Raw genomic sequence first — 117,108 nt, 5'->3', positions numbered from 1 at the left:
TATATATGACCAGATCATATTCACTATAGTGTTTTAAATGGTAATCAAGATTTAACACGCTATGCAATTTTTTAAACAACAATGATATAAAGCGTGGAAAACTTACAGATTTAAATACCTACTCTTTGTCAACAAGTTTTAAATGTTCATTTGGGACGTAAATAACACAAAAATATCTTTATGTGTTAATTGGCCTACTTTCTTGAAAAAGATTTTTGATGTGAAATGGAGAATTTTATTAACGAAAATACTTTTGAACTGTCATCCATTATAGGGATCCGTTAGTGGCCCGTTGTAAATCAAGTTAACTGCCCCTATCGAGATGAAACCCCTACCCGTTTACCCAATATGTATTTCGTTTTTCTTATAAATTATCAAAATTGAAAGAACAAATATTACACGCGTTACAACTAAAAGAATACGGGGTCAAAAATGACGGTAATGTGTAAAAAAACAAAATCGTATTACAGCAGACCAGTTCAGCTTTAACATTTAAATGAAGTCTGCGTTAAAATGTAAATTTGTAGTATTGTAATTTTAACATTGAATTGAAGGAACTTAATGTGGTATTTTTTTTTTTGTCAATTCAATGTTCACATGTTAATCAAGTCTTTCAGTTTAATACAGTTTGAATACAGACATGAGAATAAACATCGTATATTGTCCAACATTATAAATGTAATTTAATAGCCCAAATCGGACACGTAAAAATGCTCCCTATTTGTTGCAAAACGAAATGTCTTTTATTAAAATTTCATTTTTTAAAAGCTTTATATAAAAGTGTTCAGTGAAGAATAAAGTTTTTAAATTTCATCAAAGATGCCAGGCTTATAAAATATGACTTTTCGAATGGTATGCCTTTCAACTCAATACAGTTATGCATTAAATTAATGAGGTGTTGAATACGCTGTGCATTGAATCTAAACACTTTAAATTTCATGAAGGAAATACTACGTTTTGTACTTTAAACCACTCATCTGTGATCATTTAGAAATCTACATTAAAAACTTGCAGAATTGCCTTGTACATATTTAAGATGGTAATGTTAAATCTTATTCAGGGTCAGATTGAGTTTTGGAAGTGTTACAAATATATGCAACATATTTCAATATACATGTAGTAATAATAAGACTGGTTATTCAACATATTTTTTTGAAAATCATAAAGCCGCATTCCGTTGTTTTAAGGAGATAACACTAATGTTTAAATAAAGGCAACAGTAGTATATCGCTGTTCGAAAGTAATAAATCGATTGAGAGAAAACAAATCAGGGTTTCAAACTAAACAAAGGAAACTATTGTTTACCGCTGTTCGAAAGTCATAAATCGATTAAGAGAAAACAAATCCGGGTTTCAAACTAAAGAAAGACAATAGTAGTATACCGCTGTTCGAAAGTCATAAATCGATTGATAGAAAACACATCTGGGTTTCAAACTAATTAAAGACAGCAGTAGCATACCGCTGTTCGAAAGTCATCAATGGATTGAGAGAAAATAAATCCGGGTTTCAAACTAGACAAAGGAAACTATTGTTTACCGCTGTTCGAAAGTCATAAATCGATTGAGAGAAAACAAATCCGGGTTTCAAACTAAACAAAGACAACAGTAGTATACCGCTGTTCGAAAGTCATAAATCGATTGAAAAAAAACAAATTCGGAATACAAACTAAATAGAGGCAACATTAGTATACCGCTGTTCGAAAGTCATAAATCAATTGAAAGAAAACAAATATGGGTTTCAAACTAAAACCGATGGAAACACATCAACTGTTCGAATGTTGAATGTCGATGAATCACTCCTAGCTATCTGGCGTTAATCACCAATAAAACTTTTGAAGTTGGTTATTGAGGGACGGAACATCATCAATATATGTGAACGTCAAATAAAAAAAATAATCCCGTGCCAATATGATTTTTATTAATATATAAAAAAGAAGATGTGGTATGATTGCAAATGAGACAACTACCTACAAAAGACCAAAATGAAACAAACATTAACAACTATAGGTCACCGTACGGCCTTCAACAATGAGCAAAGCCCATACCGCATAGTCAGCTATAAAAGGCCCCGATAAGAATGTAAAACAATTCAAACGAGAAAACTAACGGTCTTATTTATGTAAAAAAATGAACGAAAAACAAAAATGTAACACATAAACAAACGACAATTACTAAATTACAGGCTCCTGACTTAGGACAGGCACATAGATAAGTATTATGGCGGGGTTAAATATGTTAGCGGGATCCCAACCCTCCCCCTAAGTGGGACGGTGGTAAAACAGTACAACACAAGAAGGAACTACAAAAATCAGTTGGAAAAGGCTCAACTCATCAGATAGACAAAAACAAGTGGACGTGGTAATGCATGTATTTAGAAGGTTTTGTAGGAATTCTACTTCAAGGACAACAGTCGACTCTCGTTATCTCGAAGTCAGACGGACCAGATGAATATTTCGAGACACCCGTAGTTCGACTCAAACGAATACCGGAAGGATAACAGACCAAGGGAAACAACTCTTGCTTAGCTGATTATGGCAAAAATAAATCCTGGTGGATATGTGTCGGGGATCGATATTCTGTTCTGAGATCGACCTATCTTTATGTAATTGTTTTTTATGATTATAATAAAATTGTGTTTTTTAGTTTGTCACTCTTTTTTATTTGTACAATAACTCATTTGTTCGTGGTTTCTTGTCGATATTCTGTTCTGAGATCGATGTATTTTTATGTAATTGTGTTTTATGATTATAAAAAAAATAGTTTTTTTTAAGTTTGTCTCTCTTTTTCTTTGTAGAATAACTCATTTTCTTGTGGTTTCTAGTCGACAGTATAATATTTTACATTGGTACATTATTAAAAAAATACGATTTGTATTCAATAATTTAATAATAATCATCATCACATGCACTAACAATATAACATTTCTACAATAATAAACAAATATCTTTAATTAAACACAGATAGTTTTGAAAAGTTTTAATGTCTTTCAATCCTGTTTTGACGACTCAGCTCTCTGGTTGAAGATATATATGTCACTTTGCTTTACACACAAACTGTGGAAGTGGTGTTTCATCACAAAAGAGTGAACAAAGTTCAAGTGAGACATTGTGCTGTTCGAATTCTGAACTGTCTCGAGATGAGCATTTAAGGTGTTAAGAGCATCAAACACGGAATTCATTGACGGTATTGGAGCAGGTACTGGTTCATCTTTCTGGTCACTCTGATCGTCGGTTGCGGATCTGGAGGAGATGATATCGTCTATGATATCTGTGTCTGTCATCTCGGCGGACGTTGTCAAAATGTCGTCAACACTTGTGTAGTCTTCTATACTGGTACCGGTTGGTAACCCGATTCTGCAGAGTAGCGCCAAGGGAATGTCGTCGTCTGCATCGTCGTCGATATCGTCACTAGGTGTGATAACGTGTGATTCGAAACCTGCATGGTGATAACAGTTTGCTATTGTTGTTTGACTTAACTTTACTCCAGGCATGATTTAACATACGAATTCCGTCAATTTTCAACGCATGTTAAAATGTGAAGATGTAGTCGATCTTTCAGTTGAAGAATAGGATTCATTGTGATGTATATCTAAAATACATTTTAATTTTTTATATTACATTTAATAATGGATATTATTGAAATGTTTTAAAAAATCCAAGTCCCATTGACGTCAATGGACGTGTATACCTCATTGCATCTGCATTCATCAGTAACCTTTAGTTTCCTTTTTAGTTGACCGACAAGGTTATGCTTGTGAGGGTTGCTGCTCACAAGGAAGCTATTAAACCAAGAGTTTCAAATGGTGAAGTTTAAATCATCCCTTCGTAAATTTGACGGACGCCATCACGAGTTGGTTGACCGTTATGGAATAACCGTTTCACATATGATATCGTATATTACTTACGTCGTAACTATAATCCCCTTCCCTTTCATGAATGTGACCTACCGAATTAGACTACTTACCAGATTTGTAATCACATAAGCGACACGACGGGTGCAACATGTGGAGCAGGATCTGCTTATCCTTTCGGATCACCTTAGATCACCCCTAGTTTTTGGTGGGGTTCGTGTAGTTTATTCTTTAGTTTTCTATGTTGTGTCATGTGAATTATTGTTTTTCTGTTTGTCCTTTTCATTTTTAGCCATGGCGTTGTCAGTTTGTTTTAGATTTATGAGATTGACTGTCCCTTTGGTATCTTTCGTCCCTCTTTTATGCGTTTGAGATTTGAGACAATTGGCTTAAAGATCTGGTAATCATTAAATGTTAACGAGAGTATGGGGAAATATCGAACTTGAATGTCGGACGATGGCATTGATTGAACAAACGGCATTATACCTTTGTAGGACACAGAAAGTAATCGTTCATCTGTATCGTAAAAAAGAAACCAAATCATATTTATATATAATAAAAACATAATTTTAATATAAATATTTCAAATATGACATGAAAATAATATTATAGCAAATGATACACAGATATACTTAAAACATATATAAATTGTTTGGTAAAGTAAACATTCATAACAAACTTGTCTTTTCTTTTAAATCCAAAATAAATTATCATTTTGTTCTTTTGTGAATGCACTTTGATAAAAAAAAATCAATGATTTTAAATATCAAAAAAAATCCTAATGAATAGTAAAAGAGGTTGGTTCACTATAAAAGACACATGAATATGTTTTTATTTCTCTTCTGTTCTCCCATATTTTTAACTGATGGTAGTCATTATAATACTATGTTTACATATACATCAGTCATTTGAAAATAATACATCTAATTCCCTTGATAATAGATGAAAGTAGCTGAAATTATATAAAAGCAAATTTTAATTCAAAAAATATACCAGAATATAACAAAATAAACTTAACGTTTGTTTTGATAAATGATCATCTTGTTGATCTTTGAGAAAATAAAGTAATATCTGAAAAAAATAAAACTATCAAAACTAGAAAACTACTCTTGATGACACGTGACAAATTTCCTAACAATTGTCTCAGAAAATTAACATTATTGGCTAAACCCATTATTACCCTTTATGTAAATGAGTTGAATCTACTTATGAAATACACTATATAAATGTGTAAGTTTGAAGCTATGCGAATGGTACTTAAATAGTACATTTTGAATAAAGAGGAATAGCGTGTGTGTAAAATGTGTCATTTCAAATTCTTTCCTACAAATGAAACTAACTTAAATTTCTAACAGTTTTAGTAAATATGTTTTATATTGAGCATTTGGTAAGTGATTCGAGTATATGATGTTAATACACATGGATAACTAATACAGATTTACTCATTCGTCACAGTGTATCGTAGTGCCTTCCCTGCTTAAATACGGTCACACATTGTAATGCGATCTGAAAATTTGTAGCATCCCCACGTTGCAGTGAATATACATAATATTACAAAAATACACATGTTTTACTCTAATATTAATGTAAATACTATTTATTATATATTTTGATTAGTCTCAAATAAATAACATATTTTGATATGACCTGCGTAGAATGACTGAACGATCATAGTGCAGGTGATAAAACAATAGTTTAAAATCTCTCCCATCAAAGCAAACTATACTTCAAACTATAAGTTTACTTCGTGAGTATTCTTGTAACAATACATTTATTCCCATGTTTCGTCAGGTATACATTCCTGAAATATTTTCTGTCGATTGTTTCCTTTGACATCAAATACGAACATCAAAAATTAAACAAATCTGTTCATAAATGAGTTGTTTCGAATTTTTCTGATAATGTTTTCCAATCACAATCTCCCACAAGTTTATTTATCTCCTGGATCATTGATGTCTCCACAGGGGCAAAAACTTCACACGTATATCGTAATTTCTTTGATCGTGTCCAACTAAAACTGTTATCAAAACACAAGAAATCTGAAAATGTGAAAATACTTATAAATTAACATTCATTTTATGTTTTTTTGTTTATCATAGAATAGTTACTTGAAGGAATCCCTAGGTGACTACATGATCGCTAAAAAGATAAGTATGCATTTAAGCACTTTATAGAAAGACTTTGGTGATCCTTGGATACCGGTGATATAATTTCCATTTCATTGACAAATCTTACAACACAGCATTTAATTTGACGGGGAAAGAAGTGTTATTTTCTTCTCCTAGCGCTATAATTGGACTAATGTCAGCGACGGTACCATAACCTCAATAGCACCAGCTTCGGTTTTGACTTAATTTTATCAAACCTTTCGAAAATTTTATGTTGATGTATTCATACATTTCTAGGGAACAAAGGTTCATATTCGTTCGAGCAAAGCAGACCTAGGACATATTTGGTGATTTTTTATGTACCATTAGGCCATAAAACTCTACATATAATCAGGTACTACACATCTTATTTAAGCGTACCTGATGGCGGTAAATAAAATCGTGGTTCTGACACACCATATTTACAAAGTGTTAATTTAATTTTGAATCTACTTTATTATATCAAAATGATATCCAATGTTCTGAATATTCTTATTTATAACCGCATTTATAAACAAAAGAAAAATATTTTGAAATTTGTCCTTGATAGACTTTATTATTCAATATAGAACAAAGACAACATGGACACGTTTCATTTATCAATATAACAAGTAAAAGTGTGAGCTACTACTCACTAGTATTTATTACCCCAGCCTAAATATTTCAGTAAACAGGAAAATATTTAAGTGATTAATCTGAAAACGCATATCACGATGTAGCTGGCTTATATTAACCCTGAAAACCAATTTAAAAAAAATATCATTGTATTGTAGTTCCTGAAAAAGATTCGACGAAAATGTTGAACTTGGCTTTCATGTGTAAAATAATACAAGTGTTCAGTAAACAGGAAGTGGTTGAGTGATGAATCCGAAAATGCTTCACACAGTATAAATGACTTATAATTACACTGACACTAAATTTCAGAAATCATTGTATTGAGTTCCTTAGAAAAATGTGACGAAAATTTTCAACTTGGCTATGATTTGTAAAATAATACAAGTGATCGGTACATACACATTGTCGTGGGCTAGTATTTGTGCATCCAGCTTTTGTTTTTTTTAGCGTGCGTTCATCTTAATATGAACATATAATTTCAACTTTTAGCTTAATGAAAGATGTAACAATCATTGTAAGATACTTACACTTTCCACTTTTCTCACAAGTGTAGGTGCCATCTTGAATTACTACATTACTATCGGTTCTTTCAATAGGTAATAGCTCTTTGTATTTTTCATTTTCCCATAAGAACAGTCCAAATGATATGTCATGCTCCTCAGTTTTGAATTCCCAACTAAAAAAAAAGTTTTAAAAATGTAAACAGTATAAACGTATTAAAACTTTTGCAATTTGGCTGATTTTTGCCTCTCAGTGACCTTAGATCTGCTCCGAATAACTTTCTCAGTCCAAGCAGTCAGTTTTTAATTATTATGTCACTTTTTAAAATTGCGGGAACTTGTGTGATGTTTAGTGTAAATACGTTATTGATTAAAAGATATATCATTTCTTCACATAGAGTACATTTATACAGAAAGAGCAAAATGATGGCATATTTTTTTCGAAACAAATTTATACAATCGACTGTATACAAAAGTGCCAACAAGATAATATTGAATCAATTTTGGCTTATTGGTACCAATTATTGCTATGTTTACCAATGATTTCTGTTAAGAAGGATCACACAGTTTTGTCAATATGATGAAACTATATGCTTCTGTTATGCAAAATGGATAACTAGCTAGCTTTAAAACTAGATTTAACCCACCATTTTCTTCACAAAATGCATGTACAAAGTCCGGAATATGAGATGTTATTCACTAGTTCCATCAACTGACTTAGTCGAGCGTTCTGTTTCGTCACGTTTTATGGACTTCCTCTATTTAGAATTTACCTTACACTTCTGTGATTTTGCTGATCGATTTTAGAACGCAGTTCTAATTTTTGTTTCTCAACAATGTCACTTGTTCATTCTGTAGCTATACAACTCCTTACCCTAAATTAAAAAACCAAAGCAACCAAATCGTCATGTTTAGACTAATTATATAAAAACAATAATCAAATTACCTTAATACACTCCCTGTTTTTTCAACTATATATTCCAAGTACAGTTTATCACCATTTGGGACAGTTGCTGATTGCAGTTGTAAATTAAAGTCAGTATTTTCTAGATAAAATTCTTTTGGCACTGGTCCTCCTTGACCAATCTAAAATAGAATTAGAGGTTTTATATCCTACTGATCCCGTAGTATTTTCAAAACTTTTCTAAACTCTTCTTTGTAAAAAACATCACATGTACGTCAAATAAGATGATGCAACAATTTCAAATTTTCAAGTTTAATGCTGGATAAAAAAAATATTAGATGATTTTAAAAATATAGAAATCTACACTATTAAACAGATTTTCAAAACACATAAAGTTGAATGGGATATACAACTAAGAGAACTAAACAGGTGAGTGAAAAAACAGAGGGCAAATGGACGCGAAAACTGGATATATGTGTATCCTACTATTCATTCTTAACTAGCCATGCGAATCCATACTAACCCACAAATCATGACAGGAAATAAGACACTTTCATAATAAGGTGCAACATGTAGAGCAGGATATGCTTACCCTCCTGGAGCACCAGCGACCACCCCCAGTTTTATTGTTTTTCGTGTTTTCTATGTTATGTTTATGAACTGTTGTTAGTCTGTTTGATTTTTATAAGCCACGGCGTTGTCAGTTTTTTTTAACTTATGAGTTTGAAAGTCCCGTATCAGTTTTGCTCAGACTTATATAATCTACCTACGCAACACATGAGTCTGTCTTAATTTCATTCCGACTTACAAGATCTATTAACTCACCATAGAGGCACAATTAGGATTTCCATCTGGATCTGTTAACTTTCCACCATAGCAGGCTGGTAGATTGTCTGCATCAATGTAACGTAACAATAAGTCTTTGTAATCACCTGAAATATTAAACATTAAAGGAGTTTTATTTCATGATTTTTTTCAATTCCTCTTATTTTTTACTGTTCCCTTTTAATCGTTATCTAAGCAGTTTAATGAGGGTCTGAATTACAATATTCGTAAAGTGTATGAAACTAAATGCCAACTTCGACCTTTTTTTTACACTAAAGACTAGAATAATTCATAACTAAGATATGCCGGTTTGATAAACTTGTATAAATTATCATGTTTTTGTTTTAACTTTTTTTTTATACATTACAGCTATTGCATAATATGCAAAGTAGATAATAATACAGATGCAGGATTCGCGTAGTTAGGACCGTAGTTAAGACGGTTTGTGATTATAAGCACTATGTATAACATTTGGTTGTGGCAAATTAAAGTTAGAGAACGGTCACGACAGATTTAGCCAGGTTTACATTTATAAAGGGGCATGACTCAAGATAGGTAAGAGTAACGACACTCATTTTCGAACTTGATCTGTGTTTTGTGGTAACATTTATTGTGTATATGTAAAGGCAACAGAAGTAATAAATCAATATTGAGAGAATACAAATCCCGGTTACAAACTAAATCCGAGGGAAACACATACGAAATTGAATTGACAAACAATTCTTGACGTTGAGCAATGTGCAGTAAAATCTTATGTCCTATATAACAAAAACATTTAAAGTAGACAAAATATGTTAAAGCAACAAAATGAATAAAATAAAATAAATCAAACTGTACGACTTACCTCCCTTAACGTGTATTTTCTGTTTTGTGTCTTCGCTGATAAGCGGCTTTGATATTCTATATAGTATCGGAAATATTCGAGGTGCTAGAATATAATGAAATAAAAAAAATATAGCTTACAAAATAGGAACTACTGAGTTGCCTGGACTGCAAATAAAAGAATCTTGCATTTCATTAAATCAAAAGTTGATACAGTTAAGTTTTATCTTTTGTTTTATTGTTATCTTCAGACCCTACATTGATTTTATATTCTTAAACAGAACACTTTTCAGTCGTATTCGTTTGAGTGAAATATATATGGTGTAAGCATTTCAATTGAATCTAAAAAATATCGATATGTAGATGTCCATTGTTATAATACGGCTGCCTTATTTCAATATGACTTTTGTTTTAAGTTACCCTTTTTTAATTGACATTCTATAGTGTGTATTTCTATGTTGTGATGTTACACTCTTGTTTCAGATAAGGGTGAAGGTTGGTACCTTTGAAGATGTTTCTTGGTTTTTTTTTTAGATTAGTCCGTTGGTTTTCACGTTTAATGGTTTAACACGAGTAATATTTTGGAACCCTTTATAGCTTGCTGTTCAGTGTGAACCTATGCTAAGTGTTGACGACCGTACTTTGACCTATAATGGTTTACTTTTACAAATTGTGACTTGGATGGAGAGTTGTCTTATTGGTACTTATACCACATCTTCTTAAATATGTGGTCTCATTTATTCTAAATCATAAAGTTTCTTGTATTTATATTCATTCTTATAATTTAGGAGTTGACTCATTTTCCTATATATTTTAGCATGTTAAATAATAAGTATACAAGCGTGGCCCTCTTATAACAAGATTAGATAAAAGCAACAGTAGTATACCGCTGTTCAAAAGACATATTTCGATTGAAAGAAAAACAAATCCGGGTTTATAAACTAAAACAGAGGGAAACACATCAACTGTAAGAGGAAAACAACGAAACAACAGAAACACTGAAGAGCAACAAAAACAAACGGCAATGCTACATACATGGAAACGAACAATAATATAACAGCTGCTATTTTCCAGACTTGGTACAGACTATTTGGAGAAAATAATGGTGATTTAAACCTAGTTTTGTGGCTAGCTAAACCTCTCGCTTTAATGGCAAATTAAATATAACTTAATAATAATATCAGTTAAAATTAACATTATTACGTGTACTCACCATTGATTACTAAAAGTCTCTTCAACATTTCTGGATAATTGTCTTCCAACATCTTTACTAAACTTAAGTGCATCTTTATGCCTGAAAAAATATTTTAAGTTGTTGCAATTACCGTCGCTGCGTTACTTTAAAAACAAATTTTGAAAACACCCTTTTTCCCTCTTCCATAAGTAACGCTATTATGGTTCATTCATTTGTGTGTATTGGTTGTAAATATATTTTTTGACATATTTTGTCGAAATATTTTAATCATTTTAAAGTTTATACAATCTCTAATGTTAGCTACGCATAAAATTTAATATGATAGTCTTTAACGTTTGACGAAATATTTTAATCTCTTCAAAGTTTGTACAATCTCTAATTTTAGCCAAGCATAAACAATAAATTGTATGATAATTCTATTCCCAATGTAACTTACCAGGGAGCCAAAGCGCCGACGTTCCGGTGTTTCCCATATCACATATAACTGTCATTCCGTCGACTGGATAACCCAACTTTGTAATGGAAAAAAACGAATTATTCTATTATTTGAAGAAAATATAACGATACCAATACTTTGTTTTGTCTCGTCTCAATCGATTTTCAAGATTTTAACATCGGTGAACTACAGTCGCCTTAACTTATACATGTTAAAGTGTAAAATAAAGTAAAAGTAAAATGACAAAAATACTGAACTCCGAGGAAAATTCAAAAGAGAAAATCTCTTATCAATTGGCAAAATCAAACACATCAAACGAATAAATAACAACTGACATATTCCTGACTTGGTACACTAGTGTTGTTTTTGTTTCGATGAACAGTTTGTTGCAATGATTACATACTATATCTTATAAAAATAATGACCCACATATTATTTTGTTTTGCAAATTTGTATATACTCCTTTATTATAACAAAACATTATATAAGACATAATCCATATTAGAAATTAACATCTTTTTATATGTACCTACAATTGAATACAGTAAGTTTGCTGTGAGTTTTTCTTTTTCGATTATTAAAAAACTTTCATCAGATAAATAACAGTTTACTTTTTTTCTATTTTCAGGTCAACATAGAATGTATTCAGTGTTAAGTCAAAAAGATGAGTGGATAGCCTTTTACAGGTCGAAATGACATTACAAATTATGATAAGCATGAAGTAAAATTACAAAAATACTTTACTCTGAAGAAAATTCAAAACGGATAATCCCTAATCGAATGGCAAAATCAAAAGCTCAAACACATCACAAGAATGGACAACTGTTTTTCCTGATTGGTACAGACATTTTCTTATGAAACTAAAGGTTGATAAAACCTGGTATTATAGCTAGCTAAACCTCTGATTTGTATGACAGTCACATGGAATTATAAGCAATAAAACCTTCACTTACCTTTTTGCTTTGTTCCTCCCAGTCTCTGACGGTCCATTCACACTGATGTAGTTTATTCCTCTCGAAATCGGATTTCTTTGTTGAACGCATTAAGCCTTTCAGATCTATATTCCCATATAATTCTACACGTATAGGAGAACCATCTTTTGCATGACCGCAAAATCCACCAGTTAAATATTTGTCCATCACCTAAATTTTCGATATGTAATTATGATATCATTCCTTATAAAAAAAACGAAGTTGTATGCTTACCTATAGGAATATTTTAAGGATAAACACACCTCTGAGCTTTACTGTACTGGTGATGACGTCTTTACATTAAATTTGTTGAAGGTGTATTTTTTTGCCATACAAATGTTCGAGAATTCATGAATTACTTATCCATTAAATATGTGATTTGAACTAGTTTGGGTCGATACCACTGCTGGTGGACGTTTCGTCCCCGAGGGTATCACCAGTAAAGTAGTCAGCACTGGGTGACATGAATATCAATTATGTAGTCATTTTTATAAAATTTCCTGTGACAAAACTTTGATTTTTTTGGAAAAAACTAAGGATTTTCTTATCCCAGGAATAGATTACCTTAGCCGTATTTGGCAAAACGTTTTGGAATTTTAGGTCCGCAATGCTCTTCAACTTCGTACGTGTTTGGCTTTACAACTATTTTGATCTGAGCGTCACTGATGAGTCTTTTGGTAACTGTTCCAGTAGTTTCGAGTACTAGTAGAGATGTAATGTGTGACTTGTATTTCTTTTGCTATTTGTTTTAGTACTTTGTATTGAGCTTATGAGTCAATAATTTTGTGACTGACTTCTATGGTTTTTTATTTAAATAATATGGTGTTTCGTTACACCACTGTACCAGATAAGAGGAGGATGCAGTGCTAAAAAATGTAAAAATCCTCCAGCATTCTTTATTGTGCCTGTAATTCAATGGTTTTCGTGTGTTGCTGTGCATGTATATCATTTTTTGTCGTTTATTTTTTGTACATAAACAACGGTGTTAAGTTTTCTTTTAATAATTGGTCTACAATTGTAATTTCAGTGCCTTTTATAGCTTGCTATGATGTATAGTTTTCTCATTTTTGGAGAGCCACGGTGACCTATAGTTATTTTAGACTTCTACGTCAGCTGGTCTCTGGTGGAAAGTTGAACTATTGGCAATCATACCAAAATTTCCTTCTCATTTGAATGCACTGCAACTTCTTGCTATTAGCACAAACATCGTCTGACTCTCACAGTTTAAAACAGAGTAACCAGTTTTGTGGTCTTGAAAAATTCAATGAATTTGAAAACGTATGAAGGAAAAATAGATATGTTTACCCTGTAAAAACAATGAAAAATCAGTATATAATATGTATAGTTACCTCTGGTATTTTGTATTCTTTAAGAATTGTATCAACTTTTGCCTTTTGTCTGAATTCGACACTCTAATAAAAATAAACCAGAAAAGTATGTTTTATAAGTTATCAGTATTTGAATGATTTTCAAATCACTTAAAATGGTGTTTTCACATTCTGTTATGGTTGAATCCTGTCCTGTTATCTATATGCAGCATGAAGAGACAGTTTATGTTTCATACAGCACTGGGTGTGATATAATCAGATTATTACATGGCATTTTTTCATATCGCATGTATTATCAGCACTAAGTTAAATATCAGACCAAGAGCCGCATAGCTCGAGGGCCGATAATAAATGCGATATGATCTTTTTATCATATCCTTCAACAGTAGAAAACAATAACAGATATAAATATATACAACTCGTCTAAACATCAACCCAACAATGTTAGATCTGTAAATTTGCTTTCGCAAATTTTTGGTTCTTCCCTCGCCGGGATTCGAACCCATACTACTGTGATATCGTGACACCATATCGCCTGCACTGCAGCCGTCCCGCTAGACCACACGACCACCTGGGCTCTACAAAAATAGAGCTTTCGCTGGCCGTAAATATATATATATATATTGATCCTTTTACGTGTTTCCCGAAGTTAAAAGAATAAAAAAGTTCACGGACGTCGGACCCAAAATTGTATAACATTCAGTATGAAATCTTTCTACCATATACCTTCATAGAGAGAAAAAAAAATCCATTTTAATATTGACGAATCGACACAAAAATAATTCAACAATATACACCATGAACATTGTTTGGAAGAGTCAACTTTTTTAAAAGAAACTTTCTAAATTATGTTTCAGAAAAACTTTAAAAAGGCATTTATTTAATTTTTTTTTTTAATTTTTTTTAATTTTTATTTATTTCATTATTTTACACAATATTCTTTCCAGTATTCAAATAATTGTTTTGTATACTACTTTGTAATGTTTTTCACTGAAAACGTAGCATTGAGGTGTATCTTCCGGAATTTGCCGAGTATCACCGGAATGCCATGTGATAACTTTACGGTAACTTGCATGTGATAACAATCGAAGCATTTGATAAACTTTTCATATCAGCCCGCTAGGCACCAATTTGAAAAATATGGAATATACATGAATGTAATGCTATTATCATACGGTACAAATCCTAAGTTTTTTAGTCTAAGACAAGTATATGATAGAAATAAGTGAGCGTTAATTTAGGTGGCTTATTCGGATATGTTATTTAAAATAGCGACTTTTTCATTTGTCATCTTTATTTTAATGATTAATAATGGTGACCAGAAAACGTCTATTTTTTCCGAAGCAATAACAAATAAACTATACAAAATTAAATTGCTCTCATTTGTTAACATCAATTCCTTTCTGAATGGCACAAACTTCTTATATTTGATGACGTCACGGTCACATGGCAAAATTAGGTCTATAGGCTGAGTAAACAAAACACTGTCAGCAAATCAGAAGACGCGTTACATTCAACATTAAGTTACTCAAAAATAATAGTTAACTCCCCTGAGACTTATTTGTCACAAATCGTTAAATATGTCGAGGTGATATCGAATTCTCACTCTATATGAAAGCTATTATTTTACACATTGTGAATAAGGAAAGCAAGTAAGAGTAACAAAAGTTAATGTCTCATTACAAAACATGTAGAAAACATTCAAAAAGGCAATAGAATAAATTTTTTCTTCGATTTTAGAAAGGACAATCAGATATGTTAAAACAATTTAAACCGTTTGCAGATTTTCCCACGATTAATGTGTTTTATACAACTAACAGTAACACATATATTAGTTTTATTTCATCCAAAATTGCCGATGATGATGCATATAAATCTGACAGTAGAAATGTAGCGGGTATATTTAAAATAAAATTAATCAAATGTGTTTCTTCACGCTAAATTTCTATTAGTTTTGAATGATAAATTTCAAAATGAAATGGGTAAGATATCTGATCGATCATTTTTAGCATGTTCCTATTACATTAATTTCGTTAATTTATACAGTTTCCTTTTTTGGCCAAGTGAGAAACATTTACCAATGCATCGTTTATCTTATTGAATTTTAATCATATAAATATCTACTGACCAAAAATAAAACTGCTCGTCAAAGAAAAAAACAACCAATGATATCCAAATACTTAAGAATAACGTCCCATAAAAACGCCTGGCAAAATGTTTGAATTGTTGCATTTGTGTAATACATCGACTTTTAATAGGCTCATTATAAAATGTATGACAGATACTGTCATTTCCCCGAACAACACCCCTCTCCCCAAAAAAATAAAAATACAAAATACAAACAAAAACAAAAAAACATACAAACGAGAAATTTTGATGAGTTTGAATTTGCGCCAATCAGCGTTTTGTTCGCGCAAATGTTTACGTCAAGACGACAAGGAGAAATAGAAGTCGTGTAGAATTAATCTTATTTAATTGATGGTGTCTGAAATTAAATCTTATACCTGCCATCTGTCCCCTGTTCCTGTCCCTTATTCCCTGCCCTCTGTCCCCAGATTAACACAATACACATTAATTTATATGTAAAAGTTTCAAAAATAGCGCACTTGTCATACGCCCTTATAAACGATGGATTGCTTCAGTAAAGCACTGAACATGCATCTATTAACTTAATTATACTTAAAATGAGGGTTTGGTTTACAGAATAGAGAATAATTATCGCAATCTACAAAAAAATGAGTTAAAAAAATAAAGAAAAGACCAAAATAGGCAGAAAAATATGGGCTAAATAAATACAGTTTTTAAGTGTAAATTAATCATAAAAAAATTAGAATAGAGAAAATTTGTATAATAAATGGGGAATGTTTTCATGGGACACATATGTGCCCCCGCGTGTATATAATGTTTTAAAGGGACATAACTCAAGAACTGTAGATATAAGGCTACCTAACTATTTGTTCTTTCTCTTAATTGTGTGGTAATAAGCATTGTTTAAAAGTTTCGTACCATTTAATTGAGGCAAAATTAACTTGGAGAACAGAAACTCAGCATTGTTTTCATTTGAAAAGGGATATAACTCTAAAACGGTCAAAATGACGATCCATAGTTCAAATTAAAGATAGAGGACAGAAACCAATGTTGGGACATACGGACAAGGGTAAAACTTATTGACCACTCCGCCACAGCGGGGGCATAAATAATTCAGTAATAAAAAAAATAACAAAGGATCCCAAACAGACCCTCAAAAATGTCTATAAATAATTGTAAAACTTTATGTTAAATTTTATGGTTAAATTTCAATCAAAACTTGAATAATACCAGATTGAAACTTTTTACCCGCAGGCAGTCATGTAGATATTCTATTGATGGGATCGGTCAAGTTATAGAACTGTTGGCCCACAATGACCATCAACCTTGTAATTCATCAGACCTTTAAATTTTAACTTTTTATTCGAGTGTCATTGATTCGACTTTTGCATCTGTATCTTTTCATCTCTATAAACAATCATTTTGACAAGTATAGAGAAAAACATATGCACGATATTTACAATAATTAATAAAATTCAATTGGGACACAACATGTTATCGACAAAACAATGGGGATGGCTTCACACTAGATTAAGCCTTTTTAATAATTTAATAATGATTCTGAGGAAACGAGCGTCTGCCATATACAATTATAACCTTTGATACAAATGTGTTTGTTTTATAATACTCGTCTACTTTATACTAACAGAAAAGATGTTCATCAACCACCTTTGATATTTTTATTGGCTATCATTACACATCTCTTTATTTTTTATCTTGCTTAAGCTTGCTTAAGCTTGATTGAGTATTGCTTGTTTATCGTCCAGTGGCAATTATTTCATGCATATTCAGTCCTAGAAACCGTTCACAATTAATACAATAGGTATGGTTCGGCAAAATAGAACGTTTAGAATAAAGGACAGAATATTTGGGATTCCATTGAAAATGAAGGAATATTTGATACTTTTATAGGGATAGAACATAAACCTTTGTAATTTACGGAATCTCACAGAGTTTTTAAAAGTTAATTTATATGTAAAGAGCAAAGAACTCTCTCTTTATGAGGCATCGAAAGTATTTATATATCCCGTACAGTCAAAGGGACTCCATGTTTTGGCAAGGTTTAAGAGAAGACTGTATTGCTATACCCGAGTCGTCCATGTGATGGCCTATGAAAACAATTAGATATAATTTTTATTTATTATATTTTTCGGCAAATTTGTCAAACCTATTAACTAAAAGTTTATTGTTTTCTGCTCACATGTAAATAAATAGTATAATTCCACAATGTTCTCAATACGTTTAAATCTTACTTTACTGCATCATTGTATATGTGACTTGCTTCTTTGTCATTTCTTAGCATCCATTCAACACTTCTCATAATCATATTTTGTTATTTTCTTTTCTTTTTTATGTTTTGTACGCATATATCAAACATATTTACTATCATTTTATGTGAATACACTTGATTGAAATGATTAATGTTTCGATCTTTATTTGTGTGTATTGATGACAATCCAGATATTGAATACTATATCATATGATATATCAATAAAATGTTTGACTTTTGACTTACGAATTTTATATATCTTATCGGTTTTTTTTGTAAACTTTGATCGTTTTGGTTGCTATTCCCTACATATTTTTTTCTCGCATATGCATGTACATTCTTAAAATACATGATCAAATGAAATATGAACAGTTTATTAGTCTTGATTCTAAATTTTCTAACGCGTAAATTTTGATATTAAGTTAATCAACTCTTAAAATAAAAACCTTTTTCAATTTTTTTATCATAAATAAATTAAAAAAAAAATTATTCATAACTAATCTCTTACTCATTATATAACGTTTATACTTTATGATTTTGATGATTATTTATGATTAATTTCAGTGATATTTATTTTAAGAAAAACACATCATCCCCCAACTACTTTCAAATTTACCTGTAAAATTAAAACGGTGACTGACCTGAAATGTGTGACATTTATGTAATCAACAGTGGCTTCATATTACAGGATTCTATATTAAGTCGTTGTCCTTGATAATTGATGCAAAACACAGAAAACGCAAGGACAATATTACCACCATATTATATATCTTTAAAAGTATTGTCCTTGCGTTTTGTGTTTTTATTTGTTGTACAGTTTTTTCGAACCTTTTTTTTCAATAAATTTTTTTTTCAAGTGTTCATCTATATATATATTGATTTCTATGATAACGTATTGCCTCTCAATGTTCTTAATGTATCGACAAAAAATGAAACTTTGATTTAATTTGATTTATTTTTAGCTCTCATGTTATTTATTTCTTTCAGCTTTCTAAACTTATGATGTTTAAAGTTGAATTCATTATAATAATAATAATGTTTATTCAGGAAAATGCACAAAAAGACTCAAAAACATAGCTTAATAAAATCTCCATATAGGTTTATGTAATGCTTTAACCCGAGGAGGGGCCATGAGAGCAGAAAAGCTTATTTCAATAGGGTCATTATAGTGTGGGTAATAAAATAAATAAGTGACCATTCAATTAAATAGCATTAAACAGTATCTATGAATTATAACTTTAAACATTCGTATAAAAAGCAATATAACATAATATAAAATCTGTATCTGACATTGACCTGTGAACAGAAATTCGTCTCCTTCAGACAATATTCTCCGTATGTTAAGTTGAGGAATGGAGCAAAGGAAAAGACGAGAGGCCGGTGATCATATTCAAATAACTTATATGTTTTCTTATTCTTATACAAATATAATTCTTATTGGTAACATAAATAAAATAGTCTAAATAAGTAAACAAAAAAGAAGGTAACACTTACCGCTCGTAACATTTGCTCGGCTTTTTTAACATCAAAAGAGCGAGCTGAAAATACATAAAAACTTTAGATTTGTTGAAAATACATAAAAACTTTAGATTTGTTGAAAATACATAAAAACTTTAGATTTGTTGAAAATGTTACACATTCATTTTAGGAAGCGATTTAAGATTAAAGACACTATCTATCTAGAACTATCATGAACGTATCACATATATTAGTTTTATTTCCAAATGATCAAAGATCACCGTCATTATCAGAATCTTAGTGGCAGATATAGGGGTGGGTGAGGGGGTGGTGGTGGTGGTGGTGGGGGGGGGGGGGGGTCCGAAGGTCGGAACCCCCTTTTTATGACAATCAATGCATTTGAATGGGAATATAGTTAACCCCCCTTTTAATAAAAAGGCTTGATCGGCCCCTGAATATAGAGGAGATTGTTTAACTGTTCCAATAGTCAAAATTGAAAGTTGAAAGACACTATCTATAGAGAGAGGCTTCTCATAGAGCTAGTTTTATTACGCCGTATATTCAGTAGTAAGCTTCGTTTGTTAAAGTTGATGATGTAACGTTGGTTTTGTCTTACTGGATTTGTTTGGACGAATTTACTAACTATTTACACTTATTTAAAATTACTGTTTCTGTCGTAGACCTAGACTGCTTTAATTTTCTTGACCCACGAGCAATTTGGTGCACGACGATCATCTTTTTGTTGAAAAACGCGTGCTTGCCTCCGAATGTCTTGATTTTGTCCTGTCAGGTTATTATTGTCTTATTAAAGTTTACCCAACAGCTCCCAGACTAATATTTACAATATTATGCGAGATAAAAGGTCAAATAATACAAAGGAGAGTAACACTTTGTTGAAAATGTTACACATTCATTTTAGGAAGCGATTTAAGAATGGTAGCATACAAAATGATAGATGTTTTTAACTTATTTTAACATTTTGTATAATTCATGCTGTGATGTTTTCAAAAATACAATAAAAAGAATAGGTCGCAGTGCTTGTTACCAAGCTACCTACGAGCTGGGCAAAAGTGTCATTTATTGAAAGGATTATACATGTAGAAAAAAGATGTCTTCATGTCATCGTATGGCAAATATACTACCTTAGTATCCAAGTCAGAGACATATAATTTATACAAGTCAAAGGGTCTCACATCATCTTTTTGTACTTTATTTACTTGAACAGAAGTATGGGAGAAAATGTACTTCGGATTAAAAAGTAAACAGAGGTAGAATGTAGTGTTTTGGTGTGTAGGAAGTTGTCACTTTAATCTTGGATTACATAATATAAAACAATTAAAGCGATATTGCTGAAATTTTTGTATGGCTCCTTGAGCGTGGTCCTCGAAAACTGATACTATCCTGATTAACTAGCACTGACTAGCACTGAATGACATCATTCATATAGAATAAACAGTTGCTTTTTTTTTTAATAACTTCAGATTTTGGATTGAGTCATATAATATTCAGAAATATATGTCTGTAATGAGCAACAGATGCTTTCAAGTTTTAATTGTATTTCTTATTTTGTCATTTCGGAGCCCATTTTTGTAAGATATCTTATGGATGATGACCGTACGATGACAATAGGTGATTTTTCAATTTTATTTATAAAGAAAGTTGTCTCATTAAAAGGCATAACACATCTTTTTTTCACTATGTGGTGTAATTTGGGACAAAACAATTACAGCAACAAACATGGACAATCTTTTTACTTGGGGATATCTTTGATACGGCATTTTAGCACTGTAGCGATTGTTGTCAGTGATAGTATCTGTCGATATATTTCAATTAATTCTAACAATGAATTTCATTTTTATCAAATTTTAACCATATATAACTCTTACCTCGAAGAAACTTTTCCACATCGTAATTAATAAGATCTATAACATCCTTTACATTTTCTCTAAACTAGAAATAAAAAAAATAATATTATATTTCAATAGGTCAATATGTAAAATCTGAAAGATTTATGGCCCAATTTGAAAGCTCATATTGATAAGAATGATAAGTCTCTTCAAAAACGAATCTTGGATGGAGGAATAAAACCAGACACTCAAACACCTACATGTACGTATAACTGCTTTTTAATATGGAATGTGCTATTTTTCAAAGACTTATTTTTAACATCCTGAATGATCTAGTCATATTTGCCACTGGACATTAGACAAATTAAATAAATCAATGAACGCTTTTGATTTTGTCTTTCTACAACAGGAACGGATTTGACTGCAGCTTTATTAGTGCAAACAGTCAAAAAGTCGAGTTTGTCTAGAGGTTTAGTATAGTTTTAAAAGATTTTATACTTTATACTTTTGTTCAACAGCGTACCGAGTGGTCCAGAGCGCTGGACACAGTGCAGGCGGTGTTGTCTCGATTAACCAATGGATTTATCTGTCGTACAGCTGTGACTTGTCTAGACGTGTATATTTATTTAAATGCACTATTTTTTCCAGATATAGGAGTCATACAATCTGGATTGGTATTACCAGTGAAATAAAGAATCTCTTGGATTTGTTATAACATAAGCAACACGACGGGTGACACATGTGGAGAAGGATCTGCTTACACTTCTGGAGCACCTTAGATCACCCCTTGTTTTTTGTGGGGTTCGTGTTGCTTATTCCTTAGTTTTCTATGTTGTGTCATCTGTTCTATTGTTTGTCTGTTTTTATTTTTAGTAGGGCGTTGTCAGTTTATTTTCGATTTATGAGCTTGACTGTCGCTCTGGTATCTTTTGTCCCTCTTTTGTATAGTATATGTTTCTAGTATTATATGTTTTATAAAACATTGTTGGTGTGACAAATACTATACCTGTTGTAGAGCCTTTTCTTCTTTTGCTGTTAAAGGCTTTCTTGTGTAATTGTTGTTTAAGTTGATCTCGGAATCCGTCATTTTGATAATTGCTGGAAATTAAATAACTGTTCTGCAAATGAATATATACAGACTCATATTTTCATTTATTTATAAAATAAAACAGATCAGTTAACATAGTATATACTTTATCTGGCTTGAAATAAATACATTCTTTACAAGTCTCCTGCATTATCGTATAGAACTTACAATTTGGAACAACTCCCAAATTAATTTTTAGTTGTCTTCTCTCAAATGCATTTCCTAATAAATCTTGTAAAGTATTACCAACCACAGTTTAAAATGGTCAAACATATTATTAAGTTTAATGGCAATAAATCATAACAAACTATCACCCGTGACCGTTTCAAAGCCTAACTATATATATATATATTCCAAGCGAGACAAATGTTGTAGATCTATTAAAATAATAATTAAAATAACTTGCTTAAATTTCACACAGCCTTATTATTTACTAAAATATAGCTTTCTTCATGAAGAGGATTTTATATTGAATTAGGTCAGAAGTTATAAAACAACGAAACACTAATTCCAGTCACACATGCAATTCTTTCTAGTTTAACCCCCAGGTTTAAACAGTCATTGCACAGTGCATATGTTTTCCCATCTATTATTAAATGTACACAATACACTATTCTCAATGACAACTAATTATTTGTCCGGAAATAAACCTATACAGTAATAATTATACAATCATTTTAACCTTGTAATATTCATTCATGTTACATGTACCTGTAAGAAAACTTACCGATTGATAGCACGTGATCTTAGGTAATACTTTCAAACTCCTGCTTTAGGACATTTCATTCTAAAAATGTAAATCACAAAATACGTTTCGGATGTTTTAAAAAGTCTGTTTAAAGGCTCCCTTTCTATGCAAAAATAGTATATAGATTATAAAACATAATGGTGATTATCAGACCGTTACCTTATGTGTAAGCTAAGCGACTGTATAACCGCAACACTTTATTTTCATTTTGTCTCTCTATTCATAATTTTAATCTAAAGATTGCCTTGAATAAAAAAAATATTACGTAACGTACCGATTGAACTCAATGTATCATAGGTAGGTCAAGGTTGTAGCTAGTACAGATATCTCTTTTTCTTTCATAGATAAAATAGTTATAAAGATAACATTAAAAATATACGACAATGACACTTTTAGAGCAAAAATAAAAAAACCCACAAAACTCATTCAAGTTAATCATTTACTTCTCTTTTCAATTTAAGGTTGTTTATCTATTCATACGTAAACCAAAAACAGCAAAGGATGGTTTTAATCGATCTTAACAGGTATAATATATTTTTTTCCGAAATCTGAAAACGTATTGACAATTTGGCTTTTTTCTTATTACTGTGTTATAAAAATGCATACATACTTGCATAATATATATTAGAAAAAAAAATGCTGTTTGTGTTTAAGACTGTTCACGTGTTTTTGTTTTCAAACAAAGGCTTAAGAAAATACGCAAATAATTCTTTACTTCGTTGTTGAGTATAGTTTAAGTTTTTAAATGCCCCAATAATCCAGTCGGATAAACATGATACATAACAATTAACTTGGTATTTGTAAAGTTTGTAGATTGTATAAATTCTTATAGCTAAAAAAAAAAAGTATTAATGGCCGATAGCTACATGCTCTGTTAAGCACTGGGTATAAACAATGATCTGGCTTTTAAAATGTTGTGGTTTAGTAAATCATGAAAACGAAGGAGTGAGAAACAAACAAAGCATCTGAAGAGAGAAAGAAAGATAATACCCCGGGTGAGGTGTGACAACCAGATACATAATGATATGTTAAGTGCATACCCAGAGATCATTCTACTTAAAAAAAAATTAACAATTCTGTTTAAATGAATCAAGAAAACCAAGTCATCTTTAAATCCGTTATTAAATTCGTTTCACGATTTAAAAACGTGTCTTTTTCGTTACATGTACAGGCTATGAGAATACATGGCATATATCTTTTTGTTTCATTTACTAAGCATAAGTCTATATAAATAAGAACTAGTATACATATTTTTTTATGGCCCAGCTGAAGGACGCCTCCAGGTTGGGGAGTTTTTCGCTGCATTAAAGACCCTTGGTGGCCTTCGGTGTTCTATAGTCGGGTTGTTGTCGCTTGACACCTTCCCCATTTCCTTTCTCAATTTTGAAATATTGAAAATTATACCAAAGATACATGTAGCTATAGTTTACATTTCTGTAACTGAGGTTTATACTGTGGTAACATTTCATAGTCTCTAATGTACAACTATAGGTTAACCGTAACTTTGTATACTCACAAAATAAACACAGTATTTTATCTTTATGAAGCAAATGTGTTTTCCTTAGATTTTCTATGTAACAAGTTCACGGACTTAATCTATTTATATATGTAATGAAAGAGTTTTGACGCAATTCGTGTTTTCAATTAAAGAAAACTTGTCAATGGAATTTTTTTTAGACAAAATGAGACTTGTTCATGACGCAAAACATGGAATATGATTATATACATGTAAGTATATATATCATTTTGCTAATTAGTTCGAAAAAATAATCAATCCATTCTATCTATGAATTATATCAGAGAATATACAATTTTGAACCATACTTTATTCTGTAATATATAGTTTACTAAAAATGTAATTAAGGATAAAAGTTTCTTAGCTATTGATTTATATAAAGATGAATGCTATAATAAGTATGTTTCGAGTGAATATGCCAAATTACATACTTATAAATTGTTTATAACAGAGCTTAAGGTAGAATATCATATATGTCAAAATATTGCAGGGAAACATTATAGGAGCCTATTTGCATAATTTCGCAGTGGTGATGTGCTTTAAAAAATGAATCTGTCAGGTATCAGAACTTACAATATTATGATATAGGTGGTTTTCATTGTAACGATAGTGCAATTGAAGATGAAAAACATATTATTTTGAGTTGTCCATTATATGCAGATTTAGATCCTGATTTGTTTCGTCATTCTAATTTTCATGATTTTAATAGAGAACCCCAGATGACAATATTCTTATTAAGGGAGCTACCAGTTGATTTTGTCCTTAATTTTGTTTTAGTTGTGATCTCTGTCCTGTCTTTTTATTTTGCACTCTATTCGGATTTGTCTTTTTCTATCAGTCTATTCCAATTTGTTTTTACATCATTTGTACTCCTGCTTTTTTTCCAAGTTGTTGATCCTGTCTTTTGTAAAACTCTAAACTCCCGTTCAACATTATTTTCAAATTTCATTCTTGCCCTCCCACCCCCCCCCCCCCCCCCCCCCTTTCCATAAAAATATAAATCAAATGGTAGATCCCTTTGAAAAAAGTTTACGTTTACACTGCCAAGATCTGCTATCCTATTTATCAAAAAAAAAAAAGATGTTTATCATATTCTTAAAATATATATTTGTATTATTTGCTATATCTTTTGTATATATTGTCTCTCGTAACTTTTGTTATAATGGCTCTTGTTTTATGTTTAAATTCACATTGATAGGACACCCCAAAACAGGTAAGCCCAGATAGTATATTAAAATACTCAGCCAAAATCTGTCTTCAATATGATGTTTATAAAGAAAAATGCTGTATACAGGGTTCGAATGAGTACAAGTGACATTTGTTTTTTTCAGCCACAGTACACGAGTACAAATGACCTTTATACCTGTCCTTGTCTTATTGATTACTACACAAGCAATAACATATTTTGTGAAATATAAATCTGCACAAACAGGTGTCTTGGTATAGTATTTAGAAATGTTCGTTTTGCACCTTTTATTTTTATTGTTTTACGTAGAGCATCCTGCAACTATCCAAAGCTGGTCACGAGAAGCCATAAACGGGTAATATTTATATAAAGGTTTTCAAATTTTAGGTGGATGTAATTTATCATGAAATAGAAGTTCCTTTATTATAATTGTTCCAAACCTAGTACATACTTATAAATGATATTTTCTCACTAAGGGGTATATATATATAGATTTTGTAAGATATTTGTTCCAACAGAAACAGATACCATAGCATTGTTTATTACAAAATTTCCAGAGAATTTCTGTTAGGAGGAACAAATTTACGTTTATTTATCGATTTTGTCATATATTTCAAATGTATCTAAATAGCAATATTAAGTTTATTTTCACAGTCTGCAATAATATCTAGTGTGAAACACACGGAAACCTGTTAGTGTAATGGTGTATTTTTATACCAAGTTGTTATCATGGCAGAGTACGTTGAAGGTGGCACGGTAGTATTTCCTGGCCCATAAGGGATAATGATAGCCTTCTTTTTTTTTTTTAGAATTTTCACAAATTCTAACACTGCAAAAAATTCTACATTCACAGTTAACTGAAGTACTTCCATTCTACTATTCAGAAATGAATTTGAATATGTATCATGACCGTTTACTTTTTTTGCCATTTTTAGCTCACCTGGCCCGAAGGGCCAAGTGAGCTTTTCCCATCACTTTGCGTCCGGCGTCCGTCGTCGTCCGTCGTCCGTCGTCGTTGTTAACTTTTACAAAAATCTTCTCCTCTGAAACTACTGGGCCAAATCAAACCAAACTTGGCCACACTCATCATTGGGGTATCTAGTTTAAAAAAATGTGTAGCATGACCCGGTCAACCAACCAAGATGGCCGCCACAGCTAAAAATAGAACATAGGGGTAAAATGCAGTTTTTGGCTTATAACACAAAAACCAAAGCATTTAGAGCAAATCTGACATGGTGTAAATATGTTTATCAGGTCAAGATCTATCTGCCCTGAAATTTTCAGATGAATCAGTCAATCGGTTGTTGGGTTGCTGCCCCTGAATTGGTAATTTTGATGAAATTTTGCTGTTTTTGGTTATTATCTTGAATATTATTATAGATAGAGATAAACTGTAAACAGCAATAATGTTCAGCAAAGTAAGATCTACAAATAAGTCAACATGACCAAAATGGTCAGTTGACCCGTTTAGGAGTTATTGCCCTTTATAGTAAATTTTTAACCATTTTTCGTAAATTAAAGTAATCTTTTACAAAAATCTTCTCCTCTGAAACTACTGAGCCAAATTAATCCAAACTTGGCCACAATCATCTTTGGGGTATCTAGTTTAAAAAATGTGTGGCGTGACCTGGTCAACCAACCAAGATGGCCGCCACGGCTAAAAATAGAACATAGGGGTAAAATGCAGTTTTTGGCTTATAACTCAAAAACCAAAACATTTTGAGGAAATCTGACATGGGGAAAAAAATGTTTATCAGGTCAAGATCTATCTGCCCTAAAATTTTCAGATGAATCGGTCAATCGGTTGTTGGGTTGCTGCTCCTGAATTGGTAATTTTAAGGAAATTTTGCTGTTTTTGGTTTTTATCTTGAATATTATTATAGATAGAGATAAACTGTAAACAGCAATAATGTTCAACAAAGTAAGATCTACAAATAGGTCAACATGACCGAAATGGTCAGTTGACCCGTTTAGGAGTTATTGCCCTTTATAGTCAATTTTTAACCATTTTTTCGTAAATCTTAGTTATCTTTACAAAAATCTTCTCCTCTAAAACTACTGGGCCAAATTAATCCAAACTTGGCAACAATCATCTTTGGGGTATCTAGTTTAAAAAATGTGTGGCGTGACCAGGTCAACCAACCAAGATGGCCACAAAGGCTAAAAATAGAACATAGGGGTAAAATGCAGTTTTTGGCTTATAACTTAACTCAAAAACCAAAGCATTTAGAGCAATCTGACTTGGGGTGATATTGCTTATCAGATCAATATCTATCTGCCCTGTAACTGTCATATGAATCTGACAACCTGTTGTTGGGTTGCTGCCCGTGAATCGGAAATTTTAAGGAAATTTTGCTGTTTTTGGTTATTATCTTGAATATTATTATAGATAAAGATAAACTGTAAACAGCAATAATGTTCAGCAAAGTAGGATCTATAAATAAGTCAACATGACCGAAATGGTCGATTGACCCCCTAAGGAGTTATTGTCCTTTATAGTCAATTTTTAATTAACATTTCCACTGATATTTCTGGGCCAAGTTCATTATAGATAGAGATAATTGTAAGCAGCAAGACTGTTTAGTAAAGTAAGATTTAAAAACACATCACCATCAACAAAACACAATTTTGTCATGAATTCATCTGCTTCCTTTGTTTAATATTCACATATACAAAGGTGAGCGACACAGGCTTTAGAGCCTCTAGTTAAAAACCTAAGGCCACTAGTACTTTTAGGTCTTTTATGGTGTAGGGAATACAAAATTTAAAAAAAATCTAAAAAAATCATTTTCATCTGTTTGTAAAATTATTTCATATTTTTCTACACCTGATTCATTCCTCAATTTGGGAAAGTATGTTATGTTGATACTGTATTTTTTGTCCAATCACACTGTTTATATACATTTACCTAAGTATGGTACACAAAGAGCAACCTAAATTCTGGAACGCAAATACTACCGTGCCACCTGACATCCGAGATAGCTAAATTGTTATCATGTCTTAACCATTTCGTAATTACGACTAAACTTACTCGTTACCACGACTTAGATGATAACTCGTTATAATGACGACTTAGCAAATTATCAAAGTCGTTATATCAAATTCAGCCAATTCGCAATAACGAGTTAGCTAAGTCGTTTTTACGAGTTTCTGAGTCAAGATAAAGATATAGAATAAAACAGAACTGAAGGCTGATCTCTCAGTGGCTTTCTGCAAGAAGAGCTATTTTGTATCTAATGAAACAATATATATACAAAAGTCTATGAAGCTATATAACTCCATTTATATGGTGTTGATCTTTTTCTGTTCATTTTTGTTTTACTATGATATGGTATACATGTATATATACACATGGAAAAAAGTATTGCAACATTAAATTGAAATTGAAATTAAAAAAACGCTCTTTATTTTTTTGTGATATAATTTGGTAAAGACAGAATTAGTTTAACATTATTTAAGTATCACCTGAGTTTAATCAATAAATATCGACTCGACATGCAGCTACTGTACCCGTAAACAGCAAAACAGATGTTTTTATCCTCATTGTTTTCAACACTTTAAATAACCAAGTTTTTAAAGTTATGTGATTGAAACCTTGTAATGGGTCCTCGACAACTCTTAACTGCAGCAAGATGGCAGATTATCAGCATGAGAGAAGCAGGGATGTCGCTATAACAACTGCACGTATTGTTGGTCATCACCATTCCACTATAAATCGTTTTGAGAATAAAAATCAGGCAATAAACGATGTTAAAAACCTTCCGAAATAAAGAAGACCCTCTATACCATTTGCTAGGGAAAATTAAGCATAATGAAGGTTGGTCAGAAGGACACCCATTACATACAATACAATCCTAAAAAGAGAGTGATGGGTTTACAGGAGCCTTTTAACAAGTACTGTTTGAGATCGACTCATCGCTACTGGTTATCGCGCGATAAGACCATTTCGGGGACCTTTGCGTATAAACAGAAACACAGTTTTCCATTTCTAATGAAGTACAGAACTCGCCAAAGTTTGAAATTAGCATCGTGGAGGAAGATTCATTGGTTCAATAGAATTCGGTTCATCTTCCTTGGCCCGATCGTAGCACGGATTTGAACCATATCGAGCATATATGGGACACAATTGGGTGGAAAGTGCGCGAAATGACAATCCGCGTTCAAACACATCATGAAATTAACAATGCCCTTCATCAGAAATGGTTGCTGCTACCTTAGCAACAAATTAGTCGATTTATGGCAGGAATCAGAAGACGTTATGATGCGGTTATCCGTTTGAATGGAGGCTGCGCACAAAGTTCTAATTCTTTGTCGTATAACAGTCACCCATGATGTGAACAGTCATCTGAAGATTAATTTCGAAATGTCTGACATTGTAAAGTTCAAATACAGTAAAAGTTGTAAAATGCATTTTTTTGTACAAAAACACCTCATTTTGTTATCAAAATTGTGGTTATATAAATCTTTTTTTTCTAAAACATTTTTTGTTCGTTTAAATGCCAATATTATTATCAAGAATGTTTTAATAGTTTAATAATATTATACAAATATTTTATTATATTTTATCCCAAAAAAGAGGCTGATTTTTCAAGTTTTAAAAAATCAAGGTGTTGCAATACTTTTTTCCATGTGTATATATACCAATCTGTTCTTTGCGTGAAAGTTGTGTTTATTTTTCAAGTAGTTTTGTGCAGGTTTCTTTCTACAGGTAACATTTTTAGACTTGTGTTATCTATTTCTTTCTCATAAAAAAAGATGAGTAAAGAATTCACATTTTTCATATTTCAACAAAACTTTAAGCACTGTTATTTTTAGCCTAAAGTTAGAAATAAGGATACATACATTTTTGGTATATTTCTATTATTTTGCTGTCACTTGTTCAAGATTCGAACTCCCCATAACATTTTAAAGTGTGCTAAAGTAGCAACAACTTAACTTCAAAAAGGGGATGGGTTATTTTTTTTCCAAATTCAGATTATTTTTTTCAAAATTCTTACTCTATAAGGTATGAGGGAAATCTGCAATTTAATTTTCATATATTTTATTTTGTCATCTGTTGTACCAGATTTTTCCCCCATCAAATTGGGGATCAGAATTATTTTTCTTAAATCCATACCCCCTTTTTGAAATTCAATGTGTGTTGCCTTATCTAATTTGTTTCGGTGTGAGTGTTAAATTTATATATGCCGAGAACGAAATAGCTATAAGATGCTTAAAAGAATTAGGTTATAAACATATTTATATTTTAAGCGAAATACTGATAACTCGTACATACATTATGATTTGACAAATGACAACTTTTACACAACACGTGTGTATTTTTATGCATTATTTATATAATGCTTAGCGTGTGTTTTTACGTATGATGTTTGGAGGGAATTTCAAATCAATCAATTGTTTATTTTGACAAGTTAAAGATTACATTTCGTCATATTACGAAAGCTTTAAAAGCATTGAACAAAACAGAAATTTTACAAGTGGCATTGTTGATAAGTTTGTATTGATGTGCTTATATTAATTATTTACACTACGAATAGGTCAAATACAAATTAGCGAGAAACGGAAATCGATAGAAATTATTTATTTATTACTGTGATAATTATACTTTATTGAGAAATATGTGTATTTGGTCATTTATCAAAACAATTATTTAAATGTAAATCTTACCTGTTTTTGTATTTGTCCTCTGGTCTGTAAATCATATGGAGCATATCGATCAGAATAGTATGGCGTAATGGACACCTTTAACCTGTTGGTCAAGACAGGTGACATAGGTAAACTCAGGTAGACAAATTATTCATAATCTGAAAATGCAGATCAAATGGTTGACTAAACTCCATGTATGGCTAAACTATGTACATTCTGTTCAAATGTTGCATGCAATTTATTTTGTGGTAGTTTAAAATATTTCAAGACAAATAGTTCGTTGGATGATTTGTATAATCGGTTATATAATTGGGAAAATTAACTATTTGATTCAAGTGAATCACATTTTGAAATAAACGGCTTCACATGATGCGTACGTCACCAAGCAACCACATCACTTTGAAAAGTATGTTTTATTTTGAATATTTCTACTAATTCATTCGGAACCTAAGAAAACAAATATATTCCGAACTGTTATTCATTAGTCTTGAATTCGCACGAGCTTGAGTTCTCTGATTTTTTTTCTGCAACTTTCAATGTCATATCCAATAGTCTCTGAAAACTGTGTCGTACCTTCGTGTATGTTATTTGACGACGACGATATTTTTTTGTGGACGACCTTGACAATCTATGAGGGTCTTGTACGGTCGTCTAATATTATTTGATATTATGACCAAAAAGGAGAGGTTTGTGAGGTATTCTACCCCATTTAGGACAAAGTCCTCCCCTCCCACCCATTGGCAAATATTTTAGGACATCTGACTGTTAAAATAGTATTGCAGTTTTCAAAGCAAATGACAAGCAAATTTAAACATTGCCTTATGACAAATTGTCGCTTAATACAATTTTTCATAATGAGTTGTCCACATCTATAAAAAAAGTGTCAAGAAAGGGACAGATTAAAGGGAGGTTATTAAAGGGAGGTTATACATAGTTACATTTTGTGCATCATGATATCAAGACAATATTTAGTTAAAGGAGTTTCATGAAATTTTCTTATGAAATGGAGGTTATGAAAATTAAAATTTTTTCAAAATATAATTTTAGTGTTCAACTTATTGATAATACATTGTAACAAACATGTATCTCACACGTGATAGTCAGTAAAATTTCACATTTTTAAACCAAGGACGTAAAACTAACACTCTAATATATGTTCTTGATTTAAACACTATGATAGGGTACACTTAACATTTGATTTTTGGTGCCCTTTATATATAGCTTGCAGTTCGGTGTGGGCTGGGGCTCCGTATTGGAGACTGTAAGTTGACCTATGGTGGTTTACTTTTACAAATTGTGACTTGAATGGAGAGTTGTCTCATTGGCACTCATACCACGTCTTCTTATATCTATATCTACACTAAATGATCCGAAAATCTAATGCATCTCCTTTTTATTATTTAACATGACAACAATCAAAATGGACTATTATATAATGTTCATCAGTCAAGAGGATTCATGTAAGCTTCTCTTATTGGAAGTTGATGGCTAATGTTATTTTGAAAAGAATGGCGTATGATATCCGGACATAAAATTAGGACAAATTTTTAAAATTGCTTGGATTATATAATTTATAAAACGAAATAAACCTCCAAGTGTTCTTTTTAAATGGACGTAATCCTAGATCTAGGTTTCAATTTTTAATGTCACGGTGTAGAATGTATGCTAAAATTACGTATTTAAAGGGGGTCTGTCGGTTTAATATGCGTATATATCTTCATATCAATAATAATCGGACATGTTCAACAAGTAACTGTTTGTATGCGAAATAATAAGACGGAGTAACTAAGTGCCGTAAATTACAGATGTGCTCAGGTGTATGCGTGGCATATTCGGTTGTATATCATTTACATTTACATCCCCAAAATGGGCCCTCACATTTTTGGGAGCCATTAACGCAAGACGGAATCCATGATTTAGTTCAGTAGATCATAAGAGGTATCGGAATGACTATCCCATTTGTACAATAATCATCTTTACCGTGGAATGCTATGATATTTGTAATTTGATAGTCATAATGGTGACAGTACAAATGAATATAAATAAGATTTAAACAGGAGTTCTCCAACTGTAGAAGATTTTTCCTATTTTCATTTTCCGTGCAACGTTTTTTAGATTTTTATTTCACGCGTTCCCGTGTTCAGAACCCCCTTTACCACCCTCCTTGAATATAACCAGAATTAACCAGGAATAAATGTATCAATTCCGAGACGCGCAATCTCTGTGCTTCTACTTCTGAAACCTGTACATATGCTTGTTTGTTGGAAACTTGCAAAAAATACTAAATAAAGCCTGCGGCTTAACACAGTTCGTTATTTACCCCAAGATACCTTACGAGCAGAAACAGCAAAAAAAAACTTAGCCGACCGTGCAAGGGGCCGCCAATCGTCAAAATTTTCATCGTTCGTTATCCCAAAACTTCCGAGGAAGTTCTTCATATTTTGTATACATATTGCGTAAGAACTAAATGATTAAATATGCATGTCATAACCCTGAACTTAAAAACGTCAAGTTTGATGTAAACTTTTTTTAAAAGGTTTATAGTTTTATTGTCACTTTTGACCTTGAGATTAATACTTAGCCTTTTAAATATTGTTTATTCAGTATACAGGAAGTAAACATCTATTATATATGCAAGACTTGGTATATATACGGCAAGTGAATAAACATATACCATGTATTATACATGATATTAATAAATAATTAATGCAATAAATACACACATACCATATATACATGATATTGATAAATAATTAATGCAATAATCAATCAATGTTTTTTATAACACATAATTTCATCTGTAATAAGAAATGTGAATGTTTGACGTTAGTGCGCGCCGGAGATCCATATTGCTGATATATGTATGTGGTCATGTTTATGTTGTTCATAAGTGCTTCTCGTTTCTCGTTTCTCCTTTTTATATAGATTATACCGTTGGGTTTCCCGTATAAATGGTTTAACAATAGTAATTTCTGGTGCCCTTTATAGCTTGCTGTTCGGTTTGAGGCACGACTCCATGTTGAAAGCCGTACTTTGACCTATAATGGTTTACTATTATAACATGTTACTTGGATGGAGAGTTGTCTCATTGGCACTCATACCACATACTCCTATACCTTTGTGAGTTTGTTATTGTGGTAGAGTGTAAGTTTGTTATTGTGGTAGAGTGTGAGTTTGTTATTGTGGTTGAGCGTAAGTGCATGTTACAAACAGTTCAAGATCTGAAGTTTAGGAGCTTGGAAAGAGGAAACTGTTTTGATACCCTCACATTTGATTGCGTGTCACGTTCAGAAGTTTTCATTTGAACTGTATCAGATCAACTCTTATGCACTAATTGAATCCATTTAATATATGTATCTGTGTTAGTGTGTACGTCATTCTGTGCACGTTTAAACAGGTGGTTGTTAGAAAAGTAAAATCAGAAAATATTGAAGTCCGAGTGAAATTCTAAAAGGAAATTCCTCAATCAAATGGCAAAATCAAAATTTCAAACACATTAAACGAATGGATAACAACTGTCATATTCCTATATTGGTACAGGCATTTTGTTATGTATAAATAGGTTGATATAACCTTGTTTTAAAGCAATCTAAACCGTTCACTTGTATGACAGACACATACAATTCCATGATATTTAGAAGGATGTGTGACCAAAAGAAGTAGACCTAATAGGTAAACATTTCAAAAATAGTGATAGTCAGCGTCTTAATCACTATAACAAAATAAAAATAAAAACAATAAAAAAACTCTGAAATAAAGAGGCACACAATGGCATTTATACCAAGCATATTAGCTATAATGAAGTCAAGAATACAAAGATGTAAAACAGACAAAAAATTAAAGACAATAATAAAAGGTATAAAAAGGCATACATCCTACGGAACTAGTCTTAACTTTGTGATTATAATGAAAACCATCATGCACTGATGCACAGCCCAATTACGTTTGGTGATAAATTCTGTAACTTCAAGCATTCATAACTATTTTAATTTATCTTGAATTTGATATCTAAAATACTTGAATATTTACTGGTTGAAAAAGTTTCAGATATGCGTAGTAGGATCTATTATGTTAAAAATGTCTAATAGAAAATATACTTATTTGTGAGTTTCTATTTGCAAACAAACCTCAACATGAATAAATTATGATAAACATCCCGAAACATTAACACCAAACGCACCAGGGTTGGGCTGATGGTGCTGACTAAATAAAAAAAGATCAAAGATGGACATCAATGGGTAACCAGTTATCAAAACTATCAGGATTATAATTTAGTACGCCAGACACGCGTTTCGTCTATATTAGACTCACAAGTGACGCTCATATCAAAATAGTTTTTAAGCCAAACAAGTACAAAGTTGAAGAGCATTGAGGACCCCAAACTCCATATAGATGTGCCAAATACGGTTAAGGTAATATACTCCTGGATTAAGAAACCTTAGTTTCTCGAAAATGTCAAAGTGTTGAAAACAGGAAATTTACAAAAAATGGCCCTATTATTGATTTGCATGTCAACACTGAAGTGTTGACTACTAGGCTGGTGATACCCTCGGGGACGAAACGTCTTTCAGCAGCGGCATCGACCCAGTTTTGTAAACGGTTATCAAAAGGTGCGCTCGGATCAAAATTGTTATCAAGCAAATCAAGTAGAAAGTTGAAGACCATGAGGATCCAAAATTCCAAAAAATTGTGACAAATACGGCTAGGATAATATATACTATACGTAAAACCATTACATATAGCTTATTCTTTCAAATTGTCGCGAGTATATATTATAATATTGAATGAATGACGCAAGATAAAGGATGATCATTTACTACTTTTGAGTATATGGCGCTAATCTGAAAAAAAGTAACCGTTGAATATAGTTTATCATATTATCCAAAGAGAAAAACGTCCAAAACACAGCATGCACACATGCTACTAGGGTGGTGTTGATCTTAATAAATATACAATGCAAATATGTCCACAATTACAATATAATCGTAAGCTTTGCTAAAAAAGGGAACAAATATAGGTCTAAAAATTATTTCCATAATATTACTAATTGTATTATGATTATCGCGTAAAATTTAGTATGGAAGTCACAGTGCAATGCCTCACATTAAACGTACTATCATTATTGACCTATGTCAAACTTCAATATTAAAAAAAAAAGAAAGTGATTAAGGGGATGAAATGCTCAATATATTAAAATGTAAAAACGTTTTAAACAAAATGTTTGAGATCATATATTTGAAGCCATTCTTATAACGTCGTCAGTTCAATCGACAAAACAAGACAGACACATAGTCAAGTTTGCGAGGCCAAAGGTGAGTCCAGCCTAAATATAAATCAAAATGCACAGGCACTTGTCGCAGAATATTTGTTTCTATGTACCTTATATTAAGGTATATAGGATAAGGTAAATAGGATTTTTTTTCTGAGATGTGGCTTAATGTTCATGTCCATCGTAACAAGTTTGATTGGTCGATACAATTCACAAACATACTTGGTAAATTTCTTAATTCGTTTAAGAATTATTGAAATACATCTTTTGTTTAGAGTAGAAATATAAAGACAACAGTAGTATACCGCTGTTCAAACTCATAAATCCATGGACCAAAAAGTGTCATTAAGACAGTTCGTTTCGACAATCTTATCTAACTAGATATTACGTTAAACAAATGTTAAAATACCCACATGTTAGTTATCAAAGAGGGACGAAAAATACCAAAGGGACAGTCAAACTCATAAATCTAAAACGAACTGACATGGCTATAAATGAAAAAGACAAACAGAAAAACAATAGTACACATGATACAACATAGTTAACCAAATTAAGAATAAACAACACGAACCCCACCAAAAACTAGGGGCGATCTCAGGTGCTCCGGAAGGGTAAGCAGATCCTGCTCCACATGTGGCTGCCGTCGTGTTGCTTATGTGATATAAAATCCGGTAAATAGTCTAATTCGGTAGGTCACATTCATGAAAGGGAATGGGATTGAAGTTACGACGTAAGGAACATATCCGATATCATTTGTGAAACGGTTATTCCATAACGGTCAACCAACTCGTGATGGCGTCCGTAAAATTTACGAAGGGATGATTTCAACTTCACCATTTGAAACTCTTGGTTTAATAGCTTCCTCGTGAGCAGCAACCCTCTATCAAGAAAATCATGATAAAAAATGCAAGCACAGGAATATCGTATCAATTGGGAGATATATACCCCATATGCAAATTCGTATTTATGACAATTATTTAGATCTTATTGAAAGTATCTAGATAGGTAAGACATTTAGATTAAACCTTCACTTTTTCGATACGAGCAGTCAATCAGATCAGCTCATCAATTTCAAAGCAGTAGTTGTTTGACTCATAATATTGTGGATTTATCATTATTCACTGGATACAAATTTCCGTGGAGTTTGTTGGCACAAATGAACTACGATATTAAATGTTCAACGAATAACAAAATTTATAAAGGCTTGCATACAGACTTCGACAAAACTGTGAAATCATATACCATGCAAGGTTTCCTTAGTCCATAAAATTGCTGCCCTCAAAAATAAATAAATCCACAGTAATAAGGAAACGCAGATTATGTTTAACCACTAACTAAGTATTGGGACAAATTCAATACATATATTTGAAGAAATAGCAATAAAAGATTACCTTTCGCTTTCAACATCCTCGTAAATGTCATAATTCGTTGTGTAACGTTAATAAATGTATCCAACACATCTTTCTGACATTTCCGGTTTCTTAACTGCATTTATGATAAGTTGATTAATGATGTTGTAACCTTTTGATGTTTCATGGTTAGATGTACGCCCCTGTTTTTAGTATCTAAGATTAAAATATCAATGGATTTTCAGATAGGAAATTCATAGGACAATACAACCGTGAAAATCTTTGGACATTTCGAACTGTTTTTAAATCCAAAGTGATATCCGGTGCAGGAAGATCAAGTTACATAATATTCTGAATAAGTCATATCTAAAGTTATATGATTCTAGCCCTAATATCCACTAGTCCAAGTTACAGATTTTGTTATTTCAGTTTTTCTTTGTGCAGAAGTACATAAGTGAAGATTTGTGTCAGGTAAACGAATTTTAATAATTGTTTAAAATTCTAAAAGTAAAGATGAATATATCGACACTCAAGGACAAAAATGATCACCAGGATTAACCCCCTTCCATGTTTGTCAATACTTGTCAGGAATATGACAGTTGTTTTCCAGTTGTTCCTTTAGATGACCATACTAATAAGACCTATAACCAGGTTTTTAATAACCGGATCAACAGGAAGGGTGTCAGGTTCTGCTTACCCTTCCGGAGCATCTGATATTACCCCAGTTTATTTTGGGGTTCTTGTTGCTCTGTTTTTTGTTGTTGTAATTTGTTTTCTTTTTGTTTTTCTATTTGGCCCTTTTTTTCTTTTTTTTTAAGCTATTGCATTTTCTGTTTATTTCCGACATATGCTTTTTTGTCTGTCCCTCTGGTATCTTTCGACCCGCTTGTCCTTTGGTGTAGCCTCTCGTTTAACTTTGTCAGCTTTACGAACTTTGACTGTCCCTTTGGTATCTTTCGTCCCTCTTTTTCTTTTTTTTTATTAACACAGAGTTCTGTATCTTTTTTTTTTTACTTTTTTGTCCTACGTTTGTAACATTCAAGAGTGAAATCGGTGTTGAAGTCCTCACTTTTATTTTAAGATGAAGAACAGAAATAAAAGCTTATTTTCTTTGCTTAAGGTTTGTCAAATACATGTATAGACTTTGTGTCCATCTGTTACACACCATATCTATTCTTCTATGTTATACCGTATGAATCATGTGAAATAGAAGATCGTTTTTCCTTTGGTAATGAATGAATAGTTTGATGGAATGCTTAATCTTGAAACAAGGGAAGATCTTATTGCAATTTTATTACAAATTTGATATTGTATAACAGTATTGCATGAATATCATTTTGTCTACTTGAACAAGAAAATTGTCTACATTTCGGATTAGTGTACATGATATATTTGTCATTACTGTATCAAAAGTTTTAGGTTACTTCCAGGGTATATTAATATACGCAATAAAATGTACTTTCATTCATCTGAAATGACAATCTGTTAAGATGGACTGGGAGATATTATCAGTATATTATAACTTGTGTTTTTTGGGTTATCAATCCTGGTGTAAAAGTATTACATGTTCATAGGGTGTCAGTTTTCATTAATTTTGACACCAAGAATTAATTCAGGATGTGGTCTCCGTAAATAGAAAGTTTCGTTTACACTAGGCACTTAGTCGGATATTTTTATGTATTTTAGCAACTAATAACTTATCCCTACGCGAATAAACTTGGAATTGCATATTATAACCATAGAGTTTTTGTCGAAATATTAACGGGGAATTTTTTTACAACGTTATTATTGTAACAATTATGACGTAATCGGTAAAATTCTATCTGCTTTCAACTTTGAATTTCAAAACAGACAAATTGAAATAAAAAAATCAATCAATGTCAATGTAAGAAAGTATAAAATCACTTTCGTGTTCAATATTCCGAATGAATTTCAAGAAAGATATGCATATGTTAAAGTAAAATTTTGTAAAAGTACTGAATTTTCCTTAACCTCAAGCTTGACAGGCATTATGTAAAATGAAAATATCTAGTCATTATGTCAAATAACAGAAATTTTAAAATAACAGGTTCAGTTACAAGTAATTTGAAAAGAAAACGGATCTCATTGATTTATAGATTAATCGCCATTGAACTTGCTGACTGATAATTTCCTTTCTCAGAGGAGTCGGCTGATTTGAAAATTATCGCTAGAAACTAAGGACGCACGTGCAAGTTGTTAAAGAAATGAACAGCGTCGTAATAGGTAAAATAGCGATAAACAGATTATCATTGATCATCTCAACTCGATTGCTTTTCTCACTTTCGCTTTACCGTCTCAAGCGTGAAAATCAATCTCGTTGCGATAACCAACGAAAATCAACAAATATATGATAAATATTCTGGCCACGAGCATCACTGATGAGACATGTATTGTCGAAATGCGCATCTGGTGCAAGAAAATTGTTACCGTTAATTTTATTGCAAATAACTAATGGTTTGAAAACTAGAGGCTCTAAAGAGCCTGTGTCGCTCACATTGGTCTATGTGAATATTAAAAAAAGGACACAGATGGATTCATGACAAAATTGTGTTTTGGTGATGTTGATGTGTTTGTAGATCTTACTTTACTGAACATTCTTGCTGCTTACAATGTCTCTATTTATAATGATTGGCCCAGTAGTTTCCGTGGAAAATGTTAGTAAATTACAGATTTTATTAAAATTGTTAAAGATTGACTATAAAAGACAATAACTCCTTAGGCGATCAATTGACCATTTGGGTCAAGTTGACTTATTTGTAAATCGTACTTTGCTGAACATTATTGCTGTTTATAGTTTATCTTTATCTATAATAATATTAAAAGATAATAAAAAAAAACCAGCAATATTTCCTTAAAATTACCAATTTAGGGGCAGCAACCCAACATTCAGTTGTCCGATTCATCTGAAAATTTCAGGGGAGATAGATATCGACCTGATAAACAATTTTACCGCTGTCAGATTTGCTCTTAATGCTTTGGTTTTTTGAGTTATAAGCCAAAAACTGCATTTTACCCCTATGCTCTATTTTTAGCCTTGGCGGCCATCTTAGTTGGATGGATAGATCACCGGACACATTTTTTTAAACTAAATACCTTAATGATGGTTGGGGCCAAGTTTGGTTAAATTTGGCCCAGTAGTGTCAGAGGAGAAGATTTTTGTAAACGTTAACGACGCCGGACGACGGACGCAAAGTGATGGGAACACCTTACTTTGCCCTTTGAGCAAGGTGAGCTAAAACTTAATGAATTTTACACAAGGTAATTCTATAAAAGAGGGACGAAAGATACCAGAGGGACAGTCAAACTGACAACTTCATGGCTAAAATGAAAAAGACAAACAGACAAAAAGTAGTACACATGACACAACAAAGAAAACTAAAGAATAAGCAACACGAACCCCTACAAAAAACTAGGAGTGATCTCAGTTGTTCCGGAAGGGTAAGCAGATCCTGCTCCTCATGTGGCACTCGTCGTTATGCTTATGTGATAACAAATCCGGTAAATAGTCACATTCATGAAAGGGAAGGGGATTGTAGTTACTACATTATCCGATATCATTTGTGAAACGGTTATTCCATAACGGTCAACCAACTCGTGATGGCGTCCGTAAAATTTACGAAGGGATGATTTAAACTTCACCATTTGGAACTCTTTGTTTAATAGCTTCTTTGTGAGCAGCAACCCTTTATCAAGAAAATCATGATAGGAAATGCAAGCACGGGAATATTGTATCAATTGGGAGATATATACTTCGTATGCAGGTGCTGCATAAATGTTGCTTCTCCGAAATAAAAAGTTCACAATTGGAAAGCTGGAAAACTCCTTTGTCGTAAAGTTTTGTTTTCAACCGACCCGCATTGTCAATTTCTAGATATAAGTCAAGATATGAGGCAGACTTAACTGTATATGTTGTATCCTTTATCTCTAGTTCGATGGGATAGATGCGTTTCACATAGTCATTCACTACTATACTAGCAAGTAGTTTATTTCCAGTGAAACTACCCCGAGTTTGTAGGTCAGATACAAGTAGTAATTTCTTTATCCTCTTGTCACGATGACAAGAGAAAAATTCTGTTGATATATATATAAAATTCATTAAAGACTTGATAAAAAATCTAGATTCAAAACTGGAGTTGTTTTAACAGGGTAATATTGACAGAGCTGAATGTTTCGTTGTCCGTGTTTCGGCAAATGTGTCTAAAGTGCTAGACTCAAATGATATATTTTCAATAAAACTGGAAAGACGCTATGACCTTTGGAAGGTTATCTTGCATTCAAAGGCAATTGATATATAACTTTCCCTTTTTAAATTTGCTTAGTTAGGTATTTTTGATTTTACTGTTTGCTATTGAAGTTGACCGCTAATGTCAAGTGCATGGATGGTCGATTCGAACTCATTCATAGTCATTACTTGGAAGGCTGGTGATAAAGTATTTCGAATATTTAGACAACTTAGCCCCATGATTCATGAAAAAAAGTCGATTCGTAAAATGTAACAAAACGTGTTAAATATCAAATAAATTTCCTCTGGCGAAGTCGATCTTTCGGCTGTTTCATTTAGGTTTTGTTTTAATTTTGTGAGTTTGCATTATCATACCGTCGTATCAGTTAATGTTATTCCGATAACATGTGTCATGCGAAAAGTAATTGAAGCTAAGAGAACAAGACAACATCAGAATCTTCAAACATATAATTATGCTACTACAGTTAAAATTGTTAGTAATGGTCTTTAAATATATCTTAACTATCCTTTATAAGAACATATTGCATATTCAGTAGTAGGTACTATATGATATATGATATAAATGATAAATGTAATGCTTAACATTTTGGTATAATATACGAAACAATCATCATGAACAAACGCTAATTAAAATGGTACATGTATGGAATGCGTAAACATAAGAATATTTTATGGTATATTATATCTATGAACTCAGAAAAATGATTCATTTTTACAGATGCAAACACAAACGCATTACATTGTTTTTAAGTATGTTTACTGTGGGTTCATTTATTTTCGTTGAAAACAATTTTCGTGGATGAAGGAACACTTAAATGTTCGTGGACGTTTAATTTCGTGGTTTCACCGAAGTCTTCATACAAGCCTGTAGAAAAGTTTGTCATTCGTTGAACAATTAATTTCGTGGTACACCTTTACTCTAGAAATCCACGAAAATTAGTATCCCACGAATATTAATGAATCCACAGCATCCAATATTTGTTCTTGATAAGCTCAACATATAAACCAAGACTAGTCTTTGTATGACAAAGGCGCGTCTTGTGTAAAAAACGACCCACCAGTGACAATCAATAGTCTAAAAGACCAAATAAAGTGCAAATATAAAAAGCGTTGAGGAATCAAAATTCAAAAACAATTTGCAAAATAGACCTACGAAAATCTATTCCTGGGGTACAAAATCCTTAGTATTTCGAAAATTCGATGTTTTGTATCTATAATTATGCATATTTCGATAATAATTGATTATATTACATCTATAATGGTTCGTACTCGTTCAACGATGATTAGTTAAAGGAACATTATTCTTAACTTTCTATTCAAATGGAGTTTACATTTTCAATTTTTGCAAATTATAATTTAAGACACAAAGGTATGCCTAGATGAAAACATTAAAACATTCGGATTCGGGACAAAACTAACCCAGCGTGAAACCTATACATTGTAAATCTAACATTTTTGTTGAAATAAACATGGTTTTAGTACGTTACATACCCTCCAATATGTACTGCATCAACAACAACAGTGCATCAGCAGGGAACATAAATTGATTCTCCAGAAAAAAATGCATTATTTTAACACTCAGATTTTTAGAAATGGTAATTTCTTAAACCCTGTACGACAACATTCGTTAAATAGTCATGATATGCATGAATTGCTTAGATCGGGATTGCACGCTCAAATTTAAGAATCAAAATGCGAAAACAAGTTTGTGTTAATCAGTTGTTTGCTTACGTTTACCAATTTAGTTTTAACCTGTACAAAATGTAAAAGACAAAAAATCAAAAAAAACAGAAGCATAACAAAATAAATCATAAACTTAACAAACGTAAGTCACAAAAAACGCTTTGATTCAAATCTTATGAAAATGTGATGATTAATATGTGTGAACGTATTAATTAATGTATGTACATAGTTCTAATAGCCATGTACAGTTGATTCCATATTATTCGTTGGATACCAATCTTCGTGTATTTCGTGGATATGGAAGAACCACGAATTTAAATGTTCAAGGAATGTTGAATTTATTTTCTATAGGAATGTATACTGAGTTTGTCAAAACCACGAAATTAAATATCAACGAAAATGCAGATTTCCGTCAATCAACGAAAATTTGCACCGACAAAAATAAAAGAAAACATTATATTTAAACAAGTTGGATATTTCAACTTCAAATTATGCATTTAAAGGTTCGTACAAATAACCAATTGCATTGTTTGGATACATTACCAGTTTTGAGAATGCATGAATGCATTTAGTATAATACATAACAACCTAAAATAAATATTTAACAGACATAATACATCATAAATGCGTTGTTTCAAATCTTTCTGATAAAGTTTCCCAATCTCCGTCTTCTATCAACTTATTAATCTCTTGAGATATAAGAGTGTCATCAGGGGCAATAACTTCACACACATAACGAATTTTCTTTGATCGTGTCCAACTAAAACTGTTATCAAAGCACAAGAAATCTGAAAATGAAGAAAACAAAGAGACAACTAAAATATTGTTAACTAAAGTATATTGTATTTTGATTGATTTATTGTTGGTTTGATATTGTATATTATCATACATTAATGCTACAGTTTAAATTTAAAGGATTTCCTTTGCAGAATGCTGGTAACTTAGCTGCTTAATCTTATAGCAATAAGACTATACATTTACTCTCCGTGGTTATGCCAAAATGTTATGCTTATGTAATATTCACGAAGTGTCAGTATGATTCGCCCTCTTTTACAAACTATATGATTTCAGAAATTATCTAAAGTTGTGTTTTGTTTATAAGTAAAGAAAACCCAAAACCCAAATATATGGAATAATTTGACAAAAAGCCTATCGACATGAACTCTGAATTTGTTATTCAAGGCTTTGAATTTCTGGTAAATCCTTTTTATCACCTGAATATCAAAAATAAATATTAAGAATTTTGAAATAAAGTCTTTTAAATACAAAAAAAAATAAAAGTGAATACAACTGGCTTGCAGCAAAATAGTATTGTCTTTTAAGATATGTCTTGTTATTTGGATGCTTTTCACATGTGTTTAGGTCAAAAATATTCTAGGTATCACGTAGACAAAAATTTACATGGTCTTAGAACTTTTAATTTCTTTGTAATATATTTAGGTATAGTAAGTAGATCAAGGCTCTTTAAAAATCGACAAACAACTTTCATCGTAATGTATCTGCAGTGTACCAAGTCAATAATACGACAGTTGTTATCCATTCGTTTGACATGTTTGAGCATTTGATTTTGCCATTTGATTGGGAACGTTCTGTTTGAAATTTTCCTCGGAGTTCGGTATTTGTGTTAATTTACCTTTTACACATAGATCTTAATCCTTATTGTTCCTTTTTATCCTGTTATTGTTGTAGTAACATTTATAATACTTATGATATTTTGATTTAACCCTTGTTCATTATTCTTCCCTCAATGATTCAATATCAACAGCTTATTCATGTTCTGGTCTTTCATGCTTATTATGTTCCCCCATTTTCCCTAACCCGATACCATGAATAAAACTTTCAACAGATATCAGTAGCGTTTATCGATAGTAAAATTGTCTACTTCATCGATTTATTTCATTTCAACATTTTCTGAAATAATGATTAATCATTTATAAATCTTGCATTTTTGTAGCTCAAATACAAGCACAATAACGACAATTTGAGTTGTAGATAAATTCTCATATGAACCTGCATGTTAAAATTTATTTCAATAACGGCAACCTATCTTTTTTATGTACTTCATTTCGATTTTCAGTTTCGATTTTGATGCGACTGTCATACAAGTGAGATCTAGAGTTGTAAAATGCTATAAAATTAGGCTCAATCTACCATTTTCTACATACAAATATGAATGTACCAAGTCAGGAATATGACAGTTGATATCTATTCGTTTGATATGTTTGAGCTTTTAATTTTGCCATTAGATTTAGGACTTGAAATTGTCTCGGAGTTCAGTTTTTTTTGTGATATAACGTTTTTTCCGAAGGTAGAATTTCCTTGTCTTTCCTTATTAAAAATACTTGCAGATGCCATCTGATCAATTTGTATGCCAAAGGCGACCAGATTGGTAATATTAATTGTTGTTGCCCCAATGTGTATAAACTATTTGTCGATTCACCCACCACCAGATCTAATGATATGATTTACAAACAAAAAAGTAAAATAGCAAGATACTGAACCCCTGACTTGGAACAGGTATTTTCATTTAATAATTAGATGGTGGCTTAAAGCTGGTTTTATAACTAGTTAAACATCTCACTTGTATATCAGATGCAGTAAATTGAACTATATTGACAACACAAAAAGTCAGTTGAATTGAGTCTAAAATGCAGTTTTGTTTTAAAAACTTCCAAGAGTATATACACGCGTATGTTGTAATCAGACAAGCAATAAGTAAATTAAACAATTAACATACATTTCCCAGTCTTCTCACAAGTATGAACACCATCTTCTAATACATGGTGACTATTGACTCTGGTCACTTTGCTGATAATTTCATACTTTTCATTTTCTTCATAAAGGAGACCAAATCCAACATCATGGTCTTCCGATTGAAATTCCCAACTGAAATAAAAACAAAACATTTGCATTCAATTGTGTTTGCGTGGTATCGTTCCTTTTATTTCAAAGTTGCTTGATAAGTTTTTTGTAAGTTTATCGTAATGTTTTATAATAACTAATTAAAGATATCGGGATAATATTCCATACATCTTCAGTGATAATTGCGATCTTGGAATATTTAGGCAGCATAAGTTTAATAGCGTTGTATCTACGAATATACAAATCAAATTACAAACAAAAACCTAATAGAATCCCAAAGATCTCGAAAACGGACGGAAATAAGTTGCATAGGCGAAGTAAGCTCCTGTTGCTATAAATAAACTCCTCATAAGTACCAGGGTTAAATTACGCCTGACGCGCGTTTCGCCTACAAAAACAATATCAGTGACGCTCGAATCCAAAAAAGTTTAAAAAAGCCAAATAAAGCACGAAGTTGAAGAGCATTGGGGATCAAAATTCCTAAAGATTTTGCCCAATACATCTTAAGTAATCTATTTCTGAGGTAGAAAAGCCTTAGAATTTAAAACTTCAAAAGTTTTGTAAACATTTAATTTTTAAATATGACCATATCAATGATAAATCATGTCAGCACGGAAGTGCTGACTACTGCAGTACTAGACTGGTGATACCCTTAAGGAATTTAAACTCCACCAGCATCGACCCGGTGGTTGTAAATAAACTCATCATAGATACCAGGATTAAATTACGTCAGACGCGCGTTTCGTCTATAAAAAACTGATCAGAAACGCTCGAATAAAAAAAGGCCGAATAAAGCACGAAGTTGAAAAGCACTGAGGATCAAATTTCCTAAAAGTTTTGCCAAACACAGCTACAATAATATATTCCTGAGGAAGAAAAGAAATAAATGCATCACCCACAACGCGAATCAACACTCAGTCAAAATGTCAAAATAAAAAAAAGAAACAATCACCAGACGAATATTAAGACGAATTGATTTAAGCTTCAAGCAAGCTGAGAAAATGACACAGTGAACCAATTCATTATGGTTAACCTATGTAATGTAGAATATAGCAGTGCAACAATGTTAAAACTTTAATAGTTAAAACTAGTTTATAGCTCGTATATCAAAATGTCAGTCACAAACAATTCTTTCTTGTATGAATATCATAAAACGTGTGTATAGCCGACTATACAGTATAAGTTATTCGTCGTTGAAGACCGTATGATGGCTTATAATTTCTTACATTCCTTTCATTAGAACTTTGGTGAATAGGTGTCTCATTGGTAATCATACTACATCTTCGTTTTTAAAGTTGTCCAACCTCAACATTTTGATGAACACTGGATCGGCAAATGGGTTGTCAGTACAAAGAAAAAAGAAAAGAAAAAAAATGATATGATCTACTTGAAAGTGCTTCACCAGATCTAGAAGGGATAACACAGATCTTCTGCAGAAGTTTCATGCCTAGTTTTTTGCTTGTAGACGGTAAAAAGTCGTCACATGCAACGTCGTGTATTGTTAATTCATGTTTGTACCAAATCATATGTTAGAATAGCCAATTCAAGCTTAAAAGAGTTCTTTATGAGTTTCAATCATAATCGATTATAATTTATTGTTTCACAAATTTACAATCATATTGAAATTATTAAAACAGGGATCTTCACTGAAATAGCTGTACCAGTGAAGAAATCTGTTAACAGCATATGATATATTGTTGTTGAATAAAAAATATTTTTTTTACACATAACAAGACTTGTAATTCCACGAAGAATTTGTTAGAATCATATTGTTTCTGAGAATGGTTGTAATCATTACATTTCAACATTTTTGCTTGCTACACATTATCAGAAAAAGATATAAGGAGTTTCAAGAAGACTGACACAATCCAACCATTATCATAACCATGATCATGTCTAAAATTTCAAAGCCGACAATTTAAATTAACGGGATTGACCATTAATTGTATATGTTAAATCTTGCCAACAGCTTTATTGAAATTAGGAATTGATGTAGACATTTTTCATGTGCTAATATTTCCACCAGCTTCATAAAAATTAAAAGTTGATATGGGTAGTTGAATTTCAATAAGCATTAGTTTGAATTTTGCTATCAATAACTTCTTTGGGAAACGTAATGCTAAACTTTTGTTTTTTATCTAAAGGCCATTGAAATTCATGCATAACAAAACAACTAATATCATCAAGTCGAAAATAGTTACCTTATTACACTACCCGGTTTATCTACTCTGTATTCTAAGTAAAGTTTATCACCACGAGGGACGGTAGCGGATTGCATTTGTGATATGTTGTCGGAATTCTGAAGATAATATTTTTCTGGGACTGTCCCTCCTTGGCAAATCTGTAAAATATCGATATAATATTTCCATATAATGAGCACACGTTACTATCTATTCTAATCATTTAACATAATGAACATAAAATAAAATTAATATACACCCTATTGAACACATTGATTTGCAAAAAAAAATAAGCAAAAGGTATGAGATTTATAATAAAATTGAGAATGAAAATAGGGAATGTATCAAAGAGACAACAACCCGACCATAGAAAAAACAACAGCAGAAGGTCACCAACAGGTCTTCAATGTAACGAGAAATTCCCGCACCCGGAGGCGTCCTTCAGCTGGCCCCTAAACAAATATATACTAGTTCAGTGATGATGAACGCCATACTAATTTCCAAATTGTACACAAGAAACTAAAATTAATATAATACAAGACTAACAAAGACCAGAGGCTCCTGACTTGGGACAGGCGCAAAAATGAGGCGGGGTTAAACATGTTTATGAGATCTCAACCCTCCCCCTTAACATCTAGCCTATGTAGAAAAGTAAACGCACAACAATACGTACACTTAAAAATTAGTTCAAGAGAAGCCCGAGTCTGATGTCAGAAGATTAAACCAAAGAAAACAGGCTACTAGCAGTTAAATGACATGCCAGCTCCAGAGTGAGACTTCAATTAAACTGATATAAGTTATATTTGATAAACTGCAAAAACATGTAAAGTAATCGCATATTTTTGTATGTTAGGACATTATTAGACGCACATTAAATGTCTACACATGACAACTAATTTGTTTTACCACAGAAAAAAACACCAAAGAAGTTCCTGCACGACCAATAGCATATATTGCCTTAATTGCCTTATTACTATATAACATTTGTATCATGTGACACACCTATTGTTGATGTTCTTACCTTCGTAACACATTTCGGATTTCCGTCTGGGTCTGTTAACTTTCCACCATAGCAGGCTGGTAAGTTGTCTGGATCAACGTAACGTAACAATAAGTCTTTGTAATCATCTATATGTAACAAAAGAAATTAGTATTTTATAACTATAAAAAATACCGTATTGGTAGTATTTCATCAAGTCAACATTACATTTAAAAATTGTAATTAAACAAATTGCTCCATCTTCAAATGCAAACACGTAATTGATGGTAAACCAATTGGTTTGCGGTCATTAATCCATTATATTTTTGCTATCTCTTTTAAAAGCTATACTTTTACTCCTAACCATGTTCATAGTCTTCTCTTAAAATCTTATATTCATAACTTTTATAGCATTGAAACTGAACATTTATCTTCTACAAGACTTAAAAGAGGAAAACAGCATTCTATCGTCTGTCATGTTTCCTTTATAATACTTAACCAGTATTGAAAACCTTTTTCAACATAGACGAATGCAGCTTTAACGTATAAACTAATTACATATCCAACAGTCGCCTTGATACGGTGAAAACAGCACTTTTAGCAAATTAATGAAAATGAAGTACCAAATCCCATCATATGAAATTATTTTCGGTTGCTTTGAACGCATACCATCATCGTATGCAGTAATTTAAAACTTTACTGTTTGACAGGTTATGCAGAGGGGACAAAAGTCATGACTTTTCCAAGTAAGGAAAATGATAGTTGTTATATTATAGTTCGTTTCTGTGTGTGTGGCAATGTCGCCTTTTTTTGTAGCACCTAAGTATTTCTGTTTTCTCGTTGTTTTTATCTTATAGGTGTTGCTATCGGGTTTAGTTTGTAACACGGATTTTTTTTCTCTCAAATCGGTTTATGACTTTCGAACAGCGGTAGTATACTGTTGCCTTTATTTACAAAAAAATTTCAGTACATTAATCAACCATATGGGGAAATGTTCCATTGTAAATGGTATGATTCTCTAATACTCTATAGCTATCAGTATATGTGTTTTTTGCGCTAAAACCTTATAATCTAACTAACGTAAAGGCCAATGGGAATTTACATAACGTTTACCTACTTTATAAAATGTATGGATATTATGCTTTAATATAATTACAAAAAGTATCTAAATATAGCACAGCACATACCTCCTTTTACATGTATTTTCTGTTTCATTTCATCACTGATCAATGGTCTTGCAATTTTATACAGTAGTGGAAATATTCGTGGTGCTACAAAAATATTGTTAAGATATATAGAATTTGTTTCGAAATGAATAAGACATTAACTTCATACTCAAAGTGTTACTCTCTCCCCAAGGTGTTAAACTTTTGTGAGAAGGTATCTTCAATTATTTGCAGTTCATTTTATTTTGTATATGTGTATAATATCCCCCTTCGGATTTCGTGTATTACAACTAACTAATTAGACAACTTAAACATAACTTGTACTTGATTTCCAACTGGCATTTAAAAGCAATTTATTTTTTTGGGTTGCCTTCCAATTTTTCAGAATAAAATGGATGTTTATTTCTATGAAAACCGGAACATAATTGAAAAAAATATGCAGTACAGTTTTAGCTGAAAAGGTATCTTTACATTATGAAAACGATCAAGTTTAATAGACAGCAAACACATGAGTCCAGAGGAAACTGTGTGGTTACAAAACCATAGCATATCCTGTATCACAATTTTAGGAAAACAGTGCACAATAAACAATTATATAATTACTTAAACAAATGATCCAACGTTCCGTATTGATGAATGTGTGATATAAACATGATGTTAAGACGACTGAACTCGATTATGATGATATAAATGGGAGTCAAAGGTGAAAAAAGATGCCATTTAAACAATTCATCACTTACCATTTATAACTAACAAACGTCTCATCATTTCTGGATAATTATCTTCTAATATCTTCACCAAATGCAAATACATCTGCATCCCTATATCGAAAGTTACAAAATGAGTTGTGGTAGCAAATCATTATATATTACATTGTACTACACACAATAAGTGAGGTGCGTCTTAATAGCTTATTCCATTTTTCTTCATCTTTACACTACCAACCTTAATATTAACATTTGCAAGCCAGAACCGTTGTTGGTTTTTTGATAGTTGTTTCATTATTAAAACATAGAATAACTTTTGATTTATATTATTAAACTATTATCTCTCAGGTATACAGCATTTTTGCTGAGGCAAATGTAAAAACAACGATTAACATTATCGTGCACTCAATATACAGATATATGTACTTATCAAGATGGTCTCAACAACCTATTCGAGTTATCTTGCTTTAAACAGTACTCATTCATCAACATTGGAAAGTAACTCGCGCATGTCACCATTGCATACACAAGAAAATGATAATACCAAGTCAGGAATATGACAATTGTTTTTCCATTCGTTTGATGTGTTTGAGCTTTTGAGTTTGACATTTGATAACGGACTTTTCGTTTTGAATTTTCCTTGGAATTCTGTACTTTTGCTATTTTACTTTTCGCGTTGCACAGTTAACTTTAGTAGTAAGTTACGGATACAGCGATTCTTTATTTCATCTTAGCATCATCTTTGATGAATCTACTTTAGTAGTAAGTTATGAATACAGCGATTCTTTATTTTATCTTCGCATCATCTTTGATGAATCTGCCAGTATATAAGATGTCCTCATGATTCAATAAACATAGGTAATATTTACGACATTCGTCACTACTCGGGGGTTCTGTTCCTCTACCTACATTATACAGCGGATGACTAGATGCAGAGAAGCGAATTCGCCCGAGGTTAGCCAGTTGGTATTTATGAAAGACCATTATAATTGTATACATTAAAAAGATGTAGGGTAAACCCAATAACAATACAATTACGTTTGTGTTCTTATTTGTTTCTAAATGAACAAGTATAACTTGGAAAATATTATGTCGACTTGTAAGCCATTTAGTGTGGTGTTGTATATATCTATGCAACCACCATTACAAGGAGAACCTATGACTTACAGACGTGCATACAATTTAATACAAGTACACAGTGGCAATCCCGTTCGTAATGTTTAGGAAGTAGTTTAAAAAGTATAACCCAAATACCGAATTTCAAAGCAAATTTAAAAAAAAAGAACATATTCATTGTTAGGAAAGCGAATCAAACCTACCTGGAACCCATAACATTGAAGTTCCTGTATCGGCCATATCAAATATAACTGTCAAACCATCAACTGGTCGTCCAAGCTATAAAACAAAGACAAAGAATAGCTAGTTTATTATAACAAGATTAATAACTGTTCTGAAAAAAAATACAGTATTTGTCTGATGATATACTAAGGTTGCATTGAATCTATATGTACGTCAGTGGATAGATTTATAACTAGTACAAGTTTGATAGATTTAATCATTTACAAAAGTCCGTGTCAAAAATGTCACTACTTTACGTAATTTATTGTCTCATGTTTGAACTTGCATGTTCCTTTGCAGATAATGTGCATATCACGCGTGATGCAACGTCCGCACTATGTACTTATATTATGTCAAATTTGGTAATGTTTGTATACAATTAGTGATTGTTTTGTCGCTAATGATGCAGCTAAATGGGTGGCGTGCAAATCATTTTAAAAAGTTAAATCAAGTTATGTTTTTCCAAATTAAAACAAAATGAAATAAGTGCACTAACGAATTTCGACTGATTGACCATATATATCCGAAGTATGTTTACTAAACTCTTAATAAAAATGAGGTGAAAAAGAAATGAACATGAAAATAAATATTATTTTATGTTAATTAAGGATAAAAACAAATTAACACTTAATCAAATAGATAGTTTTTACAAAGTAGGGTAACTGGTATAAAGTACAAATAACAACGAATGTCACTAGAAAAAGTGGTATCCCTAACAGAAGTAGACATTTTGTCAAAAGTTCTCTACTCAAAGCTCTACCAGTGGTATTTGTCATGATCACTAGTGGCACTTATCATGTTTCTGATGAAGTTTAAAGTAGTGTAAGTGCACACATAATGTAGAATGGCTATTGAGAAGAATATATGTTGTAGAAAAAATAGCCCACTATAAAGAGCAATTAAAACATTATAAACTCGTTAAGTCTGGCAATTACATGCAGTTTCGATTGTAGTGATTTACCTTTTTGCTTTGTTCTGCCCAGTCTTTGATTCTAGTGATTTACCTTTTTACTTTGTTCTGACCAGTCTTTGATTCTAGTGATTTACCTTTTTACTTTGTTCTGACCAGTCTTTGATTCTAGTGATTTACCTTTTTACTTTGTTCTGCCCAGTCTTTGATTCTAGTGATTTACCTTTTTACTTTGTTCTGCCCAGTCTTTGATTCTAGTGATTTACCTTTTTACTTTGTTCTGACCAGTCTTTGATTCTAGTGATTTACCTTTTTACTTTGTTCTGCCCAGTCTTTGATTCTAGTGATTTACTTTTTTACTTTGTTCTGCCCAGTCTTTGATTGTAGTGATTTACCTTTTTACTTTGTTCTGACCAGTCTTTGATTCTAGTGATTTACCTTTTTACTTTGTTCTGCCCAGTCTTTGATTCTAGTGATTTACCTTTTTGCTTTGTTCTGCCCAGTCTTTGATTCTAGTGATTTACCTTTTTACTTTGTTCTGCCCAGTCTTTGATTCTAGTGATTTACCTTTTTACTTTGTTCTGCCCAGTCTTTGATTCTAGTGATTTACCTTTTTACTTTGTTCTGCCCAGTCTTTGATTCTAGTGATTTACCTTTTTGCTTTGTTCTGCCCAGTCTTTGATTCTAGTGATTTACCTTTTTACTTTGTTCTGCCCAGTCTTTGATTCTAGTGATTTACCTTTTTACTTTGTTCTGCCCAGTCTTTGATTCTAGTGATTTACCTTTTTACTTTGTTCTGCCCAGTCTTTGATTCTAGTGATTTACCTTTTTACTTTGTTCTGACCAGTCTTTGATTCTACTGATTTACTTTTTTACTTTGTTCTGCCCAGTCTTTGATTCTAGTGATTTACCTTTTAACTTGGTTCTGCCCAGTCTTTGATTCTAGTGATTTACCTTTTTGCTTTGTTCTGCCCAGTCTTTGATTCTAGTGATTTACCTTTTTACTTTGTTCTGCCCAGTCTTCGATTCTAGTAGTTTACCTTTTTACTTTGTTCTGCCCAGTCTTTGATTCTAGTGATTTACCTTTTTACTTTGTTCTGCCCAGTCTTTGATTCTAGTGATTTACCTTTTTGCTTTGTTCTGCCCAGTCTTTGATTCTAGTGATTTACCTTTTTGCTTTGTTCTGCCCAGTCTTTGATTCTAGTGATTTACCTTTTTACTTTGTTCTGACCAGTCTTTGATTCTAGTGATTTACCTTTTTACTTTGTTCTGACCAGTCTTTGATTGTTGATTCACACTGAAGAAGTTTTGTTTTCTCCAGGTCAGATTTTTTTGTAGAAAACATAAGTCCTTTGATATCAAGTTTTCCAAACAATTCCACGCGTAGTGGGGAACCATCAATGGCATGACCACAAAATCCACCAGTTAAGTATTTTCGTAATACCTTAGGGTGTAATAAAAAATATATCATGATTTCAAATCGTATGATATACTGTATATACGTACAATGGGTGTGTATTTTCCCTGTTTTATTTGTCAATCTAAAATAGTTGTAATTCGATGAAAAATTGTTTTCTAAATGTATGATAAGTTTAAATTTGCTACAAAACTGAGTTGATGATATAAATGAATAATAAAATGAATAGCTACCTAATGTAGATCTGAGTTATCACATTTGTTTAGATTTTTCACAAACGATTTACATACAAAAGGTTCAAAGATCGCACCTAATCCATTCACCACCGTAAGACGATATTATGTTCGTCATTATTGTCTGTTTTTTATGTTGATGTAAATTTTGTTAACCAAAAGAGTTAAAGGATATCGGTCCTTAACTTAAAACAACGATGATAAATTAACTCTAGTGGTAAATCTTCTACTATCTAGGTTATGTACTTTTACTGTAAGGCCATTCGCTTTCTTATTTATTTTTGCATTGTGAATATTTGTCTAAATAAGGAATGACTATAATATGTTTTCAAAAAAAAAAACAAAAAAAAAACCAAAACTATAATATGTTTTCTGTCTATGAAGAAATAACATAAAAAAGGTGGTGCACACTGATTAACACGTGTTATTTCAGACAAAAATCATGAAAAAACGTTGACGGCGTCACGGTCAAATGATAAAATCATTTCTATGAGCTTATAGGCAAAACAACGTCAGTAAATCAGAAGAAGGGAAATAACTCTTGTTTAATTAATACCTCAGGTGGCTTGTACTCTTGAAGTAGAGTATTGACTCTTATCTTTTGTTTGAATTCGATGCTCTGTTGAAAATAAAAAAAGACAAGAAATGTTAAATCATTGATATGTTTGTCATACCTAATAATGAGTATTTTCGAATCAATTGTGTGAAAACTTTTAATTCATGTTAAACATTAAGCCATACGTATCTAATCAATTGAAATACTAAAAAATATGTTAGTTTTTACAGCTTACAATATAAAAAAAAGAAGATGTTGCATGATTGCCAATGAGACAACTATCCATTAGAGACCAAATGGTACACAAATAAACAGCCATAAGTCATCGTACGGCCTTCAGCAGGGAAAACCAAGAATTATCCCCAGTACATGAATGCCCCACTTGCACTATCATTTTCTATGTTCAGTGGACCGTGAAATTGGGGAAAAATTTTAATTTGGCATTAAAATTAGTAAGATCATATCATAAGGAACATGTGTACCAAGTTTGAAGTCGATTGGACTTCAACTTCATCAAAAACTATTTTGACCCAAAACTTTAACCTGAAGCGGGACAGACGGAAGAGTGAACGGGCTGACGAACGGACGGTAAAACGGACGGCCAAACGGACGAACAGACCGCCAAACGGACGAACAGACCAGAAAACATAATGCCTCTCTATTATCGTAGGTGGGGCATAAAAATAGTCAGCTATTAAAGGCCCTGATATCACAAATGTAAAACAATTAAAACGAGCAAACTAACGGACAGGTCTGATTAATGCCAATGTACAATAAATGAAATAAAAAAGCTACCCTTTTGCTAAAAAATGAAAAAAAGACCATATCAGTTTTTTTCATAACCCCTTGTAATTCCATATAATCACGTTTGTAAAGTATGACTTCAAATTTTGTTTTCAAATGACTCATTCAAGCATATATAATACATAGATATATGCCATATGTTGGATGGTTAAATAGTCTATGTGCACTGACTCTCTAAATATCGATTTGATTGTATAAATGCTATAAATAATATCAAATTGATTAAACACAGTATATATATATAGTATACCAATGTTCAGTATGTGGTTTGATGACGCACGTATAAATTACAGTTCTGTATGACGCTAAAATAATTTAAATACCAAATACTCTGGTTTCATAAGGTTTAAAAAATATAGTACTACAAAAACTTTTTTTTTGTTACATCACGATATGTTTCTTTACAATTTGCATTAAATACTGTTTAAACTTTAGGTAGTGAGTTTTCATAAGATTGAACAAACGTTTTGAACATTTAATAAAAGGAAATGTCATCCAACTCAGATATTATAGACTACCAACTCAGAATTCTGTATATATGAATCCGAATTTTCGCTCAGAAGATGAACGAACTCGGGTAACTACATTTCGTCCTCCTAATATATTTATTTAATAAAATAGAAGAACAGTATTGAAAGATGAACAATCATTCAAAACATCGTTTTGCTCATGCAAGTAATAATGCAATTGTTATAGCCATACAAATAATGGTACTCATTTAAATGACCAGCCCTTATAAACATTTTTACAGTTCATCCCTTTGTTGTGTGTTCACACAACTGTTCTAGGTTAGGAAAGGGTTAAACGCGACGGTGTATAAAGATGTTTAGTGCGGTTTTGTTCTGTATGTCTCTTGCCGAATTCAAGTCAGTAGCAGGAACTTATTTATTTGGTTGTTGTTTATTGCTGTCCGCCATATTACTTGTTTTTTGTATAAATTTAGAGACAACAAAATAACTGATGTGAAGCTATCACTAATATACTGATAATATACAAATTAGGTAAACACACAAAAAATAAAGAATCGTATGACCTCCAAATTTATCGACACCGGAAATAACGACAGAATAAGCGTGGTCTGATATGAACACATCACTGTCGATCGAATTTATAATCAGTCGAGATGTACAAATCGTAAACAAGACACAATATCGTGAAATTACTGATCTGACGACTAATCTAAAAGCGCGTCTGGAGTATTAAAATTGGAAACATTGATTAATGTCCATAGTATGCCACTATACATACTTAGCAAACATGTCACCAAAGAGAAGAAGGAATAGTCACATCCTAACGTTCGCCAATTTGCAATGGTGACCACAAAACTTGTGTATGAAGATTTACGTAGTTCTCCCTGACACCTCTGTTTGATCAGTTTTGTGTAAAAGCATAACTCTTTTAAAGTCCTTTCATTTTGAACATGAACGAACGTAACGTATTAATTGGAATATGTTAACGCAATACGATGGACATAGGTTATGTTACTGGTAGCTATGGGATGTCGAAATCATCACATGTGTCATAGATTCTGGTGTCAATGTCGAGGGAAAGATCAAGATATATGAAGCATACCTTTCAGTTTCGGTACTATCATTACTCCCAGTACTACAGAATCTCTATAACTATAGTGGTCTTTTCATCTAGGGCAAAGCATAGTCCTATAACATATGACTTCCTCTTCTCTATTATCGTTTGCGTGCCTATTTTTCATGTGTTTTTTTTAGCAAAACATACAGCCATTAGAAAAGAATAAAATGGCAAATTACGAAAACAAGTGAATAAAAACAATCAGAAAACTAAGATAAAGAGTTACTATCGCATCATAATCAAACAGGAACTATCGCCCCACGATCATGTTGTAGAAGACTAGGGGAAAGCATGATTTGTATTATGTCATGCTGGTCGTTATTCTAAAGAAGGCATTGAACTGAAGATTGACTACCAGAACTAAATAATGAAAAAAATATATATCATTGTTAAACGACTAATACCATACACCACAGACATACATAGCTATAACCTTTTGAAACCAACCCAACCTCATTATATATCATCCTATCTTTTATGAACCATATGGTTACATATAAAGTTTGGTCATTAAACCAGACCACACAAACAAAAAATCAGGTCATTAGTTTTATTTCTTGGCGATCAATGTTGGTCCTTACAAAAAAGTGTGTAATGTTTAAGTATACTATATATTATGCATTAGTCATCATTGACAAACTTCACGGTGAAGATTAAAGTAATTTGATTTAAAATGTTATATAAAAATTTCTTACGTTTCGTAACATTTGTTCCGCTTTTTTGACATCAAAGCATCGAGCTGTAATTAAAACACAATAATAAAATCATTAAAAATCATTAAGAAGTTAACTCTAATTCGTTTTTGCAATGAAAAGTAAAATAACAAATTACCTAACTTCAAGGACAATATAAAACGAATGGTACAATCAAAAGCTCTAACACACCAAACGAAAGGAAAACTTCTATTATATTCCTGACTTGGTACAAGCATTTTGTTAGGTAGAAAAATATTGATTAAACCTGGTTTAATGCATGAAATGATAAAAGATGTTTAACTTCAAGTTATAGTTTTTAGATTTTGTTAGGTAATGTTATCGTTTATTTTGCTGCTATCATAATTATACTACGTTGAATCACTTAACTTACACAATTACTTTGACCACTCAAGTATCGCAACAAGTATCAGGCGCGGATTCAGACATTTTAAAATGGAGTTGATGGTCCCCCCAGGATTGGCCACTTAGAACTACTAACCCTTCTAGAGCACCATATACTGAATCTCACATAACCCCGTTGTGTTTGTGATGATAATGTTTTCTTTATAGTGTGTGGTCTGTCTTTCTTTTAACTATGTCATTTTCTCATTTTCTTTAGTTCAACTTTTGAATGTTTACTGCTCCCCACAATATGTTTTTGTTTGTGTTTTATCTATTCAATGTTTCCATGTGCTATTTAATGTAGGATTGTCTATAATAAAAGTTATTTTTACATATCATTAGTTTTAATTGTTGGTTTCTGGTTTTGCGTTGAAGAGCATAAGATTGTCTGGAACTACTATGTATCTGCTAAAATACGACAACAGCTTATTTAAAGATGATCAATTTGTTTGATATTCTATAATTTTGAAAGTTTGTATAAAGAGACAAAAATCCTTACCTCGAAGCCATTTTTCCAAATCATAGCTATTTTGGTCTGCAATGTCTTTTGTATTTTCTTGAAGCTTAAATTATATACACAAATACGTTAACAACAAGCTGAAAGCTCATTATTTGAATATAAGATAAGATAAGATAAGAAAATTTTTATTAATCAATCATGGTGCCAAAAATTTGAGCTATAAAAATCAAATGAATGAATTACAAAATAAAGCACAGAAAACGATTAGAATGATTAAAGTACATTTATACAACAACAAAAAAAAAAAAAAAAAAAAAAAAAAAAATTATATTTATTTTTTTACATTTTTGGTGCTTTGTGTCGATCACATGAGTTGTTCTCTACTCAGCTGTTTGTATAGCTTGTTCTTGAGTTGTGTCAGTTATACCATTTTTTCCGAGTTAGGGCATTGTTAAAACACCAACATATAAAATATGTGTGCCCCAAGTCTGAACCCTGTTATTCTGTGGTTATCAGCTGCTGAATATCTTATTTGTTATTCCATTATTGTTTGGTACATAAGTCTGTTTTCATGTTTGCATTGTTTCACAATTTCAAGTCAGGATATAGCATTTTGATCTCAGATGGACAACAGTTTCATAGGCAATCACAATCTTCTAAATAAAAATTATAATCTAAGAAACATTAAACATGTTACCATAGAATATTAACAATCTGTTACTTTGAACTCTTTGATACTAGTATACTAACTGTAAACATTACCCAGCGTTTCTCATTGAGAAGATCACTGAAAATGGACGTAAGGCAAGCAAAGAATGAGGCGAAATTTCCTTTCTGTGAAACTAATCTATAGACAACTACACGGATGTGGAACTCATTTTAAAATTCAGAATTCTAGTTATGATAACAAATGCCTTATTCGAGACCGCATAAGTTTATGATTTCACACATACAACATTACGAAATGTGCATTTGTGCAATGTACCTATCCATAGTCTTCATACCAGAAAGAGAAGTGCACGTCTTAATGCGTCTTTGTATTTATCTTATACCTGCAGCAATGCCTTTTGTTCTTTCGGCGACAATGGTTTTCTGTTGTAACTGTTGTTAGCGTTGATATCGTTCATTTTGAAAAAAAAAGCTGAAATTAAAACAACTACATTACAGTATGATGTGTCATTGAACAATTGTCAAAATAAAAAATTCGATGACCGTTTCTAATTTTACTTTCTTTTACAATGAATGTATAAAGAAAAAAAAGTGAAATAACAAATTTAAAATACTGTACTCCGAGGAAAATTTAAAACGAAAAGTCCTTAATCAAGTTAAAAAATCAAGAACGGATGATGTTCTCTCACTAAATAAAATCAAACTTTGGTAACTAATATGCTGAACGCATCTATTCCATATAGTAATTGAGATACAGGTTATAACAGATACAGTTAATTCTGCCTCATATTATGAAGGACCCGTACTTCCTTTTACGACTTTTTTTAATAGGATGTTGCTATTAACATGGATGCTATTAAACCAAAAGGTCCAAGTAGTAAAGTTGAAATCTTCCTTCGTACGATTTACGGACGCTATCACGCGTTTATTGACCGTTATGGAATGAGAACTACCAAATTATACTTATTACCGGGTTTGTAACATGAGGAACACAACAGATGACAAATGTGGAACATGACCTACTTATTCTTCCGCTGCACCTGAGGTTACAGTCAGGTGGGATTTGTGTTGCTCAGTCTTTAATTTTCTATGTAGTGTTTTGTGTACTATTTTTTGTCTTGTTGTTTGTTGGTTGTTTCGTTTTTAGCATTGGAGTTTTCAGTTTATTTCGACTTATGAGTTTTTAAAAATGTTCCCCTGTATCTTTCGTCACTCTTTTGTAGTTTACTGTGTGCGTTGAGTGTTGCTCATTAATTGATGAAGGTCACCATAGTAACTTCTACGCCATTTTTGTCTCTGGTACATGTAGAGAGTTTTATCAATGACAAACAAGTCCCTAAATAATATCACGCCGACTCTAATTATAAAGTATTGAGAACATTTGTGTCTAAAACAAATCTGAAATCAAGTCTAATAATTATAATACTAATACCATATGACGCTTTTAAGCTTTTTGTTTTATTTAGAATAGAATCATCTTTTTCTAAAAGAATATTTATAGTTGAATCATACCAGTATTTTTTATACTATTGGAAAAGTCACAAATATTTAAGGCCACGTAATAAATTTCATTGCTACTTTTGAAAGTCATCATTGATCTTTAAAAAATGGCCAATGAAAATGTTGCAATTTCGTTTTATTAAGATTTTGTCTTTGGCAATATCTACGCTATGTTTCTCGTTTGAATTGTTTTATATTTGTCATTTCGGGACCTTTTATAGCCGACTATGCGGTATGGCCTTAAGTATGGGCCATAATTGGTTTTTTTTCTGTGTCATTGGAGAGTTGTCTTATTGGCAATCAGACTGCATCTTCCTTTTCATATCAACAATGATGATATATATCATTTGTATCTATTGTGCATGTAATTTTCTTTGCTCTTGGTTAATTGATACTACCAGGATAAGATGTAGCTTAGTATATTTAACTAATGTGCCAAACACTCACCTTAGGCTTAATACGTATCACAGTTTAATATCCATAAATCATCATTGTCTTAGATCAACAAATCTGAAACATAAATAGTGAACAAATTCATTAAGAACCCGTAGGTATTATATGGCTTATTTGCTGGTTAATTGATATTTATCTTTTTATATCTGAATCTGCATAACTGACAATCTGCAGGTAGCTATAATTACTAAAAGAAATGCAATCGACATTCGATATCAATAAACGAAGGTTTGAAATACACGCAAATAAGACAGCAAACAGACGATATAACGATAAAGCCATGTAGAAGGTAGGAAGCACCATACAATCGTCGACAATATGTGGTGTTAATACAACACAACAACGTCAAAATCGTTCTGCAATAAAAGTAATGAACAAATTAAACCAACAGTCAAAAAAATGTCTAATAGAATTGACATAAGTAACCACTGCGGCCTAGGTTACTGGCTTGTGTCGACCAACGAGCACTTTTTGAGCTCGAGATCATGCTCTGTATTTGATTGTCTATATATGAAAACCCGAACTTAAATACAGATTGTTTTACTTTACTATATATGAAATGTGTTTCGTTTATAAAACGTTTTCTTTCAGATCCCAGTTCCGCATTTTAATTTTACAGCAGATCATGTAAATAAGCATATTTAGTCTAAGACACGAGCCTGTTATTCAGTGGTTGTCGTTTGTTGATGTGTTATATATTTGTTTTTCGTTCATTTTTTGTACATTAGTTGGGCAAATAGTTTTCTCGTTTGAATTGTTTTACATTTGTCATTTCGGGGCCTTTTATGTCTGACTATCGACTTTGCTCATTGTTGAAGGCCGTACGGTGACCTATAGTTGTTAATTTCTGTGTCATTTTAGTCTCTTGTTTAGAGTTGTCTCATTGGCAATCATACCACATCTTTTTTTTAATATATATATTCAACAGATCAATATGCTTAACAGAGAGGGGACTCACATAGATTGAAATAAGTCCATTCCTTTATATTCCTTTCAAGAATAATCTGGGAAGAAACCAATTCGTCTTTGACTGAGCAGTGAAATGAATCGTAAAATGAAGATGTGGCATATTTTAATGTTTACATCATAGATGTACAAATTGTTTTATAAATCAATGATCCACAATGACATTCACGTGATTGTGACTCTGATGGATAGCAAAACTCATTAGTTATCTACTTTTTGATATAGTCACTGTACAACACTTTCGTGATCTAAATGTCAATGGTCATCACACCCGAGTTGGTTCGAGATTAACTTATAAGATACATTATATTTTCTTACTAGGTCATCTTTTAACTTGTGTGTTGATTTAACTCTAATAGTAAATGAAATTCAGTCAAGAACGAAAATAATTCAGTTCCCATTAAATTGTCGTAAATAAAAAAAAAGGATACTTTAAATTAATCCTGTTTTGTGTCAATAATAATAGGTAAACAGCTACAATCCTTGGCCTGTACACTTGTTTGTTTACGTCTGATCTTTTTATTTTTAAATTTCCACTCCAATAAGTAGCAAATAGATTAATTACATGCGTACTTTTAACAAAATATAAGTAAAAAAAAGCGAAGCAAGTGCCATGAAATTGTCATTTCAGGATATTCCATGTTTAATTCGTTTTCTGGAGTGTTTTGACATTTGACTTTTTCACTGATTATTTACAAGTTTGCGTCATGTGTACTATTTTAGAGTTCCTTATATAAAACGTTTCGAAGTATCGTGCTGTGCTTTCGATAAAAATAAACTTAAGATTCATATAAAAGTTTTATAAGTATTAAGAATATCGCAATTGCAAAGTCACTATATTATTAAAAGTATTGAAAAAAGATGATAATATTTCCTACATTGAAAAATGTCACCTCCATCAATTATAGGATTTATTATATTAAATAATACAAATATATTAAATAACAGAAGAACATATTTACCCAGTTGAAATTGTTTATAATACATATAGTTCCCAACAATCACTGCGAAAATAGTCCCGGAAGATCTTGCCAAAAACAAAAACAATTCAATAATAAATTTTTCAAATACCAAAACAGTCAATGGCCGAACTAAATCTGTCCACCTAATATATGTTAAGCCCACCGGCTAAATAATGGTCATTAAAATGACCAGTAGACGTCTAGACCAAAGAGATATTTAATAATCTTGACGGATAATGGGACTGGTTTTATAACACATTGTACTGTTTATTGTGTATTGAATAAATACATTTCTTATGTTTCTTTACTTAGCTTGTTTGTTGACATACTTTAAAAACGGTGTAAGTCCTATTATCAAGCCTCTCTTTGTGAGCTATAAACAATGTAGGTATCATATTCTTCAGCAATATCATTTCTGAAGCAATATATTAACTGATTTATTAGAAATTGCAATTGAGATGGTTTGACTATAAGAGTCTCTTAAGACTAATGACATATATGTGTCCTTCCGTAGCTCTCAGTCATTGGTTTTAACTTTAGTTATATATGCTGCTTTTCTGCACTGCGGAAGATTTTTTAGGTGACAAGAATGGGAAATAAATTAACACCTGCATAGAAATGTACCTTTGTCAAAAATATATTTATTTAATTTAAATAAAATGACTTTAATTACTAGAATAGATTGCCAAACAAAATCTAGCTTAAATTTTAGCTGTTATTAACTACATTTGATTTAAACGCAGCAAATTTAATTATTTTTACAAGACGATTATTGAGTATTGTAGTCAATTACACAGATGAGTGTTACAATTGTATACTTCTCCCTAAAGAGATATATTTGAAAGGCAATCAGTAGTAAAGGTAAAATTCAAAGTTTTCGAGCCATAAAGAAATCTTGATTTACTTTAAAATGCTATTTATTTTAATTGATGACGTTGAATTTACGAGTTCATAAAACACATGTGAACACGAATTCAAAATACATATGTTAATATTGAACATTATTGTTTAACCAAACATATGTGTCCTAGCTTGAACAATGACATAATTCAGCGTATATCCAACAATGACACCAATGCTTTATTCTCTAAAAAAACGAAAGGAGAAATAAAAACAAAGTTACAGAGAACGACATGCAGAATAAACATTAGAAAAGATCATATACATCCACTTTATTTGAAAAATTGGCGGGTAGCAGCCTACCACATCTCTTTATTATTACATAGCATGTTAGAAGTGAGCTAACATTTGTGTAGTTATAGTTTGAGATTACTCTGACGTCCAACGGCTGTTCTACCAGACAAGCTGGGGTCGTGGGAGATGTCGTAAGACCCCAACGCTTCAGCTCGTCTGGTTAATTAAACAGCCGTAGGACGTCAGAGTAATATCAAAGCCACGGCCCCAGCTTGTCTGGCAAAACACCCGTTGGAAGTCAGAGTAATCTCGGACGATACGATATGAAAACAACATGGCTCGCTTATCATTTTGATAAGTTTATACTGCTTTTTGACCAGAATTGGGTATAGGAAGAAACAGAACAAGAGTACATGTAAACTAATATCTGTAGAGTCCCAGTTGATGAATGACATTTCCTATTGTATTGCGACATTTACATAACATTAAGTACAACTTTATTTGCCTATTTGTTTGTTTGAAAGAAAATGTACTATTATTTTAACATACTGTTGCATCTAATGGACTATTTAAAAAATGATTCTAAACCCTACCCCTAAACTTGTTTGTCACATAGGAGTATTCATTAAGTATTCTTTAGAACTATTGAGCGTGCAAAAAAAACAGCGTCATATTTTTTACTCTAAATATGCATGTTTACTATTAAAGTGAAACTCGACTAGAGCGCTCATTTTTAAAAATGTTTTATATGTTTGAAATGTTTTATTATAATATCACGGTGCACATCTATACATGTAATTTAAAAAGAACAAACGTTTTTGTAATTATATTGTATATAAACGAACACAAATATATAACTTACAATTAAAAATGAATATAATGGAGTATACACACTGCAAAAATTAAACTAATACGTCTATTGTACAAAGAAATACTATTAAAATTGATAAAGTTAACGTATTTTATTTCATATTTGTAAATCTATATAAAATCATTGAGAAAAATGTGTTTTTAAAATTAGAACTGTCTTACCTTTGTGACTGACTGTTGCTGTTTATTATTTTCAGTTCGGTGCGTATCGATCTGCATGGTAAAGTATGCATGTTAATATGGCAAAGTCATCCTGGCTTGACATTGATAGCACTTAAAAGGTAAACTACCGGTCATGCCAGGTGAGGTGAGCGTCAGAATACAACCTGTCCGAATATAACATGAAAAATGTCACTTTTAAAAGAATAAAAGTAGAGCCTACCAAAAAGTAAAATCACAAAAAATACTTAACTCCGAAGAAAATTCAAATTGAAAGTACCTAAGAATGGCAAAACAAAAGATCAAACACAGCAAACGAATGAATACCAACTGTCATATTCCTGACTTGGTACATAGGCATTGTCTTATGTAAAAATGGCGGACTGAACCTGGTAACACCGAATATCTCTGTTATTTATAAGTCTTGCAAACAATACGCTATTGTAACTCTCTGCCCTCATATACATGTAAATGCTAATACATTACTTTAAAATATTATTAATTGATAATTTAAAATTATTTGTTTTCCTTATCTTTTGAGAGGTTATCTGCCGGAATGCGTAGTGTAGTAAGAAATGTTTGTTACTTGTTAATATTAACACCTTTAAGAGTCAATACCTCTGCTTTTTGACAATTATTTAGAGAGTATATCACCACCCTATTAGCACAGTCATTTTGGTACTGGCATGAAAACACGAATACTTTAATGAAAATTAGTAAACTCAAGGGAAGATTTTAACTCTGACTGAAAGTAATTGCACTATAAATTGAATATCCGTCCTGTGCATACTCCACTGAAGCCTTTCCCGATCTCTTCTTTTATACTGCAGTATATACTATGAACTAATACTTTCTTTTGAACTTCGGCGCCTAACTAATTGTATGAAACGCTCTCAACATTATTATGTCGAGAGCGCAACACGCGGCATGTCATCTGAGTGCTTGATATACGATATGCTATCCGAGTGCTCGACAATCGACATACTATCTCGAGTGTTTGATAAACGACATAATAGCTGGAGTTCTCGGCAGACGTCATATTATCTCGAGTGATCGACATATAAAATAATGATTTTATCTGAAAAACTGGACATATGACATATTATATTGAGTGTTCGATATAGGACATATTTATCAAGAGTGTTTGACATTATTTTTTTGAGCGGCCAAGATAAACCGAATGTAATATTATCATATCAACAATGAGATATATTTTGCTTCTTATATTCAATGATGAATATTCCATGTTTTTATGCCCCACCTACGATAGTAGAGGGGCATTATGGTTTCTGTTCTGTGCGTCCGTTCGTCTGTCCGTTCAATCGTCCGTCCGTCTGTCCCGCTTCAGGTTAAAGTTTTTGGTCAAGGTAATTTTTGATGAAGTTGAAGTCCAATCAACTTCAAACTTAGTACACATGCTCCCTATGATATGATCTTTCTAATTTTAATGCCAAATTAGAGTTTTTATCCCAATGTCATTGTCCACTGAACATAGAAAAAGATAATGCGAGTGGGGCATTCGTGTACTGAGGACACATTCTTGTTTCACAGGCAAGTGAAGTTCGTACGTGCTCGACATATGACATATTTATCAGGAGTGGTAAACATATTTTTTTTCGAGCGGTCAGGATAGACTAGATGTTATATAATCATTTCGTCATCCATATGTCATCTGCTTCTTTGATTCTATTATGAATGTTCCATGTTTTGTCACAAGTTAAGTGTAAATAAGTGATCATTGTCAAGGATATAATCACGATCATGTCTCAGTTCAATGAATGCACCATTACATAACATATCAAATTTATGTGATCGATAACATGCTTGTGGTGGTCTAGAAGTATAGCATAAGTAAAAACTAAATATCAAGTCTATGATGATAGCCTTGACATCACTTTACATATAATTATATATCATATATAGATATCGTTCAATTTTATTTATTATAGATCAGTGATTATGCAATATTGATTTATATTGGTATATAGTTATGATGAAAATTAAAAACAGATAAACATAGCGAATTGTTTTACGAATAAAACATATCAAACATTTGTTAATTTTACAGACCCATTTGAACATGCAGTGTGGTAACTTTTTTTTTCTCTTATGCGCATGCGGAAGTATTCCTTGTAACTTTGAGATAAAGAACAGCAATAAAAGAAGCATAATATATAATTGTTATTTACCTTTGGCGTAGTGATTTTATGTACATGTAGCTAATTGATACACACTATTGTTTCTTTGCATCTGAGATATACCCATTTATTTTAAAACCAGTGGTTGTTATGACACGGAATATGATCTTCTTATATATATGTTATGATGGTATACTACACACATAACGGGAGATATTGTGCTTGATATTCATGCGATGAAGTCATAATCTTTCAACCAACCCATTTGAGGTCAGGAGCTGGTATGTCAGACCTCGGACTTCTTTAAAATTGAGATTTACTGTGTGTGTTGCTGTGTGTTTGTTATTCTACATTGGCTAGAGATATATGGGGAGGATTGAGATCACACAAAACATGTCAACCCCACCGAAAACTTTGCGCCTGTCTGAAGTCAGGAGCCTCTGGATATTTTTTTTTATTCTAGTTCATAATTGTGTATTTCGGAGTTTAGTATGAGGTCCATTATTACTGAAGTACTACTACATGTAGGGTGCGGGATTTTCTCGCTATTTGAAGATCTTATTAATATTTTTGTTGTTTTTATATTTACGTCATAAAGTATCTTATGCAAAAAAAATGGACTAATAGAGTAAAATACTCTACTCATAGCTGTTAGAAAGAATGACAGTTCTAGATCTGTGAAAGAAAATTCCATTTGACGAGGTTTTTTTGGGAAAATTCTGTTAGCGTACACCAAAATATTGCGATTGGTGTACAACAATCGTAAAAAAAGTAACGTTATATTACGTTTGGTGTACGAAAAATGAAATTATATCTACAAAAGTCTATATTCTATTTAGATATAAACCATTTGACTTGTTTTCTGTGGACATATTCTCACGAATCTGACAATAGGTATAGAAAGATGTGGTATGCGTGCCAATGAGACAACTCTCCATCTAAATAACAATTTATAAAAGTAAATCATTATAGGTCAAGGTACGGCCTTCAACACAGAGCCTTGACTCACACCGAACAACATGAATACACGAGTACAAGGTGTAAACAAGCCCTAGTGTACATCCTATTTTTTGAACTTTACATTCGTACGTTCTGTAAATTGTATCTTCTTCTGTCAATCCCTTTCCATTTAAATTATATAGTAAATCGTACAATTAATTTGTGAATAAATAAAACTATTGTGTAGAAGAATGATCGGTTGTAATAGTATAGGCAATCTTACGTTTCTTATTTACTCTAATAACAATTAAATCCTTTTTAAATGTTGTCTAGCATAAGTTAGAAAGTTATAAAGAGTTCAAGGGCGAAAGTAGGTGTTTAGAAAAATAAATAAATTCCTCATAACAAAAGTAAAAAAAAACAAAAAAAAATGTGTAAATTTATTTGGTTTTTGGTGTCAATAAATTAATTTTTTTTCCTGTTTTTTTTAAATCATTATGCCAATACATATAAGTTTTATTCAAAATGTCCTTGCAAAAACGCAGTCCTTTTACCACACAATATAAATCTAAGTTAATTTATAATTGACATATCTCACTGAATTAAATGTTTTATCATCATAGGATTTTATGACTTTTCAAAGTTACCTTTTCTAATTTTTTTTCCTCACTGACCCACTTACTCTCTCTCTTCCTTTTTTATACCCATGATAGCTTGTATTAATATTTATAAACTGTTCGCTTTACACGCATGTCCATTAAATTATACTAGTATTGTAATTTTATATTGTATTATGGAGAAGACTTCATAAGTGTCTAATCCTCTTTTCTTTTTTTTAGCAAATAAGATAATGTTAAAACCAAACTGAATTAATTTCTATTCTGAGAACTGAATGTATTCCGGTTCACTGTTTTAGTTTGTTTTTTTTATATTTTATTGTATTGAAGAATAAAACAACTATGCAATTGTTACAGATGCAGGTCGATAAAACCAACAATACCCCCAGCAGATTAAATAACAGTATCAATGCACTGAAATATCTGACACAAATCAGGACACACCACCTTCTGAACTGAGAATGAACTCTGTATAGATATTTGGTGCAAAGAACGCAATGCAGGGTTCTTTTCTCCATTTTATAAATAACTGAAAAAATACATCTACGGGAAAAAACTTACCATTTATGGAACCTTAAACACAATCAGTGGAGTTCAGCAAATCTTAATAAGTAAACCAATAATTTTTTTTTTTGTACATATACCAGGCCGTCAGTTTTCTCGTTTGTCATTTTGGGGCCTTTTATAGCGGACTTTGCGGTATGGGCTTTGCTCGATGCTGTCACTGGCAATTATTTTTTATGCTAAATGTACCTAAAGAAAGCTAAGACGGTTGAACATTTTCGCTTGATGCCAAATCAATGCCGTCCCACACTCAAACATCCGCGACTACATTTTCAATGTAGGTCAGATCGATTCCACATGTGCATGCCATAACGCACGTTAAATGCCTGAAAATAATAACGCACAGAGAAAAAAAGAAGTGCATCACTAAGTCAAGTACAAAAGGCGAAGAAAACAACAACAAAAGAAAAACCACAAAAAAAAATAATCAAAATATGAAAGACTCAAATGTTGATCAAAAACTTGATCACCAATTTAACTAATCTGTCTTTTATTCCAAAGCAAACATTTATCAAAGGAAATAACCTACACTTAGTTGCTTTATAAATCATGTTATCAAAGAGCTGAATGTCGAATATTGTACTTGATTTATTAAGTGCTTCAAGTTGTACACTATTTTCTATCGTGTTGATTGGTCCGGTATGTGGGACATCAGTATATATAAAATTCCATCTTCATGCCTCCTAAAGCATGTACTGTGTTACGATGCTAGATAAAAACTAATAAAGAAAGGTAACACCCGGCCACCATAAGCTTTACTGTTGTAGAGCATAGGTGGTCAAGTGGTCTAACGCGTCGGGTATAGTGCAAGGCTATTTGGTACCACGAAATCTCAGTAGCATGAGTTCGAATCCAGGCCAGGGAAGAACAAAACATTTGCTTCCGCAAATTAACAGATCTAACACCGTTGTTCGGTTATTTAGACAAATAATATATATGTTTAAAGTTTAAACGTACATATCAAACCAACTTTGACATGTTCACTCCATAAGAAGAAGTGCCCGATATTGATTTGTTGCCTTTTTATGGTCAGATATAGAACCAGTCTGATATCTGGATGAATGATATTAAATTTTAAAACTCCAATGTCAACAGATGTTTTAATGTCTGATGATAAAGCGAATTCACAAATATAAAGGTGAACATTAATATTGAGTTGACATAGAGGTCATCTATAAAAATTTCCAATAATTGCCATAATTAAACAGTAAAATATTCTATTGATAAAATTTTATCATGGTGGCATGTCACTAATTTCGATCATATTTGTCCCCAGTCATTTAAGATCAAAACGTGCATTTTACAAATCAGTAAAACGATGTCAAATTGAGGTATGGCTATTCCAGTAAATATCTTAACTAATTTGAACATTTTTTTATTAACCGTTAATGTAATTTTATTATTGAAAATTATTTATTGTTTTTTGTTTGTTTTATATACTAGTCAACAAAAGTAACGATAAACAAGTTTAAACTCCAGTTTCCCATAGAATATAATAAATAGTAAAAACTGTTAAATTATCATGGGAACAGTATATCTTATATCTTATATATGTTTCTGAATTATCCAATGACAAACATTCATTTGTAAATCAAATGCACACGATGAAAAGAATCTGAACAAATTGGAAAGTGAGAAAATACCGTTTTAGTGAACACAGCGATGAAATTTATTTAGAGGAAAATTATGAAAAAAGTTGGCAAAAATTTCAAGATGATAATTCAGTATTCAAATGTCTGTAAAGACAATCACAATTTTATGCAGACCATGTTTTAAAAGTTTAAAATTTTAAATTCTAATATCAATTTTTGAAGTTTTGGGAGAAACAAGATTTTGGAAATACAATTTCATATTATTTTCTTTCCGTTAAAAAATGATTTTTTTATAAGAAAACAACACTCTGCAAATATTAGACCAATTGATCAGTTATTTATTTGATACAGTCTATTTAATGTCATTTTATCCGGAAAATACATTGCCTTGTATCGTTTCTTTTGTTGACTAGTCTACTCCAATTGACTTGCTCATTTGAAGGAAGACTTTGGTCCATGAGTTCTTAATAGTAAAGTTAGTAGTTCTCCTCGAAAGTTTTACCGATGCCATCATGATTTGATTGATTGTTGACCTACAGTGTTTCACAGTGGCGGATCTAGGATTTTTCATAAGTGGGGGCCCACTGACTGACATAAGAGGGGGCCCGGTCCAGTCCAGCTTCAGTGATTCCCTATATAAGCAGCCACTTTTTTCCCAAAAAAGGGGGGGCTCGGGTCCCTTGCCCCCCCTAAATCCGCCTCTGTTTCAGATGTAATATAATTGCGGGTAAGAAATGCATGTAATATAACTATTCTTGTACGCAATATAACTCATGTTTTTTTATTACAGTGAACCCTTAACTACCATAGGCCATTTTGAGGAATCTGTCCACATAATCATTTATGAATTTTACTTGTTTATGTTTTGCATTGTTGTAATGCAAAGTTGTCTCGAGATATTTAAAAAGATATTTGAAAATTGTTGTACTTTAAAAAATTCTGTATTATCATTTGAGGCATGTAATTATTTCAATTAAAAGGTGTCGGCTTCTTTTCATATTGCTCGTTAATTATTTGATACATTTATTATATAGCTGTACCCGTTTCATTCGAATCTGAAAATATTTAAAATCTTTTAAGACTTAAGACAAATGAATAACTTGTGATTCTGGAAAAGAAATTAATAAAAGACTTCTAATGATCTCCCTTTAGTCCCTTTACATTAGGCACTGTTGACATTTGTGTATAAATGTAAAATTAAATAAAGTCAAGTGAAATTTTTTCGTAAGGAAATAAAATTTTAACCGTCAAGTTACTTGGGCTTGAAAGTGCACCTACATATTGTGGAGAATGTCAAGGAGCCTACCAGTATCTGTTTCATTAAGCGTAATGATATATATGATCGAGAAATTAGGACGAAATATATATGATAAGGTTGTTGATTAAATCAAAAGATAAATAAAACTGATTTCACATTTCGATAATTTTCACCTTATATGATAAAAATCCTTACTAAATACTTTTAAATGAAATAGCGTACTAGTAGTAATCATGGTAGCTGTCGGTGTAACTTTAGTCAAACAAATACGACAGGGTTTGTTATTTTGATAGCTTGGTCTTCTGTTGTACTGTTACACCCCTATACTAGGTTAGGGGTGGGTTTGGCCCCAACAAGCTAGTTTAACCCCGCCACATTCTATATGTATATGTGCTGTATATGTGCTTGTCCAAAGTCAGGAGTCTGCATTTGCGTGGTCGTCGTTTATTGCTGTTTCTCATATATATATATGTGTGTGTTCTTTGTTTATTGTGTAGTTTGTTATTGTGTTATTTTGTTGCATCGTTATCCCAGGTAAGGGATGTTGTCGCCTTCAAACATGTTAAACCCCGCCACATTATGTATGCTTGTCCCAAGTCAGGAGCCTGTAATACATTAGTTATCGTTTGTTGCTGTGTATAATATTTGTTTTCGTTCATTGTTTTGTACATAAATAAAAGCGTTTTTTTACTCGTTTGAATTGTTTTACAAATGTCATTTCAAGCCCTTTTGATAACTGAATATGCAGTATGGGTTTTGCTCATTGTTGAAGGCTGTCGATGAGATATAGCTGTAAACTATGTCACTTGGTCTCTGGATTCTCTAGATTGTAAGGTGTTACACAGAACCCTGTGTATCGTCTACGATAGCTGCTGTCAGTGGTCTCCCAAATAAAACGGGTTTTCTTACGAAAGTGTCCCTTTTCTTAGACGGGTTTTCTGTCCTTCTTGTTTGGCTCTAACAGACTGATTAACTTATGGTACCAGGGAGAGAACCAGCCTCGTCCAGAGGCGAATTGAAGGGGATACAGGGGATCTAGGCATTAATTCAGCCCCTCTTATGAATATTTCTTGATCTGCCACGGTCATTCTTCTTCTCAATTCGTAACATCCGTTCGATATACTTGAAAATTATTCTTGTCCAATAATTATGAAATATTTGTCACTGAACGTGAACAGAGCACCAATATGAACAAGCTCAAATACTTAGGAATAAAATGTAAGGGGTTACAGAGAATCCCGTGTCTCGCCTATACGATTGTTGCCGTTAGTGTAAACAAAACGACTTTTTTAAAAGCGTATAATTTTTATTTTTATATTTTGGATAAAATGCAGAAGTACATTGAACACCGATTATAGTCACCAAATTCCAATTGAATAAAGTCATGATTACGTAAATGACCTGGAACTATACGGTCCGTACAATCCCCTAACGAGATAAGATAACTACTGGCGTCATAATAACTCAGATTTATAGACATGGATAGACTTATATTAATGGTTGGATCTTTTATTTTTGTTGCGAATTGTTCAGGTATTTTTACAAACTGTTTCAGTGTAATTTCAATGTTCAGAAAGTTTTATATTGAATGATAATCTTGGTAAAATTTCCTTCGAGAAGCATTTCATTCATGTTCATCATGAGAACCAATACGTCATTACAGTCAAATTTGAGGTTCCCAAATAAGAGATCGTTCTATTAAAGGAAATCAGTGCTTATTTTTCACTCAGGGTTTAAACGTGTTACTAATAGATTTATACGCGCGAACTTATGGTTATCGTTTAAGATAAGTGATTCTTTAAAGCCATTTTCTATTTGAAAATTTTGTAATGGAAACATCAATATTTTGAATGTCTTGTCTAAGAACACGAAGTCACCAATACTACAATGGGTAATCTACATACACAATAACTTCTTGTACCAAATTATTTATTTATTCATTTATCATGTCCTACTTTTTAATAGACGTAGATTATATGAAGATCATACCTGTTCTTACGTAAAGTGGTCCAAAACCGTATAACTGTGTAGATCTATTGTAGTAGAAAACCATTCTTTGATCTATAATTGTATACTTTTTATACATTGTGACCTGGATGGAGAGTTATCTCATTCGTACTCATACCACATCTTCTCATTTAAATAGGATAAAACGCAGCTACCAGCAACTGGTCCAGAGGTTTTAGGAAGCTATTCTGGATAAACTTTTAGAATAGAAAGAACTTTTCCTTACCTTAAAGACGGAATGAATCCTTGTCAATTACTGGGCCTCTGCTTGTGTTTACATGTATTATCTCTTTTGTTTCTGAATGCGACATGTCCTCCGATCGGGAATTTATAGATTTATCTAATATCATAACATGCAGTTTTCATTATTTTTGGACAGGACTTACAGTTATTGGAGGAAAACAATGTAACAATGGAGTAAGCGTGTTAAATGTTTGTATCTGCCATCATGGATGGACCGGAAGTGACTGTTCTATTGATGTTGACGAATGTAGCAGAGGTATATTTTAGCAGTTAATTACAGTTTCAGTAAACACAAACATTTATCAATAGTATATCATGCAAAATCATTGAATAAGTAAGCATCAGATATACATATACATTGTATATAGATGAAATGCCATCAATCTAGAACAAAACAAAATATGTCCATGTGTTTGTTAAACGCCGAGTGTGATATCCTAGTATTTCATTTCAAAAGTTGTCATATTGGATAAAACAACCAATATAAAAAAGAAGATGTGGTATGATTGCCAATGAGACAACTGTCCACAAGAGACCAAAATGACACAGAACAAGACTGCTTTCAGTCTACGAATCTTATAAATTTCCTGCTTTGCATATTCAACAACATTTTAAAAACCGAGCGAAGAATTCTAGCAAACTTGCACAAATTTTTTATATGGCACGAAATTCAGGCATTGGCTATTTGAATATTATATTAGAGTAGGTATTGCATACCAATCACGATCTTTGTAATTTATGTTTAATATATTAATTGGTGATGTTGGTTGAATTATACTTTTTTTGTAATTTTTTTATTCAACCCCAATTTTTTTCACATATTTTACTTGTCTACATTTCAGTTAACCCAAGTCCTTGTGGTGAGAGAGGAGCATGCGTGAATACACCCGGAAGTTATCATTGTGATTGCAAACAGTCATTTGTTGGAGTGAACTGCGAACACAAATTACATGGTTCGAATATTAGAAAACGGCTAATTCTTAATAGTTTTGCAACACCCACGGCACCACCTACAACTGTACTATATACGACAAATTCCCCTCCTCCGTTCACCACAAAAGCGCCACCTACACCTCATGATATCAAAACGCCTCAACCAATCACAGAACAGCAGGTGTCACAAGGAACGATAACTACAAAGGCTCCACCACCAATAGGATAAAATTAACTAAAACATTAGAGTGGATTTTTTTTTGTGGATGACGTTTTTATTTTGATTTTTTTATATAATAAAACATTTGCATATGCATTGTCTGGGATGAATATTTTACGTTTACAAATTATCTTGAAATTATCAGATAAAATGGGTTTGTAATCACTATTGGATAAATTTCCTAATGGTACGGTGTATATGGTATCCAGAAACACATTCTATGGAAGGGAGAGAAGAAATACATTAAAAGTTGTGTGCAACATCAATTTTATCTTGTATGTTTAATAGTATGAAATAAGGCAATGTGGTTGGATTGCCAATGAAACAACTTTTCTAAATGACGTTAATTTAAGCCATTGCAGACCATCGTCCAGGATGCAGTAATGAGCAAATTATATCTATAGTCAGCTGTAAAAGATATAGACCAAATGTGAATCAATTCAAACGACAAAAACTATCCGTCTGCTTATGGAAAAAACAAATATATTCATTTTTCACATTTATGTACAGTTTTAATATTTTGCGTCTCATCGACTTCATTTAATATATAGCTTTTATAAAAAGAACGAAATATTTGTATCTTTACCGGTACATGTATAAAGTTTGTATTCATCGGAATTGATGTACATCAAAATTGACTGAACAAAATTATCTGTGTAGAGAGTTGTTTACTTTTAAAATCCGTAACCTTCTACAAGACATGCTTAATGAGCCGTCAACATGAAAGCCAACATCATTGACAGTCAGTCATAAAGGTTTTCTCCTGCAAGTCACTGGTGCACTGAAAAGGACAGTTTCTCAGATTGTAAAATAATGTGCACGCTACCAGCGCACCATTGAAAGTTAAGGACTATGCCATTAAAAACAATATTAAACACGTAATATATAAAATCCACATTTTTAATTTAGTAAACAATGACAACAGCAAATATGAATTGTTCTTACGGTCAATATGACACTTATAACATTTACATTGCCAAAGAAGACTATAATACAAGATTGCAATTAAATCAATTACCGCAAAACAGATGAACAGGTGTAATCTACCTGATTGAAACTTAATGCAAGTGACAAAAATGTAAATTAAAACCCACATAATGCATATGATTAGAAATTGATACAGTGTACATGCAGCAAACGGCAGGTAATCTGATATCAAACAGATTCTTATTTTTTGAGTCTAGTACTAGTAATATAGTCCGCATGATAATCATGTTCAATCTATATTTATCAAACTCACAGCTAATTTCAAATTGTAGTGTTACAAAATTAAAGTTTTTTGGTCCCTTCAATGGAAAACCATTATATAAAATGATCCGTTGATTTTAGATGCAGGCGTTTTTATTCGCGTTTGAAGTACTCGTACTGATCACTGCTTCATTAACACTACTCACTTTTTGTAAAAATCATCATGGAAATACTCGATGAATTGAGCGCTTTGTTAGCCGCCATGAAGTTGACTTGAAAAGAACCTGCCTGAAAGTTCTCGGCAAGTTCTGACCAGGTGTCAGTACAATTGACGTGGACAAAGACAAAGGCTAAGGAAAAAGAGGCATCCTCTAGTAAATCAAAGCCTTCAATGGAAAAAATGCATGGTTATGAAAACCATTATATATAATGATCCGTTGGTTTTAGATGCAGGCGTTTTTCTTCGTTTATTATCTCGTCAAGTTCTGACCAGGTGGCAGTACAGTTGACGTGGACCAAGACAAAGGCTAAGGAACCAGAGGCATGCTCTAGTAAATCCAAGCCGGCCCTGAAGAGTAAGCCAACATCCACCAGGAGAAGAGACGCAAATCGCTTTGACCAGTGGATGGCAAACCAAAACAGCCGTGGTACCTACTGACCAAGTCCAACAAACCACCATCACACAAACTGAGGCAAGAGACAGCGTAGCTGGACATGCACTAACACTAACTAAGTACAAAGGGGAACCAGTTGGGGTTGTAGTCAATAGGGATATTGTCACCAGTCCCTACAACCCCAACAAGACCTGCCACCACCTGGTATTTTACACCTCCACCAATGACAGAGGCAAGCGCAGTAGGATCGATTTTGAAGACGGTTCGACATCGACTACCCAGACATACTATGCACACCACCACACACATCGCCTGTCATCACTGAACAATCCAAAAAGAGAATACAATTAGCCATACTAGCGGCACGATCTGATACTCCGTACCAGCAACACCAACGAAGTCGGAGTAAATGAAGGCAAGAAGACCAACAGACTCCAGTCTATAAGATAGGTTACTACAGTCCGTAATATCCAGACAGGATAGCCGGACTTAAAAATCCACACATCATCATTAGATGCAGTCTAAATCCTTTTAATGCCCTCTTCCCTCCTTTGGGGGCTTGACCAACTTAATATCTTAGAAGTTAACCTGTGTTAGGATTTCCTACTGCTAATCCCAAAATGTTCACCAGAACCTGCAGATTACAGTTTTTGTTTGACAACTTTTTCCATACCAACTCTACTTTTCATTATATTGATATCAAACTTAGTTTAAATTTCAACATGAATACTATTTGTACTTCATATCTATGTAATTTGGTTTTCACATCCGTTGTGTCTTGGCACACGCCGATAAAACCACCAGAAAAGACGAGCAGGACATGAAGATTAAGCTCTAATGAACCTGAGTAGCTCATCTTCCTTAGAAGGTGTTCTGTGCGAATCTAAATAGTTTTTGAACAAGATTTGTTCGGATAGAAACTGAGAAAGCCAAAATATATATTTGAAAGATTTAATTTTGGCGAATACAAAACTAAGATGTTAGAAGATCTATTGACATACAGAGAATTCAGGAACAAAGAAACAAATAAAAAAATTCAAAACGATAATTTCGTCGTTTAGGAAAAAACATTCATTAAAATTTTCACTTAGCAAGATAACACGAATGTGTGCTTAAAGAAAGACAACTCTATTGCAATTCAAATATAAGTTTTGCGAAGTATACCAAGTATAATGCTATGTATGAAATCGATTCTATCTTTTAATGTCGATTGGCCTTAAACTGATCACTAAATCGTAGAGCAAAAAAGGTGCATGTTCAATTTTCGTCCCACGATACACGACACCGCCCCGATGCTTAAACATATCGTGCGACTATCGTACGACGATCACAGATCCCCGCGATTTGACCAAATGTCATGCCGTGGCTCTGCATAGATGTGTCGTTGGTTCGTTGTGAACAGGGCTTAAACTATAATATATATGAAGGATGACAGATTGCAGGATATCTCTTTTCTCGGTAGAATTGCTTTACACTTACTTATTCCACTGACGCAATACAAATTATGATCATGCATGTTGTGTGTAACTAATTCAAAGAGACGACTTTACTAAAACCAGCATGATCCCCCAACACTTTCTTAGAAGCAACAAAACTTCTAATGGGAACAATGGTTTAAAAACACGGTATGGACAACTGTTTCAAGTGGGAGATAGATACTCTATGCGTAGGCGTTACAAGAACTTTATTTAGTCTTTTGCCAGTTTGCATTTATCTTCTTTTCAATGGTTGTATGATATAGCAACAACAACCACAAAGATTAATATTTAAGTTACGATATACCGTGTACAAGAATCATTACATTAAATCAAATGACTGCAGATGATGACACTCTTACTTTAACAATATCGAGAAAATTAGCAACAAATCCGATATTGTTATTCACACTGCTAGATTTTTTGTATTAGACCTATACTGAAACTGAAAAAAAACTGTACTATTCATTATTTTGAGCAATCTAGATACATCGAATGACAAATATGTTTTAACTTTAACAGGACCAACTTTTTATCAAATAAGATACTAAAAATTCAGCCACTTATTTCTTTCGAGGTACCGTTACTCTCTCACTATTTGTAAATCACGTTTTAATAAAACTGAAGATATTTCCTTAATATTGATAAAAGTACAGCAATTTTGTATTAAAACCATTAATAGTATTTGTCATGCCGATAACAGTAGTACGTACTACACAGATATAATACCTTGTTAAATTAATGCACCAAACATAGGGTCAACCAGACTAAGTTTTAGTGCTGACGGTTTAAAACTATTTTCCACTTCAAGAAATGTCAAAAACTGGAGCATTCTATGTTTACCTTAAGGTTAAGCTATTTCAAGTCTCAAATTATAGATTAAGCAAATTTGTAATGCGGACCAAATAATTGTCACTATTTTAGGAAAGTGTGATATGCCGTTTTTAACTGCTGAATTTGCCGTTTCAAATCTAATGCATTATGGGTAATATTTTCACAAGCGTACGCCAACATGTAGTGATTGGTTAGAAATGTTCCAAACAATTAAAATTCAACCAATGATGTAACGTTATTTTCATTTTGGTGTACGAACAATGAGATTACCAATAGTCCTTCAGATTCTGAAAAGGCGATATTTAAGATGAGCCATCTTCGTAATTGTGATATAATGTTTTTAAAGGTTTGTTGTCGTATGTTTTGTCTGTATAGTTTCTGTTTTAACGACAAAAAGTGAACTGTAAGCTGTTGATATAAATTTTAGAAAAGATAATAACACTATTGATAATATGTTTGTTCGAAGAAATTTACCAGATACGCCTTCAACAGAAACTTTTAGAATTTAACCCAACAGTTATCAGGCGAGGATGTAGAAGACCTTACCTGATATTAAAAGATTTCCTTTGATGAGAGAAAATAAGAATCATAATTTCATATACATGTTTTATTTATGCAGTACGTTTTTAGTTATTACTTTTAAGACTAGACCGATCTGATAATAATAAGAACTATAATGGTGTTTGAAAGAACACAAAAAAAAACCCAAATAACTAAACATTTAAACAAATTTTGTTTAGAAACATAGCGAATAAAGGCAACAGAAGTACACCGCTGTTCGAAATTTATAAATTGACTGAGAAAAAAGTACAAATCCGGGTTTTAAACTAAAACTGAAGGAAACACACCAAATATGAAAAAACTACGACACAACAGAAACACAACACTAAAATGAAATACACACAGAAACGAACTATAATATAATAATAAGCATTTTTCTGACTTGGTACAGGACATTTTCAGGGGGGGGGAATGGTGTGTTTTGTGGCTAGCCAAACCTCCCGCTTTTATGGCACTGTTAGGTAAAACACTAAAATCATAATGGTAATACATAGATGAAGAACAGTAAAATAATGTTTAAGATAAAACTACGACACTTGGTATTTGGATATAAAACTTCTGACGAAGAATATTTTGACTTTATCTATTTTTTAACAATTGTTGGTTTTTCAATTTACAAAACCTATTACATATCTGACGAAAAATGTCAATCTTTTCTCACTCTTTCTCAATGAGTTAAATAGAAGAGTATGTTTGAAAATTAAAAGTAATTTTTTAGCAACTATTAGAAAACATATGAATAGTCATACTAAGTGATATTATTTAATATATATTTGACATACAAATTAATATGTATTTTACAACTATTCACTACCCTGAGTGATTAGTCGATTGTAACAGAGAACATCAGGAGCTCTGAGCTTGGATCCTGAAGGATATTGTAACAAGCCAATATTTGAAATAGATATTTAATTATGTTGTTAAAAAAAATCATAATATTACATGACAGGACTACAATTCAAATAAATGAAAGAACAAACAGGACAGAGAAATACAGAAATAAACAAAAACGACAACGAAACACCCACACAAAAACAAGCTGTACGATAAAAATTGCCATTTTCCTGACTTGGTACAGGACATTTTTTCCAGAAAAAAATGGTGGATTGAACCTGATTTTGTGGCTAGCGAAAGCTCCCGCTTTTATCGTTTTTAATACGAAAATATTCCAACAAAATCACTGACAATAAGATCTAATATCATTTGTAAATTATAAAATCATATTATATTGGAATCACACAGAAATTGTGGGTTTGGTTTAATATTTTGCATTTATCCAACAACATTAAATAGTGTGCGTTTCCTGATTAACGTAATTTTTCTGTTACACTAAATGGTAGCAATATCTGACGTTGCATAAAAGGCGACTGCACTACTTAGAATTAAATCAAATGTTTACTGTACATTTCGACTCTCTTGTAAATCAGTACTGAAAGGCTACATGCTAAAAGTGTACTTTGAAATTCAGTACTGTAGTTTTATTATTGCATATTTGGAGTTTACAAGATTAAAAAAAGTCTTTTTACAATATACATAACATATATGAAAAGAAAAGAAGAATTAAGCGGACAAAATCAAAGTAGAAAACATCCATTATTAGCTGTATTTAGTTCTAAACTTTAAGGAAATTGTTGTCCTCAATGCTTATCATCTTTGTACTGTATTTGTCTGTTTTAACTTTTCTGTCGAGCGTCACTGATGATTATTTTGTAAGCAAAATGTAAATCCTAGTATCTATGATGTTTTATTCACAACCACTTGTTTGATGACTATGCTGGTGGAGTTTTAATTCCCCGAGGGTACCACTAGCCCAGTAGTAGTCTATGTTGACATAAATTATCATTGATAAACTGATTTTCCAACTTATTCGGTTAACAAATTTAAACCTTGCAGCTGCTACTCATGCTTTGGAAAACGTCACAAGTATCTCAGCAAAAAGTCGACGAACCAGTGGTAAATCAAAGAACTTCTTGTCCTTTTCCTAAAACAAAAGTTCATGGGAAGGTTCCAATAAGTGTTGATACATATAACGTATCAACTTCACAAATATTACATGCTGGTATTGAAGTTAGAGTTAACCTGAACCCTTGAATCTCACCATAACCCTTACTCTAACCATAACCCTTAACCTTTTTAGGTAGTGACGTTATCTATCCTTTTAATTACGTGTTACAGTATTCTTTTATTTGTCTTTGTGAATATTACTTTTACAATTATTTTGGTAAATCCATTTGACGTTGCTCGGAACTAATACGTCCCGTCATTGTGTTATTGCGCTATGGTAAATTTTTGTATTCTTGTCGTTCATGTTTTTGTAAATTGCTTCCTATATATATTTTTTTTGTGTTTCGTTGATGACATATTTGTTTGTTTTTGTAGTGTTAAAAATTATATCACAATGTTGACTATTTTTGATATTTTTACCAATTATGTCTGTTTGTGTTGTTCACACATCGTTGTCAATATAATGGAATTTGATGCGACTGTTCTTTATGACCTCAAGTGTGTCTATACCGTTAGTCTATGAATAATGGCATTACCATGTTTAATGGAACTACTTCGCCTCATCACGAACAGATAACTAGACAGAGGGAGTCTGTATACATAAATGATTCTGTCAAAATCGTAAGTCGCTGACAAACAAACTGTAAAAGCGATAGCAAAGAAAAATGTAAAACAACGACAAATTTATTTACCCTCAAAACAAAGAAAAATACAAGGGCGAGACTACTATTCAATGAATTTTCATATAAAAATCTGATCTTACCTGAAAACACTAAGAAGTCAATAATCAATAGATCCTAGCATAAGTGAAATTAGCAGTCAAAACGAAGCAGATCCATCCGATTCATGATATGACGTGCACCTTTTTTTTGGCAAGCGATTGATGATAACAGTACACAGCAATGATTTTTAGTAAAATTGGTGTGAATGTTTGAATGGAAACAAAAGCTTTACCAACTTCGTTTCACTACTTTCTGTGTACGTCACGTCACTGGTACAGTTCTTCGTATAGAAAAAAAGCTAGTCAGAAGAAGTTCAGGATAGAATATCACCAAAATCAAGTAATATGCAGCTAGATTAACAAGATGTCAAGAAAACCACACGCCAAACTAAAATGGTAAAATATTCTGTTATCAATTTAGCTAACGGATGTTCAAATCACATGGTCGACCAAATGAATCAATTCAAAGTAACTCACTCAATCCGAAAGTGTCAAATTAAGTCCAAAAGGGGTGAGACAGTTGCTGCAAAATGGGCAATCGTCTACTGCTATATGAATACCTGTAATAAATTCAAAAACTGTTATGTAACTCCACAATCATCATAAGACACCAATCATTTATTCAGGAAGTTCACATAACATGAACACAAGGGCATTGTTGAAATTACTGTATTTTTTTTATATTTCTTATTCAACCAACAAAGTTTGTTTTGTAATATTAGCGTGTCAAGCCTCTAATATTATCAACATATCCAGTTCTTTTAAAAGTAAACAAGGAAACCATGTATGTTTCGAATAACATAGTCCAACAGACCATTTTAAAATGATGGTTTTAAAATTATTTTAAAATCGTATACTAGTAGTTACCGAAGTATACAACCCATTTATTATGATATATTAATATTAAGAAGAGAGGGGCATCGGTTGTCCTTTTATTTGCAGTCTATTTCATAATCAACTTTATAGATAATGCTACTAGTAGCTCAACACTAACCCGTGAACTATGAAAAAATAATTATTTATAGATTCATGTTCAAATAACAAACAGACTTTAGTATGAGTTACTATTTTATTAAACAATCATAAGTCTGCTATTTTCCATCCAGCAAATGAACTTTTTTGGTTTACATTACTATTTACATCCCCATGTGGTTGAAAAATAGAACTGGTTCGGACAAAAACGATATCTCCAACATTCATCTCAACGACAGCTACTGGAGTTGTTCCACTAAACGTGTCAGTTCCCGCCTCTGTAAAAATCTGAGCAATAGCTTCACTGTTCTTGAAAATATTCACTGCCATGTTGCCACCTCGACTAGGGAAGAGAAGGGAAGTGAAAACGTAGATTCCACTTTTAGGGGCTGTAAATGCCCCCGAATGTTTGTTATAACCGTTTCCCACGTTTAAGATCACATGATCAAATACTATTGGATGGTGCATTCCGATATTTTGTTCGCTTGTTGAAAGCTTGGCATAAAATGCAACAGAGGAAGGTTGAACAGGAACATTTGCTGTGAGTTAACGTCTTACTGAAATTGTAAAGACGTCATCAACAGTCAGATAAATTAGTGACGTCTAGTTCATATTGAATTTAGTAGCTATCTACAATAAGTTTATTTTAAAGAATTGATGATTTTAACCATATTGTATGTACATTTTTAAGCTTTAGTACAGCGTCCGCGTAAAATAACGATGTGCTTTTCAATTCGTATTACATGGTTTACATATACGATGAAAGACGGTGAAGACGTAAGCATTTATAAGTTTGACGTGAGGACGGCGACTATTGTCGGATGAATATAATCAATAGATGATTATAAAATAAGCATTCTAAGAACAATAAATTACGGAACTTGTCAGTAGTGCCCAAAAAACAGTTTTTCGGACATATCAAAATTATATTTTTCCATACTTAATTATGAGATTCAATAATATTTAAAATTATGGACTCGTATAATATTACTGGAAATATTATTTAATCTCATAATATTATGGATTTTCATAAAGCTGTCGAATTGAGCCAATTCCATAATATTATGGAGTTCGCTAAGTGCCCCAACTGTATACATCCAATCTTGCAAACCAATTCTTTATGTCTGTGTGATGTGTAAAGCTTTTAATTAAACTCATCATAGATACCAGGACTAAATTTAGTATATACGCCAGACGCGTCTCGTCTACAAAAGACTCATCGGTGACGCTATTTGATAGTGAAATTACTGATTTAATAATTTGCATCAACCAATTCGTGAGCGTTATACGCATGTAGTGTCGATTTCAGTTATTAGTTTTCATAACAAACACCAGTAACAAGTGGGTACATCGGAAAAACTGTATCTATATGAATATCAAGACTATCATTTTGAACATTTAAAAAAGTACATTCGACCAATGGTAACTTTTGTCTATAACAATATTTTCGTTTCATTTGTTAACCTTAAAAGATAACATTTAAGTCGCTATAATCACATCAATACATTGGTCTTATCTAGGAAGTTTCTACGAGAACTATACAAGACCCTTGTTGAATACTATAGAATAAGTGTATTGATAGAACAAAAATGCCAAAATCTGAATGAATTCTAAATAAATGGCAAAATCAAAAGCTCCAAGGCATCAAACATTAACAACTGTCAAAATCCTGACTTTCTACAAGCATTGTCTTACGAATAAATTGTGAATTAAGCGTAAAATGCTGTTCTCTTAAGGAAAACAGAAAATTGAGAATGAAAATGGGGAATGTGTCAAAGAGACAATAATCCGACCATAGAACAAACAGTAGAAGGTCACCAATAGGTCTTCAATGCAGCGCGAAATTCCAGGACCCGGAGGCGTCTTTCATCTGACCCCTGAACACATACATATACTAATTTAGTGATAATGAACGCCATACTAAACTCCAAATTATACACAAGAAACTAAAATAAAAAATAATACAAGACTAACAAAGAGCAGAGGCCCCTGACTTGGGACCGGCGCAAAAATGCGACGGGGTTAAACATTTTTATGAAATATCAACCCTCCCCCTATACATTTAGCCAATGTAGAAAGGTAAACGCATAACAATACGAACATAAACATGAATTCTAATCCTTTAAACTACCGAAGCTACAATTTGTGTATAGTGTTTCCTTTATCTTAAGACGTGTTTTTTTATGATTACCAAGCTTTCAAACTGTTTCCAAATTTTATTTTAAAAGTCAATATCCAATTTATTTTGTAAGATTTTTCTAATGGAACTAAAAATACAATTAGGATCAACCCCTGAAAGTTAGGTTGTCTAAATTTTAAGTATAAAAAAAACATCAAGTATTTGTGACTTCTTTATAAAACAAAATCACGAGTCTGCTATTTTCCATCCAGCAAATGAGCTTTTCACGTTTACGTCACTATAAACATCCCCATGTGGTTGAACAGTGGAACTGGTTCTAACAAAAGCGATATCTCCAACGTTCATATCAATAACAGCTACTGGGGTTGTACCACTATATGTGTCAGTTCTCATTTCTGTATAAACCTGGGCAATTACTTCACTGTTCTTAAAAATATTCACAAACATGGCGCCACCTCGACTAGAAAATAGAGTGAAAGTGAAAACGTATATTCCACTTTTAGGGGCTGTAAATGTCCCCGAATGTTTGTTATATCCTATTGGATGGTGCTTTCCAACATTTGTTTCAGGTGTAGTAAGTTGGGCATAAAATGCAACGGCAGAATGTTGTACAGGAATATTTGCTGTCAAAAGTCGGTTTACTGAAAATTCATCAAAATTATGTTTTTATTACAAAATAGTATACAAAAAATCACGCATAAAAACAGTCCTGACACACTGTCATATATGTTATATAGATTGTCAACAAAAGGAACGATACGAAGCAATGTAATTTCCATATATGATGAAATCAGATACACTGTACCAAGATAAATAATTGCTAAATTGGTCTGATATTTACTGAGTGTTAATTTCAAAATTATCGATTTATGGCCAAACGGGAAAAAAATGTGAATGTATGTTCTTTCAAAAGTCGTATTTTCACAAAAAAATAAATCGATATTATAATTTTAAACTTGAACATGTTCTGCTCGACATTTTAAATCCCTTTGCAGATATTTGAATACTGAATTGTCATCTTCAAAATTAAGTAGATCTATGTAGATTGGGTATCATTGCCAATGAGACAACTCTGCATCCGAGGCACAATTTATAAAGGTAAACTGTTATAAGTCAAGGAACGGTCTTCAACACGGAGTCTTGGCTGGAACCGACCAGAAAGTTACAAAGGGCCCTCACAAAAACTACTTGTTTAAAACCATTCAAATGGGAAATCCAACGGTATAATATATATATAAAAATAATGAGAAATGAGAAACACTTATGAACAAAATCAACAAACAACAACCACTGGAGATAAGATTCCTGACTTAGGACTGGCACAAACAATTGCAGCTGGATTAAACGTTTTAATGATATCAAACCTTCTCCCTTATCTGACACAATAGTGTAACATCACAACATAGAAGGCCAAACTTTAAAATATCAATTGTAAAACCTAGTAATGTAGTTACATTAAGTGCTGATTTTTGTCTTCATTTTCTGCCAAGACAAATTGATTCACTGCGTTTGATAATACGATATATTCTAACTTTCCAATTTGGTCGGATTCTTTAATCATATGCATTTGATTACAAATGAATGTTTTGCATTTGATAATTTAACAGTTTTAACTATCTGTGATATGTTATGCAAATCAAATTACACACTTGTGTATCGTTACTTTTGTTGATTAGAATGCATTAGCGGACGCATTTAAAAGGGGTTGATTGCATGCAATATCATAATATATATTGTGTTGCGGTCTGCTCTTTTTTCGGATGTGACACAACTGAACGACACGAATCGGGATATACTCACCTTGACTAAGGGATATTTAATTGAAAAGCACATTTTTACGACAATAAATTCATTTACGAACAAGCGAATTTTATTTACTGCAAATAAAAAGTAAAAACACAAAAACACTGAACTCCGAGGAAAATTCAAAAAGGAAAATCCAAAATCAAAAGGCAAAATCAAAAGTCCAAACACATCAAACGAATGGATAACAACTGTCATAGTCCTGACTTGGAACAGGCATTTTTTAATGTAGAAAATGGTGGATTGAACCTGGTTTTATAGCTAGCTAAACCTCTCAGTCGACAGTCGCATCAAATTCCATTACATTGTCAACGATGCATGAACAAAACAAACATACTCAAAGAGTAAAAATGTTAAAAATAGGGGTACAGCAGCCAATATTGTGTTATCAGCTTAATATCACTATAAAACAACAAATGTCACGAAGAAGCACAAAATTGCATACATCAAATTTAACATACTCATTTTGCTTATCTTATACGACTTAATATCTATGTAATGTCTACCCGTAAAGGATAGAAGGTTTTCAGTACTGGTGTAAAATTGCGCTTTTAAAATTCGCACAGGTAGACATAGAAATAATTTTGTCGTTTAAAGTATGACGGCATACATACATGCAGAGTCACGTAAAGTAGATATAACAAAAACAGATTTAACAGTAAAAGTAATATTAATTAATAAAATAAGCGATGGTTTAATCTGTCATTTACGTTGTAGATATATAGTGGTGTACAAATTTTGACACCGTGTCTCATCAAGATAACTAAGATTTTTATTACCCAGTGGGAATACATAAAAGTATACCCAACATGTCCAAAAAGAAATCTTCAAATTCTAAAGACTTTGTATGGATACTACAAATTAACAAGAAAAAGTTAAAGTTAATACAATCAACATGGGAAAAGACCGTTGTCTACTAAAAATTAACAAATTGATAAGGTTATTTGTGAAAGAAAAGCGAAATATACCAATGGGACATTCTCACTTATTAGTCTAAATTAAACTGACAACACTATGGCTATAAAAAAAAGACTAACAGATCATGTTGCTCTTGTTATTACAAACCCGAATATAATTTTTATGTAAAAAATTCAATAAGTCGTTATTTCAGATAATTGTTTTTATTTATGTACATCATATAGGAGGAACGGACATGTACTCCTATGATAACTATTCCCCGAAGTTTTCATTTAAATGATGTAACTAAATTTGAAGTTCGCGGTTTCACATCTATGAATTGTTAAAGCGGTATTTGCCAAGGTTGTAATTGAATGACGAGAATCTTAAAAGTAGCAATAAGAGTGAGACACGGCGATGTTTTGTTGTTTTATATTTTAACATTTTTCAATAACCGACAAAAATCTCTTCTCGTGATATTTATGGTGTTTTGGGGCGAATACAAATATTCGATTTACCTCTTGGTTTTTCCTTTTCAATCTGATCATGGTGTCCTTCGTCCCCTGTTGGCAAACTTTTGACATGTGTTTCAGGTTTCCTTCCGTTGTCATATACCATGCTGTCCTGGTCAGTTTGGCTAGCTCCAACATTCATTTCTCTGTTTACTGTTTGCAGATTTGTTATGATAGCATTTAGTCTTTCAATTTCTTTTTGCTGATTTATAACCGTGGCTTTTAAATGAGAGATTTCAATTCCTTGCGCTTTCATTTCAATTTCTTGCGCTTTCACCGTTTTTTGAATTTCCAAAATTTCAGAATATAGATCGATATTTTCTGATTTTGTTAAAGCTAGAATAACGAATGCTTCTGCAAGCAGTAAAACTATGACATGTGAAGCCATATTGAATGTGTTAATTATATAACCCACACACATGTACGCTGTTTCACTGATAGGGAAATTCGTGACATTGTCGTACTTCTTATCTAATAACCAACAGATAAGAGTTTAATGCAGAATGGTTATGGTTTATTCTTTGGAACCATTCGATGTAAATTATCAAGAATGTCTACTGATAATAACGCTATGTTAAAAACCGAAACACGCAGCAAAAAAACTGAAAATGATGCAAATATTTGTGCATATTCAGGTCTTTAAAATACTTATTTGAATATTTCATATACATCCATGTAGTAAACGAAGGTCCATCGGGTATTAAATAGTATATGCATAAAACTTTAAAAACTCTATAGATTTCTGTTGTGGTAATAATTTTTGTAGAGAATGTATCCGAAAAACTTCATATCAAAAAGTAGTATAAGCCGCACCTTAAAGATTTATACAAATTTAAGAGAAAGAGCATCTAAGAAAACATGTTTAATATATTTTGACATGTCAAACAGGTCATAGGAACAAAATGTAAGGATATTATATCATTTGTTTTTTGTGCGGACAACACTCATTTGTTGGCCTGTCGATACCATATGTCGTAAACTTCAACACGACATAAACATCTGTACCACCAATTCGCCGTTTCAGCATTTAATGCAGTCTGTGTATTATTTTCAAAAGCGTACAACTAAACGTTTAGATAGGTTTAAAACGTCCTAAAAATTGGAAATTCAACTATTGACGTAACACTATTTTCATTTTTGGTGTATGAACAACAAGATTACCATAGACCTTTAGATAATGAAAAGAAGAATTACGATAGGATGAAAGCAAACTGAGGCAAGATATTAACATAAGTCAGATACTGCTGTCTGGTATAATAAAAACAAAACCAGAAATAACACTTCTTACAGCTTTAAACAATTTTTATCACGAAATAAAAATCTTTAATATCTATGTTTGAGAGTTCAGCTAGTATCACCACACCTAAAGCTTTCGAAAGAATGATTTGCCGAATTTGATTATACTAGTCTTTATCATTAAAATTTTATAACCTACATTATTATTGTATTCAAAAGTTGTACGAGAACCACCATCTCATTTTAACTTTTGCGAAAGAATTATGTTTGTGTAGATAAAATGGTGAACTTTCTTGATGTCCACACTGTGCAGGCTCCATAAACAGAAGTGTGCTCCTTATGCAAAAAGTACTCCAACAGAGTTATAAGGAGGAAAGATTAAAATGACACTCCGTACATTTTATGGACACCATCACGAATGTATTGAACTTTACGATGTGGCTGTGTCAAAAATTACTAATGACATTTTTACCACGTCTTAGATTTTGGTTAAACGTTCATGTCGTATGTCTGATAAATACCACACGAGACCTATTCTCTAGTATGATTGTTATATTGAGAGTTAATTTGTATAGATATACAACATGATTCGGTATTTTGTACATCCAACTTTCATGTATTTATTTTTGATTTTTTTGTTATGGTTTTGGTTTCGGTTGAAAATGTGTTATGTTGTATCGTTTGTTGTCAAAATAATTTTATTCGAGCGTCATTGACTAGTTTTTTGGTAGGCGAAAGGCGCGTCTGGCACAAATACAAAAAAATCAATCCTGGTATCTAATATGAGTTTACTTTCGAAGTTCATGTAATTTTTCAGAGCTTTAATGACGCCGTCACAATTTGGTTGCCCTTTATTGAAGATCAGTAGAAAATATGTTCAGTGTTGTATTATGTTCTGAAACTGAAATGTCAGACAACCAGGACATTTTGTGTGATGAAGTTAGACAAAGAACAGCTTGTATTGGTGAATATCTCACCTTTGGTCGACGTAATTGTTGAAAGCCCGTAACTTCGCTTTTTATTTTCACTAGAATCGTGTTTAATTTACATCTTTAATTAGCATTAATTGCTGGACCTTTTTCATTATGCCTGAATAGAGAGATTAGGTTTAATGATGCAATTGACATGCTCAAAAGCAAAGATATCAAAAGGATGATCAAACATACAAAATGAACGAGACGAAACGAAAAACAACAAATTACATAAAAAAAGACTAAGCAACACTAACCCTGTAAAACCGAAATTATTCTTAGGTGCTCCGGAAGGATAAAAAAAATGCAAAGAGATTACGACAAAGGACAAGAAAAGTAAGTAGATGATGATAATTATAACTGGAACTGTTTAATGCATGCATTTATAGTTAAAACATTACTAAAACTAAAAAATGATGAGTAGTAATTCCCTTTAAGTTTGCATACACGAAGAGCTGTTCATCCCCACAAAGTTATAAGTTACAAGTTTTGTATGCATGAAATATTTAAAAAGCGGAGTATATTCTTTTTTTATATCTTTTCAGATCTCAAAAGCATATTGCTAGTGACTCAAGAAAAAACGTATGAATTGCTTATTTCAGTCATTCTGTTAGAGCATTTTCATCGAAAAAAAACGGCATATTTGTAATAAAAATCGACATCACCTTTTCATCCATAATTTTCTTTCTTTATGTAAGAAATTTTTAATCTGTTTCAAATATCAGGTAATCAATCGTCAAATACAGATTTTTAAATGAAAACATGTACATGTATATTAAAATAAAATATTTCAGCAATATCATTCTAAATACTAAGGATTTTCTTATCCCAGGCAGATAACCTTAGGCTTATACGTATTTGGAACAACTTTTTGAACTTTTGGTCCTCAATTCTCTTTCACTTTGTACTTGTTTGGATTTCAACCTTTTTATCTGAGCGTCACTAATGATTCGTATGTTTACGAAACGCGCGTCTGACATAATAAATTATAAGCCTGGTACCTTAGGATAGCTGTTATGTTTGTGATTCTCTGTCTTGAATATTCTAACTGTATTGTAGTCCTACCATGTAATGTTGTCATTTTAATGTTATATTTAACATTGCCATAAAAGCGGGAGGTTTGGGTAGCCACAAAAACAGTAGTTAATCCACCATTTGTTCTGTGGCATGTCAGTAAAATGACCAGTATATATACTATTAAACGAAAAGACCTCATTTTGTGTGTAGCGTCTCTTCCTCCCACAATATATTAATCAACATGCTTCTGTGTCCTATCATCTTCGCTAGCCAAGGGTTACGATCCACTCCCGCTCTCTTCACCCTTGGCAGATTGAGCCAACATTTGTGATATCAATGTTGCGCCATCTATCGGAAGTTTAAAGTCACGCCCATTCCGAATAAATTATTCTTGACCAATGGTAGCACTTGAACTCTTCAATTTGGAGATAAAACACGGTAGCGTCTAGATTCTAACCACTTGGTAAAGCCGGAAACGAAAATATATGTCAATATTCATGCATTTGTGCATGAAACATACACAGAAACTTCTATTAGTTGATTAAAAACATTCAAGTTGTCACTAAATATAGTCCTATGTTTAGTGATGTAAAGACTTGTTGCACAATTAACACGTGGCAATTGTTTACAAACACTTTCAACATTTACACGTGATCATGTTATAGGCGCTTTTTGATTGGATGCAGCGAGTATCTACTGCAACCAATAAAAATCCTTACCTTGTGTCTCCGAAATATTATCTCAATCCGCCAAGGGTGAAGAGAGCGGGAGTGGATCGTAACCCTTGGCTAGCGAAGATGGTGTCCTATAGGTATCATGACTAGTCGCATTTGTCATTCATTCTTTTGACTATTCAGTTTGGGTTATTTTGGAAGAAAAACGAAAATAAAGGTGTCCAAATATTGTTTCAGTTATCAAACCGACTTTTATTTCAGACATGACTTCCGGTTTTAATATGAGAACTAATCGCATGATAGATAATAAAAATGAAAATCAATAATATAAAAAAGAAGATATGGTGTGATTGCCAATGAGACAACCATCCACAAAAGACAAAAAATAACACAAACATTAACAACTATAGGTCACCGTACGGGCTTCAACAATAAGCAAAGCCCATACCGCATAGTCAGCTATAAAAGGCCCCGATAAGACAATTTAAACAATTCAAACGAGAAAACTAACGGCCTTATTTATGTAAAAAAAATGAACGAAAAACAAATATGTAACACATAAACAAACGACAACCACTGAATTACAGGCTCCTGACTTGGGACAGGCACATACATAAATAGTGTGGTGGGGGGGGGGAATTAAAATGTTAGCGGGATCCCAACCCCCATTCTATCCTGGGACAGTGGTATAACAGTACAACATAAGAATGAACTATGAAAATCAGTTGAAAAAGGCTTAACTCATCAAATAGACAAAATATAAAAGAGGACGTGGCCGGGTACTTATACATCCGGACACAAAAAGACACAATGAACAGATCTGAGAGTACTCGCAGTTATCTGACAGCTAGTTCAAAGCCACTAACAACTAATAAAAAAAATCATGCCTTTAAGACTAAATATATAAGCCAATTTTAGCGTTGTCCATATCGTTGCTTTTATATCGTAAAAATCACTACAATCATACCTCGGTTTAACTTACACAAACATTACTTAAATACTCGGATGGGGAAAGGACAATTATTTGCGTTTATCTGCATGTATACTATTATAAATATACTACTATAATATAACGAGACTCTCTACGAATATATATAGAGACTCTCTATATAATATAGCAGTACTTTTAAGTCCGACATGACTATAGGTTTTAACATTGAAAACCAATCGAATGATAGATAACAAAAATGATAAATAAACAAGCCAATGAGAACGTTGTCCTAAACGTAGTTTTTAGATCGTAAGAACCACTACTTTTATACCTCGGTTTTAACTTACACATAATTTTCCCGGAAGGGGTCAGGACAAATATGTTTCTGGTATATATTATAATTCGTTTCTGTGTGTGTTGCATTTTAGTGTTGTGTTTCTTTTGTATCGTTGTTATCCTCTTATATTTGATGTGTTCCCTCAGTTTTAGTTTGTATCCCGGATTTGTTTTTCCTGAATCGATTTATGAATATACTACTCTAGCCTTTATTGATTCAGCAGACCAGCTTAAAAAAAAAAAATTTATTAATTCATTATTCGTAGTGCATGTAGTAGATTGACCGAAGCATCAAACTGTAAATAGTGTTTCTTTGTCATATTTATCGTAAGAAGAGTCATATTTTCCTTGCTCATCAGTTTACAAATTTATTAATTCTATTTTCAAAGGTGGTAAATCGTGTATAAAAGTCAATGTCGTTTACAAAAAAAACCACTATTTCTAATGAAACTATGACGATAAGGAGAATACAACATGAAACGGTGAAATAGGAAAGCTTAATTGTTCATATTTTTAAGTAAAAAAAAACTACCAAAATAAGCTCTATTGTGTTGTGAATACTTCATGAAACTATCAATTTGCGACAGTTATTTTCCATCCAGCAAATGAACTTTTGACGTTAACATCACTAAATACATCACCATGTGGTTGGTGGATGGAACTGGTTCTAACAAATGCAGCATCTCCAACATTCATATCAACGACAGCTATTGGGGTTGTGCCACTGATCATGCCAGATGTCATCTCTATAAAACTCTGAGCAATTACTTCATTGTTCTTGAAGATATTCACTGCTATGGAGCTATCTCGATTTGGATAGAGAGTGAAGGTGAAAACATATATTCCGCTTACAGGGGCAGTAAAAGCTCCCGTAAATTTGTTATATCCTTTACCAATATTTAAAATCACGTGATCAAATACTATTGGATGATGCATTCCAACATTTGTTTCAATTGTTGTAAGCTGGGCATAAAAAGCAACGGTTGAAGGTTGTACAAATACATCTGCCTGTGTTATTAGTCGGGTAACTAAAAATGAAATAAAATGTTGTACTACTACCAATATACATAAAACCAGCCTCACGCATAAAATCACTTCCATCACATTGACTATAATTTATTGAAAGATTTAAAAAGGACTTGCCATACAAACTATACATATTGTTTTACGATCTGTCTGTTTTCTGGATGTTATTTGACTGAATGACACCTATCGGAATATATTCACCTGGACTATTTTTATTTTTACTTTTTAAATTGAAATTTATCTATATTTTAAAATTATATTTGATGAATAATTTCTTCAGTTCTATATTTTGAGTTATACTTTTTTTTTTTTTTTTTTTTTTTTTTTTTTTTTTTTTACTGTCTCTATTTTGATTCTATTGAGCCATTGACACAAAGATATATAATTTTTTTTTTTAAATTGTGTTTATTTATCGTTTTATATATATATGTACTTGTATCATTGTTTTTTAAATGCATTGTAAAGCGCTTAGAGTAAATGTTTATTTAGATAAGCGCTATATAAGCACTGTAAATAATAATAAATAATAATAATAATGACTGAGGGTTTTTTCATTTACAATATTTTTTTCTTTTATGACAATACATGCGTTTGCAAAAATTGAATTGCACAGGAGTAACATTAACGAATTCGTCTATGATATATTACAGATTACTCTACGGGGACATCTATACATTATTTCATGGTATTTAAATGTGGACGCCACATCCCATAAAGCTGACAAGGAATTTTATTATCAAGTAGGAAAACTTATGATCAAAGTATTTTCCTTCCAGATATAAATATATTGTATATACATGGTTAAAACTTTTTAAGGATGCTATCAACTTCCAAGAAAACACAGAACATGTGTTATAATCAAAATAACTTAATCTGAGTTATTCATGGAAACGTTAAAATTATTTACGGAAGCGTATTAGCGCCACACATTTTTTTTTTTATTTTTCTTCCTATGTTTGCATTATAACGGAAACCTTTGCGTTACAACGCAAACCTATGCGTTATAACGCAAACATTTGCGTTATAATGCAAACCTTTTGCTTTATAACGCAAACCTTTGCGTTATAACGCAAACATTTGCGTAATAACGCAAACATTTGCGTTATAACGCAAACATTGCGTTATAACGCAAACCTTTTGCGTTATAACGCAAACATTTGCGTTACAACGCAAACCTTTGCGTTATAACGCAAAACTTTGTTTTATCTTATTTCTTATTTAAGAATCAAAGGAAACAGTAGTTTTAACGGAGGTGGCTGTTTATTTTAAAATTTATCACCTTTGTAGTCATTTCAAAGTAAAATGCTTGAATAATTAGATCATATCAATGACTAATAATGAGCAGAATAATATAAGAAGGTGTGGTATGAGTGCCAATTAGAAAACTCCCCATCTAAGTCACTATTCGTAAAAGTAAACCATCATAGGCCGAATTACGGTCTTCAACACGGAGCATTGGCTCACACAAAACAACAAACTATAAAGGTCCCCAAAAACGATATCCATGTTACTACTAGTATATATATTACAAAAAAAATTGAGTAAATTGAGGTTTATTATACCTAAGAAAAAAATCAACCCTGCTTATATAGCTATAACCGAATATAAATATACGTCCAAAGTAAGCTCTCGTTTGAGAAATGTGTAAAGTAGGTTAGATTCCAATAAGCTACCCTTTGGCAATAAATGTATAGAATGAAGATGTTTTATTAATAAAATATGTTCTCTCTATTCACATTGCTACCCAAGTATCTTAAAGATACTACATTATATTGAAATGAAAATTCAATGACTTTCTATCAAAGAATCTTGATCATATTCTGAGATTTAAAAAAAAATGTTTCCTTATTAATAATTCATTTTAAAGCAGAAAGATCGTTTTGTCTATTTGACTTGGAGGTTTCACAATTGTATGACATTATTTTTGATCTTTCAATTTAAATATGACTATATACTAAACTATATCTATTTTCTTGTTAAATTCTATACTTTTCTGATGCACAATTCAGTGTTATTTTATGTATAATTGCACTTCAAGTATTCCATTATTCCTATGCATATTTATCATAATGATTTGGCCTTGTATTTATCTACTAGTAAATCACATCCAAAAATGAATGACTGACGGACATGTATACATATAAATGTTTGCGTTATAACGCAAAAGTTTGCGTTAAAACGCAAAAGGTTTGCGTTATAACGCAAAGGTTTGCGTAATAACGCAAAGGTTTGCGTTGTAACGCAAAGGTTTGCGTTATAACGCAAAGGTTTGCGTAATAACGCAAAGGTTTGCGTTGTAACGCAAAGGTTTGCGTTCTAACGCAAAGGTTTGCGTAATAACGCAAAAGGTTTGCGTTAAAACGCAAAGATTTGCGTTATAACGCAAAAGGTTTGCGTTTTAACGCAAAGGTTTGCGTTACAACGCAAAGTTTTGCGTTATAATGTGTGGCGCTAATACGCTTCCGTAATTATTCAAGAATACTCGTCTCATTTTCTGTTCAATCTATTGGAGGTATATCAAGTTATTCAAGAAAATATACAGCCACAGCAGAAACATGAGTACTTCTCATCTATAGTTTTCAATATGGCAGGGATATGAATACGATAGTGTCTCCAGTTATTCGAGGGTGTAAATAAATATAAGAAGATGTGTTATGAGTACCAATTGGACAACTTTCCATCCAAGTCACAATTTATAAAAAGTGAACCACTATAGGTCAAAGTAAGGTCTTCAACACTGAGCGTAGGACCGTAACGAATAGATAACGAATAAATGCTCCAAAATAACTGGTGAAAAACCATTCAAAGGTACGGTAACATGGGTAAGGGCGGATTTTGGCCACAAATTTCAGGTTCATCTAAAGAAATATTTTGGACACTTTTTAAACACATAAGTGCTTATTTCAATTGATTTAATTAGTTTATGTAAAATATTTTAACTGATTAAGTAATTAAAAAAGTGCTCCGATTCAAGCTTAAATATGACAAATCTATCAAAAATGCAAAAAATCGTCACTTTCCAGATGTTTTTGTCAATAACGGATGTGACCACATCCGTCTTCATCCTCCACCTTTATGTATGTTATGTATTATCATCAAATACAACTTGCATTTCAATATTATGAATGAACACGAATGCGACCACTTTCATTTAAGACTGAAACCGTCTAAAATTCAACCAAAATGCTAAAATTCTGAAGAGTTCAGTAACTCAGCATGATTTAATGATGTAAGTACCCGATGTGCATTGTATTGTATAATACAGCTCATATTTGTGTAGCAGAAGCATTCCTCTTATCAATAAATAGCTAAAAGATTACAGTTTCAAAATTTTTTAAAACTGCTATATTTTTAGGCCAAAAAGGGGTCTTACTGAACCTTCTCCTTTAAATACATACGGTCTTTTCTATATAAAAACGAGAAACGAACCAAATTAACAAACTACAACTAATGAACATTACATTCCTGACTAAGGACATTTTCAAACAATTGCAGCGGGTTTAAACGCTTTAATGATACCAAACATTCACCCTTATCCGAAACAATAGTGTAACATCATAACATAGAAAGACACACTAAAAGATATAAATTGAAATGGATTAACTTAATCAAAAGCTGTAGCAACACAAGTTAATATTAACTGAACAGAACGAATAAATGTGATCTATGATACAATGTAAATAATGTAAAGTTAATAAAATAAGGGATGAATAATTAACGTAAAAGTATAACACAGCTGTGAAATGTTAAACAACTTCATGAAAACATCATCCATGAAAATTATTCCGCCATTTGCAATAATAGTATACATAGGTAAATGAAAATAATAGTGTTGTTATGTATACTTTTTTTGGTCTCAATAACCTCCCGTTTATGAACACCAAGATATTTCTTGTATATCTATAAAATTATTCTAGAACTTGGTACATGTGGCATGGAGTAAATATGAACAATAACACTAAATATTTGGTGGTCGACAAAACTTTGTTTTCTTCATACACAGGTACCGGAAGTTTGATGCATAAAAGGAGCAAGGTAATAAATCCTTTTTAACTTGACCTGCCCTCAATGATATTTACTCATTTATAGCACTAATAAAGGACATTGGCTGTACAAGCGGGAAAGTTGAAATTAGGTTTGGCTTGCCAAATATAAAATATAGCGCAAACCAAAGTACTGTAGGGTAATACCAATTATTGTAAAACAAAGGCGAGTTATTTGCACTTTCGCTTATTTAAATAGATATAGGAAGATGTGGTATGAGTGCCAATGAGACAACTTTCCATTCAAATAACAATTTATAAAAGTATATAGGTCAAGGTACAGGCTTAACCAGGGAGCCTTGGTTCACACCGAACAGCAAGCTATAAAGGGCCCCAAAACTATTAATGTAAAACCATTCAAACGGGAAAACAACTGTCTAATATATACAATAACGAGAAACAAGTATGAACTACATAAACAAAGGACAGCTACTGTACATCAAATTTCAGACTTAGAGGACAGGTATAAACATTTGCAGCGAGATTAAACGTTTTAATGGTGCCAAACCTTCTCTCTTTTCTGAAACAATAGTATAACATCATAACATAGAAAAACACACTAAAAATATAAATTAGAAGGCTTAACTCAATCAAAATTCACTTCAAAAAAGAGAAAATAAATTTTTAGTATCTAAACTGTTTGATCATTCTAATTAATTTTGTTATGATTGTCCTCTTATTTTCGGCGTGTTGATCCAATAAACCGCAGGCAGAGTTTGAACTTCGAGTCATACATTCTTTCCCGAGGTATTTGTTTTAACGCTGTCACTTAGTTTTAAGTTTCTACCCTACATGTCGATTTGTTTCAAGAACAAAAATCATGTCGAAATGACTACAAATATAACATTTACCTCTTGGTTTTTCCTTCTCAATTTCATCATGATGTCCTTCGTCCCAGACTTGCACACTTTCAGGCTTACTTCCGTTGTCATGTGTCATGCTGTCCTGGTCAGTTTGGATAGCTCCAATATTAGTTTCTGTGATTACTGTCTGCAGATTTGTTACAATAGCATTGAGTCTTTCAATTTCTGTTTGTTGATTCTTAACCGTGTCTTTTAAATGAGAGATTTCATTTCCTTGCGCTTTCAACGTTTTGTGAATTTGTAAAATTTCAGAATACAGATCGACCTTTTCTGATTTTGCTAAAGCTACAATCACAAATGCTTCTACAAACAGTATAACTATGACCCTTGTAGCCATATTGTTTAAGTCGATTGATTTTGTAATCCACACACACTGTAAGCTTGATAAGGAAATTTTTTGACATTGTCCTACTTATTATCTAATATTCAACAAGCCAGCGTTAACTGCCGAATTGTTATAGTTTCTACGTTGGTAGTCTTCGATATAACTTAACTCGATCTATGAGTTTGACTGTCCCTCTGGCATATTTCACCCTTTTGCCGATGTGTTTACTATATCATGTTTCATAGACTACTGTGTGGTAATTGTTTTAAGTCATGGTGCTGTATATTTCAGAGGCTATCATCGATTTTTTTTAATGCCTATGTGTATCTCCTTCATCATTGAGACAAAAAAGACTGGTGTCTGGTATTTCTTTTAATAATTGAGATGTGTGTATTTCTTTTTGTGTATTTAACTGCTCCTTTGTATCTTTTTCATTATCAAGACAGCACTTTTGGGGTATTTAATGTTGTTTGTTTCATTTCATATCTAATGATATAATATTTGTATTTTGTTAATAAATAGGACGAACGGAAACATGCCTTACCAAATCTTCCAATTCCAAATATTCAAGCTTTTAGATTAAACTTTACTCTTCCAAATATGTATCCATATGGTAAATGTCAGACAATACTGAAGTTTATGATGTTAAAGTTTGTTTTCTAAAGACATGCTGACGATCTCTTCGTCCCCAATGGTATCACCAGCCCAGTAGTCAGCACTGCGATATTGACATAACTTTCATTATATGGTCATTTTTAAATATAAACTACTTGCAAATGTACGTACTATTATTAATCGAAATACTGAAGATTTTCTTATCCTAGGCATAAACATGTTTAACCCCGCCGCATGTTTGTGCCTGTCCAAAGTCAGGTGCCTCTGGCCTTTTTTAGTCTTTCATTATTTTTAATTTTAGTTTCTTGTGTACAATTTGGAGTTTTGTATGGCGTTAATTATCACTGAACTAGTATATATATTTGTTTTAGGGCCAGCTGAAGGACGCCTCCGGGTGTGTGAATTTCTCGCTGCATTGAAGACCTGTTGGTGCCCTTCTGCTGTTGTCTGTTGTATGGTAGGGTTGTTTTTTGACACGTTCCACATTTCCATATGTGTCATGTAGATTGTATAATATATACATCTTATAATGAGGATGTAAACGAAATGTCAAAAACGGAACAAAATTATATAATTATAAATGTGAATGATTTGCATCTGTATATGCTTATAATGTAATATATTCTGAGCGTCACTGGTGAGTCTTATGTAGACGAAACACTCGTGTGGCGTATCAAAAGTATAAGCAAGGTACCTTTGATAACTCTTAATTATCCTAGTTAGCTTTGTTTATTATTGCCAACGAAATTCCTGGAAAACATGTGATTTAACTCTATTATTTTTCTCTGGATCCAAACATTCCACAACTTGGCAAGGATTTCTCTTCATCAATTGGTCATAATTATATTTTGGTGGTATACAATTAATGTCATCACTTACACCGTAACGTTCTACCTTCAGCGACTTCGTTTTACCTTCGATGTCTATCGGGTCTATTCGTATTGCGTTACGAGATGCCATTGCTGGATTCTCATCAAAGTAATTGAATGGTAGCAAGAAAAAGCTGCGACTTTCACCTGGAGTATGAGTGACTGGTAGGTCTTCTTTTATTGGTATATGGTACAATCCCATTGCAATCCATGCTACGATGTCCTGTAATTATATCATTATAGACATAGTTAAGGTTATCAATGAATGACTTTCATTTATCTTAAACTTTTAATACAAATGTTTAAATCAGACTATATCTATGAATTCTGCGATATTCTGACATATTGTTAAAATCTAAAAGTGTGATTTGATTATTTTGTATTCGCTAGTTAGTTTGAATAAATCTTGAAAATAGATTCCACGCCGTCGCTTACATAACCTTTCGATTTATAACCTTAATCTGAGTTCTGCTAAAGCGACTATAAAAAAAGTGTGACATACAAGTCTGGTGTAAGATAGGTAAATATAAAACCAGGTTTAATCCACTGTTTTCAGCATAATGAAATGCATCTTTTGAGTCAGGAATATGAAAGTTCTTTTCTTTTAATTTTATGTGTTTGATCTTTTGATTTTAACATTTGATGATGGACTCTCCGTTTTGGATTGTTCAAGGATTCTTTTTGTCATTTTACATTTTAGTAAATAATATACAATGAAATTTGTATTGTAAAATCAGAAAATCAAATGATAAGCATTTTTAAAAGAGAATTTTATATCAACCATGTTCAGTAAACCTATGACTCTTTCTGACCCAATCAAATCAGTTTTTTAAAAATATAAAACATATCAACATATAACTGTTACGTTTATTCGGCTCTCAACATTCCACGATAAGACAAGAATCATAATTCACTTGGTCAAATTTATACTGCAGAGTTATACAATTAATGACATTTCCTACACCGTAACGTTTATCCATCAACAATTTCGTCATTGTCAATAAGGTCATCTTATTTAAATAACTAGGCCATGCCAATTTACGTTTTAAAAGTTTACATGACATGTTGATATTTTGCTGTTATATTATTCGCATTGTTTTTATCTATCTTGTTGTCAAAAAAATCTTTATTGGCGGTTTCGTTATTGTCTTATTAGTAAAAATTTAGCGATTTCTTAAATTTTTTGGGGGGGAAAGTATTAATCATTTGTTGTGCCTAAAAAGAGACACCCCTTATTACTGTAAAACTGGCAATTTGATTTCATTTTCCAAAACATTGCGTATGACGACAAATATTGAACATAAAAAAAAGAAAAACTACACGTGGTCTTTCATTATTATAAAAAATAAATATCGTTTTACCTTGTCAACAATATTTTCATCATCGTCAATAAAATCCTGAAATCTTACTACAGGCTCATCTGGCTTATTAGTTTGGTATATGGAACTGCTTCCCGGCTCATTATCCTTTCGTCTGGTAACAGCAACTTGATAGCGCGACCAAGTGATTCCTGGTTCGTACCTTGTTCCTGTCGGGTATATATTATATGTCATACCTTTATTTACTATTCTATAACCGGGTGTGTTGCCGAATTTATCTTTTATATTATCATTAGATATCACAAGGTATTTAGGTTGCTTAAAGTTGTGTTTATATACGGCCTGCTTCTCAGTTACTTTCAATTTTCTTTCAAATCTCAATTGTTGAATGTTGGAATCTGAATTTGTATATGTAGGATTCGAAACGGCATCATTTTCAATATCAATTGTTTCGAATCTGTTGAATTTTCCTTTTATGTCCATATCTACTTTAAAATGAAATAAATGTTGATGAATCAGGCCCATTAAATGTTTACTAATTTCGAAACCGTATGGATTTTTACGTCCATGATATGCTGCGATTATTACACCGGAAACAGTGACCTTTACTTCTATTCCACCAGTGGGATAAAATATAAAATCTATAATGTAATCATAGTTGAAGACGGTGATGATAGTTCTGACAGTTAATACAACACTAACCATACCCTCGTAAAATCTGTGAGACGAAGTTGAAGAATACCCATGATGACGTCTTAATGGGAGTCCCGTGTTAAGTTCAAAAACACAAAACGCACGTGAATTATAAACTGGAGTGTCGGAGCTTCCGTCTAAAAAGTATGTACTTATATATGTTGCATCATTTGGACAGTCAACCCCATGCATTAAATATTTTGCTCTTAAGCCTAGCAAAAATCTTGAATCGAAAAACCGAAAGTTTTGTTCCGTTGGTTTGTATCCAGAATAAAAAGAGGTTAATTCTTGTAGACTAATTTCATATACTATACGCTGACCTTGGAATCTTATATCGAATAAACGTGGTCCTGTAATTATTGACATACCTATATCAAATTCCCAAAACATGTACGTTACTTTCCTTCCTTTGATGTTGTATCTTTTTCCATCAGGAGAAATTTGTGAAGGATTTCGTAATGGATTTGAGAAGGGAGGATTCCCCCTTCGTTTCATAGTAAGTGGAATATTCATCGATCCTCTTGGAAAAGGTATTTTTTTAAAGACGAGTTTATTTCTTCTGTAAAAATCTCTCACTTTGTTCCATGTTTCAAAAATTCTTCCATAAAACCAAATTTTCAAGATCTTAAAATTTTCAAAACGGGTTTCTACATAAACTTCAAAATCTATTGGTCTTAAAATGCTATATTCAAAGTTTTGATAAAAAGTGTACCAATAAAAACGTTTTCCGTCTAACGTTGTAATCGGAACCTGAACGCTGATAGACACATCTAAACATTTATTACGACAGTTGATAAATGTACCGCCGTATAAATCATGAAGTGCCTTCCCGAATTCTTTGTTTATTCTTTCCTTAAGTTTTTGGGAAATATTTTCAATAGATGTAATTGGTCTTTGAAAGAATGGAATTGGTTGTGGTCGATAAGGAACCAGTCGATAACCGTTAGGAAACGGAAGTGGTCCAACAACTATTTCAATAACATTTGGTTTAGAATCTCCTCCTCTTATTAATATCACGTGAGCTTCTCTTGGTGGTTTTGTAAATCCATTATCTATATAATTCAAGACTGCCTCTTTGGGTGGCAAATAAAGTTCTGCTAAGTAAATGTAGTTACTCCTGATTGTCGCATTACTGAATTTTGTGAGATTAAGTTCCTTATTTGAGTACAAATAGTAAAGCAGACCCTTCATTTCTTTCCTAGTGAGGTCGTTGAATACAGATGGATAATTCAGCTCATTTCTATTAATTCTACCATATGGATTCTTACTATTTCTTCCACATACTCCTACAGATTTGTTTCCTGAAAAAATAAAAATAATTATAACCAGATGCAATCAGGAATTATCGTACGTGACGAATTCAACATTGACACGGTTTTAGTAAACAATCTACCATTAGTTTTCTCGTTTGAATTGTTTTACATTGTCTTAATGGGGCCTTTTAGAGCTGACTATATGCGGTATGTGCTTTGCTCATTGTTGAAGGCCGTAAGGTGACCTATAATTGTTAATGTTTGTGTCTTTTTGGTCGTTTGTGGTTAGTTGTCTCATTGGCAATCATACCACATCTTCTTTTTTATACCAGTATATTTTATCATAATCATCTGCAAGATAAATTGCAAATATAAGCCATATGTATATTCTGTACCAAAAGGCAATGAATTCGAACAAATCATGTCAAAACGTGCCCGAGAATCTACCACAAAACTGATAATAAATCAGTATAAATAAAAGGAACACACAAACATAAACAATTTGTCATAATCTAATAGCTAAAAAGAGTCAAACAAATACGATGGACTTAAATATTAATGATAAACAGATGATAAAAAGAACACACAAGAGTAGTTATCGCAAGTACAAATATGGTCGTATTAAAAGTTTAACAGAACAAATTAATGGTGTATGATTGCTCACCAATGAGACAACCATATACCAGAATCAACATTATGTAAATGGACGTCACTGGTTGTACACTAACATGCAGTGTTACATATTTCGGCACAAGAAAAGAGACAAACAACTTGAAGTAACATGATATAATTTATAAATGAACTACACAAAAACACAAACTTTCGAAATACAAAGCAAAAAAACGACTTTAAAAATTTATAATATGCATTTCAAAAATCACTGAAACCCGAACAACCGGAAATTGCTAACATTATGTTGCAAGATGACGGTTTCTATAAAACAAGATTGAGCCGTCAGTATAGTTTTCCCCCCAGTACTCTTATACATTCATGGGTGATAAAAAAAACCACAACCAGTAACTTGATTTGTGTTGTGACATAGACATGCTTTATATAGGTTAATATATCTCTAGTAAACCTTTTTGCACCTGACCTGATCAATTTAACATAAACACCTCTTTAAAGATAAAACAATACATTTTCACGCTATGTTGAGTCTTTCAATGAACACGATTAATTGTCATACTGATTCACTGCGAAAAAGAAGTACTGTTTGATAGATCATTTTCACTCAATTTAGATTTGTTTATTTTCAATCCGGCCAGTAGTAAGTATTTGATTAACTTTGACCTTATTTTTTAATAGTAATGAATTTATCACAACTTAAACTCTACAATATAACCAAAACTCTTAATACCAGACGAATGCAGTTTCAAACTTTGCAGCAGATAATAAAATCAAATTAGCTTTTAAATAGATAAATACATTTTCCAGTACTTCTGTAACTTCATTTTGTAACTGCATGGCAATACGATTGATATTAAATATTTGAAGTTAAAACATATTCGTTCTTATGTTGTTCTGTTACACCACTGTCCCAGGTTACTGGGAAGGCTGGGATTGCACTAACATGTTTAATCCGGCACAATCTGAATGTGTGTGCCTGTACAAAGTCAGGAGCCTGTAATTTAGTGTTTGTTATTTGTTGCTGTGTCAGATATGTGTATTTTAGTTCATTTGTTTTGTACATTAATAAGGCCGTTAGTTTTCTTCTTCGAATTGTTTTACATTGGTTATTTCGGGGCCTTTTATAGATGATTATTTCTGAAGGCTGTATGGTGACCATTATTTGTGTAGTTCTGTGTCATTTTGTCACTTGTGGAGAGTTGTCTCATTGACAATTATACAACATGTTCTTATTTTATATTTACTCACTTCTCAATGACATAGGTTTTATGTAAAGCTGTGGTTGTATACACTTTCCGTCATTCCTCTGTTTAGCCTAGAAGATAACAAACATGCATGATTGATAAAATCTGTGTTATGTTACATCAGTTGCTGGTATTGGAGTAAAATGACGTTATAACTTCAAACATGTGTATTTTCTTCCTACCAGTTTCAAAAAAATGTGTTACGGATATGCAGATAAATGTATGCAAATAAAATGATTTGAGTTGTTTATTTTGGAAAAAAAACTAAAGAAAAATATTTGAAGTTATATGTCCATTAACAAGCCATGCATTATATACAATCAACAGCAACAGTTGTTTGGATACTTTGTCATATTTCACTTGTAGAGTGAGTGCTCATATTCGGCTTACCTTTCCGTGTTTTCTGCAGTTTATGTTCAGGTCTTTATGTTTTTAAAGTAAACTGATATTTTTATCAAAATATTAGCGCCTGAATAGTTTGATGTTTTATGTTCGTTTATTTCCTGATAAAAGTAATGTCATAAATATGAATTTTACCTTTGTTCTATGCGTACGTCCATCAACTTGTTTTCTTTGGTAAGCCTCTGACATCTCAAAAAGAAATACACAAAGTACCATGAACGACCAACCATTACCATTTAGAGGTCTAAAATAAACGATTGCAACGACATTAATGTTTGGGTAATGAATGTTTAAATACGTGTATACCTAAATTTAAGCTTATGTATAACTCCATATCTTTATAAATTTATACAAACTTTGGCAGAAAAATGGTTCAGTTTGAGATGATAAATATAAACATGAAAAGCATTGTACATATTTGTGGGGAAACAACATTTGCGTGAGGAGCTAGAATGTTGTTGTTTTTTCAAAATGTGCAATGGAACTTATTGTCTTGTTGGACAAAAAGTACAAAACAAGCATTTCGGTCAAGCTTTTCTAACTCAATATTGACTGCTGTACCCCTATTTTTGACATTTTTACTCTTTCAGTATGTTTGTTTTGTTCATGCATCGTTGACAAAGTAATGGACTGTCATAAAAGTGAGAGGTTTAGCTTGCTATAAAACCAGGTTCAATCCACCATTTACTGCATTAGAAAATGTCTGTACCACGTCAGGATATGACAGTTGTTATCCATTCGTTCGAAGTGTTTGGACTTTTGATTTTGCCTTTTGATTTTTGATTTTCCTTTTTGAATTTTCCTCGGAGTTCAGTATTTTTGTGTTTTTAATTTTTTTCTAAAAACATCAATAAATATTAACTTCATTTAATATCGATATAAAAATTTATAGTTTATTCTAACCATGTCTCCGTGTATTGTCTCAGATACGGTAATAGTAGTATACCGTTGTTCATAAATCGATTAGGAGAAAACAAATTCGGGTTAAACTAAAACCGAGTGAAAAATATCAACGTTAAAAGGAAAACAAAGGAAGAACCGAAACACTGAAGTGCAACAAAAGCAAACGTCAATGCAATTTACATAGAAAAAAGTTAAATCACTAAAAAAACGACCTAATTTATAAAAACTGCAATATTCTGACTTGGTACAAGACATTTCAAGAAAAACATGGTGGATTTCAAGGTCAGGGTACTGTCAGCAGTTGTCATATGTAATATCTTTGAATACTAGTGCCCTTTTTTTAATTTATTGAGTGATGTGTGTTATTCTCATCAAGGATCCGACGTCTTTAACTTTGTACAAAAAACGACCGTTTCGTCAACATAGCACTCATTTGTAAAACATGAATTTAAATAAAGTCAAAGCCAAATAGGTTATGAATTTGAAATCTTTAGCGTGACCACAGACACCAGAGTAGCGAATAGGTTGAGAAATAAACATCCACAAACTACTGTTATCTTAATTAATTGCATGTTGGAAGTTAGTAAAAGTCAGCTATTTAATCGAAAAACCCTTATCAAAACTGAAGTCATTGTTGAAAATTTACTAAATAAACTCATCATAGATACCAGGACTAAATTTTGTATATACGCCAGACGCGCGTTTGTTAGAAGACATTGTTGGAAATTTTCGTTCCCGTTTTGCGTTATACATATTTCAAAAATTGTGTTATCATACTATATCAGTCAGAAAATGGAAAATGATTTCCATTCGATTCGTTGTTTGATAAAGTGCCGCATTTAATGTTATCCCCTATGATAGGTTTATTGTTGATTTTAATATTTTTGTATATCTTACTGATTATAATTTCGAATAATAATATATTCATCTTGTGACTGATTTTTATAACTTTTTTAAAACTTACCTCATGGTGTTGTATACGATAACTCTCAAGTTATAATAAGAAAATTGTATGAGAAAATATATATATTATTTTTTATTTATATCTACATACTGAAAAAAACAAACAACTCGTACAAATAAGATGGATTGACTTAATTAAATTGATTTACAATACTAAGTCCTAACAACACAGTATTGATTTACACAAGAACGGATACGCTCTATTAAGTGAGATTACATAAGCACACGAATTAATTGAAATAGAAACCTAATTGTATGGAAAAGAGGGGCAAAGGATACCAGAGGGACAGTCAAACTCTTGATTGACAAAAAACAATTAACTTTACGAAGAAACTATTTTAGTTTTCACTGTTGAATAAAATCCAAATTGGCAATCACTACACAGTCAAGTGAAAGATGTTTCCTTTATTCCTCGATTCCGTAATAGGTTCAAGCTGAAGATTGAAATATGTACTAATACAGTAGCACATAGTCAAAAGCTTGGTTTGTAGCTGTCCTTGTATTTCTTAACAACCCACAGTTGATTCATTAAATCATTGAATTTAGGGGAAGAAGTGAACAGAAATTAATATTCAATATCATAGCTTAAATGTAAATAAAATATTTTTATAGTTACATGTAACATGTCGTTAAGAGTCCGATATAAGTATTTGGATAAAAATGACGATTGAAACTCATACTTTAATGTAAAATTGTGTTGTATCAGTACAGTTTATATGTACATATCCGACAAGATGACTGCACAAGATGACTGCACAAAATGACTGCACAAGATGACTGCAAGTACAAATGAAGTACATGAATGAAAACCAACAAAAAGCATATGAGTATGCTTTTGTTCAGCGAGTATATTCAACAAATAGTTTCAGATATTTATCTTTTTGTTACCGTGTTTAAAGCAAATCTTAGCTGTTATAAAATACTGAATAGATAATTTGTAAGACTTAATTATTTGTAATACATGATACGAAGGTTGTCACCATTAAATAAGGAGTTGCTTCCTCTTCCATAGTTTACCGTGTTAAATGTCAGGTTTGTGCTGCTCAGTCATTAGTTTTGTGTTTGGTGTGATCTTCCTGTGGTATTCTTTTAATAAGAAGGTGTTGCATAATTGCCAAAATAAACAGCTCTCCATCAGAGAACACATGCCATAGAAGTTAAAAAAAAACAGTAATGCTTTCAATAATGAACAAAATCTATACAGCTTTGTAAGCTATATATACCCAGAAATGACAAATGTGAACAGTTCAATCGAGTAAACAAATAACACGGACGGTATGTCAGGAGCAAACTAGATCTTTTCACACGTTGATTTCCGTTATTCAGCTAAAAGCATGCAGATAAACAACTCATAAAGGTGCGGAAATTTCAACGAGTCTGATCATTCTATGTAATAAACTCAATTTGACTTCTAATAAAAATTCAAAAATTCAATTTTCAACACTGTTTCTTCTATACTAAATGCATTTTTTTTTCAGATACATTTAATTATTTAACAGTGATGTATGCATAGGAAAGGTTCAAAATGCACTTTATTATCAACATAATTGATAGATCCTTGTGTGTAGAAATCTTTCCACATTCATCTCCTTTCGATGTAAATTGGTTTGTTTTGAAAAAAAACTTTGACACGATATGATGAAACACATATACATTTTTGCATACGAATTTTTATTTTATGATGATCTTAACGTCAGACCGATTTTTATATAACTAGAAGGTTGAAATTAGTGAATGCCTTTTGTGTAGAATTCTATCTGCATTCATCTCAACTTTGATGTAAATTGTTTTGTTTTGAAAAAAATATCTTTGACACGACATGATGTAACACATATACATTTTTGCATACGAATTTTTGTTTTATTCTGATCTTAACGTCAGACCGATTTTTATTTAACTAGAAGGGTTTAAAAAAAAGTATGTCAAAACTATGATTTATTATACATGTTATATATAATAAACATTGTGTATATCTATGTTTAACAAGTAACTTAAGTTAAGGACATTCACGTCATTTTGGTGCACTATTGCGGTATCTCAGTCCAGAAGATAATATCTATATAAAAGTACCGAACAATTTAATTCAAGGGAAAATGGGGGGGGGGGGGGGTCCTTAAACCATATTCTGACCCCCAGTTTTATGAGAAAAAAATATTTTGTTGTCAAGCAAATGAAAGGAGATGACAAAAAAAATGTTTTGAATCAAAATTTAAAAGTAATTTAATTGAAAGAGTCGAAAAATATAAAGGTCGCGCTTTGATGACTCGGACAAAAACACCATACCCCTCCACACAAACACACACACACATACACACACACACCCACACTCACACACACACACACACTTTAACAAACACAAGTTAAATTATATTTAATGCAATAGAAGAATACAATCGATCGCACACCGGTTCACAAATATCAAGAAAACTCCTTTACTGACATTTATTGGCAGATTGATAGTTTTTGGTTACATATTATGAGCTAATCTTTAATTGACTATGATTGTTTGTCAGTTTTCAGAACGAAGATTGATGGTTCCCTCCAATCATCCCGGCTTCCTCTATCAAAAAAACCCAATCGCCACGAAACAATCGTGTCGAAAGTGGCGTTAAACACTAATCAATCAACTTCTGACTGTTAATGACGTAATGATACTGAATCCATTTGATGTTGAATATGTACTAATTGATATTTTTGTCATAGATGCAAAATTTTTATCATTTGTTTTTGTTTTTGAACTTTCTCTCAGATGTTGTGAGTGAAAACTTTGGTGTCTTTTTGTTGTGGGATTTAAATATACGCTGTCATGTCCAGTCTTTGTTTTCGTTAGATATTTTCTACTTTGAATTAAACTTTTGAGTCAATCCCTTTTCATTTGATTTTCATAGTTTAATTTCATGTTGTACTGTTAAACTACTGTCGCAGATTAGGGGGAGGGTTTCGGACCATTTATCAAGTTATAGGCTTCAATTTTCATTTGTCAATACAGAAAAGATCAGCTGTGTCTGTAACTCCAAGGTACATTTAAGAAAAGTCCATCAAGATAACAATATCTATTTTTCGAGAAATAAAGTAGGGATTTTCTTACCCCAGGCATAGATTACCTAAGCCGTATTCGGCATAACTTTTTTTGAATTTTGAATCCTCAATGCCCTTCAACTTTGTAATTGTTTGGCTTTTTAAATATTTTGATATGAGCGTCACTGATGAGTCTTATGAAGACGAAACGCGCGTCTGGCGTACTTAATTGTAATCCTGGTACCTTTGATAACTATTCTTGCACGTAAAAGAAACCGAGTTTGAGAACAAGAGCAAGCTAATAACAAGGCTGTCCTTGCATAAGCACAGTGGAAAGGGGTTAGTATAAAAGGTTTCCCAATCCACAGTTTGTTTATTCTGGTTTTATGTTAGCTAAAACTTCAACACTTGAATACAGGTGTACGGATAACATGAAGCTATATATAGAAAGGTATACAGAAAACGGTGGTTTTATCCAAATTCCAGTGTTTGTGAAGTAAAAAAAAACATTAGTTGAAGAATGAATTATAGTCTAGATATTCGTACATTGTAAAAACTTAAAATTTATTTACACTCGTTACGAAATAGTTGGAGTAACATCTGCGTAAGGTTGCAGTAGGTAAATAAAATCGCTATTTTCAGATTGAGAACAAGACAATGTAATTATTTCAAAATTACATATGTGTGAAATTGTCATTATGTACATTGAGAGATTTGTGAATTTACGTAAGTTGACAACAAAAATACTTAAGCATAACGTTGTTGACAGAATGTAGTTTTTAATTGTATGTATACATGGTATAGTAAATTTGGTTAGGAATCTGTTCTCGTGAATGATCTGAAATTTGTAGTTTAAAAAAAATACTATACATTTTCACTGAAGCTTAACAAAGTCAAAAGATACAAAAAGAGTATAAATAAAGGCAATAATAAAGAAATTATATTTTAGCAAACAATTATATTACAAAAATACCAAACTCCAAAGGAAATTCAAAAAGGAAAGTTCCTTCTAATTTGGTAAAATCAAAAGGTCAAACACATCTAACGAAAGGAAAATCAACTGTCATATTCCTGGCGTTGTACAGGGCATTTTTAATGTAGAATATGGTGGATTAAATCTGGTTTAATAGCTTGCTAAACCTCTCATTTCTATGACAGTCGCATATAATTTAATCATATGCATAACAAAGTGTGAGCAAAATAAACAGACATTATCGGTAAAGACGTCGACAATTTGAGTAAAGCAGTCAACATTGTAATATAATATAAATCTATATAAAAACAAAACATCGTTGCAACTAAGAAACACAGAATTGGCTATAGACAAAATTCACATACAAAACTGTCAGACAAGAACTAAAAATTGGCAATATACATCAACACAATTGCGGGATGTATATATAAGTACATATCAACGTCCTAACTATATAAGTCAAATCTATATAAACCGGCAGGTTATGAAAATATGAAAAGGGCCCATTTGAACAGTTGGTCGGTTTATTCAGGTTTCCGTTTTGTCATAAAGTTTATGCATAAAGTTAATGAATTGTAACGTCCGATATTTTGCATGTAAAAGCTCTGTCTCGACGTAAATTGTAAACCAATATATATAAATACTGTAATAATCTTTTTATTAAAAGCTATAGCATGATTTGTGTGAAAATATTTTATCATGAACTTTACAAGCTTGACTTGTCTTTTCACGATTTAACTTAGCTTAATCGTTGTTTTGCTTCTTAGTGATCATTTGCAATTGAAATTTCAGTATTTGGTTATCCCCCAATTCCATCTAAAAATATTTTAACCTTTGTTTTCGTATCCTCGGTTGTCAAATCCACCTCGGAAGTAAGCTCATCGGAGATATTCTTAAACAGGATTGAAATTTTGTATTTACGCCAGACGCGCAGATCAAAAATCAAAAATGTTAGCAATCAAAATTTAAACGTGATCGTATATTGTCATTGTCGTATATTGGTACGATGCCCTTACACTTGACTACGGATTGTCGTCATATGTGTGTTCTTCGTTATCAGGGTCATTATAAGATAAAAAAAAAAATAGAAATTAAAAAAGTTCGTACCTAAATTATATACTTCAAGACCATCAAGTATACTATGATCAACAAGGTATTGATATCTTTGATATATTTTTTTTAGAAACAGGACGAGACTTTCTTTGACATAACATTGGCTCATCAACTTTCTGCTCAGACAATTTTGATGTTTTATAACTTCTGAATAGTAGATACAAGCTTTTGAATACCGTATTATAAGAAAAACGTTTATCCAATATGCAGGTGAAGTCGGAATATTTATTAGTTATCTGTTTGATTTGGGTCTTTTTTTAAGAATGTTAGTATTATGTATTAATCAAAATGTTCACTTTGTATTGCTCACAGCTTGTTAATTTACTACAGTATAATCGAAAATTGTCCATTACCTGCAGAAAAAACGTCTTTTCTATTAGAGTTTGTAAAATTTTTAGCATTTTCCTTTGCAGAATTTTATGTTTTACTATGACGTTTATCCACCAAAATA

The 117,108-nt window shown here is 32.1% G+C and overlaps 7 protein-coding genes across 13 annotated transcripts; 1 reads left to right on the top strand and 6 right to left on the bottom strand.

The window, feature by feature from the left end:
- Window positions 1-4,579: 4,579 nt before the first annotated feature.
- On the bottom strand, window positions 4,580-38,217 carry LOC134728202 (retinal-binding protein-like). 5 transcript variants are annotated; one of them, XM_063592714.1, is made up of 15 exons: window positions 38,098-38,217; window positions 31,459-31,595; window positions 23,069-23,128; window positions 22,261-22,367; window positions 21,294-21,357; window positions 19,444-19,487; window positions 13,614-13,676; window positions 12,247-12,435; window positions 11,294-11,369; window positions 10,876-10,956; window positions 9,685-9,768; window positions 8,841-8,947; window positions 8,058-8,197; window positions 7,139-7,287; window positions 4,580-5,888 (listed from the first exon to the last, which is right to left on the bottom strand). In XM_063592714.1, the coding sequence occupies exons 4-15, from the start codon at window positions 22,339-22,341 to the stop codon at window positions 5,719-5,721; spliced, it is 1,248 nt and encodes a 415-aa protein (XP_063448784.1). In that variant the 5' UTR covers window positions 22,342-22,367; window positions 23,069-23,128; window positions 31,459-31,595; window positions 38,098-38,217; the 3' UTR covers window positions 4,580-5,718. The 5 variants fall into 5 exon arrangements, with proteins under 5 accessions (XP_063448784.1, XP_063448783.1, XP_063448782.1 ...); XM_063592713.1 differs by having other exon boundaries at window positions 22,261-22,352; XM_063592712.1 differs by having other exon boundaries at window positions 22,261-22,372; window positions 38,098-38,216.
- Window positions 38,218-44,482: 6,265 nt separating this feature from the next.
- On the bottom strand, window positions 44,483-67,179 carry LOC134728200 (retinal-binding protein-like). Of its 3 annotated transcripts, none has more exons than XM_063592709.1 (14): window positions 67,015-67,179; window positions 62,915-62,977; window positions 61,351-61,439; window positions 60,338-60,401; window positions 59,437-59,480; window positions 56,351-56,413; window positions 55,400-55,588; window positions 53,216-53,291; window positions 51,930-52,010; window positions 51,211-51,294; window positions 50,066-50,172; window positions 49,066-49,205; window positions 46,740-46,888; window positions 44,483-44,790 (listed from the first exon to the last, which is right to left on the bottom strand). In XM_063592709.1, the coding sequence occupies exons 3-14, from the start codon at window positions 61,423-61,425 to the stop codon at window positions 44,621-44,623; spliced, it is 1,242 nt and encodes a 413-aa protein (XP_063448779.1). In that variant the 5' UTR covers window positions 61,426-61,439; window positions 62,915-62,977; window positions 67,015-67,179; the 3' UTR covers window positions 44,483-44,620. The 3 variants fall into 3 exon arrangements, with proteins under 3 accessions (XP_063448779.1, XP_063448778.1, XP_063448780.1); XM_063592708.1 differs by lacking the exon at window positions 67,015-67,179 and adding an exon at window positions 64,849-65,053; XM_063592710.1 differs by lacking the exons at window positions 56,351-56,413; window positions 67,015-67,179 and adding an exon at window positions 64,849-65,053.
- An 8,347-nt stretch (window positions 67,180-75,526) lies between these two features.
- On the top strand, window positions 75,527-77,623 carry LOC134681616 (neurogenic locus notch homolog protein 3-like). The gene is made up of 3 exons (XM_063541267.1): window positions 75,527-75,652; window positions 76,506-76,625; window positions 77,212-77,623. Exons 1-3 carry the CDS (start codon window positions 75,598-75,600, stop codon window positions 77,529-77,531), a joined length of 495 nt encoding a protein of 164 aa, XP_063397337.1. The 5' UTR covers window positions 75,527-75,597; the 3' UTR covers window positions 77,532-77,623.
- An 8,376-nt stretch (window positions 77,624-85,999) lies between these two features.
- Window positions 86,000-86,359, bottom strand: LOC134681549 (complement C1q-like protein 4). The gene has a single exon (XM_063541194.1). The coding sequence runs from the start codon at window positions 86,357-86,359 to the stop codon at window positions 86,000-86,002; it is 360 nt and encodes a 119-aa protein (XP_063397264.1).
- Window positions 86,360-88,256: 1,897 nt separating this feature from the next.
- Window positions 88,257-91,631, bottom strand: LOC134681548 (uncharacterized). The gene is made up of 2 exons (XM_063541192.1): window positions 91,250-91,631; window positions 88,257-88,672 (listed from the first exon to the last, which is right to left on the bottom strand). Exons 1-2 carry the CDS (start codon window positions 91,629-91,631, stop codon window positions 88,257-88,259), a joined length of 798 nt encoding a protein of 265 aa, XP_063397262.1.
- Window positions 91,632-96,981: 5,350 nt separating this feature from the next.
- Window positions 96,982-102,677, bottom strand: LOC134681547 (heavy metal-binding protein HIP-like). The gene is made up of 3 exons (XM_063541191.1): window positions 102,329-102,677; window positions 101,986-101,997; window positions 96,982-97,436 (listed from the first exon to the last, which is right to left on the bottom strand). Exons 1-3 carry the CDS (start codon window positions 102,675-102,677, stop codon window positions 96,982-96,984), a joined length of 816 nt encoding a protein of 271 aa, XP_063397261.1.
- Window positions 102,678-104,012: 1,335 nt separating this feature from the next.
- Window positions 104,013-109,876, bottom strand: LOC134681546 (putative amine oxidase [copper-containing]). Its single transcript, XM_063541190.1, has 4 exons — window positions 109,823-109,876; window positions 109,290-109,356; window positions 105,511-107,462; window positions 104,013-104,372 (listed from the first exon to the last, which is right to left on the bottom strand). Exons 1-4 carry the CDS (start codon window positions 109,874-109,876, stop codon window positions 104,013-104,015), a joined length of 2,433 nt encoding a protein of 810 aa, XP_063397260.1.
- Between the last annotated feature and the right edge of the window lie 7,232 nt (window positions 109,877-117,108).

This window comes from Mytilus trossulus, chromosome 8 (assembly GCF_036588685.1).
Source record: "Mytilus trossulus isolate FHL-02 chromosome 8, PNRI_Mtr1.1.1.hap1, whole genome shotgun sequence".
NCBI classification, from domain to species: Eukaryota; Metazoa; Mollusca; class Bivalvia; order Mytilida; family Mytilidae; genus Mytilus; species Mytilus trossulus.
Note: the sequence above shows the minus strand (reverse complement) of the source record. Positions and strands in the feature narration are given on the sequence as shown.

Bases quoted from the DNA above. Each gene is read 5' to 3' on its own strand.
- LOC134681546 (XM_063541190.1), bottom strand. From the start codon at position 109,876: ATGTCAGAGGCTTACCAAAGAAAACAAGTTGATGGACGTACGCATAGA. The intron at 109,357-109,822 runs GTAAAATTCATA...GTTATCTTCTAG, and splicing joins GACGTACGCATAGAACAAAG to GCTAAACAGAGGAATGACGG. The intron at 104,373-105,510 runs GTAAAACGATAT...ATATAATTACAG, and splicing joins ATGAAAATATTGTTGACAAG to GACATCGTAGCATGGATTGC.
- LOC134681548 (XM_063541192.1), bottom strand. From the start codon at position 91,631: ATGGCTTCACATGTCATAGTTTTACTGCTTGCAGAAGCATTCGTTATT. The intron at 88,673-91,249 runs GTAAATCGAATA...ATGAATTTTCAG, and splicing joins TGAAAAGGAAAAACCAAGAG to TAAACCGACTTTTGACAGCA.
- LOC134728200 (XM_063592709.1), bottom strand. From the start codon at position 61,425: ATGAACGATATCAACGCTAACAACAGTTACAACAGAAAACCATTGTCG. The intron at 55,589-56,350 runs GTATTAATTAAA...TTACACCCTAAG, and splicing joins AAGAGTACAAGCCACCTGAG to GTATTACGAAAATACTTAAC. The intron at 50,173-51,210 runs GTATGTGCTGTG...TGTTACATATAG, and splicing joins GAAAATACATGTAAAAGGAG to ATGATTACAAAGACTTATTG.
- LOC134728202 (XM_063592714.1), bottom strand. From the start codon at position 22,341: ATGACGGATTCCGAGATCAACTTAAACAACAATTACACAAGAAAGCCT. The intron at 19,488-21,293 runs GTAAGAGTTATA...ATGTATTTTCAG, and splicing joins TGTGGAAAAGTTTCTTCGAG to CTCGCTCTTTTGATGTTAAA. The intron at 11,370-12,246 runs GTAAGTGAAGGT...TCCATTACAAAG, and splicing joins GGGAGGAACAAAGCAAAAAG to TTGGGTTATCCAGTCGACGG.
- LOC134681547 (XM_063541191.1), bottom strand. From the start codon at position 102,677: ATGGCTACAAGGGTCATAGTTATACTGTTTGTAGAAGCATTTGTGATT.
- LOC134681616 (XM_063541267.1), top strand. From the start codon at position 75,598: ATGGATAGACTTATATTAATGGTTGGATCTTTTATTTTTGTTGCGAAT. The intron at 75,653-76,505 runs GTATTTTTACAA...ATTTTTGGACAG, and splicing joins TTTTGTTGCGAATTGTTCAG to GACTTACAGTTATTGGAGGA. The intron at 76,626-77,211 runs GTATATTTTAGC...TCTACATTTCAG, and splicing joins TGTTGACGAATGTAGCAGAG to TTAACCCAAGTCCTTGTGGT.
- LOC134681549 (XM_063541194.1), bottom strand. From the start codon at position 86,359: ATGCACCATCCAATAGTATTTGATCATGTGATCTTAAACGTGGGAAAC.